At 40.5% G+C, this 131,002-nt stretch overlaps 6 protein-coding genes across 6 annotated transcripts; 1 reads left to right on the top strand and 5 right to left on the bottom strand.

Moving 5' to 3' along the window:
* Nucleotides 1-10,598: 10,598 nt before the first annotated feature.
* Nucleotides 10,599-34,268, bottom strand: snx2 (sorting nexin 2). The gene is made up of 15 exons (XM_083905016.1): nucleotides 34,134-34,268; nucleotides 30,923-31,022; nucleotides 30,628-30,782; nucleotides 30,278-30,344; nucleotides 28,880-28,923; nucleotides 27,305-27,446; nucleotides 26,105-26,183; nucleotides 23,004-23,079; nucleotides 17,506-17,619; nucleotides 17,243-17,336; nucleotides 16,907-17,112; nucleotides 16,561-16,704; nucleotides 11,735-11,815; nucleotides 11,393-11,464; nucleotides 10,599-10,874 (listed from the first exon to the last, which is right to left on the bottom strand). Exons 1-15 carry the CDS (start codon nucleotides 34,230-34,232, stop codon nucleotides 10,824-10,826), a joined length of 1,524 nt encoding a protein of 507 aa, XP_083761142.1. The 5' UTR covers nucleotides 34,233-34,268; the 3' UTR covers nucleotides 10,599-10,823.
* A 617-nt stretch (nucleotides 34,269-34,885) lies between these two features.
* Nucleotides 34,886-40,122, top strand: rnf214 (ring finger protein 214). Its single transcript, XM_083904940.1, has 6 exons — nucleotides 34,886-35,119; nucleotides 35,597-35,826; nucleotides 37,449-37,582; nucleotides 37,731-37,959; nucleotides 38,750-38,959; nucleotides 39,031-40,122. The coding sequence occupies exons 1-6, from the start codon at nucleotides 35,026-35,028 to the stop codon at nucleotides 39,841-39,843; spliced, it is 1,710 nt and encodes a 569-aa protein (XP_083761066.1). The 5' UTR covers nucleotides 34,886-35,025; the 3' UTR covers nucleotides 39,844-40,122.
* A 13,059-nt stretch (nucleotides 40,123-53,181) lies between these two features.
* On the bottom strand, nucleotides 53,182-67,179 carry sncaip (synuclein, alpha interacting protein). The gene is made up of 12 exons (XM_083905329.1): nucleotides 67,117-67,179; nucleotides 63,907-63,994; nucleotides 62,578-62,650; nucleotides 60,413-60,969; nucleotides 59,487-59,655; nucleotides 59,141-59,412; nucleotides 58,301-58,480; nucleotides 58,025-58,138; nucleotides 56,434-56,559; nucleotides 55,965-56,134; nucleotides 54,843-54,938; nucleotides 53,182-54,547 (listed from the first exon to the last, which is right to left on the bottom strand). Exons 2-12 carry the CDS (start codon nucleotides 63,967-63,969, stop codon nucleotides 53,551-53,553), a joined length of 2,817 nt encoding a protein of 938 aa, XP_083761455.1. The 5' UTR covers nucleotides 63,970-63,994; nucleotides 67,117-67,179; the 3' UTR covers nucleotides 53,182-53,550.
* A 3,393-nt stretch (nucleotides 67,180-70,572) lies between these two features.
* On the bottom strand, nucleotides 70,573-74,574 carry lox (lysyl oxidase; the record flags this gene model as incomplete). The annotated part of the gene is made up of 6 exons (XM_083904982.1): nucleotides 70,573-70,692; nucleotides 70,896-70,991; nucleotides 72,256-72,412; nucleotides 72,503-72,634; nucleotides 73,186-73,294; nucleotides 74,439-74,574. The coding sequence occupies 6 exons, from the start codon at nucleotides 74,572-74,574 to the stop codon at nucleotides 70,573-70,575; spliced, it is 750 nt and encodes a 249-aa protein (XP_083761108.1).
* A 9,432-nt stretch (nucleotides 74,575-84,006) lies between these two features.
* Nucleotides 84,007-110,984, bottom strand: ddr2l (discoidin domain receptor family, member 2, like). The gene is made up of 19 exons (XM_083905212.1): nucleotides 110,795-110,984; nucleotides 100,229-100,327; nucleotides 99,897-99,999; nucleotides 98,674-98,749; nucleotides 96,619-96,771; nucleotides 95,781-95,928; nucleotides 95,573-95,678; nucleotides 95,060-95,496; nucleotides 94,887-94,976; nucleotides 94,592-94,728; nucleotides 92,504-92,615; nucleotides 91,863-91,979; nucleotides 91,517-91,591; nucleotides 90,256-90,500; nucleotides 90,015-90,142; nucleotides 89,158-89,355; nucleotides 88,734-88,968; nucleotides 87,272-87,421; nucleotides 84,007-87,074 (listed from the first exon to the last, which is right to left on the bottom strand). The coding sequence occupies exons 2-19, from the start codon at nucleotides 100,287-100,289 to the stop codon at nucleotides 86,940-86,942; spliced, it is 2,706 nt and encodes a 901-aa protein (XP_083761338.1). The 5' UTR covers nucleotides 100,290-100,327; nucleotides 110,795-110,984; the 3' UTR covers nucleotides 84,007-86,939.
* Nucleotides 110,985-127,220: 16,236 nt separating this feature from the next.
* ier3 (immediate early response 3) lies at nucleotides 127,221-128,101 on the bottom strand. Its single transcript, XM_083904798.1, has one exon. The coding sequence runs from the start codon at nucleotides 128,066-128,068 to the stop codon at nucleotides 127,505-127,507; it is 564 nt and encodes a 187-aa protein (XP_083760924.1). The 5' UTR covers nucleotides 128,069-128,101; the 3' UTR covers nucleotides 127,221-127,504.
* Between the last annotated feature and the right edge of the window lie 2,901 nt (nucleotides 128,102-131,002).

Below are 131,002 nucleotides of genomic sequence, written 5' to 3'. Positions count from 1 at the left end.
TTTAATTGAATTTATTCATATATTTCTATACACACACACACATTAACTCACCTCATTTACTGTACACTGACTTAACATTTTACCATGCTAAACAGCTCCCCTAGTCTAAGCAAACAACTCTTTTTAAGAAGCAAAAATTTTTTTTAAATGTTTTATTTTATTATTCAATAAAATACAACATTTTTGAATTATTAAATTGATTATTTTTTTCTTCTTAAAAAGTGTTTGCTTTGTGAAAAATGTTGTTTGATTCGTGAAAAATGTTGTTTGAAATCTAATTCTAATTCCATACGATGTCATTGGGCAAGACACTTAACCCCACGTTGCCCTTGATGTCTGTGCCGGCAGCGTGTAAATGGGTATGAAAGATGAGTGATGTCAACTTTGTCAAAACAATATATTGGCATTATAAATTAGAGTCAACAATAACAAATGTAGTGATTGTTATATTGCGCCAGTTCAATTACTTTTGAATTCATATGCAATAAACATATTTTTGCTTAGTGATATGACTTTTGCTCTGATGTCAAATATTTAAGATTTTTATTTAATATTAGATATTTTTAGCATGGTAACGAAAAAGTTTGTTCAGTTTTTTGTTTTTTTTCCACTATGAATGCAGCTATACCGACAAAATCTAGTTTTCATCCACTTGTTTAATGGTATTTAAAATTCGCCACCACTGAGGAAAGGGCCAGACTAAGCACAACAAGGGTCAGGTGGGGTAGACAAATGGAGGGGGGGGGGGGGCATGCCGGACGCCTGTCGGCGTGGCAACAGCCACTGTGTCACCTCTTTCCCCAATGGGAATCGCCAGTCAAACGGAAAGGTTGTGCCACATCTACATAATCATTACTTCGCTGACAGAAAGTCATTCTGGGAAACAATCAATGTTGTTTTAAGGGGTCTTAAAAAAACAAAAGGACAGAAAAAAGGGTTGAAGTGTCTTGAAGAAGATTTAGTGTCTTCGCCGGACAAACGGCAGCAGTGGCAGTTTTACCGGAAGCTGTGGGAGGATTTCAGCGACAGTTACAGCAGTTTTCTAGCAAAAACGCAGAATCATTGGTGATCGTTCTGTTAAACACCATGGAAACATTGCAGAACTTAAGTTTCATAGAATTATTTCATAATATATACTCTTGCTGTTCATTGGAGCAAATAACTATATTTAAATTACTGAAACTTGTAAAAAAAAGTGATTGGTAACAAATATCACACATCTAAGGGCGGTTGTATCCGCGATCTGGTTCTTTCAGTCACTTCCCATGTCAGGGTAGGAACGTAGACTACTAAATTGAGAGCTTCGCCTTTTGGCTAGGCTCCTTCCTCGCATGACAGACCGATGCATTAAGACCCCAAGATACTTGAACTCATTCCTGATCCAGAGAGGTCGCTCCACCCTTTTCTGGCTTAGGACTATGGTATCGGATTTGGAGCTGATGATTCTCATCCCAGCCACTTCACACCCGGATGCTTACTGCTCCAGTGAGAGTTTAAGACCATGGCCCGATGAACCAAATAGTATCACATCATCTGCAAAAAGCAGAGACCCGATTCTTAAAAGTGCATTATGTAAAAATGTATGTATAAATCTTGTCACGATTCTACATTTCCACATTCTCTAGTTTCTCTGTTTGTTGTTGTTTCTGCTGCTCTGTGTTCTTTCTCTCACCCTGCAGGGGGCGTGGTTGACCTACTTCCTTGATGACACCAGTGATTACCTCCACCTGCGCAACTCCTCCCGATCAGCAATCACGTGTTCTCTTAAGACGGGGGTTGCGCCTCTCGCTGGTGTCAGTTCCTCGTTTTTCGCTCAGCTGGTATAGTCGCTACTTACCTTGCTATCTGAAACTTTGACTCTACATGATACTTACCCTGAATTCCATCTCAGGTCACGACGTCTCCTGCTCCCGAGAAAGACACGGAGTTCCTGCGGATTCTCGTCACTTCCAGAAACGCTTCCTCCCGTCGCCTCTCCAGCTCCTTCGTCTCCGCTACATCTACGAAGCAGCCGATTCTTCCCACGACCCTCGTGGACTCCTCGCTCAGCTCTTCTACACCTAGAGTGAGTCCGTTCCTTGGGAACAAAACCACAAACTCTGTTGCCACTGAGGAGTCGCTGTGGAATCTGGCCCGGCTGCTATCCGTTCTAGTTTAGCTCTCTACTTCCTGTCTTTTCATGCTAGCGTTTGTTACGGTATATAAGAAAATACTTATTTTTACATGCTTACCGTTGTCCTGTCTGCATCCGAGTCCTCCTATTAAGATCTTTGTTTCCCTTTAACGGGAACGTAACAAATCTAAAGCAACTGGCCATAAAATCCTCCTAATATGTCACAGAGACTCAGGAATAATGTTCATATAACAAACTGAACTCACCAACAACAACAGTACAGACAAAATATTTGCATTAAAAAAAATATTTTGCAGACTGCAAATCATGTTTATGTTTTGAAATCATGTTTTGCCATGTGGCGCCACCTACCGCTGTCTACCAATCATTGCAGTCAGTAGATTCTCAGCTGCTCGGTATTTTGAATTTGAATGTAGTAACCGTTTTTGGCCACATTCTTACATATGGCACCTTTAATCCACTAAACCGAACCCCCTCAACGACCCCTTGAAATTCCGTGCATAAAGTTTTATGGTCTATTTGACAGTCAAATAAGGGCGCTTTCACAGAGACATGGGTACGGTTTGCTTTCACATATGCAGAGTTCTAAACGAACCAAAATAGACCGCGAAGACCATCGGCACCGGAACCGGAATAACACCTGATTTCCACCGGGCACGTCACGGCTTCTTGTGTGCAGTTGGCTCGCCCGGTGGGGATTGAAGCTGGGCAAAACGGTGCAAAACCGCGCCGCTGAGGTTCCGAGGCGCTGACACGCCCAATTGGAAATCCGGGGTTATCCCATATCTCATACCCATAATGCAATAAACTAGACCGTTTCGTCCCATTTGGTTTGGTTGCTTTCACACCAGAGAACCAAAGTAGGGCAGATAAAGGGGTCCAAAACCACCCGGTTGATACATACAGACAGATTTGATGATTCGGGATTGTCATGGACTTCATTAAATGTGTTTTCTTTGCATTGTGTATTATATTAAGTTGTGCTAAATTTTAATTAAGTTGTAATTTAGTTGTACAATGTTTTCTAGAAGTTGTTTTTTTATATCAAATGTGCAAATAATCACAGATGGATGATCACATACTTTTTGTATTATCAAACTTGTATCTACATGTCTCAACACTAATAATTAATAGTTATCTCCTGCATGTTCTAATAAAGAGGACAAAGGGTGGGATGAAGCAAATGGAAGAAGAGTGGAGGAGAAAAGAAGGAATAGTGATGAGTAACAAGAAATGAAGGAAGAGAAAGAAAAACTAGAAAGGTAAGGAGAAGTACATAAAAGAAAGAGGAGCAAGAGAAAAACAAGTCATCTGTGACAAAGGAGATAAAGACAGGAGAAAAAGGAAGATAAAAGAAAACAGAGAAGGAAAGTGAGGAGGAGACAAGATGGAAACAGCAGAAAGGAAATGAAAGGAGAGGAGGGAAGGAGGTAGAGAAGGAGTGAAGTGGGGGCTCTTCTATCAGCAGATAAGAGGAAGAAATGGATGAATCCTATTGGCCCGCGAGCCTCACTAGCCTCTTATCTCCTCGCCTTCACCAACACAGGACACATTTCATACACATTTGTGAAATCAGGAAAGCTGGGTATCGTGCCATCTATCACTGTGTGACACAGGCCCATACATCCTCCCAGCTTCACAATAAAAGCACAATTGACACTTTTTTTTTTTTTTTTTTTTTTTTTTGTTAGCTTCGTAACAATTATACACTGCTGCAGCTGCACAGCAGCATTGACTTTGTTGTTTGTTTGTTCTTTTCAAGGTCAAACAAACTTGGGTTGGATTCAAGAGTTGGAAAAACTACCAAAGACGTATGGGGCACCGATTGTGAAGTTGCGAATGCTAAAATAAATAACTAAACTTTATGCCACATTTAGAAAAAAAACATGATTTGTTTTTTATGGTAGTTTTGACCATGCAGATTTACAGCAATATTTGTGAACTTATTTATTACTCTTGTGAAAATATAATGTCAATGTTTAATCTGAATAAAAAATCTAAATCTAAATGTTAAATCTAAATCTAAATGTTAAATCTAAATGTTAAATAAACATCTAAATATTAAATGTTAAATATAAATCAAAATGTTACATTTAAATCTAAATGTTTAATTCAAATATAAATGTTAAATGTACAAATATTAAATAAACATCTAAATATTAAATGTTAAATATAAATGATAAATATATATATAAATGTCAAATGTTAGCTAATATGCAAATTCACTCTGCCTGTCACAGGAAGTACCAAAATAAAAGTTCATTGACACGAACGAGCGCTCTTTTTCGGCTAGGTAGACGGAGGGATTGCGCTCTACTTGATGCAGCAAGGAGACCATAGTCTGTTATTACATTACATGTGTTTTGGTAAAAGTTTGACTGTGATCATTTATGATGCATAACAAAGAAAATACAAAATGTGATGGGAGGTTTGTGCAGTGAAGAAAAAAAGAATGTTCCTGATATAATGCATGAGATGATTACTACAGAGCCAGAAAAGCACAAATATAGAGAAAATATACTGTACATGGAAGTAGTAGTAGTATCCAGTATTAGATTATACTGCTGCGGGGTTCCCTGACGCAGGGGTTGGCAGCAGTCGGCCAGTCTTCACACAGCGCTTCCAAGTGGCTCTGTCCAGCGGGTCCCAGTTGGGGAGGCCGCACTCCTTAATGTCCTTCTTTACGCACTCAATCCAAGATTTCTTTGGTCTACCACGACCTCTGTTGCCCGGTAACTGCAGTTTTGTGATAGTGTTGATGCAGCCACTAGCTCTTTCCACGTGTCCGTACCACCGGACGATATCAGGATCTTTGTCTTCTTCATGTTACCCCGCAGGCCCTTGCGTTCCATGCCCGACTTCCACGCCTTCAGTCTTGCGATGCACTCTTCCAGGGAGTCTGCGATGACAACCAGGTCGTCGGCATACAGGAGCTCCCAGGGGACCCCAGTGCGGAATTCACGGGACAGGGCTTCCAGGACGAGGATAAACAACAGGGGACTAAGGACTGAGCCCTGATGCACCCCCCACATGGCCTGGTTCACCCTCACGGCCCACTCCTCTACACCAAGACTTCTCAGTGCCCACCACAGCACCCCTCTAGGAACACGAAATAGGAGAAAAGTAAGGGAAAGAGAGAACAGAGAGAGTATTGCTCATCCATCTCTGCTGAACCATCAACTGATGCCAGTATCATGCAGAAAAATGAGCTAACAAAAATAAAAACAGTATCAGAGTAAAGGTTAGATTTGAAGGCATACTTCAGCTTTAAGACTACAGTATCTGAAGAAATTGTTTGCTGCTTTATCTCAGACAGTTTAACAGACTGTGCTGACTGCAAACAGAGGTTTGTGTTAACTCCCACACCAATGTCCAAAAAGAAAATCAGTGATGTTCTGATCCAGATTACTGATCCACTGCTGCCTCCAACAGTGTCAAATGTGTATTTGGTATTTTGAATTTGGTGTTTAAAACCCATTATTTGGATTTCCCTTGATGACACAAACTCACCAAGTGAGGCAGCAGTGGACCAACAGTTCCGGGGTCCCTGCAAGCTAAAAAAAACAATTTTCTATACTGACTTTGCTGTAGGGGAAAGAATGTGCTAAACTATGCTTTGCTAATCTGGCATAGCAAACTCGAATGACCTGGGGGCCACTGAGTGTCTAGTTATGGTCAGTCGGGGGCCGGTGACATAAATAAAAAAGGCCACATTTTTGAGAAAAAGACATGGAAAAAATAATAAATATCTTGATATTTCACATAAAAGTGATTGTTTTGATATGGAACGAAAAAAGTTGACTATATAAACGTATTTATGATGCAAATTCAATATAGTAATAAAAAACATACACAAATAACTCATTTAGAGCTGCAACTAATGATTATTATTCTGTTTTTAATGATTTCTTTGTTATGTGGAGCAAAGAAACAAAGAAAACATTCACATTTAAGAAGCTAAAACAATCAAAATTCTTCTTTTAATAATGAAAAAAGCTTCAAACCGATTATCGATTGTCAATATAGTTGACGATTCATTTAGTAATCGATTAACAATCAGCTCTAAACTCATTATAAGTTGATATTTAGTGGCGGGCCACATGCAATTGATTTGGGGGCCACATGTCGGTCAGCGGGCCGCAAAGTTTGAGACCACTGGTCTATGAAGGGGTCGTCCACAGTGCAGTCAGCGGTGACTGTGTCAATATTTAAACTGCTCTATCTACCTCTTTAATATTTTGCACATATTCAACTTCTTACATTTCTGTTAAGTCTAAATGCATTTGGCTTCTTTTTTGGTGTAAAATGTTGAAATAAGTTATAAGGATTGTTCCACAACTGATATTCTGTACCTATACTCCATACATCTACCTGTATGTGTGTGTGTGTGTGTGTGTACATGTCTTTAATAGGCTGTGTGGACCAATAGTCAAGCAAACTTACATTTGTGAGGATATTGACCTTGTGAGGCTTTTTTGAGGATTAAGACCTGATTTTAAGGGTTAGGGTTAGAATTAATTTTGGCACTAGATAAAATGTGTCTGTCTGTACACAGCATTCACCACATAAAATCTCTCAAAATCAATTATTTTTTTTACCAAAAAGATCTATTTAAATATTTAATATTTAATATTTTTATTTTTTTTAAATAAATACAGCAATGTCTGAATTTTGCAGCTAATATCCACTGTGGGGCCCTATAGGCAAGGCCCTTAATGCTATACTTGCCTTTCTGTGCCCAGATACATTATATGGGCCGGTTGCACCAGGAAGGGCATTCGGCGTAAAAATTCTCTGCCAAACAAATGTGCTGGTGAGCTGCTGTGGCAACCTCGTGGAGGGAGCAGCCGAAAGACACACACACACACACACACACACACACACACACACACACACACACACACACACACACACACACACACACACACACACACACACACTGCAATGTCTGAATTTAGCTGTGTGTCTGCAGTAGTTTCTAAATGTAATCAGGCTGTTTGCAAATCATGTTTTCTTCGTTATGTTTGTGTTTCTTTTGTCTCCATGTACCCCCCTCCATTACTTTGCGTATACCCTTTGCGTTTTGGAATCACTGGGGTATAGGAATGCATTCTGTCTATGTTTGTGTGTGTGTGTCTTTGTGTAGCAGTCCCTTATATGACAAACTGGTCCAATTCCAGGCATGTCGCTGAGGCCTGCTGATATTTGTCTCACTGGCGTCGTTGTTGTTATTGTTGTTGTTGTTGTTGAGGTTGTGGCTCCTTTTTTTTTTTTTTTTTTAGTTCCCCTCAGATTTGAATCGACTGCCGCCCACTCCCTCTTCTGACAGCGCAGAAATAATTACAGTACTGCCTTCCTTCCTTCTTGCTTGCTTTTATATTAGCCCTCTTATCAGGCTGCAGAGGAAGGTAGTTGATCAACTAAGGTCACTGTATCCTGACCACAGCACAACAGCTACACCACCATTTGGAGATATGATAAATAAAAGTCGGGGGGGTTACGCTGCAACAACACCATTATCTGCTGCTATGCTTTTTGTTTCATGCCCCCCCAACCCCCCCGTCGTATCTGTGTTCACGTCTCCGGAGAACACAGGGGAAAGTTAAAGCAGCAGATGAAGACAATACTATGGTAACCTGGTGATTTGTTGTAATTGATGAGCTAAAATAATAAACACCTCAATGTGACTTTAAAGCTTAAAACAAGAGATGCTGCTCTATATTTATTTCCCACACCGCACTGTGATAACGTGAGAGGGTAGAGGGCTGTAAATGCAGCTACATTATTCTAAAAACAGGTCGCAGACAGCAGCGCTGGTGTGAGCAGTGATAACAGATGCATCTACATTATCCTGAAATGGCGGGGAAATTAAGGGTTTATAGGAGGGGTGAGTGGGGACAGATGCGCCAACATTATTTTAACGCCCGGGGCCTGATAGTGACAGGGGGGGGTTTGAGGCGGATAGTGTAAAAATGAATGCATCCACATTATTCTGGAGTCATGCAAGAGCGAGCAAGGAAAACACGTGCAGACGCATTTATTCTGGAGTCAAAGCTAAACATTTCGGGGTCTGAGGTGAAGTGGGAAAAAATAGACGCACCATTATTCTTCAGCTAAACTGATAGTCAGAGGTTAAGGATGCAGGGTTAACCAACATCATTCTCACTACCAAACAAACAGGAGACCGCAGGCGGAGTGTGAGCACCTGTTTGTTGTTGTTTGGTTGTGTTGAGAGCACAGTACGACTGCAACGGTTATTCCATTGACCAATCATTAATCTATTACTTAATTTATCAACTACTTTGATAATCAATGAATGGGTTTAATAATGTTTTTCAATAAATAAAACACGCTTTTCTTATTTTTCAGTTTCTACAATGTGAATATTTTCTGGTTTCTTTGGTCCATTTGAATATATATAAGTATATATATATATATACGTATATACGTATATATATATATATATATATATATACAGGATAGGATATACTCGCTCTACCACTGAGCTACCGTCAATGAAGTCGCTCCCAAATTAAATGCATTCCAGTTCCCACAGAACTTCACTAATCAGATTTATAGTGGTTCATGTCAGTTTTGCGACTGGATTAACTCACAAGACATTAATCTTGTCCGCTTTAAAACCTCACCCTTTAGCGACAACTTAACCCTAGAACACCATTGCCACCATTTCACCCGAGCAAATACATTTGTGATTTTCATGAAAACCAAGTTTTCATCTTCATTATTTTTTAGATTTTTTATAGAAATTTTTTGTTCCCAAATTCCTAATTTTCCAGTAATATCGGAGCATTTTTACATGGTCCCCTCGTGATGCTTTTCTTTCATTTTGTTAAGACATGACACAGTTTAAAATAAAAGAACACAACTCAAATGTGACATGAATTGTCATGTTTTCATATATTTTGATGACAAGTACTTTGTATTGGGTGTATTTATTATCTCGGGTAAATATGACCCGGCGTTCCAATTCATACAATAACAAAAATAAAATAAACCACTTAAACTCTAGATGAGATACATTCCTTTATTATAATTAAGGTAGTCAAACATTTGCTCTGCCATGGGACATCACACCAAACCAAGAGGTTTTTTTTTTTTAATTTGCATTTCATTATTTGTGAACAAAAAAAACAATAATCAACTAAAACCAATGTGCAGCATCAGGCTTCAAATTAAATACAAAATGGACCAATCAACATCATTTTATATGATTTGACATTAATGATAAATAAAATAAAAATAAAATAATAATATTTCCAGTTTCAAAAATCATCTTTAATGAATAGATAATGAAATGGTGTCACACTGGTGTGTGTGTGTGTGTAAAGATGATCCTCAGTCTGAACTGCTCTATCTCACACACACACACACACAGATTCGTAAAGTAAATATTTCATTTCACTCATAAGCATTACAAAATGCCAAAACCTAAAAACTCTTCCACTTCTTCAGTTCCTGTAAAAATCAATAAACCAAACTTCCAAAAACACCAAAGTGGCCTCTCCAGACCGAACATGAGCATTAGAAAGAAAATCACTGAGGTTGTGTTCACAGCTCCAGACTCTTTGTACTATACAACACATTCAATAGGGACAACAGACGGCATCCAGTGACAAAATGCTGGTAAAGACACAGATACTTCTCTTCAGTGATAGTGATTAACAGATAAATGCTACTCTCTGCAGTGTTTTGGATATGAATAAAGCAGGTCCTTCATCCATGAGAACCCTGTCCCAGTGGCCGAGAAAAAAAGAGAGTAAAAAGTGAAAGCACGAGAACAGGCTGCTTATTGGTGAAAAAAAAAAAAAAATGCTATTAACAATAATTTCCTTTTTTAATTTTGTCTATAGAGTCATAGTAAAAAAAGGTCAGTGAAGGGGAATAAAAGCAGCTAAATTAAAGAATTGATGAACTGAACCAGAGTGGCTATTGTCCATTTCTGCTAAATTTTATTGGCTAAAACAAAAAAAGCACAGAAATCGTTGCCTTCACTCACGATCATACAGCAACAAAAACAAGGGCTCTTGTTTTAAAAGGTGCAAGGAGACAGGAAGTCAGAGACACTAAGGACAGGATGCAGTCACTTCCACAGCTTCATTTCCAAACTATGAAAATAAAAAGGTGGAGTTTTCTGTTTCCAGAGTTTCCACGTTTCTGTTTTTAAATCGAATGGAAATGTTGTTTACATTAAACAGCTGAAGACGCAAACACAGGGGTGGGGCTAAGTTTGGCGTAAAAAATAAAGCCAACACTGAAGTAATGACCCAATGCTGCATTCAAGTCACACGAGACCAAATTACTTCCTTTGTAAAAATATAACTTTCATTGCATTTTCTTTTTTGTAACCGTTTCTTCCAATATTCTAAGGAGGGAACCGTGTACGAGGAGTAAATTAGTGTTGTCCATGTTATGACTATATGACAAACATTCGGGATGATTTTTAAATTAAAACTGCCGAATCATGATTGGGTTTTAAACGTAGCAGAGACCAGCAGAAACACACAGAAGATTGTAAACTGCGCGAAAAAACCAAAAGCTTTGTCGTTTTTTTTTTTACAGAAACGTGACATCGAGCCACCTCTTCTTCACTCTGCCGGAGGAAGGAAACCCAGGATAGCAGATGCATTGTGGGTAGTGTAGTTTGGACTGTCTGTTGTGTTTGTGTACTCTATGAGATAGCCCTGGCCTCAGGTAAGAAGGCCTCCCAGTATTTTATCATCTGCAGAAGGAAAAGGAAAATGGTTTATTTTTCATTCATGTCAATCAAAATCTTTGAAAAAAAATATATGTATATTATTATTATTAATAATAATAATAATAATAATAATAATAATAATAATAATAATAATAATAATAATTCATTTAATTACATTGTGTAGAACTGAAATTACCATTTGAAAATCTAAATAATAAAAGTATAACTATACATTAATCACTTTTAAATCGCATTTAAATATACACTGATGACAAAGTTTAGAATTTTTATTAAGAAGCACATCAAATTCACACAAAAAAATGATTTCATTTAATCAGGATTTTATTTTAATATTTGTAGTCCGACACATCCATTGAAACATCTCGATAGTCGAGATGATTATTTGATTTTATATTTCTCAATTTTTGTAAACCAACCAGAGATGCATTATCACTTCTATGATAATGATAATAATAATAATAATAATAAAACAGCAATAATGATATAAACTATACATATAATCATAACTTTTTCTTCCTTACCTGTTGTTGTGTCTGAACCAGAGACTCAAGGTATTTGATAATGATTGTTTTAAAGTCCTTCACTCTCTCTTTCTGTTGAAAAAGAAATTCATCAAAGTTACAAACATTTTATAAAATATACTGTATATAGAATTTAATTCAACCCATAGTTTGTAACCTTTTAAATATAAATGAATATATATATGTTTTGTCTTTAATCGCAATCTAGATTTTAGCTTCTCACAAAACTAGCTCCACCAACAGTGCTCCCACACACAACTGCGTGACTGTGTGTGTGTGTGTGTGTGTGTGTGTGTGTGTGTGTGTGTGTGTGTGTGTGTGTGTGTGTGTGTGTTATGTCACCTCAAACCTGCTGACTTCTTTACGGATGGTTTTAGAGATTTGTTCAAAGTCTCTCTCGCCTTGCTGCACCTTCACATCTAGCTGAAAAACACACACACACACACACACGCACGCACGCACGCACGCACGCACGCACACGCACACGCACACGCACACACACACCGTGAATGAGAAAGATAATACACACACAATATTTAGAAATACAGCAGGTCACTTTGTTTACATACTGTGAGGAGCAGCACTAACTGTTTAATATATTGATATGTGCTCAAATGACGCAGGACATTGAAAAGTTAAAGTGAAATCAATTTAAAAACTATTTATTGGCTGAATGAAAATCATCTGCTCTTAAATCAGTCACTGGCCAAATATCTAGTAACAGAAAAGGTTTCAACGTTTGTCATCAAATCAACGGATAAACAATTGAATAAATGAATATAAAAATGAGCAGAGGAAACACTGATGTTGGTCATTTGGTCCATGATGTCTGACTGAATCTTAAACTAAAGCTTTTAGTACTTTCTGTAAACTAATCAGATTTAATTCATTATATTATTGTAATAATATGATTTAATCATTAATAATTCAGTGCTTCATCATGGATAAACCGTTAAGCTACAGGAGCCATGCTGATGTAAACAAACACATGGAGGGTTCATCTGTTGTTGATTCAGGAATTTATAGTTTTTATTTCCAAAATAATCTGATTTAAACAGAAGTGATTGATGTGACCAATGGAACATGACACCAACAAACAAACCAACCAAAAACTAACATGTAAATCAAAGTGATCATTTAAAGAAACAATGAGGCAGGAGACAAAAAAAAAAAAAGATGTGAAGCGAGCAGGTAGGCACAAAGCTACAGACACACATACATTCAAACAAATTAGACACAGAAAGACACACACGGTCACACACAGACACAGACACAGACACACACATACAGGTCCTACCTCCTCAATCTCCTGGTTGCAGGGAGGCGTGACAGGGAAAGTGCAACAAAAGTTAAAGAGGCTGGAAACAAAAAAAAGGATTCACATCCAGAGACATGAGGGACAAGAAGCAGTGAGACGCGAGGATAGCGCTTTGTTGGGAGCAAATTTAAACAAACTGAGCAGCAGGTCCAGCAACAGCACGTGGGTTTTTGTTTTAGATGTATTTTTCACTGATATGAAACAGAGAAAAGCAGCAACCCAGTGGAGCAAGACATTTTCTGAGAAAACAGCTGTTGTTTCAATTTGGTGCCCACAGGGGGCAGTGTGCTGCTGTAATCTGTTTTCATGGGAATTATCTGAACTTTAGAGTTATTTTTATATTTTTCCTAACCTTTCTTAAAAAAAACCTCATACACTTCAGTTTAACATATTTTTTTTAAAATATTTTTGTTGTTTTTATTTATTAGAAATTTCTTGCATTTTCTCTGTTTATATATGCATTTAAAATACAGAAAGCAACACTTTGACTCCGTCTGTGATAACTTTTTATAACTTAATACACAGTCGGTATTAAAGACAAAAGTTGTGCTTCATAAACTGAGATGATGATGATGAGACAAAGTCAAAGTTGTAAAATCATCAAAGATGGCTGCAGTTTCAGGCTCAAGTCCTTGTCTGTGTGTTGTTGTTGTTGTTGTTGTCGTCTCACTCTGTGTTTTTAAATTAGATAGATTCATGCAAAGTAAACCCGGCTCAATATAAGTATATTTAGTAGTATTTACATTCATTCTTGAGGTGAGGAAGAGTAAATAAACAGAAAAGACGAAAATAAAAGGGAAGTAACAGAAAAGGAAAGAGACTGAAGACGAGGATTTTGGATTTTTACTTCTTTCATTTTTTTTAATCTCTTTCTACACCTTCAGATTGTATGTCACAGACCTTAAGAGTGCGATACACACCTGTAGCAGCAGCTCAGCAGGAGTGTAAAGCAAAACTCTCTTCTCTTTTTTTATTGAAAAAGCTGCTGTGTGCTTTCTGTCAGCCGCCGTCAAGGCGTGGACCAAAAACCCGACTCCTGACAGGCAGCAAAACTCTCATCGGCACCAAATAAATGTTGGTTGTAACTCTACTGCGATCTGTCCTCGCCTGTAGCTCCTGACAGCTGCTCCCTGCAAATCCCCATCACCTCCCCAAACCCCACATCTGACAGCTGCTCTGCTCTAATACACAGACCCCCGACCATGCAGTGTGTGTGTGTGTGTGTGTGTGTGTGTTGGACTCTGACAGAGAGCAGAGGATGAACTTGTGTAGTGACGCTCTAATAAACTAGTTTTCTTCTGCTCAAGTTTGTGTTTTACGCCGAACACCAACAAAGAGGAGTTTCCACATGGATGAACTGGGTTGGTGCGCTTGCTTTACCTGATGCAACTGTCTCTCTCTCTCACACACACACACACACACACATGCTTGTACTTGCTGCACACTGAGGACCAGCATTTCCACTTTATAAATCAACACAGTTACAAATATCTACTTCATGAATGACATCTACAAAGAACTAATGGGTGCAGTACCATAACATGTCTGCAGGTGGCGCCCTAGAGCAAAAAAAAAGTGTGTGAATCCACCAGGGCTGGAAAAATGTTTTTTTTTGTACCAAATTGGGGATCTCTGTTAAAACACAGAGTATAACATGTTTACACAGGGTCTCTGCAGGTTTCAACAAGTCAAATTTAAGACTTTTTTTAAGATCATAATGAATACAATTTAAGACCCATTTCAAATCCATACTGGCAAAAAAAGTACAAAAGACATTAAGGGAAATTGGACCCACAAATTGTTGAACTTGCAATTCAGCTTAGCTGTGGGCTAAGGGTTAAGTTTTCTCCGCTGCTAAACACTAGCTAGTGGTGCTCGATAATTTCTCAACGGGCAGCACAGGTGGCCTACTTTAGTTCCGTGTTGTAGTTATGTTATCACATCCTCAAAAATAGAAACACTTCAAAGCGAGACTGAAGTTTATGCATGTTTTAAATAAAAAGTCACGTTAATAGATTTTTAAGACCTTTCAAAATTGTATTTAAGACCTTTAATGAGATTTTAGGAGAATTTAAGTAATTCAAATTCAAATTATTGGATTTAAGACTTTTTAAGTCCCCGTGGATACCCGGTTACAACTTAAGGAAGTGATTTCAATGAAAACAAAGTGAGGCCCGGCAAAGATGTCCTCACTTCGTAAAAAATGACCTCACTTTGTTGGTTAAAAACCCTCACTGGTCCTCAGTATGCCACAAGTACAAGAACAAGAACACAGACACGCCATACATAGAACAAAAAAAAGAAATTCACTGATGGATAGATGTCAACAAGAGGCAGATTGCATCTGTTTTCATATTACATTTCATCACAATTATAACTTCAGGTATGCAAATGGGGGAGAAAAGAGGGAAAATAAAGCCAATGTCTTAAATGGAAGGAGACAAATATCATTTATTATTAATCTATATTTATTCTAATTTGCTACAGGACATGTAAAGCTAGAGTTAATTCCCCCGTATATAAACCGACATTCAGGATCAAATTCATGTCAGTGAACATGCACTGGCTTCATGTGTGTCACTTCTGAGTCACTGGAACATTTCCTGAAGCGGACGAGTCCATTTATAGATATCTGATCAGGTAGAACGACACTAAACATATCCTAAATTAGGATGGTAAACAGAGATCTGTTGTTTCTAGGACAATATGAGACATATGACAAGTGCATTAAATAATCTAAAAACTATGTGTTTCGAATAGGGGTGGGGGAAAATTCACATAGGAATCGCGATTCTAATCATCCACGATTCTGAATCGATTCATAAACTTCAAAAATCCAAAAAAAAAAAAATCAATAAAAAAAACTTTCTATTTTGAAAAACCACACAAAACACCAGTTTGTGTTATTTGTGTACAGTTTATTTGTGTAACTTCTGGGAGAATATGGCAGCCAGCCTAAGCTTTTATTTACGCAAGTTATTTTTTTGTACAGTAAGTACGTTTTTATTTGTTTTGAATGAAGAAAAGTTAACTTTTGTATAAACTTTGTATAAGATAATGTGATAATATGATCACACAAACTGTATTGTTTTGATGCCATCATTTGCCTTAACACACTATGCATTGTATACATTTTTGAGTCGAGAATCGATTTTGAATCGAATCGTGATCCTAAGAATCGGAATCGAACCGTGAGCCACCCAAAGATTCACATCCCTAGTTTCGAACTATTCCAAAGAAATACAGCTTTGTACGTTGCATATCAATTTTAGAAAAGTACAATTTCACATTATGTTTTTTCTGTACCCAGTGTGGTGGGGAACGGAGCATCAAATCCCAATCTTGCAGTGCACCAAAATGGCCAGAGCAGGCACTGATTATTAACCCTGATTATTATCTATCTATAAATCAAATCGTACCTAAGATTTTGGATATGGGTTGAGCATGACCCGATAGTGTGCATCCTTGATTTTCACACGTCTGACAGAGTGCCAACAACGGGTAGGCACACCAGCACACTACACCAGGTAGCGTGTCTGACGGCTATTTTGCACAACGTAATTTTTTTAATTCTTGATTAGCATTAGCGTAGCTAGCTATTTTGTGACTGTCAGCGACGCCACGTTAGCCTTTACGTCCCTTATCATGCATTACCATAACTGAAACATCTTCTTCAGCTCCCACTAAAGGAATACATACTTCCTATACTACATAACTGATGGTTTAAGCAATGAAGTTTTAAAACGTGTTGACATGTTTACAGGAGCATTCAAGTCACTTGTGTCTACATTCGTTCTGCCACGTTAAGTTCAAAGTTTCAGCTCCGTATCAGACAGTCGGGTGGACTCACCTCTTTGATCTCGTCTTTGGCCTGTTGCAGTTTGTCTGGTTTGTTGGTGAACTGCAGTTTGGCTTCAGCTTCTCGTTTCTTCTGCAGCATCATCTGACCGTCCTGCCACTTCTGCCACGTCTTCATACGGTGGTCAAAGACGCCCTGGACACACAAGACACACAGTAAACAAAACAATTCAAATTATTCTCATATTTGATGCCTCATGTCATCACAACATGTTCCACAGCCAGCTCAAATAATATAAACAGCTGAGCTATAGCATTAAATTGATTATTAATCGATTACTTAATGAATCACCAACCTGAATTCCATTTAAGCAGACGCTAAAAAGATGACTTCGTACCTTGACAGCAGTTATGAGGCGTACGTAGTCGCCCAGCAGCTCAGAGAAGAGGTAGAAGTCTGCATTGGCTTGGTCCTGGTGAAGCTGGTCAATCTTCTCTTCCACCTCCGCCAACTGGGACAGTGCTCGAGACAGAGCCGTGTGGTCCTCGCTGTTCCCCAACATGGCTGTAGACTTGGCGAACTGCGCCGTGTTCACGGACAGCTCTAGTGAAAGGGAGAAGACCTTTAAGAGTCTGGACACTGAATTCGCATCAGCACACATAGTTAATGGCTTCTTTATTTTTTTTTGCAAAAGTTCCAACTGATTAACTTTTTCATGAATTCACATCGTTACCTTTTCTGTGACAGACCAGGGACTCAACGCTGGCGTGAAGTTTCCTCAGCTGAACATCGAGGTTCTCAAAATGCTGCTGCTTCTCCTCAAACCACTGACACACACACACACACACACACACACACACACACACACACACACACAATTATTATGACCAAAGTTTTCATCACACCTTCCTAGTTTCCTTTCTGCCATGTTTCCTCTTTCATTCAAGATTCCTGTACATACTTCCACTCAGCTTTCTATCTCACTGCTTTACTCACCGCATCTGACTCGTTCATCTTGATGGTCATCTTATTGACGGCATCAGCAGCCTTGTTGACCATTCGCAGGAGGCCGGCACTGCTCAGAGCTTGAGTGTTGACGGCGCGTGGTAACTGAATAACAAACAAACACATTCAAAAACATCATCAGCAATTTCTGCAAGATGGCTGGATTTAAAACCATTTCGATTTTCATTTGTATCCACTTCACATAAAACATTTAAAGGTGCATTATGTAATAAATCTAAAGCAACTGGCCATAAAATCCTCCTAATATGTCACAGAGACTCAGGACTAATGTTCATATAACAAACTGAACTCACCAACAACAACAGTACAGCCAAAATATTTGCATTAAAAAAAATATTTTGCAGGCTGCAAATCATGTTTATGTTTTGAAATCATGTTTTGGCATGTGGCGCCACCTAGCAACCCGTGTTGCCAGTTACGTCAGAAAACGAAACCGAAAAGACCTCTGTATATTGAATTTGAATGTAGTAACCGTTTTTGGCCACATTCTTACATATGGCGCCTTTAACTGACACATTCGGTAAGTTTAGTGCATTGTACTGAATCTTCCACATAGGTCATAATATTATAAACAAATCTACAGCCGTGAAACTGTTTTTCTTATTAGTGACCTTTTTATTAATCCACATCTCCCTATGTGTCTCTGCGCTAACACGGCTCTTTCATCTCTTCTGCTCCCATTGCAATGTCCTCCACGTTTCAGCTCTGCTCACATTTAATCCTGTTGCTTTACTTTATTTGCCGAACAGCTTTACAAAAATTGCAGCACTTCACTCTGAACACCCTGATGTCCATGTGGAAATAGACTCATTTTTCTTCATTGTGGAAACTTTTTTTTTTTTTTTAAACAGGGTGTACAAGCTTTTCCTCGGACGGCAGTGTAGATTTGTCGCAACCTCCAGTCTCAATTAACAGGGGCGGCAGCAGTGCGGGGACAGTTTGGTCCCTGGGGCCCACACTGATGGAGGAACGAGGGTAAATGAGCAGAGGCCGGGGGTGGGTGGGTGGTGGTTATGTGTTTGTTGGGGGGCGGGGGGTAAATAGATTACAATTCCCACTCTGTCCCATTTGTACACCCCCACTCCCCATTTCTGTGGTTGTGTTTCATTAAGTGGCTGGACGGACCGACACGCTCGGTCAAGCGGCCAAGCGATTCATCTGTTAAATCTGTGACATGAGGCCATTTATTCTGGGCCCAACAGCAGCAGCCACCCTGCTAACAGTTAGGAGTAAGGCAGTGAGGGGGAAGAGGCGGTGGACACTTTGATTCAACGAGACGAAATGTAACAGCAAATTTAGCTGCAGTGGACAATAACGTGGGGGGGAAGAGAGGAAACGTTGCAGGCCCTTAAAACCTGAGGCAGTTTTTAGAAACTCGCTGTGCTTGCGGGCGAACACTCGACGCCTTGACCTTGTTGGAGGGTTTTTGCTGCTCACTGGGAAAACAGCCTTGAGGTTTTTTGCCCTTTTTGAGGAAATAGTTCAAACAGATTAACCTACTCAACGAAAGGCTGAGCTGATAAACCGCTCACTCTCCACACCAAAGACAATCAGGGATTTTATATCATGTCACACACAAGATGTTCTTGTTATTGTTGTGCAGACACGCCCCCTGTCCACCTTGGGGTCTTTCCAGGTCAGCAACATGCACCTGGCCATCAGCTGTTGATAAACTGGCCCTGCATCCGCTGCTGTCCTACTGTCCGCCAGGACGAATTCACGTAACATTTTCATTGTTTGATGTGTTTATCTGTCTTACAGGGCAGTTTCGTACACATACATTTCACTTATTGACCTGGTAAATTCCAATATTGATGACAAGGTGTCAACTTATAATGTAAAACTAAAATGTTTTATCCTTCTTCTTTTATTATCAGGCAATGTTCAGCCTAACCCTGCCCCCTTTCAGAAAAATATTAGTACCCCCTAATTTAGAGCCAGATCAAACCTTGGCATCTCACATCTCAATGTCCACGGCCTGCTTCCTAAAATTGATACAATACAGACAACTGAAACTGATATTCTTGTGTTGTCTGAAACCTGGTTGGGTAAATCCGTCTCAGATCACAACATTTCCATTCATGGTTTTTCGATGTGATCACCACAGGAAAGGTGGAGGTGTAGACATTGTTATCAAAAACAAGTGTCCCACTCTTTATCTGTTAGCAAACAGTTTGAATTTCCGGCATTGAAACTTCAATTTAAACAAGAACAGTCCCTTACAGTCATAGGCTGTTATAGACCCCGCTCAGCATGATGAGGCTAAATAACTGTGTCTCAGTGTTAAACTGTGTTGAGTTTGTCTTGGTAGGGGATCTAAACCTTGATTGGTTGTCCTCAGCCTCGGACGGCCTGAAATCTATATGTGACTCAGTAACAGTCCAGATCTACAGTCTAGATCTTCGCTCCTTGATCTAATAATAACAAATGCCCCCCACAAATATACTGATGTTGGTGTTTTTGGGAACGATCAGAGTGACCATTGTGCCATTGTAATGGTCAGAAATGCCAAACTCTCCAAAACAAAATCACAAATTCTACTCAAAAGAGATTTCAAACATTTTCATGAGCAGGAGTTTTTGCATGATCTGTCTATTGTGCAGTGGAAACGAATCTCCCTTGTTGATGATGTAGAGTTGGCATGGAGTTTTGGTCACTCCGAATTCTTGAAACTGACAAATAAACATGCTCCATTCCGTAAATTCAGGATTAAGGGGCAACATAATCCCTGGTTTTCCACCGATATTGGAAACCGCCTCAAAGAAGGAAATCGTGCCTGGGTCAGAGCACGGGGAAAAAAAGAAAGAAAGAGACTGACTGAACAATGTTTCGTCAGCTCTGCAAATGCACCTCATTAAGAAGGCTAAATATGAATTGTATATTTCGGAAACTACCAAAAACCTGAATGATCCAAAGACATTTTGGAAAGTTGTGAGAGGTGTTTCTGTTGATGCGTCTTCTAATGAACTGCCACCTTTTTTGGTCAAAGACTCTGTACACCTGACTGATAAATGTGCCATGCGAAAGTATTCGAAACATTGGTTTGCGATCAATTAGTCATTTTTGGAATCCAACAACATTCTAAACGCTCTTCAATCAGGTTTTAGGAAGCAACACATCACTGCCACTGCTGCCCTAAAAGTTTTAAATGATGTGTTTGAGGCATTGGAAAAAAAAGGTTTTGTGTTCATCTGTTCATTGACGTGTCCAAGGCATTTGACACTATGGATCACAATATCTTGCTAGATATTCTGATCAAAAATGGCATCTCCATACGAGCTACTACTTGGTTCAAAGATTATTTGGCAAATAGGACACAATGGGCCTGATTTACTAAGATTCCAAATAGAAATCGCTAAATTGCGTGCGGACGCCTAAAGAACGCACCTACTGCTGGTTTGCGTGTCGCGGGTGAACTACTTAGATTGCAGCCGTAATAGACTACAGGCACAGAAGTGGTTAAGACTGCCCTACTTAAATGAGGGTTTTGCGCTAGTCAAGGGTTGTCAACATGGAGAAAGAGAAAGCGCAGACTCAACGGAAGCGCAAAAATGAAATTTGAAGCCACTGAACAGAAAGTACAGCTGACTTTTCTGTGATGAGCAGATAACTGGGATCGAGGGATATGACATCCTTGAAGGGCCCGTACCTATGTTCCCCGCTGTTCTGCGTCGGTATGATGGACAGCTCCATCATTACCTGACATATCAAACAAAGAAAACCATGGATTATGGATGTTGCCGTAAAAAAAAAAGAAAAAGTGCTGCACTCGAGTTCTGCTGTTTCTCTCAAGATTATACATAGGTCTATTTTCAATAGATGTGTGACATGTCCTCAACACTTTTTCTCAATAAGTAAATAAATAAATAAAGCCGATCATCACCACAGCACCGGGAACGATCTGTGTGCAAACTTGTCTAATGCCTCACACCATTTTTATGCTGATGATACCATAATTTACTGCAAGCCTGTGTTACAGTGCAGACTTATCTGGAGAAATTGAAACTGGTTTTAAATGCTGAAAAATCCTAAATAATTTTTTTTGGTTTTTGTTCCCATGGAAAGAATCCCCTCAATTAGAACTTCCCATGGTAGAGCTCTTGAGCTGGATACCAGTTATGTACCTGGGATTTGTTATTGATGGGGAGCTATCTTTCAAAGTGCATGTTAGAAATTAGGTTTCTAAATTATGGCTGAAGCTCGGTTTCTTTTATAGAAACAAGTCTTGTTTCTCCCTCAGAGCTAGGACGCTCTTAACGTGACGTTCTTACCACTACTTGATTATGGCGATGTTGTGTACATGTGTGCTTCTAACAGCTGTCTACAGTCTTTGACTACAGTCCATCTTTGTGCTCTGAGGTTCATCACTGTCTGCAGCCGCCTCACCCATCACTGTGAACTGTATGCCAAAGCGTCCATGTCTTCCCTGTCTGTAAGACGCCACACACACACACACACACTGGATGACTCTGGTCTATAAGGCTCTTCTCGGCTTGGTTCCTACCTATTTAAGCACTTTTCTTCAGAGAACCAAAAGCCATTATGCTTTACGTTCCAATGACATTTTGCACTTGTCTGCTCCACGCGTTCGAAACAGAAATGGGGAGAAAAAAAAAGTGTTCAGTTTCTCTGCCTCCTCTGCTTGGTATACCCTCCAAACTGAATTTAAATTGCAAGCTTTTATTTCACTGGGAGCAGACAACAGAAATCCATTGAACGTGTCTATGTTCTTAAATTGTTAACCACAACTCCTGCACTTTATATGTTTATCCAGTTACACTCTTATATTTCTATGTTCGTTTTGTAAATATTGCCATCTTGTTTCTTATTTATACTTTACTTATGCCTTTCTTGGCCAGGTCACCCTTGTGAAAGAGATGTCGATCTCAAAGGGTCTTTTAGCTGGTTAAATAAAGGTTAAATAAAAAAAAAAAAAAATGTTGATCCACTTCTGACTCTTGAAACCCTTACTTAAAATGTACCTGAATGACACAAACTTACTCAATAAACTGAACAGGTTTCAGGAGGCTGCAAAAATGACTTAATGTCTCGGTCACTAGAGAGGGGTCCTCTTCAATGACACATGGGGTCAATATTCCCTTTTAGAGAAAAATAGCTGATAAAGTATGGCACACATGAGTTGACACCAGTGTGAATGACAGCTGCTATTGCCCAATAAGAGCTTGTCAACATGGCATTTTGTTTTTCCTGGTCCGTGCTAATAGCCCCGTCTTCACCGAGTATGTGTATACTATGCTCCTGTGGACTCTATGCAGTGAGCCTCAACAATAAAAAACTGCAGCTGCAGCTTGGGCAGGGGTCCAAATGTCCTCCTCATCTACTTTATATTACCCTAAAATCTCATAATTTATTATCTTAGAGGGAAATAAATAATAATAAAAAAAAACACATATATGTAACAGTTTTTGGTTAAACACAGAGAATTTGAAATGTATTGTGTTATTTACATCCGAGTTCTCCAGAAACTGCATTACATCCGGATCCTTCCTCAGCACGGCATGCTTCACTGTTCTCATCAAATACCTGAAACAAAAATGCAAAATTCAAAGTCAACATGGTGGTTTTTAAATATAGGGACAAACAAGTATTCACATCTACAGTCAATTTACAGTCTCCAATTAATATAAACCCCAAATCTGCATGTTTTTGGAATGTGGGGAGAAGGCACATTTCTCAAAAGGGACCCACAGAAACCTTTATTTAAAAATCAGAATATGGTCAATAAAGGTCAGTGCAGTGTAAATAAAACCATGTGACAAGTCGAGTCTGTGATCAGCGTTTACATTTTTCAATTAATGATATCAACACTGTGTGCGTCGGCATCTGCATACAGTTCTGCTGCTCCATCATCTGTCACTGGCTGACCTTCCCGTCAATCAAACAACATCAGTAAAGGGCAGCAGAATGTCAGCCCCACCCACCATCAAGCCCCTTCGCTCAGTATCACGCACACGCACAGGTGTGTGCATGTGATAATGATGTATCTAATGTTTGTGGTTTAACCTTTCAGCCTGTAAAGTTCTGACCAGTCTGATATTTGACAGCACACGCACACGCACACGTGCACACACGCATGCGCGCACACAAGAACACACACACCTTTATTTGCTGTTGTGATCACACTGATGGGATTAATTATGTCACTACATTCATTATCAGTAGAAACACCGGTGTAAATAGGGTCTGCTTCCTTTAGCAGTTTCAGTTTTGCACCTTCAACACACAGTTTAAAGGTGCATTATGTAATAAATCTAAAGCAACTGGCCGTAAAATCCTCCTAATATGTCACAGAGACTCAGGAATAATGTTCATATAACAAACTGAACTCACCAACAACAACAGTAAAGACAAAATATTCACATAAAAAAAAAAAACTTTTTCAGACTGCAAATCGTGTTTATGTTTTGAAATCATGTTTTGGCATGTGGCGCCACCTACCGCCATCTACCAATCATTGCAGTCAGTAGAGTCTCAGCTGCCGAGCAGCCACGGGTTGCCAGTTACGTCTGAGCTACAATGGTGGAGAAAACCAAACCTAAAAGACCTTGGTATTTTAAATTTGAGTGTAGTAACTGTTTTTGGCCACAATCTTACATATGGCACCTTTAATTATTGCTATGATTGCTATTATTGCAGCTCAGAAAATGTTAATATCACATTTTAATGATAATATTTTTAGTTTAAAATTGTATTTAGTTATTTTAAAAAAAGGAAAGAAAGCCCATAACTTGTTGGTGCATTTGTACTACTGCTGACTTAATGTGCATGTGGTCCATCTGATTATTTACACGATTAATCGAATAATTGCTTGGTCCATAAAATGTCAATCAGTGTTTGCCAAACCTAGAAACTATGATGCTCTTCAATGTCTTGTTTTATCCACAAACCAAAATGATTCAGTCGTAATGATTGTTTTGTAATATGGAGCAAAGAATCCAAAACAATCAGAAATCTTGTTTTAATCATGAAAAAGCTTCAAACCGATTAATCAATTATCAAAATAGTTGACAATTCATTTAGTAATCGATTAATAATCAATTAATCAAGTAAATGTTTCAGCTCTACTGAACAACATTAAACACATCACAGGAGGTTCCCAAAATTACCCAAAGATTCACATCCCTAGTGTGTGGCTTACATTCTCCACAGTCAACATCTACGAGTTTGTGTACATGTCTGAAGTACTAGGAGCCTGTTTCAGAAAGCAGGTTTAGTGAAAACTCTGAGTCTGTTAACCCTGAAATGAGGGAAACTCTGGTTTTTCGGTTTCAAAAAGCCAGTTCAGCTTAACTCTTGAGTCAGTTACCCTGGGAACATACGCCGTGAACCTAACCTGCTCGCTGGCAGGTTTTCTTCAACAAACCTTGAGTTTCTCTCTGTCTCCGCCCTCTTTCAGACACACACGTTATTTGATTTCCTCATTCATTCAGTCGGCAGGCGAGTTTTGGCGTAGTATAGTTCTGCATCTACATTAGAAGTTAGGTGGAGACTATTTTCACAACCATGTGCTTTTGACAGTGATCCCGTAGATGAAGGTGCAGCATTACTGCGCAGAGAATTAAATATTCCTCGGGAGATGATTATCAGACTGCACATACATTTCCAGACACTTGTCTTTTTGATCGGTACCGTTTCACGTCACAGTCCATCATTTACATTCACAACCTAATCCGTCCTTACATTTCAACATTAACAACCGGAGTCACGCTCTCACATCACAGCAGATAATTGTGTGTTGCGCTGCGTTTTTTTTTGTTTGTTTTTTCACATGGGAGTTTTTTATAGAACGTCGGAGATGCAGAGCATTTGAACATGATGTAAATGAGAAGTCATTTATGTGTGTGAAAACATCATTATGTTGGGGATAAAACAACTGTACAGTCAAACAGCCACTTATTTACTTAACAATGTAAAACATGATCAAAATGAGGTAATCCCATGAGATTATACCGAGGATTTACCTGTTTTAACAATGTTTTTATGTTTCATCTTAAACTGCTGCCAACTGCGCTTCTCCCCCCCTGGGATTACACTTCCTTCTAAGAGCACATTAATATTTTCAACTCCACTGGGGTGAAGAACGTCGCCCTCCTCTTCCCCGTTGTCATGGTGACTCGTCAAAACGGGGCTCCATTGATGCTGTCTTTTTAGACTTGTGGTGCACGCGCTTAACTCGAGGTGAAACTACTCCGAGTTGAACAAACTAACTCAAATCAGCTGTTGTCGAACCGAAAACTCAGAGTTTCCTATCTCAGAGTAGATCAACTCAGAGTTCAGGGTTAGACTCAGAGTTTGTTGAACCTGCTTTGTGAAACGGACCCCAGGTGTTTTTGATTAAACCTTTGATTCAAATCTTTGGGAACATTTTGACTGGTCCTCAAACTTTAGGGTTTAAGGGCTAATTTAAGGGCGTTTAGATGTGGTTAGAATTGGATTAAGATTAGGGAAAGGGGTTTGAGAAAGCATTATGGTTTAGGGGTAGTGTCCTCACTAAGAATGCTCTGTGTGTGTGTGTGTGTGTGTGCGTGTGTGTGTGTGGTCATCATACCTCTCCAGCGCTGACCTCCTCTTCTCCACAAACTCGTTGGAAGACTGATCCTCTTTCCCCACCTTCACCTTGGTCATTCCTGCAGCCAAGGAGAAAGAAGGCAATTTTTTTTAAAAAAGGGGTGTCTTGAGTCTTTTAAAGATGGGAATTATGGGAGTTTCGGATGTCGTATGGGAGAGAGTTCCAGAGGCGGGGGCAGAGTGACCACATGGTAACTAGACGGGCAGAGGGTGTGGTGAGTTGGAGGGCAGCTGATGATCTGAGGGAACAAGAGGGAGTGTGAGGATGAAGGAGGTCAGAAAGGTAAGGAGAGGGGGGGGAGACTGTGGAGAGTTTTGAAAGTGAGAAGTGTGACAGGGAGCCAGTGAAGTTGTTGGAGGATGGGGGTGATATGCTCTATGGAGAGGGTTCTACTAAGGATGCAGGCTGCTGAGTTTTGGACTAGTTGGAGCTTTTCGGAGGAGATAGTTGCAGTAGTCAAGACGGGATGTCACCAGTGCATGGGCGAGGATGGCGGTGCTGCGGGGTGTGAGTGAGGGGCGGAGACGATTGATATTACGGAGGTGGTAGTACGCAGAACGAGTGATGTTATTGATGTGGGCGGTAAAGGAAAGTGTACCATCGAGGATGACACCCAGGCTCTATATCTGAGGGGAAGGAGGAACAGTGGAGTTACAAATGGTCAGAGAGTGTGAGTGTGTGGATTTTGTATAAATGAGTAGGACCTCAGTTGTATTGTTGTTAAGTTTGAGGAAGTTAGAGGATAGCCAGGACTGGACTTCCAATAAGCAGTGGAAGAAGGCCTGGTGGAGACATAGAGCTGGGTGTCATCCACACAGCAGTGGAAGGAGATGTTACTTTCTCTGAAAATATGGCCGAGGGGAAGTATATAGATTATGAATAGGAGGGGCCCCAGGACAGAGCTTTGGAGAATACCACGTGACCAGGAAGGATTGGGATCTGTAGTGCTTGATATGAATAAAATGGAAGCGGTTGGATAGATAGGAAGTGAACCATGTCAGACAGGTGAGAAACCGTGTGAAGTGAGTCTGTCCAGGAGGGAGATGGTGTCAAATGCTGCAGTGATTATAAATACAGCAGTTTGTCTCCACTCGTCCTCTCATGCAAGATTACTGCAGCCTGGATGTACATGAATGCCTCTCATTGTTAACAGAGGGGACCTTTACTGGTTGCACTTACCCACAATGCTTTTCTCTGGTGCAGGGGGAACGATATAGCCTATGTGCAGGTACTTGGAGGCAAGTTTACTGTGCAGACCCAGGAAATCACTGAAACGGCGCTTTACCGAAAACTCCTCACGCTTGAACATGGACATGGAGGTCTGAGCGAGAGACATGGAAAAAGAGAGAGAAAATACACTCATAAAAAGGCGGCATTTGTATGGACTCTGGTGATAAACATATTACAAAAAGACTTGTCAATCAGTGCCACTATGAGGAGTCATGAATCAGTGATGCTGGTGAGTCAAAATTACAGGGAAACGAGCATCACTTTTTAAAAGGAATATCAATCTTTAGCGCCAGTGTATTATATTTCAGTCAAGATGTCAATGTATTGTTGAACCAATATTTTTGCTCCATCACTAGTTATGAATCCAGTTACAGTGCTGATGATACAACTGTGCCACATGACATACAAACTTAGATTAAAGCTCCCATAGACCAATTAACGCTGTTTTTTTGGTGTGTATCTGCACCATTACCTCGTTTAAGAAGTCCTTAAGTTTCGAAACAAACAGTTCAGCCACTGCTGAGAATGCTGGGTATTATTGTATTCTCGGGCTCTGCAAGCTCTCTGAAAAAGCCTGGAATTGTTACGTAAGGATTACTTCTACTGAACACCAGATCCTCCTGCTCCGGGCACTAGTCCGGGCACGTACATTGAACCGCAGAAGAAGAAGAAGAACGTCCGTTGTGGAGGTGTTTCACGAGCGACAGTTTCTTCAGACTCTGGGTCAAAGGCATAAAAGGGACTGTGGCATGACAAAGCTGTTTTTAAACATTGTTAAAACAATGTTTTGATTATGAGTTGCAGTGCATCCACCATTCCAGAGGGGGGAGCTGCGCTTCTGAGAGCTGGCATGCTAATTACGTCATTTCCAGGTACCTGGCCATAACAAGACAGTTGGGAAAGCCCTCGTTGGCTGGCCAATCACAACACAGTTCTGTCTTCTGGGGGTGAGATTTGGGTCTGAAACAGCGCGACTGACGAGAGCTTCAGTGAGGAGAGATTTTGATTGGCTGGTTTGCAGAAACTAGGAGGTTTTTGACCATAAAAACAAGTTCATGTATGCAAGTAGAAGTATTACATATTTCTATTCACATACACAAAAGATAATGTGAGATTATTGTGTTTTATTTCATGAGCAATTTTTATGGTGATGCAGGCAAGATAAACTTCTTCCTTTTGTCATTGGACACAATACAACAATTTTAGCTGCCCTAATGGTACATTCAGTCAACCAAGAACAGCATAAGAAAAACATATAACATACAGTGGTATGCAAAAGTTTGGGCAGCCCTGTAAAAGCTCATGATTTTCCTTTATAAATCATTGGTCTTTTGGATAAGACATTTCAGTTAAATATATCATATAGGCGACAAACACAGTGATATTTGAGAAGGGAAATAAAGTTTATACGATTTAAAGAAAGTGTGCATGCTGGTATATTGTCTGAATGTGAAAATATTGTCTGAAAATAAAACACACTAACTTCATTTTCCACTGTATATGAGATATGAAAATAAATCTCACCTTAGTGGTCACTTTATAGGCCATGTACGCATTCATCCCATCACCTGTATCACACACAGAGCAGTATAAAAGTGTTATTGGAAAAATGTTATTTACTTTCTCTGAATTGTGACCCTCTTCATGTTTACACACAGGAACAGTCACAACATTCATATGATCAGCTCCACGTGATCCTGTACAGCTCAGCTAAGTTCACTTATCACACACGCAGTATCTTCGTGTAAAGCAATTAATTTACATATTTCTCTGGTGGTGGTGAAATATGCTGAGCTATATTATCTTGTGTTCCAACCATCTCGGTCAATCCGATGATACTACTCTCACTTTCTATTCATCAGCAGCTATTAAGTAAAACAGCCAATAGGAGGTGCCATATCTCTCTTTCTCTGAATTGCCATTTCACTTGTAGAAACAGGTTATTATGGAAATAAAAAACCACAAAAATACCTTCCCTACCCCAGCTTTAATGTTTTATGAATTCCTGACTTCTATAAAAAACAATTTGAGAGAAATAAGCAATTATTAGACCTTTGTTCAGCCCTTCTGTGTTGTCATGTAATGACAGATTGTGACCTACAGGGGCAGCATGTGCTCACTCATGTTCAAGGTGATCATTAACTTCTTCCCCCGGTACTGGTATCGATTTACGAATTTTCGTACTTTTTTTTCAAAACAAGTTTTTTTTTATACCAATAGGGACATGTAAAATTAAATGACATAAAATTAAATGGGTTTTAATAATTTGGTACCTAAGAAATCTCAAATGGCACAGATGGAGCCAAACTGTGCCAAACAAGAGAACGCCCAGACCATCTCTAAAACCTCTGTCATTTTACTCTGCTTCACTTCAGCAGCATCAGACTTTGCTCAGCTCATGTCCACATGTTGTTACATGACATCCATGTGTTTTTAAGCTCCTACTGCATATTTTTAAATTTACTTTAAAATGCAATATGTTTTAGGCGAGAAAAAAATCACTTAAGCTGTGTTCCATGTGCATTTACTCTAACACAGTGGCATCTACAGTGAATCTCACAAATGTTCTATCTTTATTTTGATACCAAGATAATCAACATGGAGCTTGTAACTGCAGAGATTTAATCTATTTAGTTTGGGCATGTCATTTTCGAGCAGGGAAAATGAGCATGCTACTAGATGTTACTTTTTATGTGTGAATTTCCTTCAGGTGGTCATATGTAGACTTAATCGGTGGAGAAACAGGTTCCAACAAAAGATGTAACTGCAACATGAATAAGTACATATTTTCTTGAAAAAAAAAATGAGCAAACTCGATGTCAGTGGATTTTGTCCAAATGTTAGTACACATGTCATTGTTCAAAAACATTCCAGGATATTTCAGGACTATCTGGTGAAGATATCAGCGTGTACTGTACTCACCAACTTTCTCAGGGTCAGACACCGATATGTGCATGTCGAACGAATCACTGACCTCTTCCTCTTCGATCTACAGATGACAAGGACAACGATTCTGAGAAGGCAGCAGCACATTGCCTGATTTTCAGGTTTCAAAACTTGTCCCTGCTTCATGTTTATCCACTGCCATGACGAGTGTCTCTGATGGAATTTCTGCCATTTCATTGTCTGCTCTAATCAAGAAAAGTTAGATTTGACTGCACTGGTTATGATAAAGGTGCTTGTTTTGCTTGTTTAGTCGGTCCATTTGAATTCACCTAAAAGCTATGTCCTTAAAAGGATAGCTGTGCAAACCTGTGTGTGCGCGCACTCACCTCATCGAAGGAGGAGTGTGTGAACATGTCGTCGTGGCCAAGGCATGGGGTGATGACGGAAGTGGGAGGGGTGATGGGGGTGATGGCAGGGGATGGACCATCGGACAGCAGGACGTCTCTATCTGGACTGTCCAATGAAACCTCCTCGGTGGCCTCTGTAACTCAAACATGCACAAAGTGTGTGTGTGTGTGTGTGTGTGTGTGTGTGTGTGTGTGTGTGTGTGTGTGTGTGTGTGTGTGTGTGTGTGTGTGTGTGTGTGTGTGTGTGTGCGTGCGTGCGTGCGTGCGCGTTTACCTGCAAACAGGTCTTCAGGATCCTCATCAAAGTGCAAGTCTTGTTTGGGTCCATTCGAGTTGGTGCTGATGTCTTCAGCAGTGAGACTGGCTGGTCCTGACTGTGTACACACACACACACACACAACAGACAAAAATAGATTGTCAGGTATGTCCTCTAACTTTAACACCACTCAATAAATTGTAAAATACCATTTGGAAGGAATGTTTTTTTTTAAAAACATGTTACAGTGTAATTGGAAAACATGTTTTTGCCGAAAGATTTTTGTAATTTCAGTTTTACATACATAGTAGACTTTGCTTTCTTATCTAGACAAAAACAGACAAAATGGAAATTATTTTGTTTGCAATTTTGTATTTTAATGTTTTAATTAATTGCTTTCCAAATGGTGCTGTGTAAGAGGCCCACACAAGCCCACATCTTACAGAGAAGATAGCCAATACTGCAGGGTGGAACCGAGGGTGGTGAAACAGTATTGCGCAATAAATGGGAGATGGGACCCCCGCTGATTATTAATGGGTATTTCACACTCTGGGTAAATTATAATTACAGATTCAAAATCATTACAAATAATGATTGAGAACCATAAACCATAAACTCCTCAAGAAAATGCTTATCGTTTGTTTTGGAGAAGAGAGGAAGATAACAAGGGCCTTCCTCCTTCCTTACTCAGCAAACACACAGAGTTCAGAGGAAACAATCCTATCACACACACACACACACGTGAGGTTTTCATGACTTAAGGGGACATTGCATTGTCTTACATTCATTTCCTGGAGACTTACTCCAACCTTAACCATAATGACTACTGGATTAATCCTAACCCTAACCCTCAATGTAATCTTAAATCATTTCTTCACCTTAAAATATAGTCATTTACATCATTTAAGTCCCCACAACATTAGTAATACACATGCAAGCACGCACACCCCCACCACCTACCAATATTTGACCTGACAGTATTGTATGATCAAATTTAGAAAAACACTGGTATATTGTCTGAATGTGAAAATAAAACACACTAACTTCATTTTCCTGAACTATTAGCGTATAAGACTTATAGTGTGTCACACCTAAAAATCCACTCTTGTCACTTGATTAATGTAATTTTAATGTCTTTGTTTTTTCATCGTTTGTTCAACACACTACAAATGACAATGACAGTGACTGAAGAGTAGGATATGTATTTTATATTCCAAATTACACAAGTATTGTAATGTTGGTTTAAAAAAAACGGCAGGAAATGGTGGAGAGAAAGGGGAACATGAGGACGTTTGGAGAGGAAATTCATGTCAGCAAAGAAAACTGCTAACACACAGAAATTACACACACCAGGCAGTCCTGGCTGACATTTAGAAAACACACTTAACTCCAAAGAGATCAGATTTGTCTCTTGGTTTTGATGATGGTCAGACAATGTTTAAATCACATCAGGTGACACCAAAAGCAATACCAGTTGAAAACTCTAGGGAGCGGGGTTTGGAAATATGTCTGTTTCAACTTAAAGCAACATCTTCACAAATTCAAATCCTTGTGAGTTGCAATGTGTTTGATCATTGTAAAATAGTGTAACCACCCCTCACTCACTCACTGTGTGTCAGCACTACGGACTTCATTTCTGTAGATGATTGTCTTCCTGTGTGTTATAACAGCATTTTTAAAGACCATAGAGCAGGAGTGTCAAACTCATTTTAGTTCAGGGGCAACATAAAGCGCAACCTGAAATATCTTGACAAAAATAATGCAATTTCGATAAGTATAAGCATCTGGAACTGAAAAATATAGCATTTCACATTATGATTAGAATGTCATTATTATGTGAAATTTTCACAAATTGATCTTGTGGGTCAGTTCTGGCCCATGGGCCGTATGTTTGACAACCCTGCCGTAGAGTGTCTGCCCGTGTGTGTTTTAAGAAAAGGTTGTTAAGTAGACAGAAGTTATACTCCTCCTACATCAGTCCTACTTCAGTCCATTTGTTTACTTCTCTGTTGAGTTGTAACAAAAGAAAAACGATCATCAGTCGATTACTAAATTAATCACCAACTACTTTGCACATCATTTAATCAAATTAAGTGTTTATTTTATGGTTTCTTTGCTCCATATAACAAAGAAATCATTAAAAGATTTTAGATTTTTAGTTTGAGGCCAAAACAAGACCAACATGAGGTTTGGGTAACACCGTTCAACATTTTTCAACAGATTATGACAACGAGTTGCAGCCATACTTCTATTAGTTTTACTTGGATGGACTGAGGTACTGCAGGGTAGAGATACTACTACAACAGAACTTCTGGAAACAAAGTCTGACTTTAGAGGTACATCGAGTGTGAGGCCCATTTCATTACAAACACTGTCCCACCAAATCAGTGATTTTACATGGACGGGACACAGTACCTGTCATTTTGTGACTTTGGAGTGGGAGACTGAAGGGGTTTACATCAGTTTCTAGTTGGAAAAGGTCTAACTATGAGATTAAGTGGTGAACATATTAACTTAACATATTTTTTTATTAGGCATGCCGTTTGAAATTGGCTGAACATCTGTTTCCCCTGTTTTTAGTGAAGGCAAAGCATCCATGTCTGAGGAGGTCAGTACATCAAACAACAACCAAAAAAACTTGACTCTCTCTTTACAATCTAACGTTTATTCACTTTTCGCCTTGCATGTGTGTCAGTCCCTCCCTAAAGGTAACTAAAACAGGTTTCATGACTTTCACTTGACAGTAAAGTGTGTTTGCACATTCAAGAACAAGTATTTAAGCTGTAGAACAACTATCCTTGTCATGCATCTCCACCATTTTCTTCAGGCTACACTGCTGGTGTTTTCTCAGTAAATAATTCAGTATGGCTGACTTGTTCCAGTGTTGGTTTTTCCCATGAGTCCTGAATGCATCACCGACACCTGTGTGACTGTCACCTGACCATGGATGTATACAGAGGACACACCTATCCTGCGCTTGCCACCACACAAACATGAACCTCCTCGGCTCCTGTAACCGTCGCTCAGAAGGCCACCGTTATCGTAACGTCAACGTACGAGACGATTGCAAGACGTAAACGCGCCAGACCTAATTCAGAAATTAACCAATTTAAGCTCCGTGCACTCCCTGCTCTATCACCTTTGAGTTCTCATCCGCTGTCAGCTGGCAGCATCACGCCATGCCTGCCACTGCTCCCCTCGGCCTCCTCTTCATCCTCCTCAAACTCACCTCCTCTGTGGCGGCCGGCTCCGGGAACAGGTCCTCTGCGTCCTCCAGCTCTTCGAAGTCGGTGCGCTCCGGTGGAGGGTCCCTGGCTCTGTCCGACATGTTTGTGCGGTTCCTGCGGATGATTGTGACGAAAGCTAACCGACACACACCCCGTCAGACAGCGAGAAAACAGACGACTGTGACGGGGAGACGGGAGGAGGAGCGGGTAGTCAGGAGGTTTTCCCAGCTCTGTCATGTGACTACCGGGAGTCCCGATGGGAAGCAGAGAGGAGGCAAAAAGAGAAGACGCCTCACTCTCTACTCGTTTCTGGGAATTTGTTTTTTTATGAACCAATGAGTTAACAAATATACACAAATTGCACGTGGTGTTTTTATTTTTTCAAAGCCTACATCCAAACCAAATGACATTTTCAGGATACACGTTAATGTTATATGAAATGTATCGAAGAGACAGAACGAAAAAAAGTGATCATAACAACTCCATGAAAAAAAATATATACATATAGATATATATATATATATATATAATTGAAGTTTACATGACATAAAAGGTTGCGTTTTGTTATTTTTATCCGACTTGTTAAACTCTTCGCCTTTTTATGTTGCCTTTTGCCTGCTGACCGATGTTCAATGAAGTTTTATGGAACGTAGGCGGATTGCGGAACCTTTGGTCGATGGCGCTTTTCTCAGTCGGACTGTACTCGACAGCGCACCGATAGCTCATGGAGTCGAGTAGGTAGGGAAGTTGACAACTGCGAGTGAAGTAAAAACAACAATATATATATATATATATATTTTCAGTTTTTATGTTCAGTGACTGATTGGCTAACACACACGGAGTGCGTCAGGTATTCGTAACACTGCAGGATTTAAGTTTCGTAGCTGTGTTAGCATGCAGGCTAGCGGGGATGTTACTTCAGAGGAACAACGTTGTCTGAGTCCAGAAGAAGAACTGGAGCTGGAGTTAGCGAAGCTGACAGTGATAGGTAAAATAAAAAAACGTCATTTTTCATTTACCTGTCAGTTTGTTAAGAACAACTAGCCAACACTCTCTCTGTTTGTTAAAGAAGAGTTAAACCGTGAACGACTGCATTTGTGTCTCAATGAATTGAGTACTTGTGTGGTCCACAAAATAAAATTAAAAATGTTGATCGGTGTTTCCTAAACCCTTGAAATTATGTTCCCAAATGTCTTAAGATATCCGTGAGCAAAATTATCCAGTTTTAATTATTTCTTTGTTGTATGGGAAACATACACATTCACATGTAAAGCAGCTGAATTGAATCTCTACTCTTAAATCTAAATCTGATTCATGTGACACCAGTGATCTCTGAGCATTTTTAGTAATGCATTCTCGTCTAACACTACATCACCTATGTGCCTTAATGTCTTTTTGTGGAATAGAATGTAACCACTGGAGTCGATAAATAATTAAATCATTCCTTCCTTGTTTCCTTTCTCAGAGCTGGTGCAGAACGTTCAAGCTGTGCAGACAGAAAACATGACACGTGACTCGGGCATCAACACAGAGCCAGACTGGGAGAGCAAGGTGGTGGCGATGTATGAATACAGCACCACCCTGTCAGAGCAATATGACGGTCTAATGAGAAAGCAGAGTGACGAGGAGACGGTGCAAGAGAAACACAAACAACAACTGCAGAAGAAGAAGGAAGAAGCAACCCGCCAGCACCAGGTCAAAATGCTAAAAAATAAAAATTAGTGCTCCTCTCTCTTTCTTTCTGTGACTCTGTAAATGTACTATCATGCTGTTATGCAGAGTAACTCTATCATTACTTTTTTTTTCAAGCTGTCAACAGCAGCAGCACTTTAACCACTTAAGCCTAACAGGAAGTAATCCAATTTCTCAGCAACCCTTTAACATGTTTTAACCAAACTTGGTAAATAGACTCATGACATCATCCTTGGAACACCCCCCAACACATTTGGTGACCGTTAACCTTAGGGGGGATTTTAAACAGGAAGTTAGCTCACATCTCTGCAAGGTTTTTATTTATCCAAACCAAACTTTGCACATGCTCTTATGACCACCATCCTGATGATGCACGAATAACTTGGTGACCTTTGACCTCTATGAGGGCATTATAATCACAGTGAGTGTGATCATATCACAGTCGATCTATTACGTATTAATTACGAAACTGATGATAACATGTTCCATCCAGTTCAAATGCTTGTGTGTCCAGGGGTGATGGGGGAGGAGCTTTATCTTGTCGCCGTTGCTGCTCTGGTCGATTCTGCTTGACCCCTTATTGCTGTTGCAGCTTTTTCCTATTAAACCTGCATAGAACCTTTGATTATTGTTGTAATATATAGTAGCAGGACAATGATTACTAAGATCTGTGTAGGCAACCAACATATTTGCTTTTCTTTATACCTGTATCCAGGCCAAATGCTATGCAGTTATTTAATTATGTTATTGAGAATGCTTAATTTTGATTAAGTTGTTTCATCATCATTATACTATTACATGTCTAACACTCGGTTCAAATGTATTATTAATGCTATGGGCAACTATGCTGTACGGACAATACCCTGTTGTAAATTAATTAGATTGGTTGCATTTGGAGTACACTGCCACTTGCAGTGTAGGTAACACTTTATTTTACTAGCTTTTCTGGATATGGTTTACTTTTGTCGTGTGTTGAAATTAAATAAACTAAACACAGCATCCCCAGAGGTCAAAGGTCACCATTTTTGTATAATCCCCAGGATGAGGTCATGAATCTTTGTACAGTGTTTGAATATGATATGTTGAAGGGTGGCTGAGAAATGGGCTTACTTCCTGTTTTGCGGCCATGCCGTCATATTTGGATGGGTGTCACAGCCAATCTGTTTTGAAATTTGAAAAAAAACACAGTTGTTCAGCTTGGCCTGAATATCATATGCCAAGTTGCATAAAGATTGGACAAAATATGTAGCCCCCTAGCGGTCAAAGGTCATTAGTTTGGGGTGTCCCCAGGATGATGTCATGAGTCTAATTACCAAATTTGGCATGTTGGTGGCGCTAGAGCTCTCGAGCTTGCGTTGCTTACGCAGTATCACCACTTGAACTCAAGAAATTCAAGTTTTCTTAAGTAAATATTTTTGTGTCACATCACGTTTTCATGTCTGACTGCTTCTCAGCACAGAGAGGAGTTACCTGTATGTGTGACACACTACCTGTGCAAAATTTGTTCCAACAATCACATTACAGCTTGTGTGTGTTTACACCTTCCATTTAATGTCCTTGCTTGTCTCAGGTTTGTAGACACTGTGATCTAAAACATGGACACTGACAGACCGACTGTGTTTCAGGCTCTTATGGACAAACTGGAGTCTCTGCAAGTCAAACTGCAGCTGAACAACTCCAAGGCTGCAAGGAAGAATTTCTTGAAGAAAAAACAAGAGATGGCCTCAGAAAAGAACCGAGCAGAGGAGGAGAAAAACAGGTGAAAGAGAAGGACGTGTTGACTGAGCTGATCGACTGTATCTTCTTTACTTCTGTATTTTATTGACTTGTAGGTTGATATTTCAGTGGAGAAATGTCAAATAAACACTAAGTCATTTTGAAACAGCATCTCCTCTTTCTGCTATCAGGCTGACAAATGAGCTGGTGGAGAGCGAGACGAAGCTGATGACACTCACAGAGGAGCAACGGGAGGAGCAGCGAAGGTGGCAGGAGGAGCTGCAGGAGCTGAGGAAGGAGATGGAACGTGTGAGGAAGGAAGCGCGAGAGGCCGAGCAGTTAGCCTTAGCGGAGGAGACTGTAGCAGTTGAAAAGCAGAGGGACGTCGCCATGACTCGCATCGAGGCCTGGAACAGAGAGGTACAGACATCAAGGCTTTTATTTTGAAGTGTTAAAGCTTTAAGCATATGTTTAGTGATGGCCACTATGTCATGTAAAACTTCAATCACATCATATTAATAAGCAGAGCGCTGACATGAGTAACTGTCTCATAAGTTTACATACCCTGGCAGAATGAATGATTTCTTGGCCATTTTTCTGAAAATATGAATGATAACACAAAAACTTGTCTTTCACTCATGGTTAGTGGTTGGCTGAAGCCATTTATTGTCAAACGACTGTGTTTACTCTTTTTAACTCATAATTACAACACAAACTACCCAAATGACCCTGATCAAAAGTTTACAAGTTTTTCTGTTATCATTCATATTCTCTGACAAATGGTTAAGAAATCATACATTCTGGCAGGGTATGTAAACTTATGAGCACAACTCAAGCAATCCTCAAGCAAAAGATCTATGAGGGTGGGAGGCAATTCACCTCCAAACTGCAGCTTTGGGAGGCTGCTATCAAATAAGGGGTCCAAGAACACGACATGTTGCAACAGGGAAATCGGTACGACACTGAAACGCAAAATTGAGGACCGTTACGCAATTTTTCTTTTTTTTGTGCAGCAGTCCACATTTTGTTAGCTTGAACCCTGATTTCAGTTCTATTTTATCCTTACTGACCATAACCCTAACCCCATTTATGTTTGACATTCACCCTGATCAATTTGAGTGTGTTTTAGTGTGATGTATAATAAAATTGTGTATTATTCCATCCCTAGTCCAGAAAATCATGGTGGTGGTCATGTCTTTGTCTGTCTTAGCTGGGTCAGTACCTGAACATGCTGCAGGTGGAGCTTCCTCAGGACTATCCTCATGAGAGGCTGAAGTGGGAGAAGAAGGAGGCCGTGGTCCGGAGGAACCAGGCTGAGCTCCAGGGCCGCTTTCAGGAGGTTCTGCTACAGCTGCAGCAGGGTCGAGAGTTAGGGTCCCTACCCAGGATTAACGTGCCATCCCTTCCACAGATCCCCACGGTACAACACGTGACGGCACACATTTTAAAACATTTAAAATATATTTGTTACATGCTTGTCTTCTCCCACAGGCTGACCTCAGATTCAGTCAGGTGATGCAGTCAATGGTTCAGTTTGGGCCCCCCCCTTCTCCTCCCAACCTAATGGTGCGGCCCTACCCTCCACCAAGACACCCACATTACTACCAGGAACAGTACCGACCACCATTCCGCCCGCGGTACCCACACCCAAGACACCACCCACCCCCCGAACATTATTTTCAACCACAGCCCCAGGATCCTCATCAGTTCCCACCTCTGCAGAAGCCTCACCCTCAGTTCCCACCCCACATCAGAGCACCACTTAGGGTGACACCCCCTCCCAGTCTTTCACCGTCTCCTCCTGTTCAACCTATCCACCCTGTGGGTCCTTCCACACCTCCCCCCAGTGCGTCCAGTGCCACCACCTCTGCCCCCACTGGCAAACTAGACAAGATCCTGGAGAAGCTTGGGGCCCGCTTCCCACAGTGCAACAGGGCTCAGCTGACTCAGCTGCTCCAGCAGGTGAAAAGCTCCCGCGGCACCTTAGCTGGCATGTCCTTGGAGGAGGTCATTGAGCAGATCAGCCTCAAACTGACACAGAATGAGAGGCTGACCCTAGGGCCCATTGGGCGGCCAGTAGCTCCAATCCAGAGGCCTTTGCCTTCCCCACAGAGAGCCCAGGCAGCAGCGCCAAGTGGAGGTCAGGCTTACGGGGCCCGTAAACTCTGCCTCATGTGCCAGAACGCTGTGGACCCAGAGAGCCGCCACCCACTGAGCTGCACCCACACCATCCACAAAGACTGTATCAGGACGTGGCTGCAGTCCAGCAAGAATAACTCGTGTCCCTTCTGTCCGTCAAAATGATATCTGGACAACAAGCAGGCATTATGCTAATGCTAGCAAAGTGACCAGCTAATGTTAGCACAATCAACTTGTTAATGTTTCCCCTGTAACATGTTCATATTAGCGTGTAACATGCTAACGTTGGGACTACAACACATTGATGTTAAGACTAGGGATGGGACAATACCAAAAAAACAAACAAAGCTGAAATGCTGATTTTTGTTTACATTTTTATGTGTCTGATATGCGATCCAGTGATTTTGACCAGTATCAGACTGATTCAGATACTGACAATACAGATTCCCATCCATAGTTAAGAGTTAATCATGCTAATGTTAGCACTGTGACATGCTTCTGTTTACAAAGCAGCATGTACATGTTAAGGGTTACAGAGACATGTGCTGTCTTATTATTAGTTTCCATCTGCCTTGAAATAAAGTTTGATTTATGCAATACAAAAATAACTGTTGTAAATGAAAGTCTGTTTTAGAGATTCTTTTCAAAATGAATTCTATTTTATCAATCAATGAACAACATAAGTATAGAAGGTACTCATTTGCACAGAAAATCACTGTATATCACTAGTTGCAATAGTGAATAGATTATTGTTTTCACAATCTAATTATCAGCTGCTTTTTTATGGAAGTCTGTTTCACTTTGACACAAATGGTAAAAGAGGGAATGATTTAGTTCAATTGAGTTTGGGTTCCACAGAGATTGTGGTTCTGTTTTTCCTACTACACAACATCACACAACCTCGTAGCTCCCTCATTGCTTGAGTCATTACATAAAACAATGAATTAACTAGTTCATCAAATTCTGTCAAGCAAATTTTATACCTTTCTTTAACATTTTTTTTTCTGGAAATGTCACCCTAAATTGAACAATTGCTCTAAGGAGAACTTCAGATTTCACTCATGAGGAGGTGTGTGAAGTATTAGTTGTAACCAATGACGAGACACTTGTTCACAGTCACTCAGGGATGAATCCCATGAACCCTCACTTGGCAAGCATATATGAACCAAGCAGGACATAGTGTGTACCATTTCTACAATTCTGTGACACATGGAAGGTCAGCGTCGTGGAAGAGGGATGAGGATGCGGGGAGAAAGGGCCCCTTTTTACCCTGCAGCAAGAAGAAGCTATTTGTGCAATGGTGATTGCAAACAATGCAATAAGGGTGAAAGAAATCCAAAGCGCTGTCATAGAGGATAACTATGTATTTGGCAATATTGACCACTGCACAATTCATATACATCGATGAGGCAGGTTTCAATCTGGCCAAAGGGAGAAGGCGCCGCGTGGAAGAAATCACATTGGACAGAGAGCGACCACTGATGTCCCAGGCCAACGTGGGGGGTGGGGGGGGGGGATGTCACAATGTGTGCAGCCATCTCAGACAATGGCGTCCTCACCCATATCCCCCTTCTTGGTCCATATAATACACAACATCTGCTGACTTTTTGGACACTCTTTAAGGACATAGTCCCTGAGAATGAGAGTGGTGGAGGCCAACTCAACAAGTATGTTGTTGTGTGGGATAATGTCCGTTTTCACCACTCACATCTGGTCAGACAGTGGTTTGCAGCACATGATGCTGGTCGAATATCTCCCTCCCTACTCCCCATTCCTTAATCCGATAGAGGAGTTTTTCTCTGCATGGAGGTGGAAGGTTTAAAACCGACGTCCACATGCGCAAAATGGCCCCGCTTGCAGCCATGGAGGCAGCGTGTGACGACATCACAGCAGAGTCATGCAGAGGGCAGATTCGCCAGGAGATACTTTCCTCACTGCGTTGCAACGGATGATATCCGTTTTGATGTAGTCACAATATGTACTGTTCCAAAAGGGTGTTTCTTGTTTGTTCTAAATAAGTGACTGTGGTGTATTTCTCTTTCGCACAATGCTGTAGAATTGCAAAGAGCGTTTACAGTAAAAATGTGAAACGTACATATTCAGTGTCTTGTACTCACTCACAAGTAGTGTATAGTACTGTCTTGAGCATTCTCAGGTAGGAGTTCTGACCTTTTTTTTTTGCATTGGAAAACACTGAGAGAATAAACTGTCATAATGAAAACACGACAAAGCCATTTGACTATCTTGTTCATAAACAACGTCAAGACTTCTCATTTTGATGACAAAATAGATAATGATCATACTCAACAATAAGAATACCCTTAAAATAGACTTATAATTGTTCATAATTAGGTTGTTACCACTTTTATTTATTATAAAGATATTCATTTTGCTCATATGTCCATACCGTGATGCTGGTACTACTTCATCTCTCACATACACTACCATTCAAAAGTTTGGGTCACCCATACAATTTTGTTATGTTTTCCTTTAAAACTCACTTTTATTCATCAAACAAGTTGCACAAGGGTTTTCAAGGGTTTTCTAATCATCCAATAGCCTTCTAATGCGATTAGCAAACACAATGTACCATTAGAACACTGGAAATGGGCCTCTATACACCTATGTACATATTCCATTAAAGACCAGAGGTTTGCAGCTAGAATAGTCGTTTACCACATTAACAATGTATAGAGTGTATTTCTGATTCCTTTAATGTTATATTCATCGAAAAATGTGTGAAAAAGTGTTTTTCCTTCAAAAATAAGGACATTTTTAAGTGAACCCAAACTTTTGAATGGTGATGTAACTGTCAGCTTTATCAGATATTTCATGTTCCAAACATCCAAGCATCATCAGCATAAGTGAAAGCTTTACACAAACACAAATGATGCTGTGACCACAGGAAATCACTGGATCAGATACAACTGTAAAATTTGATGAAATAAATTTTTTTGAAATAAAAAAAAAATCCTATATATGGCATGTTTCACTAAGAATCTGTATCCTCGGTATCTGTATCAGTCTGATACTGGTCAAAATCACTGGATCGGATATCGGACACATAAAAATGTAGATCAAAATCATCAAAAGCATTTTAGCTGAGTCATGTTGAGTCAATAAGTTGTTCCTTTATAGTTCACTGGTATGTAATCTTCTGAAATACAGACCCGCGTTCCCCCCCTCTGATGATTTGAAGATCTGAACACACACTCATTATAAAGAGTAAACACACACACACACACACTGTAAAGTCACACATACAAACACTCAGACGGAGATATCAGCTCATAAACCAACCTTTTAAAGATCCCCCTCTCTCACACTCTCTCTCCCTGTGGACACCTCAGGCAGCTTTAATGGGAGCACTGGGCAGTCGATGGGCGAGATTAAAGGAGCCGTCTCTTCCCAGTAAATATCAAAACACACACACACACACACACAATAAATGATGTCAGTGTGGTATATTCGTGGGCCTCCCCCTGTTTCCTGCCTGAACCTTTACAGGAACCCTCTCTCAGTCTAAAGATTAGTCTCACCAACAGCTCTGACTGAAAGGAGGCGGCTGTAATGAAGGAAGGACACTGCCGAGGACAGAGGAGAGGACGGAGGAGACTGTCGGCAGAGACACCACACATTTACCTTTGACGCAGAGTTCAAAAAACGGCAGTGAATGACGAAAGAAGAGAAGTGAGACAAAGTTAATACAAGAGTTAAATGTGGAGGTTTTCTGACGAAACATGAACATGATTCATCTCAACAAAGTTTGTTACGTCACATAATTTTGTTTGTGTGTCATTTTGTTTGACCTGGATTAAAGGTGCCATATGTAAGAATGTGGCCAAAAACGGTTACTACATTCAAAATAAAAAATACCGAGGTCTTTTAGGTTTCGTTTTTCTGACATAACTGGCAACCCGTGGTTGCTCTGCAGCTGAGACTCTACTGACTGCAATGACTGGTAGACGGCGGTAGGTGGCGCCACATGCCAATGCAATATTTTGTCTGTACTGTTGTTGTTGGTGAGTTCAGTTTGTTATATGAACATTATTCCTGAGTCTCTGTGACATATTAGGAGGATTTTATGGTCAGTTGCGTTAGATTTATTACATAATGCACCTTTAAAGTAAACACATACTCCAGTTTATGGTCCTGGGATAGATTTTGGTCTTGAAGGAATATATATATATATATATATATATATATATATATATATATTCAATGTGATTTTTCAGTCTTACTGAGTCATGAAGGCACTGTGGCACACTGTTTTAACAGGAAACTGGTCACTCACTCCCCACACCAAAGTTCAAATAAATAAATGAAATCATCTTGTTTAAGATGGTCTGCATCATTTTAAACTCTACTGTGGTGTTTTCCTGTCCATCTCTCGTTAAGGGGCGGAGTTAAGGGCTGGGTTATAGATCCAACAGCAAGCGTCTCCAGGGTTTGAGGGTATTAGTGATGCTCTGCTGTGTCTCCAGTGGATCTTGTGACGCCTCTAATGTCGGTGTGATTTACAGACTGCCGGACAAACAAGCATCATTACCACAGCCGCAGGCCCAACCGACCGCTCCCAAAGTGGGGTCTGGGGACCCCCGGGAGCCTATAAGAGGCTCTCGGGGGCCCCTCGGCCAAACGAGAGAGTTTTATTCCACTATTATTTCACTGAGGAGCAGTGAGAATGAGCGATCAGAGGTTTGAGTCTCACACTAAACGATAACTGACAGACAAAATCCTGCACATTCCAAAATGTTATTGCATGAGGATCTGTGCAGCTCCATGGTGATCCACTGAGTCTGCCATAAAACAGAAAAGCTGATGATGATTTGGATGCTGGAGTCTATTTCCACAACAACAAAAACAATATAAGTAGAAGTTATTTTTTTCTTCAATTTAATTTAATGTTCAGAGTCTAAATTCTTAAGTTTTATCTTTACGGAGATAATTGCAACGATTATATTTTTCCCTTAACATTGAAAAAAAAAAAATATATAATAATAAATAATAATAATGATAATATTCAATTGATTTCAGATAAAACTCCATCAGTTGTTTAAAATCATTACATTTTCACCATCATGTGGGTTCCATGACCCACAACTAAAGATGAAATCAGATTATTCTTCAGTGTTGAAATTGATCATGTCATGATAATGTCCATTAGTGTCATTTTAACATGCATTTTTATAACATCTGCCATTATAATGTGTGATAACATGCATTATATATATAAGCGCATTATTATTATTATTATTATTATAATAATAATAATAATAATTTGTAAAAATGTAATATATATAAGTGTTTTATATTAAAATCTTAAATACAGTACTGGTTCTAGTGTGTTCTCATAATGTGTTCATTATGTTATAAATTATAATTTTATTATTATTATTACAAAAAATTCAATCAAATGTTTTGCAAAATTTATTTCGCAGTTATTACATGTTATTTACATTTTAGCACTCTTAGAATGTTATAACATCAGTAATACGCTAGAATAACATAACATAATATAATATAAAAGGTGATTTATAACATGTAATGTATCATGTGACTGTAGGCCATGTTACAATATGTTTATGTCATCTGAACCAAGTTTGTTACGTCACATAATTTTGTTTGTGTGACTTCAGTTTATGGTCCTGGGATAGATTTTGGTCTTGAAGGAAAAAAAACAAATATATATATATATATATATATTAATATGTGTGGGTTAGGTTTTTTTTCAATATGTTTAGTGACACATATTCTACACATGTCAAATGCAATTATAACATGAGGATACGGCCATTAAAACTGAAGCATGTGCTGTTCATTGTCTTTATGCACTTTCAGGGTCTCAATTTGGCAGAATATCTGAGCTAAGAAACCTCCTCATGTTTTTACAACATGTCCGATTATATATAACTTGTTGAAGTCTGTTAATGAGACACACAGCACTGAAGTTCCTGTGCAGTTTCCAAGGCTGAAACTATAAATTGAAAAGGGGGGGCGGGGGAGGGGGGGGCCAATCATGTCTTTTATTGTAACGCTCGTGTTTTTCTGACATTTTACAGAACATCATCAACGATCGGCCCTCGTCTCCGGGGTCACTCACACACTGAGGAAACAGAGCACACTGTCAATTACAGAGGCAGGAAAATTAAAATAAGACACCAGTTTACTGCCAGTATGTGTGTGTGTGTGTGTGTGTGTGTGTGTGTGTGTGTGTGTGTGTATAAACAACCTCAAGAGACAAACACACAGTCTAACGAGGTGTTGCTGCCGTTTTCATGCTCACAATCAACTAAATCGACTACGTGACACAGGAGCTAAATGCCAAACTGCTGCTCAGGAGCTGAACTGGAGGATCTGTTGTTTGGTTTCTGCTGCTGAAGCTTACACACTGTAATGCTGCCCTCCGCTGACACTAGAGAGCAACTGCAGACTCAGCTCCTGTTTGTTTCTTCACAACACACAAGTGTTAATTATCATCATCGGATAATGAACACACACACACTTGCACATCCTGGTTTTGCATCATAGACATACTATATTCCCTAGCCACTTACACTGAACATAACCATCAGAACTAAATGCTAACCCTTACCCTAAAACCAGTACTTAATCCAAAATGTCCTCACAATGTCACAAGGACAGTACACATATTATTTGTTTCAATGACGTTTCATTGATGAAGGATTTGTGTCCGTTTGTCAGTACAATTAAAAAGAGAAATGATGCGGAGGAGGGATTAGGTGAATAGAGATAAATGGTTGTTTGTCTCTATATGCGGCCCTGCGTTAGACTGGGGAACTGTCCAGGGTGTACCCCGCCTACCGCCCAATGTCAGCTGAGATAGGCACAGCACCCCCCCTCAATCCTCTGTTGGAGGATAAAGCGGTAGATAATGGATGGATGGATGGATGATGTGGAGGAACATTAAAGGGAAAGTGTGGATGCATGCAATAATACATATCCAGCTGTAGCCTGTGGGTGCTCACACCACACACACCCCCCCCCCGGCAATTAAGGTAGGATTAGATATGACGTTATAAAGGGTGCACATCATGAGCAGGTGTGCTGTAAGCCACAGGTATGTCATCATGAACAGCCACAGGCCACAGTCAGACCCTCTTCAATGTCCATCAATCCATCGCATGGTCAACCACTTAGATTGGGTCGCAGGGGTATCAGCTCAAGCTGGGGGCCACAGACTATCCTTTCCCTCGCCGCAATCGTCCAGCTCTGACAGGGGGACCCCCAGGGGCTCCCAGACTAGTGAGGAGATGTAATCTCTCCACCTATTCCTTGGTCTGCCACTAGATCTCCTACCAGTTTGACGTGCCAGGAACACCCTCCCCCCGGTTGCATCCTTACCAGGTGCCGAACCACCTCAACTGGCTCCTTTTCACACAAAGGAGTAGTGGCTATCTCTGAGAAAACCTCCTGGAATATGTGTCTAGAACTTACATTCATTCATTCATCGTCTACCCCTTTATCCTCCATATGAGAGTCAACAACCACTCACTCACTTTCACACCTACAGTCATTTTAGAGTGTTCAATTAACGTCTGCATGGTTTTGGACTGTGGGAGGACCCGGGAGAACCCGGAGAAAACCCACACAGGGGGAGAACATGCAAACTCCATTCAGAAAGGCCCTCAGTCAAATCAGGATTCGAACCGAAGACCTTCTAGCTGTGAGGCAACAGTACTAGCCACTTTTCCGCTGTGTTTGTCTTCTGAATTTTTACAGCATCTAGAATAAAAATGACAGTAAACAGACAGCAGGAGAACAAAAGTGGATTTCAGTGGACCTTGCGGCTACAGAAACGAATGTTTGGTCACCTGTTATGTGGTTACACACTTGAGGGCATTCGTGAGTAGTGTCCATAAAAAGCTTAAGGAAATGCATGCGTTTGCTGCAGCCTCAATAAATGAATGAATGTGTTCAGGCTTACATTGATCCTTCACCACTGATCCAGGAGCTTTATTTGGATGGGTTATGGTTAGAGGTTCAAAACTTAATTCGGTGTCAACAAAGTCCAAGTAAGTAAGTTGAACTGCATCAAAAGATGAGCTGACGGCGTCGTTCTCATTTGTGCTGTACTTGTGCGCACTAAAGACACTGCACGTGCTGAGATCCAATTCCTCATTGGTCAGTATCGAGACATCGATTTCATTTATTGATAGTCCATTGGTTAAAACAGATGATCCTGTCCTCCGGTGGTGGTGTGGTAAGCACAACACTCTTCTCTCACATCAGTGTTTAGGTGTCCTCAACACCAAATTGTAGAATTCATATAGAGTATCAAGAGTATACTCTTGATATCGGTACTTTTCGTTGCCACCAGGTGTGAAAATCAATACGCTGAAGTTTTGGGTCCTTGGCTCCTTTTACATTGAGCTGATTTCTTCCTCCCCAACGTCCTGTCCGTCGTCTTCTTGATGAGGCCAAAATGCAAATACCGAGTTCGACCTGCATGCAAATGACACAGAGTGTCTGCATGACGGCCTCCGTGGAAGACGAATGGTGTTTATCATTTGGTGGTCGCAGGTTTCGCACAGGACGCCATCCAATTACCTTTCTTTTTTCCTAAAGGTTGTATTTATTAGTATCCATCATTGATGTCGTTACATCAATTAATGCCGTTGACGGCCTGTGGACTTGTCACCCACCACCCTGCGCCTCTCCTGCACTCGCCTCCCCCCTCCACCCCTCACAGGCAGAAGAACCTCCTCTCCTCTCTTTGGCATTAAATGCCTGTCATCCCAGCATGGCGCGGGGGCCCTGGCCCCAGCACAGCGGTGTCAATTAAATTTGATTGACTGAGTAAAAGAAGCACACAAATAAGCCAAAACAACAGACACAAAAATCTATACATGACCACCCCCCCCCCCAACCTCAACCCACCATGGCTGTCAAATCAAGCGCTTGTCTCGTATGTTTTCATGGCATGCACCGCGGACATCCACCACCAGACAACTGCTCCCTCCTATGTGTGTGTGTGTGTGTGTGTGTGTGTGTCAGCAACGGCCTAACACACTGTTCGTCCTGGGTTCCCCACCCGCCCCCTTCAAAACCCCCGCCCACCACCACCACCTAACACCCTCTCCCTCCACACAGAGCAAACCAATTAGCAGCTGTGGAGCCTCGGCCACGCCACACAACAGAGGCCCCTGGGTATGGACTCAAATTGTTGTCCAATAAATGAGGTCTAATTTATCAGTTTAACATCACCCTCTCCCTGCTGTGGAAAAGTGGGTAGGAGAAAAAAAAAGAGCGTGAGAGGGGGAAAAAATAAACAAAACAAAACAAATTGCTCTTATTTTTTGTAACTGTAACTGGCAAGGAGCATTTGGAAAATCCTGATAAATTTGGCATTGCTCACACATCACGTTCCTCCTCTCTCTGTGTGTTGTTTAGATAATTGTCAGCCGGCAAGCTAATGTTTCATATTTGCAGCGATGATTGAGGGGCGCTATTACGGCAGACCCCATTAGGCTCCGTGGGGAAGCCGCCGAGCCTGCGTGGGAACCGTCAAAGGCCAATTTGCTACACAAACACCATAAATCCTGCCCCGTTAAGTGACTGTTTTTGATGCTGCTGAAGCGCACAGAAATAAATATACAGCATGCTCCGTTATGTATCGACGATTACATTACCAGGCACACAATTCTCCCGCGACACCCATCTTGATCAGCAGTGGTTAAAGGTGTGTGATGGTGCTGGAGGAGGTCTCACAATAACTGACAAAAAACTTTATATCTAAGATGAAGAATAAGTTTGACTTCAAACTTTGGATCAATCAAGACTCCGATTGGATTTACTTTAAAGGCGCCATATGTAAGGATGTGGCCAAAAACGGTTACTACACTCAAATTCTAAATACTGCGGCGAGTCGTATCCGCCTCCTCCTCCACCCCCTCCCTTCCAGACTCGAGGTTGCCAGAGCAGGTTTGCGTATCCTCCATCAGCAACGAGCGATTATGGTGAGCGACGAATCCTACGCTGTAAATTAAATTGACTGTAGATCAGTCACTGTGTTGTTGTTATGCTTATTGAGCCAATACAGACACCGAGTGAGTGTTGTGATGAATGCCAGTTACCCGTATGTGAACTATGTTGCATCCTCTGGCTGTTATTCAATAAACCAGGTTATGAGCACTAACCTTGCGTTGTTTATGCGAACACGAAACATAGTGTCAGGAGTGGGATTTGAACCCACGGTGGTTGTGGCATAAGTGTAGCGCTCCCGAAATGACGTCAAGCTAAAATCTAAGATTTCGTATTGTCCAGCCGCTGCTGGCAAACGCATCATCCGAGTGGACAGCAGCACACTGGAGACCAGATATTGCTAGCGTTAGCTGTGCTGCTAACGTTTGTTTCTACGATTGGAATGAATAACGTAATCACTCGACATACCAAGGTATAAGAAATGTCCATCCCCGTCAACTTAGTTAGCCAAGCTTAACTTACCCGTCTTGTAGAAGATTCTGCATCCGTTTTGAAATTCCTCTCAGCTTTCAACTCTCTCCACCGTTCAAAAGCATGTCCTATGTAGACTTTGCAGCAACCTTTATCTTGGTGTTTTTTTTACATTCATACCAAGGTTTTTTAGGTTTCGTTTTCTCTGCCATCGTAGCACAGACGTAACTGGCAACATCCGTGGTTGCTCGGCAACTGAGACTCTACGGACTGCAATGATCGGTAGACGGCGGTAGGTGGCGCCTCATCCCAAAACATGATTTCAAAACATAAACATGATTTGCGGTCCGCAAAAGATTTTTTTTAAAGCAAATATTTTAGCTGTACTGTTGTTGTTGGTGAGTTCAGTTTGTTATATGAACATTATTCCTGAGTCTCTGTGACATATTAGGAGGATTTTACAGCTAGTTGCTTTAGATTTATTACATAATGCACCTTTAAAGAGATCAGGTTTTTCCAGATGCGAGTTTCTGAGTCAGTGCATTTACATGCATGTTAAAGGTCTGATTTTAGTCAGACTAAGACAATAATTCATATTTGTTAATGTCATGTCATCGAGCTAGTCTTAATCGGACTAACATACCTGTATAATGCGATTCATATTCCTAAGCCTCCTGCATGCACTCCTACATGTAAAAGCTTAGTCTGACCGGAGTCGGGCTTGGTGTTCTGCACATATCCTCCTTGGTCTTTGACCCTGAAGTAGAAAGAGAACGTATAAACTGCAGTGCTGTTTATAGAAATAATACTGTGGTTACATTTTACTTCATCTGCATATTTCTTCAGACGACACAGCAACCACAAAGCCATGCTCTATCTCATTTGTATCACAATTAACATGTACAGCAGGCACAAAACATACAGAAGCACAGCACAATCTCAGTCACCTTTCATCTCGCCATTCGTTGTTTGATTTTCTGTGACATAAAGGTCAACAGGAAACTGATTCACTATGTATTAGCTTATACAGAGATACAGCACCACCTACAGAGGCGGAGTCAGACATACACAGCAAATAAAACTATTTTCTCCTCCATATAGACTTGGCAAGTTGACCGTCTTAGTCCGACTACAGCCTTAGCTCAATTATTATTATTATTTTTTTTACACACCATTTGAAGAACTTGATTTATGAACAAGATGGATGAGATGACTTCAGTTTCCAGCTGGAAAAGGATGTGTAACAGCAAAATAAAATGGAAAACGTATTATGAAGATAAGTAGATGTAGATATTTTAGTTTTATATTTTGTGGCTAAAATCTGTTGTTAAAGATCTGATTTTCTTATGGAATTAAATATGATTTGACACAATCCAAAAGTCCAGTAATCTGTTTATTTCAGTTTGTTTTCAATTTTCACAACAGTTTAAATTAATTACAGGAGTGTAAAGCAGCTGTCTCTCTCTCTCTGTACAAGCTGGTGCTTCAGATTAAAGTGTCTTTTCCACCAATGACCACATTTTTTTCCATGTATTTAGTAAAGAACTGACATCAAGCTCATACTCCCTCATCCTTCTCCCACCTCCAGTAAAATAAACAGTATTTTTAATCAGAATTTCATCAACACAAACAAAAAGAAATTATACATATAAACATCCTAAGACAACTGTGTTCAAGAAAATACATTTGTTTGAATTAAACCAAACATTCACTCAAGGTGACGGAATCATTTTCATCATTCACCACAATGTATCTTGTAAACAGATAACAGATATACTACACATATCTGTTATAGTCAACACTGATTGGCTTATGTGGCATCATGACACATTCATTTTTCACTCACTCTCAGTTAAAATATTCTAACCAAAGCGAATAATGCAAAATTTTATGTTGCATGGTTTGTGGTAAGTTAACGGAAATAATGGGGGGAAAAACTGTTGTTTACGGCAGCTTCATGCGAACCATGGCACAACATATGCATTTCCTGTTATCATTATCTTCACAAAAATAATTGAGATTCACAATATTATTGCAATTAATAATAATAATTTAAAAAAAAAGATATATATATAATTTTTAAGTGAACATTTCGAAGACCAAGTATTGTGAAGTAAAGATGATCTGGAATAACCCAGAAAGGATTTCATTTTTCTACTGGTGTCACACTTTTTGTTCATGTTCAAAACCTCGTAAAAGATGACAGTTTTGTCAAAAATAAAGTGTGTTTTGTTCTTCTTCGTCTCCTTAAAAGTTTTTTATAATCTGTTCATCGCTCAACTGCTGTAGAAGGTGCAACATTTAACCTCCCCGTCTCAAAGACACATCACACAACTAATGTCTACTTCATGCCAAAAATACTGCATAGATAATAAACACTGAAAGTAGAAAAAACTAAAAAAAGTGTTGAGTAAATTGTTGTGCTGGTGCACGTTAATCTACGTGCATGATTATAGTGACATTTTTAAACATTTCAAATCATATAAATGTTTATAAACATAAATACTAATAATTAATCTTTAGTCTTGCACATAGAGGCAGAGAAACACAAACCTTTCATCTCCACAACAAAGATCAAACTCTGTTATCGAGCACTTTTCCAATAAGAACCTTATAAGTGAAAACAGAATTTTTTTATAATAAATGGTGTTCGTGCAGGAATCTGAGTGAGATACAGACAAAGGTTCTTTTCATCATCTTTACACAGATTAAAGTCTTTCAGAAACGGCATAGATAATCGTTCTTATTCCTATGGCCCATGGTACCTGTATGCGACCTCCTGAGTTTTGCATGATAACTGGATGCTAATCACCAGTGTGTGACTCTTGGTGATGAAATGTAAAATTTGGGAACATCATCTGTTAAAACCTCAAACGGGATGATGATGTAATCATTCACTGCCTTCTTTGATTAAATTCTCTAGTATGAAAGTAACAATAAAAGTGTCAAATTAACACCAATTCTGATTAGGACTCTGTCAAAAAAGAGGAGGGGCACACTCTTATTTATTTAAAGACAGACAAAGAGCCAATTCAGAGCCTTAGTGTCCCACATCACCAAGCCTTGGTTCTAATTTCAACCTCAGGTGATACACAAACTGCACGATGATCATGCATTGCAGAAACAGTGTTATCCAGCACACCACTGACACTGGAAATACATAGCGTACTGCTGTTTCAGCTTATGCTCCGGAAGGTCTACCCAAAACCATTTCTCCAGTAGCGCTTTCAGGAATAAGGTGGAGGTCATAAAGAAGTTACTTTGAATTAAAGTTATAGCTATAATTGATGAATATCAAATACAACCATTACATTTGTGTTGGTATTGTGAGCTAAGGATCGTGGGAAAGTATGATTCTAAACACACAGTATAAATGACTGATTTGATTGAATAGTTTCTCCCGTTCTGTGCCTCGGTTCACTCTGTGTTCTCTGCCCTTCAGTAGGCACTTGATGGTTAAACGTTACTGGTTTTGCTTTTGCCTCTAGTGCCACCTGTGCTGCTCTTACTCTCCGACTTCCTGCCTGGTGAGTTCTGACATGTGGGCGGTTTGATCCCTGAGCCTGACTGACCTCCACTGTTGTTGTTATTGTTGTTGTGATTAGTGTTCCCACTCAGCGTCTCCATGATGGAGCGGAACGTCCCAAACGGACGCTTGCTCTCAGAACTTCCTGTTGGAGTCCTCTCCTTCCCATGATGCCCTTTGGTTGGTTCCCCCTCCTGACTCGAGCTCTTGTGGACCTGCTCGTCAAAAGTGACCCTCAGCTTGAGGTTCTGGGACGTCTTCCTGCGAGATGACGGAGACTTCAGTGCACTTTTGGGGCTGGTGGCAACTTTCAGACCATTGGCGCCGTCCTGGGAGTCGATGGAAGAGTCTGGAGTTTTACTGTCTGCAGCGTCTGGGTCGCTGGAGGTAGGAGACGGGTTACAACCAATGCTGTCAACTGACTTTGACCCACTGAGAGAGGATGCCTGTTTCCTCTCAACTGTGGAGGAGGAGGTGGGAAGGTGGTTCATCAAATTAAGGTGGTTTGATGCAGACTCCTCCTCCGTGATTGGCAGGTGGGAGGGCCTATCAGGACGCTGCGCATTTGGGGGTGGGGCTCCTTGGTTTTTACCTTCTTCTGGCGGATAACCATCTGAATCTGACTCACTGAGAGAGCGTTGCATGATCTGTTTGAGTCTTGCTAATTTGAGCTCCCTCCTCTCCATTAACCCTGCCCTGCGGCCCCCAGAGGCCCCGGCACCACAGGAGCCATCTCTGCTCAGGCTGCCTGCAGGTGGCAACCTCTCTTTGGGACATAGCGTGTCTGACGTGTCTTTCCCCAACAGCTGCCGTACCACGGAGTCTTGACTAACCCCACCCTGACGAACTAACCAATGACCATCTCCTGGAGTCCCCTCTGCGGTCAACATCATCTCTGGCCATGCCTCCATGGAGGGCTGATGGGAACTGGAGTCCAGAGAGGGAGAGATAAATCATCCTTTACCTTTAAAAGCTTCTTAGTGTGTTTCTTCATGTTTCTCATAATTACTCCAAGTAATTTTTACCAAATTTCTATGCTGTGGCACAGTTTTTCAGTTTGTTGATTTGCATACCTTAAGTGCTCCATCTTGATATCTGTTTATTAGAGACCAGCAATTCTAAATGTGTGGTTTGCTACAAGGTTTTGACTTGGGAAAATGTGTGTGTGTGTGTGTGGGAAAATGTGTGTGTGTGTGTGTGTGTGTGTGTGTGTGTGTGTTACCTAGGTGACCGGGTTGGTGTCCCCTCCGCCTTATTGGGGTTGGGGTCCATTAGTCTCTGCAATTGTTTCTGTAGTGCTATCCTCTCTGTGGCCTGCCTGCATGAGGAGAAAATACACAGATGTCAGAGTAAACACTGACACAAGCTCACAACTCTTCCTGGTGACAGAAACAAATCAACTGTCAACTTAAACATATCAGAATAGTAGTTCAAAATATAAACGTAGCTAGCTATTTTTCAAAGTTAAAATATCATTAATACTGTATACTATCAGTAACTTCACTAGAATATGAACCAGATGTTTGCTATCGCTGCCCAACACTTTTGGCACATTTCCATTTGCTCTACTCGCCTCGCCTTGGCACGGTAAAGTTGCCTATTCCACTAGCATATTAGAACCTGGAAAATAGTACTAGGTACTATTTTTAGTACCTGCTCTGGCAAGGTTCCAAGTGCATTAAGTAGGTGCTATGCGTGACGGCGCCAGACTGCACCCGTGGCAGCTTGCTCTGGTATTTCCAGTGGCAGCTTAAAGCTGCATTCTGCGTGAGACACGCATTTCAATAAGTTCACACACTCACACGCCACACAAGACATTGCTCACGCTGATAAGTGATAAAAGTCACTGCACATAAATTAGTCATATATGAATCGATGACGCAAAGGCAGTTTGCTCTGCGTAGTTCATTCATACAGCTGTCTTGAATTAGCGACCAACTAGCCAATCAGAAAATATAATTCACTGTTGCTGGGCAGCTTTCTTCTTGCAACGAAATACACTGTGTTGTGTTTACAAAATTTAAACAGGGCAGTTTTTCTACCGACCGAATAAACAGGAGCAGGCTGAGCTCACAAGGACTCTTTTTGTAATGTAGTAAAGAGAAATACGATGTGGCGTCAACACAGGAGCTTTTATTCTGAAAAATAAACCGGATGTTTATGCAGCTTCCTTCACACACCTTAACTTTGTCGTGATTATTAGTCCTTCTTCCCCATTCTTCCTTTTCAGTTGTTCTTTAAACATCACTTATAAGAAAACTTGAGGTCACTTTAACCTTTGACCACAAAAATCTATTCAGTGTATCATTGAGTCTAAGTGGACAAAAGAAATACTGCAACTTACTCATTGAGCTGCTTGGTGAGTTTAACAACCTGTGACGCTAGGGACATGCACGTTTCTACGACGACCAAGTACCGAGCACAGGTAGTGTGCCCCTGCCGTTCAGCACACTGGGAAGGTCGCTCGCCTGCTTGGTTCTGGACTGTTACATTAGAGCCGTACTCCACCAGTGTCTGAAAACACACAAGCAGGTCAGGTCAGCCAACAGGAAGCTTATAACTGATAACATCCTCTTCCACCAGGGTAAAAAAAAAGAACAGTCTGCTACCACTGCAAGAAAAACACATGCTAAAAGTAAAAATCACTACAGCACCATCTTCAGTTACTATGAAGCAGATTAATGTGATGTTGACTCTTCAGAGGAAGATTTTACCAAAAATGAGTGTGAACGTTAACATTTCTGTCATACAACCTGTAGGATTAGGAGGAAAAGTGATTAAAGAATCTAAAGTGCGTGTCCAGCAGTCCACACCTGTATACAGGTGAGGTGTCCATACTGAGCTGCTATGTGGACTGCAGTGTTTCCATTCTGGTCAACCTCATCCAGAGAAATTGCCTGTTCCTGCATGAACTGCAGCAACCACAGCAAAACCTTCTCCTGTAGAGACAGACAGACACCGAGACACAATTATTTTTACCATGTTTGTGAGACAAGTGGCAATAACACAAACATTCAGAGAATGTTTTCATTCTACTTCAAACTACTGAATGAGGTCACAGTGTGAAAGGAAACGTAGACGACTGCTGGTACCTGCAGGGTTAACACAATTATCTTTTAAAAATATGGACACCGTGTAACATACTGGAGCAGTTCAGCTGTCTTCCACACGAAGGCAGTGCAACCTTTGCTGCAGTGCTTTGAGAAAAGATGAGGCTCACAGCCATTGAGTGGAGACTTCAACATTCATCAAAACCTAACTTGTCACCAGATGACTAAGTTAAAGGCTTTATGTTTGATAGTTAGTTTAGGTTATGGGACAGGGACAAGCATTATGGAAAATATGCTTTGTACCAGATTGTAGCGTGTGTGTGTAGAGAGAGTAGCAGACCTGCCAACCTTGACAGTTTTTTTTGAGTAGCAACTTACCTGGTATTTATTGTTATTAAAAATTATACCATTTTCAATGACCTTTTGGTTTGTCATTTTGGCTGATACAGTTACGTAATTAATATGTATCTCTTACATGCTTACTTATCACTTCCCCACTCACTTATGTCAGATATTCAACATACAAATAGACAATGAAGAAATCAAGTACTCTTTTAATGAAAAGGCAATTCTTATTTAACATTTGATTTCTACCCATACAGTTGTATATATTACTCTGATTCATTTTAAATGTCTAACTGACAATCCCAAAGGACATGTTATGTCCCTCCAACAGGACTTTAACATGACAGAAATAACTGAAAAATGTCCCTTAAACAGACATTTTATATTACTTCTGAGGGGCACATTATTCTCTTCTGTTTAGATTTGCTGCCCTCGCTCTCCCTGTCAGTATCAGACGTCATGTTTATTAACTGCAGGCGCAACACACACACACACACCATAATCAACATCAGCCCAGTATTTGTTGTATGGTATTATTTCTGTGCCACGTGCACTTGAAACTGTAATCCTTAACTTGTTTTAACTTTAAATTTCGAATTTATTTACGAATAAAATAGATTTTGTCACTTGCAATTTGGCATCTCTCCGGCTCTCCAACTGTGTTTGACACTGGGGTGTAAACTAAGGCAATAATTGGTCGAAGTCTTCTTTTCCCAGCAAGCTAAATTAGCTAAAGTTAGACCCATATACGGTGTAGCCTGTGGGCTGCTGCACTGATGCACGTAAACAGATGCTGCCAGCCCTTTTCTTGTAGTTTGAAGTGGCAAATTGTTGTTGTGTAGTTTAATGTTAAAATGTGTATCTGCTATGCAAAATGCATAGAGGTTAGCAGGTCTGGAGTACTAACCAAAATGAAAATGAAATGTAGGCTACCCTACATTTGTGTTTCTTGCTTGCGACATGCAACCGTTACTGTGGTAACAGTACCATGTTTGTGTGTGTGTATTACCTGCCCATAGCGAGCTGCATAGTGGATCAGACTGGGATGTTCTCTGGTGCAGCTGAGCTCTGCGATGGCTTCTGTTTCACTCACCATCCACCTGACACACTCCAGGTGACCGTTCTGAAATCAACACACACACAGACACGCACAGTAAGGACCACCAGGTGGAATCCTGTCACACTGTTAAAATGAGTGAATAAATAAGTTAACTCCGTTTGGTCTACAATTCTTCTGCTGCGAAAAGAACTGATGTAGAAGTTTACAACACAGAGACACACACACCTTGACGCCCAGGCCTGCAGGGGTGAGCTGCTGGTTGTTGCGTTCATTGAGGCAGTCTTCTCCCATAAGAGAGGTGAGATGCTGCAGACAGTCAGCGTGACCATGAGATGCTGAGATGTGAAGTAGGTTGTTCCCGTCCTCGTCTGTGATCAGCTCCAGGTTATCTGCTGCCAGGTGAGGCTGGAGGAGGAAGAGGAGGGAGAGTAGAAGAAACGAAAGGTGGGGGATGTAGGACAGAAAAGAAGAGGTGGAGCAGAAAGGTGAAGTAGGGTAGGTGCAAGTATGAGGTGAGAGGGCAGAGGAGAGAAAAGAGGATGAGAAACAAGACGAATGTGGAGTAAGACAGATGGGGTGAAAGGAGGAACATGTAGGGTGGAAGGGATACAGGAACAGGGGGAGAAAGAGGAGAGAGAGAAAAAATAGGATACAAACAGAGAAAAAACAAGAGGAAGTGTGAAAGGGAGGGGAATAAGAGAGGAGGAGAGGGAAGAGGATCGTGTTGAGGAGAGTCGATGGGGTAAAGACAGTAAGGAATCAAGGGGGATGAGAGACAGAAAATATGGAGAAAAAGAATAAAAGAGCAGTTGCAAGTAGATGAGGAGGACCAGGAGGAGGGTGAAGAATTGGTGGTAGTAAATGATGAGGAGGAGAAAGTAAGGGAGAGAAAGAGAAACAGGAGGAGAAAGGAAAGGAAACAAGAAGGGAAGGAGTAGAGGAAGGGGAGGATAGAAATGGAAGGAAGAGAGAAAAAAAGACAAGGTGAAGGAGAGGAAGATGTCATATTAGATGGCACACCTTCTGCACCCGATTATTCAGAACCTCTGATGACCCCAAACTCACCAGCAGGGAGATCTGTCCTTCTCTGACAATGTTGATAATGTTCTGGTTTTTCTTTGTCTCTTCATCCAACTCTCCTCCTCCTCCAAACCCCCTCAGGCCACCACCTCCTCCTGTACCTCCTGCTCCTGGTCCAGCGGCCCAGGGTTTGGATCCATCCTGTCTGCTCATGCTGCATCCTGGTAGGGGATACATGAGCCCTGGGCCACCTGCAGGCTCCACACTGGGTCTCTGTGTCTGGGAGTCTGGGTAGACCCGAGCAGACAGCAATTTGTCTGGAGGACATTAGTCAAACATCACACAAACATCGACAAAGACAGAAGAAAGGCTTTGGGAGTTCAGGACATACCTGCATCAGAGAATGACGAGAGGGAGGAAGAGCAGCTGAGGAGACCTGAGGAGAGCGGCTCTGGCTGATAACCTCCTCCAGCTTGGGAACGGTGGAGATGGTGGAGATCTGGATCCATCGATTTGGACTTTCTTAAGTCTGACCACTTCACCGGAGACAGAACACAGTACTGCACATAAAAGACACAGGTATCAGTTAAACACATACATTCAATATGGGCAATCATTTATGAACAATTATTATCACAGTATAATTTTGAACAACTACACATTAACAAAGGTTAGATATTCAGTATTGACACTTTCTGCTTGGAAAAAAAAATGGGGGTTTGGGTTTAGATCGACACGTAAGATAAGATAGAATAGAGCATAAAATCAACATCCAGTTAACTGTAACTAACAAAAGACTCACCTTATGAAATCCACATAAGCTTGAATCTATAATATGCTCATCTTATTGTTAGGCAGGTTTGTTTTTTAACAGGAAACTGAAGTATTTGTTACTCTGTAGCAAGCATATCAGGATCAAATCATGTCTCAAATAATAATAATAATAATAATAATAATAATAATAATAAAAAGAAAATACTGCCAGATTAACCTTTTATTTAAGGGTTGTTTTATGTCTTAATCTGTCTTATGCTGGCTCGAGGCACAGAGAGTACACATAAGGCATTCAGTGCTGAATATGACTTAGCGCCTCTCTAACCACACTTCAAAAACCCTTATTGGTTTGAAACCACATGAACGGGTCACTTGTTTCACTTAAGAGACAAAATAAGTCTGTAATTATGCGACATTTGTCACCATAAATATTGACATGATTAACATGACATTTTCTTATGCTGATAATGATTAAGGTTTTAATAAAGTTAATAACTGTTGCCATTAATCACAAAACTTAACTACAGGTTATTCTGCATCTACCGGGGTCTGTGAGCTGCTGCTTCCAAGGCTCAGCGATTCATTGTGGGATAACGTAGAACTCTTCAGCCCTCCACCCCGGTTCCTCTCCAGGGTGCCCCCACCCAGGTTACTCCCCGTCACCGAGCGCTTGTCATGGGGGACACGTGGCAGAGTGGACATCTGCTGACTGGACTTAATATAAGGTACATCGAGGATCTCGTCCATGTCCAAGTCGTAGTGTTCCAGCTCCCCAAACAGGGCCTGAGCGTTGTTCGCACCAACAACACCAATGCCAACGCTACTAAGGCCTTTTGCCTTTCCTCCTGATCCATCAGAGGGGGAAGAGGTGTGATTGGGCTTTTCTGAGGTGGGGTCATCTTTACTGCCTTCGCCCAGCTCCCCTAGCCCAACACCCTGGACTTTCCCATCAGATTCAGAGTCGTTGGTTTCTGGTTGGTGTTTGAGCGGCGAGACCCTCTTCACTGGCCGGAACTTACTGTGGACCTCAGCTAGCCCTGTGGGTTTGATTCCCACACCGCTGTGGGAGGAAACGCTTCGACTCCAGTTGATGGCCAGAGCTGTACGACAAGCAGAGAGGGTGAGAGATCAACCTAGGTCGTGGTGCATTAAACATTTGATGCCACTTCTGGTTTGTTTCCACACAGCTCTGTGTCCCTGTGCCTGTCTACTGAAAATAAAATCCAATGTCCAATTATCTCATTTCTACGGAGACCATAATATGGTCGCATACTATTATATCACAGGACATTAGCAAAAAAAGGCATTGTCCATCAGATAATTCAAATCAGTTAAGTAGTATGACTTTGTTGATAGTCAACTGTGTTGTGTGATTAAATATGTCAAATTTGCCAAAAAAAGTTCCGCAAAATTTTGTAATACAACAATGTCATACATCATATGAAAAAAGAGTTACTTATAACATTCCTGAAGTTTGAATGTATTTGTGAGTCATTAAATACAGTATATTCACAGCAATGCGCATTAACTACCAACCTTGTAAATAATAATAAAAGGGCTGTCAAAATTAACGCGTTAACGCAGGATGTTTAATTTGTGGAATTAACGCGTACATTTTTTTAACGCATTAACGCACTTTCTCACTTTCATCGCGCTACGAGTAGACGTGCAGTTTATGAACAGGCAAGGCAGGCAACTGCATGGGGCCCCGAGTCGATAGGGGGGCTCCCGACACTCGGACCTTAATGCATTCTGCGTGAAATTATCGTTCTGCAAGTTGTAAATGAAGCTGAAGGAAAATGAAGAGGAGTTATCAATCAGGAAGTTAGAAGAGGAAGAAAAAAGAAAGAAAGACACAGTTGTAAGTGGCGCAGATAATGATATAATCATAACATTAACAGTCACTGTCTAACTAACGGGGACACAGACAGCAGCTAACATTAGCGTCAGAATGCTAGCTGACGCTAATGCTAACTAGCAGAAGCAGTGCTTCTCCTGCTGTGGGTTTAGTTCCCCCAAAAAAACTATTTAACTTCTATACTTTATATTTTACTTATAATGTGAGTTATTTACAGTGCAATGTGTAGTTTTTTTCAAAGTTTTTTCAAAGTTATTTACAGTATTTTATTCTTTCTATTTATTTATATTGTCTTATAATGTGGGTTCTTTACAATGCAATTTTTTACTAAGTTTGTATAGGTTTTTACAAGTTATTTACAGTATTTTATTGTTCTTTACATTTATATTCACATACTTTATTTATCTCTCCGTTCCTACAACAATATAAAGAGAAAATTAAAATTTTTCTTGCATATTTACGAATGGTAATTAATCGTGATTAATCGTAATTAATCCACAGCTACCCTGTGATTAATCTGATTAAAAATGTTAATCTTTTGACAGCCCTAAATAATAATGATAATACTACTACTGATAACAATAATAATAATAATAATAATAATAAAAATAATGATGACAAAATAAAAATTATAAAATACATCATGAATATTCAAAATTACATGAAAAAGGGTGGCAAATCTCCTATGGATGCAGTGCATATACATCTATGCTGCTTAGACAAAATGTACATATTTAGTCATCTATATATGTATATTGTTTTCCATGCATATTTTGGTACGAGTTGGTATGTGTCAAAACTGACACATCAAAACTATGTGGAAATAAGGCATTAGCATCACTTTCATTACCTGGTCTCTCCTCAACTTGACCATCGCTTCTCCTGGACAGCTCTGGGATGCTCTTCAGAGACGTCACTGAATACTACAGGATAAGGTAAGAATGTTATTTGCAACATGAAGCAGAGAGTAAAACACTGATGCAGTATCTTCTTCACAGTTTAAGTTGCTGGCAGGCTAACTTCCTGTTCATTGCTGTTGTGAGCCTTGTTTGGTGAGGAGGCAAGGCATTTATTCATGAAGAAATAGCCGTACCTCACCAGCAGAGAGGACCTCATCTTTGCACAGTTCTGACTTCTGATTAAACATTGTGGGATAATGTAAAAAGGTTCTCCTGGATTTACTGTGAGACTGAGAGACTCATGCCACTGAGCAAACACTGTTAGAATACAGAGTCATTTAAGACAGATATGACTAAACACTTTTCTTCACATTTCTGACAACATTTCTGGTTGCGTTTCTTTAAAGTGGGTTTTTGTTTTGCACCTATTTTGCATAATCATGTTTATTCTCCGGTGCCGCTTTTCAACATCAACACTGTTACGGTGTTTTTGGTTACTGCTGGTTTGATCGATTGGTGTTTAAACTGTGATTGGTGAACACAAGAATGGTTTATATGAGCTTTTATCCGAGTTTCTGACCTTTCTGTGGGTATGCACCATGTGTTTATTAAAGATAGACATGGCTTTATGATGTGTTGTTGAGTGCGATGCTGCCCCCTACTGGGGGCGCCAGGGAAGAACAGGTGAAGGATTTCACTGAAATATTTTCAGCTTTAAATGTATAGCTGTTAATAAAAGTAAGTGAACGTCACATCCTTAATGACTGGATTTGTTGCCAAATTCCCTGTTGAATGTGTGCTTTCACACAGTGTATATGAATGTGAGTTATTTCAGTAAGAGGCATGCAAAACATTGACCTCCATTTCTAATAGAACAGACGGACACTGGCAAAATCTCAACAGCAATTAACATCTAGAACAGCATCACATCATGTAAACACATTTAAATGTTTAAATTCAAGTAAACAGCACCCAGAGTGACTGATGCAAAAGTTGGGTTGATGCAAACACTTTGTGTACAAACTCACTGCACACAAAAATGTTGCACTGGATTTGGTGTAAATGCATTTATACTCGAAATTCAAATATATCAAGTGTTGCACAATGACTGTTTCCCCATATTATTCTTATTGTGAGTTCCCCTGTGATCGCACCCCAGATCAAGATCAACACTGTAATGCTTTGTTTTTTTATCCCTGTACAAAAAAAAACATAACATACAGGCCTTGCAGCCTCACATAGTTTAATTATATTTTATATATAAAGATGTTCATACTGACCACGGAATCATCAGAGAAGTCGATCTCATCCAGGTCCAGGTATTCAGGAGCCTCCATCTTCATACCACATCATCAGCCTCAGACACAGCTGCTGACAAAAAAGAAACAACACTAGGATCAGGAAGCTGATGCAGGAAACGTATGTTTTCTGTCTTTCTGATAAACTGCTGCTTGCCATCAGACACTTTTCTGATTTCTGAAACCATTTACATCTCAAGTTGTCAAGTGCACAGAGTGGCTGAACTGATCAAAGGCAACAAACAGCAGGATAATCACGACTAGTCACAGAGCAAAATACAACGATTTAGATCTGCAGCAGCACACCACTGGAACCAACGCAAGCGAAAGAAACATTTAACTGTAAAGGAAATGCTGAATATCACTGATCAGGAAGCAGAGGGTTTGTTGAGGTTCTGTTGAGAGGTAAGCTTACTATTGAGGTGGCTGTCTGCTTCAGTTTACTATATTATACAAAATGGAGAATGAAATATTTAAATTGCTTTAAAGGTTGATGGGCCAAATGGTATTGAAGGCGACATGGACCGGAAGCTCCAATTAACACTGTATCTACGCCGTCATTACCTGGTTTATGAAGCCCTAAAGTTTCATAACAAACAGGTCAGCCACTGCTGAGAACGCAGGGTTGTATTGTTTTCCTGAGCTCTCCGAAGCAGATCTGAAAAGTGCTTGCTAGTGAAATGAACTATCCCTGTAAATAAAATGTAACACATATCTTTATGTTAAGTGAATGAGTTCACTTCAGGCCTCAGCAGGAAAGTGCTGCACTTCTGTGTTTGAGTGGCTCTGTTTTCAGACTGTGGGGGAGGAACCACAGAACTTAAGCCGGTCAAAATAAAAGCCTCTGATTGCAGCTTTGAGGAAGAGTTAAGCCAAAACTTCCTTGATAACAAGAGTTTAGGCCTGAAACCCGATGTCGAAAATAAGAGTGGATCAAAAAAAAAAAGAGGGAGAGGAGGATGTCTATTCTTTCTGTTTACGTGAACAGCTGACTCACCAGGCAATGAGACACAAAGGAAATCAGGCAGAGTTTTCTATGATTCTTTTCTCACAGTGAAATTACTAATTATGCCTTCAAACAAGCAGTGTGATGTGTGATCAGATGATATTCGCTTCAGTTAATTATTTATTGTGTTGCAGATTTAAAACAAGATGGAGCATAACGCATGACAACATCAACATATCAATGAACCAACTTACAACGTTATACAACTCTCATGCAAGTGTGAGAACTTACAAATGTGATTTGTTCTGCACTAGTTGAATCATGTTCATTAAGTCTGCTTTGTCACTCATTCTGAAGTCCTGATGTCTCTGTGGGTTTGATGGTTTAAACTCTGTAATCTCTGCCCTTGACCAAACCAAGCTGCACCACAAAGTGGAATGTGTAGTTTACAAGATAATTAGAAATTAGCAAATCTGATACTGATTATTGGCATCGTTGCCTGATACTGGTCAAAATCATTGACACATAAACCCTAATTATGAATGCTTCACAGAGAGATATAAAGATAAACCTTCACCACAGTCAGAAGGTTAGTGAGGTGCCTCACATGTCTGCCATGCAGTTGTAATTATGTCATTGGTGTGTGGACTTAATTTATGATAAAATAAGAAAAGAACAAAAAAGGATTTTAGTTTTGAGCAGAAAAATGTAAATAAAAGCAGCATTTTAACTCAGTCATGTTATGTTATTTTGTCCTACAAACATAATATTTGTAACACAGTTGCAGCATGGATTCTTATGACAATTGTATCAGCAGTATTGTGCCATTAATAGCTTAGATGTTTGTATAAAAGACTGAATTGGACTAAAACCAGTTTTGAGCCTTCCCTAGATATAACGTCAGGTATATGGACGTCCATCTACCAGATACATCGTCGTGGTAGCTGCATACCTAACCTGAACCAGAGCTGGTTATTGTGTGCTCACTCTCTCTGTAATGTTAGCATGCCACCACTCAGACCGAGGCTGTAATTCAGATTACACGAAAACCAGATTACAGACATTAAATCCTGTAGAATGAACAGAGGCCAGTTTAAATCTCATTAGCATTGGTGAAACAGAGCTGAACTAAGTGTAATGGTTAGAAACAATGACAAACAAGGCTGTTATTAAAAGATACTTTAAAGGGATAGTTCTGATTTTTTTGATGTGATTATATAAGGTACTTTTGCTTTTCCATTATCGATTACCGATTCAGTAACTGGTCGACACTTGATGAGTCATGAGCGTGATGTCTACACAGAAATCAACCCGAACAATGTTGAACTGTAGATCAGTTAAAAAACTTTAATTTCCAACATTTAGTCACGTATAAAACAACGTTGTGGCATTTTTGTGCAGTCATGGTATGGCTGCTCAATCCATGATGAGGAGGTACTTTAGTAATGGAAAAAACCCAAACCGTATAATCGAGCTGTGCTGTGCTACAACTGTATCGTGGAAAAGCAGCGTAACACATCTCACTATTGGTATCGGTTATTGGCCCAAGCACTACCGATATATCGGCATATCAGCATGCATCCCTTATTGTTATCATTATTACCTTATGTTATTCAGTCTGCCAATTATTGACTTCTTTCCAATTTAGCTCAGAAACACTTCAAATCAGATATGGATGAAAAGTGGATAAACCACTTTAGTTTGGAGTTTGATACTACACTGACTTTCACTTATAATTAATACTCTCATGATCACAATGGTGAAAATATACATTAGTGAGGAGGCCCTGGAAGAAAAATACAATACAATAAAGCAGATGACAGTATCAACTCACATTTCTTAACTTTATGTCTTATTAAGGGAGACTTGACTAATAACTGTGATATGTACACAACTAACCCTGCTCTGGGGTTAGTTGTGTACATATCACAGTTGCTAACAGAGAGTTATTTGAAGGCGAAAACTGTTAGTGGGGAGAGTTAAGCTGCTCTGTCCTCCCCTGACTCCACTTGATCCGCTCATACCTGCTCTACCTGCTATTATAGCAGCAGGAGGCTAATTAGCTTAGCGGCTAGCTCTGGGGATGCTAAAGTGGAAGCTAGCGTTAGCCAGACAGAGAGAAATTGGGGGAGAGGGAGAGACAGCTGGAAAAAATAGGTCAGGAATAGAAAGCTCCTGTAGTAAAAAAAAAAAATACACACCAGTGGACCAGTTTCCGTTTAAAGGTTATTTTCATGATACCGTACCTTGTCGACGTCAAAGCGGCCGAAGGGAAAAGGCTGGTCCAGAGAAAAATGCTGCTAGTGGAGCTGCTAGCATGAATACTTGGATCCAGCTGTGTTTTTTTCCCTTGTGTCGCCTCGATGTCGATGAAAAGCACAAAGCCTTTGACATATGGGCAGCACAGAGAGAACTAGCGACAGGAGGGCTCACTCTGAGCACATTTCTGACAACCGTGGACCGCTCACAAAATTAGCCCACGTGAATTTGAACAATGTTAAGAATATTTTTGTGGGGAAAAACAATGTAATAAGCTAAATTAGTGTCAACGATTAAAAAGTTTACCTCTCTATTTATTCTGAAGGCTCTTAACTATCAGGAAATAATCTAATGTAGGAATAATGAGAATACAATTACCCACAGCAAAACCATAATTTTATACGATGTATAATATTATAATAATGTGTTCTTAATTGTGTTTATTTTGTTGTATTTTCTGTTGTTGAGTGTTTCACAGCCTGATTTGATAACACAGGCTGCAGTGGACGGTAACTGCAATGTGCCACGCCCACTGTCTCAGAATGAGTTTTTTTGTGTCCTTCTTTTTTCCCCCTGTCTGCTGAGCCATCGTTGGTATAGACGATCTCTGAGGAGAGCAGCCGCTCAGGCAGAGCAAGTGGAGCCCGTTACTTTCTCCGTTATCCTTAGAATGAAACCATCAACTACGACTTTTACTCATTGCTGCAGTCATTTCATTTCTGTAGCTTTACACTTTGTACTTCATTGTTTAATAACAGGTATATCTAATAGAAATGGCCGATGAGTGTATAGGTATTTTCTTTTTTAATTCAAGCTGTTTTAGTAAATCAATTTTAATTTGTAATCGAAAATACTTTCAAACAAGTTATAGTCAAATTATTCCAAAGGAAATGCACTAGGAAGTTTCTGCATGAATATTTTTTATTTTTTTTTAATCTGTTGAGTATTCCTTTGTTACTGACAAAAACAGGCCACTTCAAATTAGTACTTTAGGTTTAGATATGAATGATTTTGCTCCGTAAATACTTACAAATACAAATACAAATAAAATGTTGTACATTTTGTCATTATTATATATATATAGAAATAATCTGGATGTGAATTTATTCTCTGTTACATAACTGTGACATTTGTCTGAACTACTCAGAAGCTGCAGGTTATAATTGCTCTGTTCGTTTCCATAATGGCGTGTCCTGAGTCACATCACAACATCAAAAAAAAAAAAATCACTTTTACTTATTTTACCTTAAACAGGGACACATATAGGCCAGAGTTGACACTGACACTGGCTTTGATAGTGAAGCATTCAGTTTAAACCACGCAAGTTCATGCATTAAAATTGTTTTAACGTGATTCTTTTAAATCAGAAACACAGGCTCTCAGTTTGTTAAGTGTCTGATCACATTTATGTTACAGAACAATGATATTTTATAGGGGGGGCTAATAATTTTGTCCTCAAAAGTGTACATTTACACCTGACCCCTACGGACTACGTAGGATTACTTGCAGTTTTACGTTATTTATATTGTGTTGTATGTTATTTTTGTTTATAAATGTTTTGTTATTGTCACGAATAATTTTATATTTATACATTTGTATTAGTTATCTATATTTATTGTTTATCTATGTGATATTTTATGGCTTGTTATTACTGGTCATTGCTATATAGTAATTTCTCATTATCAATACTCGTTTATGGTTGTTTATTATTCTCTATTATTATTATCATGTAATTATAGAAAATATAATATAATAAGTTTATTTATTTGTGTGTGTGTGTGTGTGTGTGTGTGTGTGTGTGTGTGTGTGTGTGTGTGTGTGTGTGTGTGTGTGTGTGTGTGTGTGTGTGTGTGTGTGTGTGTGTGCATGTGCGTGTGTGTGCGCGTGTGCGTGCGTGTGTGTGTGTGCGCAGCTCTTATTGCGTTCTAATTGAACTTCATATCTCACAGCACATGGACAAGAACGTAACCTATGTCTCCTGCGAACTAAAAACAGAGCAGGACTAACATGACAAACAGAACCAGCATTCTAAATCAAGCAAAGTATTTAATGTGATATGAAGCAGTAAAGCAGGTTGATAGAGAGATGAGATGGACGCTTGCCAAATATACACAGCTCTACCGATCATGTGCAGTCACAGGTCATCAGGTACAACTACATACTCTGTACACAAACACACACTCTCTAACATAAAAAAAAAGAAACACAAAAAAATAATAATTTGCCCTCCCTCATCTTTGACCCTGTGTTTATAAAAGTGCCCAGATTAGTTTATGTCATTCAAGGAATTGTTCAAGTTTTCCTTCAGTGAGTTTGTATGAGGTCGGCATATTGCATACAGGTGATACAGTTGGATGTACAGGTGACTGTGCTCTTTCCGTCCGTCTTTGCTGAGAAGCAGCAGGACGCATGCACGCTCATTGGAAACATGGCTACAATTTACATCTCAAGTGTGTGTTATCCTACAAATATACTCACTGCTTATTTCATTGTGTATATCATTATGTTACATGCAGTGAGACATAAAACTCAGCACAGGCACCAGACCGTAAGATGTAAGATGCTGACTATGTGTTCAAGTACCTCATACAAACACGCTTCAAAAAGCCTGAAATGTCTCTTTCAATTCGTGCTGCTTCAATAAGAAAAAGAAGAAAGTCTCATAAAGAATAAAGTCAGAAATAGAGCTGCAACTATTTCCATAATCGTGTAATCTGTCCATTATTTTCATGATTAATCAAGTACGTTCCCAAACCTGGAAATGATGATGTTCTCCGATATCAACCAGAGAATATTTACATTTAAAAAGCTGGAAAAAAAAAAATCGAAATAGATTATTTTAATAATCGATTAATAACCAATTATCTGAATAATCATTGCAGCCCTGGTGAGAATAGAATTGAAAGAAGAAGAAGAAAAGAAGAAATGTGTAACATCTTTGGTGTTTAAACAACCCACCCCCTAGACTTTTTTAATAGAAAGTAATGAGATTAATTACCTCTTATGATCAGATGAGTAAAAAATCCATTAAATTGTATTAAGTCTATTGTTTATGTTTAAAAAAAATAAAAATAATAATAATAATAATAATAAAATCAAATAGTGTTTAAACTGACATTTTTCATTAATCTGAATTTAATTTAATTATTATAGTTACATGTAAACAAAGTGTAACTTTCATATTCACACCTGTGAATATTCACTCAACTCCAAACACGCCTTCACCTTCAGGTTCATCATGAATTCATCTCAGTAGCTGCAAAAGAGAAGCAACACACACACAAAAAGTATTAACAACAGATTTTTAACGTTTGGTCCCAGACACATTTGAACTGTTTATTTTGGACTCTGAAATATTGGATAACATTATTTATATATATAAAAACACTGCTAGTGTTTGTAATATAGCTGACGATCATGATGATGATGATGAAGGAAGATACTTACGATGTCATGGTACATCCAGAGACATGGGCGGCGGTGCCGGTGTACTGGACATCACAGCGAACTACGTTATTGTTATAGTTGGATTCTGGAACCTGCTGCCGTGGGTTTACAGTCACCTATCACAGAGAATCAGGGATTAATGGATGATACATATTAGTAATAATGCACACTAATGCACTTGAATTAAATTAAATTAAATTAAATTAAATTAAATTAAATTAAATTAAATTAAATTAAATTAAATTAAATTAAATTAAATTAAATTAAATTAAATTAAATTAAATTAAACAAACGACAAACAAGCTGTTAGACAATAAACCTTGAGAACATATTTCCCTGGCTGGACGTCAGTGATGTCAATCCATTGACAGTCAATGTCGGCGTTGTAGGTGTCGTAGCAACCTGGACTCAAACCCTGCGCACACACACACGCACGCACGCACGCACACACACACACACACACACACACACACACACACACACACACACACACACACACACACACACACACACACACACACACACACACACACACACACACACACACACACACACACACACACACACACACACACACACACACACAGAGAGAGAGCGAGAGATCAGCAAAGTTACCTTTAACATGTTTCAGTTGTGTTGTATGTCTTAAGTCAGATCAGGGCATTATATCCTAACTGGGTTAAGTGCATTCCAGTTTCCACAGGACGACTCTTTATTATTATGTGATTCATGTCAGCAACATAGCATACATAACCTACACAACATGACTTAGTAAACTGGACATAAAAGGACACAATTTCAACAGCTTCTAATCCTGTTTGATCTTAGTGCTGCATTTGACACCATTGATCATGACATTCTATTGCAGAGACTTGAGCAGACCCTTGGGATCACAGGTACTGCCCTCTGCTGGTTTAAATGATACTTGATAGAATCCAGTTTGTCGTCTTTTGTTGTTAGCATTTTTGATTTGTGTTTCCGTTCTGAGTTAATGTTTTTGTGTTTTCAAACCTGGATTCAAACCTGTAGTGGGACGGCAGCTCTACAAAGTGAGCTAAACGCCTGCCTTTGCATTTGTGTTTTGTGATTTGCGTTTGTGTATTGCACCTCAGGGCCACCGTAATAACCATGTCATCACTGACTCTAACTGTCCTGTATAAACCTATAACTTGATACAGTTGATGCTCCTGGCCTCTTTCTCCTGTCTCTACATCATCTCCCTCTTGTCCCCCATCTCTCCTCTGTCCCCCATTTTTTTCTTTCACCCCAACCGGCTGAGGCAGATGGCTGCATATCATCTATGTATGTAACTTTCTATCAACCAACCATTATGAGTTTGCAATATTCTTTTTTTTTTTGGTCTCCTGTCGCCATTGTACATTTACATCATGCCGCTCCTCCGTTGCTACGATATGGACTCACAGTGAATTGGACGACCAATGAAAAGTGTCCATTTTCTGTTGAGAGCAACGGATGACAGACAGATGGAGACAGAAATATATGAGGGAAAATAAAATGTATGAGGGAAATTTTTTTTTTCCATCCTACTAATTTTTCTGCCATGGTTTTGCACTGACTTGATAATCTAAAAAAAAATGTGCGGAACACGTCTTTTATCACTCAAATACGGAACAACTCCTTATTTTGAAGAATGGTTGGCAACCCTCCTTTGCAAGTACCTGGGTGTGTGAAGTGCAGGCAAAGCGGCGGTAATATCCTGGGTCACAGGAAGTGTCCTCCAAACAGAAGCTGGCCTTGTGACCCTCAGCAACCTGACTCTGCGTTTGATGGTCCAGCAGCTCGTACAGGCTGAACTCATCCATGCTGTGGAAGTGACTGGCCAAAGAAAGAGCATGTGACGTCACTTTTCATTCCATTTGTGCACATGTTAGCGTTAACTTTAGCGATTATCTGCAATGTATGTACTTGTGACAGCTGTGCCACTCCCAGGCATATCGAGGTTTACTGGGCAGGAAATCGGCTGTTCCTTGATTCTTGACCCTCTGAGGGAAACGCAACAAAACTCTGGTGTCATAGTCATGAGCGTTTCTGGAGGAGCTGGAGGAAACAAAACAAAGGAAACAACATGTAAGACAAGTTAAATATAGATGGTTTAGTGTTATACCTTTAATATGTTTGAAATTATTAAAACCAGAAACTGAATGGACCGAATTGAATAATAATTAAAAAACATTTAGTGTGGTTGTGTGAGGTAATGACACATTGAAAAATGTCAAAATGTCACATGTCAGCTCAAATCTTCGACATCTTGTCACCTTATCTCTTTATACAATATACAGGGTTTTTTTTCCAATTGGAAACTGAGAGTCTTTAACCTGTTTGTGAACAGATTTTCTCTTTCTAGTTGGAAAAAGCTGTCTAATGGTGAAATAACACCTGGCAACATATTCCTACAGGGTTCCAGACTTATTAAGATGTCATCAATTTTATTTCGATAAACTACTCTAGCCCTTCCATGTGTCCCCATGCACCATGGCAGCCATGTTTTCAAAGACAGTGTGCCTCCGTGTCTCTCATGGTGTGTCTGATCAAATGCAGCAGAAGTGAAAGTGAAACTTGCTGTGTTGACAAGGGGGATGTTGTCTTACGAGGCAAGGCAGTTCTCTTCAGCAGCACAGCGCAGGTTGTACATGGGCATTCTCTGGATGTAGGTGGCGATCTGGATGTAGGTGGGGTCTGGAACCAGGTCAGGGAGACCTGCAGTGACAGCACAGATTATTCAGATAAACACAGGACTAAATTTGGATCATCAGCCAATCCCTTGGTTCTTATTATTCTCAAATCAATCCATCTTCTACTGCATTATCATCAACATGGTGGTCGCAGGGGTTGCTATGTCAATCTCAGCTGACATAGGGTGATATGCAGGGTACACCCAGATCACCAGTCCACCACAGGGGCCACAGACAACCATTCACTCGCACACTCACACTCACCTATGGTCAATTTAGAGAGTCCAAATTTGCCTATATTGCATATTTTTGGACTGCGGGAGGAAACTGGAGAACAAGGTAACTAAATATTGTACTCAAATAACATTGTAAAATAATAATAATAATAATAATAATAATAATAAAATAATGATCTTCTTATTGTTTGTTTGTATTAGAGAGAACAATGGAAGAAAATGTAATTGTGCGCACAAACTTGGCCAATAAAGTTGATTCTGATTCTAAATCAGAGTTGTTCAGTATCTCAAATGAATCACTAAGTGTCTTGAAATAATAAGTTAGGGTACGATAATGTCTATGTCTAATGTAACTTCATTACTTTATATATTAAATGAATAATTAAGTTAAGAGTGACCCAGTAAATCCAATTAATGGCATACAATGTTTTAACTAAATATCTCAAAACAGTGACTTTGTTTTGTGTTTGTTTACATATAGCTTAAGGGGAAATTAAGTAATTCTCATTGGTATAATGTACTTGTAGTTCTTCAAGAAAGCTTGTGAGAAATTCAACATTTTACAATTGAGAAATACTGCCCCCTCCTGTTTGGAGATGCACTTCCACCCACAGCAGTGGAGTTATTGCAGTCCATCTTTACTCATGCAGTGGAATTCTCCTTAAACACTAGAACACTAGTTAATAACACTAGAGGATGTGTTTTTTTTTTGTTTTTTTTTAAAGAATGTTTAGTGAATAAAGAAAGTAAAAATATCTCTGTCAGGTAAAGTTGAGGAGAGACAATTTTAAGGAGAAAAACTTATATGAAAAATATGATAAATATTTATCAGCCTTGTATGATATTATGAGGGAAAATATGCACAACTACATTAATTCTATGGATATAAATATGTCTTAATATTGTCTTAAGATGATGGTGTTGTATTCGTACCGTTCTGGTGGTAGCTGGTGCCGTGTCCATGTCGGTAGTGGCTCCGGGCTCTCGGTCTGTAGTAGGAGTTGTAGTAGTTATAATAGGGATAGTAGTTAGAAGCCTTGTACGGGTTGTACGGATCATCTCCGACCATCATGTCCTCACGTCTCACTGTGGCAGAGGCACCTCCGCCCTCGGATGGTGGCGGATCCTGCTGTTGGTGCCACCGACGCGTCATCGTGCGTAATTGCGCACTGCTGCTGGCTGCGGGGACCCGCGGGGATCCGCGGGACTGTGCTGCGGAGGACACCGTGTCATTGTCGCCGTTGTTGACGACCACCACGGTATTGCCGCGGGTCTGCGCCTCGGGTTGCCTCCTGCCGGACGGCCGGTACTGGGCACCGCGGCTCAGAATGCTGAAAACCTGCCCGTTATGTTGCCATGTCAACCCCGGCCGGAGCGAGCCACGACCAGCGGCTGCATCCTGAGCCCAAGCCTCATCCAGACCACTCCAGAGGACACACAAGTGTGTTAAAGACAAGATGAAGACCTTTGAGGAGAATTCCTTCATGTCTGGGAATAAATAAATTATGTTATAAAATGTGTTTATCACACACAAACGATCAAAAACACAAGCTGCTGAGGGAGATGTGTCAGAATCCTGCTGCTGGAGAGAGAGAGAAAGAGAGAGAGAGGGAGAGGTGGAGAGAGGAGGGGTTTAAAAACGTTGTCACTTTGGTTTAGGGGGCTTGACCTTTGGCCCTTATTTGACTCAACCTTCACACTTTCACCAAACAGCCACATTGAATGACTAAAGTTTACAGGGAAAGTTCAGTTTTTTGAAGTGGAGTTGTATGAGGCACTGACAGACAGTTTAGTGCTCCACCTGCATCGAGAACCAGCCAGTCCTTTTGAGCAATGGGTGCCCATCAACAATCGCAAACACCACATATCAGCATTTATACATATATATATATATATATATATATATATATATATGTATATATATGCTGCATTCTCACACACATTAAAATGATAGTTCAGGTTTCTTAGATGTGTGGTTGTATGAGGCAATGCCTGTGCTGCTTGATACATAGAGGCTTACGCTCAGTGAAAACAGGGACACAAGGAAAAACAGATTTTAGCCACATTAAAGGTGCCATATGTAAGATTGTGGCCAAAAAAGTTTTCGTTTTCTGACGTAACTGGCAACCCGTGGTTGCTCGGCAGATGAGACTCTACTGACTGCAATGACTGTTAGACGGCGGTAGGTGGCGCCACATGCCAAAACATGATTTCAAAACATAAACATGATTTGCAGATTTTCTCCATGGACTTTGGTGTATGCAAGTGAGCTGTTTACAAAATTCAGTTCCCTGCTGTGACCTTTTGTTTATGTGGGAGTACAATTTGACAATTATGTTTTTACTAATGAGCCTTATAGAAAATAGAGAATTTACTAAAGAAGGAGTTCAGCGATCACATAATAAAATAAAAACTCTCTTTTGGCATCTTCAGTTGATGCCAAAAGACTGGACTGGTAGTTTCATGCATTCTCTTATAAACATATATTTTTTTTCACTGAGGCTTTTATTTTGAATTTTTAAGGCTATGCACAATTACAGTACAAAGTCAGAGCCAAACCCAAAAGTGCAGCGTAACAGACCTTACTTACTGTGCTCACAATGTGAACTTGCAGATTCACTACAGACCTCTGCTGCCTCATAGATCATTTTGTGAATTCAACATCAGAATCAGAAACTAACACATTAGCCAACTGATTTAGGCAACAATGGATACAAAACTACAAAACTGTTTCATGATGTAATATTGAAGATGTATACAAACTCAAGTCATGTGGGCCACGTATGGCCTGCCTTACAATTATCCAGTATCCAGTAGGGTAGCAAGATATAGACACGCTACTGGTATTGGCAGATATTGGTTTTGAAATGTATTATCAGATATCGACAAACAGTTGGCTAAATAGGCTGCTACCTCCTTGACTTCTAGCGACTATTATTTTTTTTACATTTATATATTTTTCTCATGGAAGAAAATCTACATCTGATGCTGCGACATGAGGCAAGAAATATGTTAATTTAACTTCAGAAGTGACTAAATTACCTCTGCAGTTGGGTGCAGGGAAAATCGTATATATACTGTATATGTCTGGTATCGGTATATGACAATATATCGGTCCAAGCTTTCCCGATATATTGGCTTTTTAGGTATCGGCAAAAAGTCCAATATCGTGTATCCCTAGTGTCCAGTCAAAGACGGCAATTGAGGTGAAGTGGTGAGTTTTTCCTTGTGTCCCCACTGGAAACCAGGTTTCATGACAATCCTTGAGGTAGGTTTTTCATCATCCTCCAAAACAGACTATGTCTTTAAAAATACTTAAAAATACTGATTTTATTGTCCAGAAAACTAGAACCACACACCATATACATCTTTTTGTCACCTTTGCAGCTAAAAGCTTAGTGCAGAGCTCCTGTACAGTCAAGAACGTTTTATCTGCTTTCCTTTTTTAATAAAGGAACAACCCCCCCCCTCCCCGCTGAGAGCTCAGGATGCTTGTAAAATGAGCTGAAATTGAACGACTTACCAACTGTGATGTTTCCTCCTTTGTAAAAGCACACACAGGCTGCCACACATGCTGTTCATAACACTATAGCACTCAAACAAGAAGACACTCAAAAACCCAATAGGTTCCCTGCAGACTGGTTTATGAAAGATATTGTCCTGTGTCCCTTCAGTTGAGATACACAACTGTTGCTGTGTCAGGGAATGTAGGTCAGCTATGGTTATTAAGATAGATCTTTAACGAGATAGTTTGCCTGTCGACAGACATTGTCTCACTGACAACGTATAGCTTCCAATGGGGACACAAGGAAAACGTGACAGGGTTTTATGAGCAGTAGACTTCACTTCTGAAGCTTTTTCTAGAGGCTTCTTTGAGTGTTCAGTCAAACTCCAACCTGTTTGCTATTGTCTAACTTTATTAGCGCAATATTTATGTTGCTTCTGTCTGTCTTAACATAAAACGTATTACTTCCTGTATGCAGCATGGTAATGTCATAGGGCAACATGAGATCGAAAACGCTGCTAAACTGACACAGGGAAACACCTGGAGCTTTAAGCACCATCTACATCAGGGGTTCTCAAAGTTTTGATACCTGAGGGCCAATTTAGGATCCCAACATTGGACTGAGGGCCTCCAAAGAAAAAAAAAAAAAAAAAAAAACCCATTTGTAATAATTTTAATGACCAGATTGCAGTTCTACAGTTTACACTTATTGGTCTGTATCCAGTAATGTCCAATAAACATTTAACAAGCTTAGTAGCTCCTGGATTAAAACTATCAACTGTAATTCATTGCGGGCCGCCAGAAATGTTTCTGCGGGACGCCATTGGCCCGCGGGCTGCACTTTGAGAACCTATGATCTACATTGACAGAAATGTTGGTCCATCATCCATCCATCCATTATCTACCGCTTTATCCTCCACCCGAGGGTCTCGGGGGGTCCTGTGCCTATCTCAGCTGACATTGGGTGATAGGCGGTTCACCTAGACAGTTTGCCAGTCGATCACAGGGCCACATATAGAGACAAACAACCATTCACTCAGACTCTTAGTCAATTTAGAGTGACCAATTCACATAATCCCCAAATCTGCATGGTTTTGGACTATGGGATGAAGCCGGAGAATCTGGAGAAAACCCATGCACACACGGGGAGAACATGCAAACTCCTTGCAGAAAGGCCCTTGTTCCAACCGGGGCTCTAACCCAGGGAACCTGGGTCTTCTTGCTGCAAGAGCGAGTGTGCTAAACACTACACCAACCATGGGCCCCTTGATCTGTCGTGCGACCCACAAAAAAACCCCAGCTGTCACATGCTCACATGTTTTGCAAGACCTGTGTTTCGGTCAGCCTTTCTGCATGGAGTTTGCATGTTCTCCCCGTAGGTGCCTTAGGTTTTTACACGGGATCGCCAGCTTCCTCCCACACTCAAAAAACATGCAATATGGTGATCAATTAAATTGGACTCTCTAAATTGACTGTAGGCGTGAGAGTGACTGGTTTGCAATGGTCTGTGGCCCTGTGATGGACTGCTAAACGATCCAGGGTGTGACCCCGCCTATTGCCCTATATCAGATGAGATTGGCACATAACCCCCACGACCCTCCTGCAGAAGATAAAGTGGTTGAAAATGGATAGCCAATCCCAGTTTGACATAGGCCAGTCAATCTAAGGGCCAAATATAGAGCCAAACAACCATCCCCTACCTCCATGCAGAAAGGCCCTTGTTTCAACCGGGACCTGGTTCTTCTTTCTGCAAAGGCAAGAGTTGGAAAAATATATTTGGAAATGTTGTATATACTGTAATATTGAAATATTATTGCGCTTTGTGAGATAATATTTATAATATTTAAATGATTGATTTTGTTAAAAATGTCATATCTTCAGCTGTTGAGCTGGTTGAGGCTCTAGTCTTTATTTCACCTCAATTTGTGTTTCTAATAACAATAATGAAGGGAGTGAGATGAAACAGAACACCAAGCCTCTGTTCCAAAAGTGTTCAGAGACACTTTGTGGTTAGAAATACTGAATGAGAAATGAGGAAATAGAATAGGGAGTGGAACTGAGACTGGCTTGGTCTTCAGATTTCTGTAAATGAGGTGATGTAGGTCAAATAATTTATGTTGACGTTGAGAGCTGCAGCAGGGAAGTTTATTCCAGTACCTGTAAGCAGCCATGCATGTCCCAGGGAGCTGGCAAGCACCAACACGTGTGTGCACTTTCACCGATTTGCTCCATGATTGAAGGAAAATGTGATCTAGCTGAATAAACTGCTGCTTTTAATGACCTTTGTGTAAAGATGAAAGACAGGCTGACTTTATCGCAGCCCTCGGCACTTTCCTTTCAGGAATACAAGGCAGCAGCAACTGCGGTTTCCAATGAGAAGCAGGTGTCGGCCTGATCTGAGCCACTGTCAACGGCTTCATAATGAGGGCTGGCCGCCTGCAGGGGCCTCCTGTGCACAGGACACATAAAGAGCCATGGAAACAAAAGAGCACTGCCTTCATCCCTACCAACATCATCATCATCATCAGCAGCATGTTAATATGTGGAAGAGTGTAAATGGAATTAAGAATTTAGTGACATCAGAGCATCACATAGATTGAGCTGACGTGAGATTGAGAGAGAGACAAAGTGAGAACATGATTGGATAATTTAAAGTTTTTTAGGACATCACGTCATAATGGCCATGAATGGCACACTTGCATTTGGCACAAGACATGTGCGGTACATGACTGGCCTTAAATGCAACCATGTGTAAGTATAGTCAATATACATCTGGATAAAGTAAGGTCTCTTTGCTACTTTATGGACCTATTCTCTCCTCTTCTTACAGACCGACTCAATGCCTCGCCATAATGTCTGCATTCCCTGTCTGAAGAAAGCTGGGCATATGTTCTGCTCTTGAGTAGCCTACACCACTCATCCACTCATAATACAAATGAGAGTCCATGCTGGTCTGGAGTGCTATAAATGTGTGCTTGATCCCACATTCCAATACAGAGGCCTATATGTACACAGTATATGTCATTTACAAGCTTCTCATGTTCCCTCTTCTTGATGTTCCTGTCGCTTGAGATCTCCCCCAGACCTGTCATCCTGGCTCCCCAATGGCGTAGCATCTTTGTAACGTTGATGAGGCATGTTGTACCTGATCAATCTTTAACTGTGTTGGTAAGTTCCTCTTCTGGACACTCCAACACTGAGTTAGCAGTTGTTTCTTTATCATCCTGGATGTTGGGTTTCCATAGGTCCATCTATGGTGTGTTCCAGAAGTCCATTTCTGATCAGGTTTCCCTGGTTCCTCAACACTTGTCACATGTTGACCCGGGTGATGTCCAAGCTGGTATTTCCCTAACATTTGTGCTTGCACTCATGTTTGAGTTGTAGGTATACAGCACTAAAGTCCTTGCCTAAGGGCCCTAAGGACCATGTCCTAACCGGGAATGTGGAGGAGAAAATCTATTTATTGGCCGTGTATGTGACTCCACCTTGGTATTATTATGAAAATTAGAAACATCCTGTCCTTAAAAGATGCTAAAAACTAGTTCATGCCTTTGTCACATCTAGACTAGATTACTGTTATGCCTTATTATCAGGATGTTCCAAAGTCTGAACCCTTCAGTTAATTCAAAATGCTGCAGCACGACTTCTGACAGGAACTAGAAAGAGAGACCATATAACTCCAGTGTTAGCTTCTCTACACAAGCTCCCCATACAGTTTAGAATTCAATTTAAAATCCTCCTCCTCACGTACAAAGCACTTAATGGTCAGGCCCCTTCATACCTGAAATACCTACTTTTATTTTTACCTTATAACCCTAACAGATCACTTAGGTCCCAAAATTCAGTCTTACTTATGGTTCCCAGAGTCTGTAAGAGCAGAATGGGAGGCAGAGCCTTCAGTTACCAGGCTCCTCTCCTGTGGAACCAGCTCCCAATGACAGTTCAGGAGGCGGACACTCTCTCTGTATTTAAAGTTAGACTTAAAACTTTCCATCCATCCATCCATCCATTATCTACCGCTTTATCCTCCACCAGAGGGTCGCGGGGGTGCTGTGCCTATCTCAGCTGACATAGGGCGATAGGCGGGGTACACCCTGGACAGTTCGGACTTAAAGGTGAAGTAATATATAATCGTTTATAGTGACATCTAGAGGAGAGGCTGAAATTTACAACAACGAACTGCTCCTCTGCTCATCCCCTCCCTGTGCTACGGTATCCTATATATGGTACGGTATAAGTGTGTCTTTTGTATATCGTATTAGCACTGGTCTTAGACAATATAAGATAGCAAAATTTATTGATTTATTTTTTTCCATACTGTGTTAGCGTTTCGTTCACACAAACTGTCACCGCAATAACTGGTAATGATAGTTATTTCACATAGCTGTTTCGAGACGGGGTTAGCATGGAACGTATTTACATTTGCAGAGCCAAGATACGTCCGTTGCCGATGATGGCGAACAGCCAACGAGAGAGAGGGGAAGAGGGCGAGGACGAGGACGAGGGACAGCTCTTCGTGGCCGCTGTAGAGCTGTCAGAAGCCGGCGAGGGAGAGGGCGAGCTGCCGCGGCCGTAGCAGACGAAGCGGAGAGAGTGGAGGCCTCTGTTTATACCTCAGACTTCCTGCTCCGTCAGTGGAGGCGGTACAAGTAAAGCGACGCTTGATTTGTTCTCTCGGGTTTGTCCTTACAGGCTCCAGTAGAAAGATGCCGTCTCGCTGCTAACTGTGGCAATGCAACCGTGGCCCGTGACCATGTTATTTTAAATGACTTTTTGAAACACTACGAAAATGACACAAAAACTATTATACTGCGACTAGACAAAGCAGGAGCACATAATATGAATAAAAAAGTGGATTTTGGGTTATATAAACCCATAAATACTACACAGTGTCCCTTTAAAACTTTCCTTTCTGATAAAATTTATTGTTAGAGCTGGCTCAGGGAAACATCTGAATGAATGAAAAAGCGGGACAGTGAAAAGAGTTTGTCAGTTGCATGTGGACGTGACAGTTCTCACACTGAGATGGAGATAAAAATAGTTCTTGCTGTGACCAGTTCACACATTTAGAGGATAAACAGCAAGCAGAGCAGCACCACAATTACAGCCAGGTCGGGTTTGGCAGGGACGACTCCAGCATCACACCACCAGGGAGAATAAAAAACCCTTTTACAAAAGTTGTTGTCACCTCATTGAGTGTTTGTTTACTGATCTGGAGAAAAGCCTGTGTTGGCTAATTGGCTTTTTTTTCTTTCATTTATCCAACCAGCTAAGAGTCATGTACTCATCATTTCCCCCACCTGTATCAAAATGAATCCTGTTTATTCCTCAGAGACTTAAATTTTTGGCTCCGAGCGACTGTTGACCCAGACCTTGTCCCAGAAACCCGTGGTCACAAAACCTCTGCTTTTGGTTTCTTTGTCTGACAAATTTAGCTCAACTTCAACTGAGGACAATAACAACATATGTGTTACTCACAAAAAATGGAAATACAAATAGGTTAATATACCAGGAAACATCTTTTAGGTCATGTTATAGTATTTGTGTTCCTAATGGACAGCACACACACACTTGTAAAGTAATAAACTAACACTCACAAAATAAATCCTCACCTTTAAACAATATGACGATAAAGCTCTTGCAAATGCAAAGGGTATATTTTTCGCTCTCTGATGGTTCCTGAGTCTTTGGAGAGGCTCTAATACAAATACGGACTCAGATTATTTTAGCTCTTTGATACTGTATATGAAGTCAGCTGTGATGTGAATTGTGCTGGAATATGCAGGCTCTCTGCCTCACTGCTGCTCTCTGGTGGTGAACCATGATATACGTGACTGTCTACAGCAGGGGTCTCAAACTGGTGGCCTGGGGGCCAATCAATTGCTTGTGGCCCACCAATTAATATCAACTTATAATGAGTTTAGAGCTGAAACGATTAATCGATCACTAAATTAATCGTCAATCATTTTTATAATCAATAATCAGTTTGAAGCTTTTTTATGATTAGAACAAGATTTCTGACTGTTTCAGCTTCTTAAACGTGAATAGTAGACATTTTCTGATAATCGATTACGAAAATAATCATTAGTTGCAGCTCTAATTGACTCATTTCTGTATGCTATTTATTACTATGTTGCTATGTTTACTATGTCATAAATACGTTTACATTGTCAACTTTTTTCCGTTCCATATCAAAATATCACTTTTAATGCGAAATGATGTGAAATATCATCATAAATATTATTATTTCCATGTCTTTTTCTTAAAAAGTTGGCCTTGTTTGACTTCACCGGACCCTTAATGACCAAACTAGACACTCAGTGGCCCCCAAGTCATTGGAGTTTGAGACCCCTGGTCTACAGGCAGATATACACATATTCATTTTCACTTAATATTGTTTACAAAGTTCACATAAAGAAGCATTTGTGATCATTTTTAAACTGAAAGAAAAACAATCAACAGATAAAAAAAATGGAAATCCATATTAAATCAAATAAAGTCAGATATTAAGATATATTCTGTATATCTATGGGATGATGGACTCTATTATTATTATTATTATTATTATTAATAATAATAATAATAATAATAATAATAATAACAACAACAACAACAATAATCACTTCTGTTAATTCGCTAATGCAATAAATAAACATATTTACTTTAATAGTATGCTGTCCCCTCTAAATTCAGGAAAGGATGTTTCCCTGTATTTTGTGTCATTGTTGTTTTCTATGCAGATGATACACTCTCCTTCACTATGACCGCAATCATTGTCAAATCACTATATATTTCAGAGCCAGGTAAGTCATCTGCTATATTATTTCACATTTCATGCTATTACAATGATCAGAAATATAGTTTTTCAACATTGTGCAGCCCCACCTGCACCTGCTTGTCAACCTAATATTGCCGAACAAGACACAGTGTTGACTCTTCTATTTGACAAATTGTTTATTATTATATCATAAGAAAAACAAACCAAGACATCAGAGGGTACAGAGTGAAATAGACTTGGGGCGACAGAACACTGAGTGCCTAACTCCCAATATATTAATATACACAGCTACTAGAATATGTACAATATGTCTGAAACAATACTGAAGACTGAGGATCAAACACTGTTGAAAAACGAACATCTCTGCTGGAAACATTTTAAACTACTGAATTCCTGTTGAAAAAGAAGAAGAAGAAGAAGAAAAAAAACACCAAACACATTCCCAGAATAGAAATAATCAGAAAAATAGCTACAATAAATTCTGATAGATAACTTTCAATAACATTCAGCACACCCTAATCTGCATTCACACACACAGATATTATAGATCACATACACTGTACACTATCATACTAACAGTCGCATTTATCTCTCTAAAGCAACCAGAAGAAGACACAGGCTCACTGCAGCAAAGAAATCTGGGAAATTGAGTTTAGTGGTTTAGTGGTACTACTTTATCTCAATTAGCTCCCACAGTTCAAAGGAATGTCATTCTCAAACACACACATGCACACACACACACACACACCAATAAAAGTGTTAGGATACAGTACAGATAACAAAACGCTATACACTAACAAACAACACCGAAAGTTGTACTCGGACATTACATGTGGCCGTTTCCTGTCAATGTGTCAATGATTTTGGTTTGAGCCATTTTACAAATTCAATTTCAGCATTTATCACGACTTGAAATGAAAAAAAAACACTTTGGGAAAGTGGGAAAATAACACAACGATGCAAATGTGGTAAACCGATCAAATAAGCCTCAGTGTTGTGTATACATTAATAAATGTATTTACTTGAAGACCTTGATCTCCCTTCTTATCATAAGATAAGAGAGTCCTTTATTCCTCCTGCAGTGGGTAAATGTACATTTGGCTACAAATACTACAGCATATGCATGGAACACACATCTTATTTCCATAGATTGATCAAAGTCTGCAAGAGGTGACCACTGTAAAGCCCACAGCTCTTTTTGTTTTCAATGCTATGCATAAACATCTGTTTATTGTAGATTTCAAGAATGGCTTGTTGACAGCTCGCGCTAATTACAAAATAAAATACATTTTCTTAAATGTCCTTGAACAAAATGTGCAGCAGTGATTTGTTAACGCAGTAGCTTCATCGGATCTAATGAATACAAAGTTACAAAGATATGAAACTTAGTTTGGACCTTGGTTCTGATGGTCAGAAAACATTGTAATGCTCCAACTAAACTGCCTCCTAAACTCATTTTTTTTAAGTTTCATAAGGTTCATAGTGGGAATAGCCCCTTTTCCACTGCATTTACCAGGGATTTTGAAAAACCTTGGTTTTCAAAACTTTCCACCAAAATTACCCAGGGAAAACTTTTCCTCGACCCCAAAATTTCACCCGCAGAAGTACCTACTCACGACTAAGGACTTTTTAGATTACAGGAACTCTAGAAGGGTGGGGCTGTTTGTTGAGGAACACTGATTGGTGGAACACATGTTACAGATGTTTAAGCAAGACCTTTAAAAAAAAGAAGACGAAGAAAGAAGAACATTAAATTAAAATTTTTTCATTTCAAAAATTTGGAGCAAAATAATAGGACCTATGACCTAAGTGGACAGACAACAAGGTCCAGCCTCTTGAGAGTGTATGATCTGAGGAGGAGGGTCAGTAGGACTCCGAGTTGGTGACATGAAACTGTCGAGTGTCGTTTTCTGGAACTTTGAGGCGCTGTGGAACAGCAAACCACACAGATTACTGGGAAATATTTCCCCCAGGTAAATAATAGTTCCTGGAAATGGTGGTGGAAAAGGGACTATTGTGTGGTTGAAGGCACAATAACACCAGGCTGGGGAAAGATAATTGTTTTTCCTGAAAGCATCACCATCCTCTCCAAATAACATAGCAGGAAGTCTTCACGTCACTGTAGCAATACACAACAGTTCTTCTCAAGTGTGGAGTTGAACTGGTCTTGAACTCTTTTGATTGTTGGGCAAGTTTTAGTTTGTTGCACTTCCTTGTTTGGAACCCAATTTACATGACACAGTTGGACATGAAGATAAATTGTCAACTTGATTTGATAAAATCTCTGTACTATACTTTGGGTACAATCACTACTACTTACATTTCTTCATTTCTCACTGGTAGACTACCACTCTACAAACAGTAAGGCACCTGAAATAAAATAATACACCAATTTATTGATACAACATTTTGCCGCAAGTCACCTCATAGGGATGAGGTGAAGAGTTTTCTTATAATTTGGTTGATTGTCTCCAATTATCATTCTTTTCAAAATAAACACATAGGTTTCCACAGAGCCTTTTAGGCAGAACCTCGGCTGAACAACATTTATCAACAATGAAGATCAAACAAATGAAATAGAATTAACCAAGAAAAAAATAAAAATAAATCTTAAAAAATAAAATCCTACACTACAATTTCACCCTAACCCTATCTCCAGTGTGGGTTAATATGAACATGAATAATTGAGACACAGACACAGTGCTTTACAATAATAATATTCATAAACGTCACAAGTGACAGGAAAAACTACCAGGACTGAAGAATTTGTGAAGAAGGAAATAAAGATGATGATAGCTTTGGCACCACCGTAACAAAAAAGAAGGCGAATCAGAACATTTTGGTCTTTGGAGGATTTAAAAATGGATGAAACTAAGAAACTGGCATTGAGAAATCTTTGTTCAAGATTTGTTCCGACCATGTGAAGACCTCTGAGAGTCGACGAGCCATTTTCTATTCCCATCCCGTAGTGTGCTGTTATTTCCACAAAGCAAACTAACCATCTGACCACAGTCTCTGCCAGTTTCCTAATTTCCCATCACAATGACCTGCTCTTGGAACACAATACAAGTCCATCATCTTCTCAGGTCAGAGATTAACAAATGTGTTACCAACAAATGGTATCAGAATGGTACATCCCAGTGACCTCGGCTCACTGACTAACGTGGGGCTTCAAGGCTTGAAAAAGTCCCTCAAAGGAGGGTCGGTTGGGGATATCTCGACTCCAACACCGCATCATTAGCTCGAAGAGAGACGGTGGGCAGAGAGGAGGGGCATAAAGAAAAATCTACAAGAGAGTGAAAAAAACATTCTGATTTATATTAACTTGCTTTGAAAAGGTTTAGAATGATCATTGAAGTACATTGATATTGGTGATTGAGTCACGCACCTATGGACATAAGGCACACACACCTGACTTTGTATGAATGACACATTTAACCGTACTGAACTGTATTATTTGTGGGTGGGTTTGATTCATCTCACCTGTCGGCCCTGGTTCCTGAAGAACTCCCCGGAGTTCTCTATGACTTGTTCGTCAGATAACAGGCTGTAGGGCTGCTCTTTACACAGAGTAAAGATCTCCCACAGCGTTACACCAAATGCCCACACATCACTGGCTGTGGTGAACTTACCCTGAGGAGAATGAAGGCAGGGTAAAGTCAAATCATTGTACTGAGACATCGGCCAAGTCTTGGGATGAGCACAAGTGTTTGATGATTCGCTTGATTATAAAAAGTTATTAACTGCAACACCAATAACTACCTCATTTGTGATGCATATATTAGGACTAGGTGGCAGTGACAAGACTTAAAGATGAACCTGTTTTGAGTTGAAATAAACAAAAGTGATCTACTGGACGTGATCTCAAAAGGTAAACAGACTAAATGAATACGATTCGATCTTTCAAGAAGCCTGTTGGTACCTTTATGGACCAAAGTCAGGTATAATGGTGCACCGACACCAAACAAAAGCACACAACTATTTTGTGTCAATCATATAATACGCTTGAGTTGAAATACTTGAGTGTTGTGTGACCTGATCCAACAAAGCCAATCAGTGTTGAGATTCTTGTACGCAAGGTTGTTGTGCTTCTGGCTACAGTGAGCAATGGCGTCCGAGAGAGAAAGACTGTTGTTGTTGCAGCGGAATAACATTGAAACAGTGGCCGTTTCTCACTTTTCTGTGTCCAGGAATGCAGTTTTAAGTTAAATTGAGGAGAATTGGCCAAATTGGCCATTAAGAGTCTAAACATGTGGTTTGTGTATTAAGATATAACGTATTTATAGTTTGGCAGCAACGTTGTTGGTGGTGAACGGCTCCGCCTCTGTGGACGTTCGGTGCCACACAGTGGCCGACACAGAGCAGCGTTATCTCGGCCTGTACTGAGGACCAATTGCAGCCCTTGCCATCTCTGTTGTCCCTTGACGGAGTGACGGACACTTAAAAAATATTTTAGATAGATAGATAGATAGATACTTTATTCATCTCACAGAGGCAGCTAGAGACGACGGAGAGGCTGTGACATAGACGTACGTAGAGCACTTTATGCAGCAGTATACATTGGGTTCAGGTGTGCTTGTGGGTGGGGTGCCCAATTACAGCTGATCAGCTATACCTGTATGCTGCTCCTGAGGCCTGGGAGGCTGTTTTTTTGTTCTTCATTTGTTTATTTTGACGAGGATGAGCACACACACTCAATTGGCACACTTCACCCACGACAACTCTCAGACACCACACTACCGACTTTGTGAAAATGTTATGATATGATGTGAAAATGTATTTTACATTCGCAGTTCTTTCTTTTTATCTAATCCATAAACAGACAGAGGTAAAAATACTTAAATTAGTCTCGCAGGTACAATTCCTCTGCATTTTACCCATCCTCTACTAGAAACCTTGGGTACTTGGGTGCTCGAAATTATTAGTTTTTCCATTTCTGCCTCACCAGCAGGATGCTTTCCCAGGCCATCCATCGTATGGGAAGCACCGCCCGGCCCTGGATGCGATAGTAGTCGCTGCTATATAGGTTTCGACTCATCCCAAAGTCAGCAATTTTGATGGTGAGGCGTCGGTCCAGCAGGCAGTTCCTCGTGGCCAGGTCCCGGTGCACAAAGTTCAGAGAGGCCAGGTACTTCATCCCCGATGCGATCTGCACTGACATGTGGAGGAGGTTGGACAGACTGGAGGGAGCAGGAGAACAGATTTGAGCAGGGAAGAAGAGAAACATCAAAGGAGGTGAAGAAAAAAGATCTGAATGCACAAGGTCTGGCAGACTTAAACTGGTGTCTTGTAGCAGGTTTGGTGGCAAAGTAGATCAACTCATGCCGTTTACATCAACAGCCAAATTTAAAAAAGACTTGTGTATTAACCTGACTGAAGGGATGTTGTTGGCATGCGTCAGCGTGCTCTCGATCTCCCGCTGTGACAGAAACATGTTGAGATCACCGTTCTCCATGTATTCGGTGACCATGCACAGCGGGTCAGACGACACGCACACACAGAGCAGTCGAATGATGTTTGGGTCGTTCAGACGAGACATGATCTTGATTTCCTTCAGGAAGTCATTCCTGACAGAGGGAGGGTGACGAGAGGAGACAATCTCAGCTGAAGTCTTAAACTCAGACATTAAATATTTCAGATTTCATTCAGCCAGTGATTTCAGCAGTTAGTGGGTCGCGATTTCTCGGTTAGAAACTACAGCTGCTAGTATAGATTTAAGTAAACAGTGCTTTTTGGCAGTAGTTTATCAGTGAAAACAAAAGCCAGCTGCATGTGATGCCAAATAGCCTCAAGGCAGTTGCACATCAAATGGCATGATAATGGGAATAATTCAAACGTTAATTTCACTGCACCCTTATTATCCACATCAAGTGTGATGTGATTAAATGAATAAACTGCAGTCAACATCGTGATGATGAGTGTGTGCTCATTTAAACTGTACTACTTCACCGTTTGAGGATGATCTGTAGAGTGTCTGTTTGAAGATTGGACAAAAGTTCTGCTTGTTAACAGTTACTGCTGTGTGCATCATCAACGCCCATTCATTGATTGGGGGGAAAAAAAGCAGCAATATCAATGAATTCCTTTATGGATGTGCACTGACTTAGGTTCCAAAAATACTGCCGTATAAATTAATTGCATGAAAAATATCCATCTTATTTGTCAAAGCCTTTGCAATTTACAAAAAGCATAAAAGCATTGACAGGAGATAGAGCCACACAAATACCTGGCCTGGCTGGTGGCGTCGGCCCTCAGCTGTTTCACAGCAACAAGCACAGAATGGCCGTCTCTGTCAGGGAGGGGAGACCCCTCCCCTAGGAATTCTAGGAGACCCTCGGCCTCACACAGGTGGACCTGCAATAAATAAATACCACATGCAGTCCTGGAACATTATACAAACTCAAGAAACAACAAATTTCATCCAACAAATTCAAGCTCACACTTGCCCCGCCCTGAGCTGAGCTCACCTCTCCAAACTGCCCCTCCCCCAGCTTTTCCCTGAATATCAGCTGCTGCCGTGGGAACTCGGCAGCAGAGATGTCCTTCCTGGTGAGAGAGTCCACAGTGAGGGCGGGGACAGCATACATGTTGCTGCCAGTGACACCCTGCAGACGCACAATGTCCGTCTCTGCGTAGTGCGGCGCGCTGTTATGGAAACACTGGTGTGGGGTGCACTGGGTGACATCAGGCTCAGCATAACCTCCTCCACATGCTGATGGCAGAGAGAGAGGTGTGTTTTTAGTTTTCAGGCTGTTTGTCCAACTTGACAACTTTGACAAACTGGAGTATTGATCAGCTCTGGAGGATTTACCAATGGAAATAATGCTTTCACTTTTCTATTTTAAAGAGACTTTCACACATGTCAAAGTGCAACATGCAAACGCCATGTTGTGTCATAAGGATTCAAACCGATATCCTTTTAGCTATGAGGCAAACTGCTGCACCATTATGCAGTGCTTACAGGCATCTAATCATCATGTGTTCAGCTTGTTACTCACCTGTAGTAGTATTTATAGATTTGTTGACGAAGCACACACTTTAAAATGCCATTCAAGATTAGGGATGTGAATCTTTGGGTAGCTCACGATTCACTTTGATTCTTAGGGTCACGATTTGATTCAAAATCGATTCTTGATTCAACCGATTCGATTCATACTATTCTCAATTCAAAAATTGATAAAATGCATGCGTGTGCTAAGGCAAATTATGGCATCAAAACAATACACTTTGTATAAGATAATGTGATGATGTAATCACGCAGAGGGCAAACTTAAGACAAGTTAACATTTACTCATTCAAAACAAATAAAAACAAAAAAATAACTTGCATAAATAAAAGCTTAGGCAAGCTGCCTTTTTCTCCCAGAAGCTAAAAAAATAAACTGTACACAAATAACACAAACTGGTGATTTGTGTGGTTTTTCAAAATAGAAACAAAATCGATTTTTGAAGTTTATGAATCGATTCAGAATTGTGGATGATTAGAATCGCGATTCCTATGTGAATCGATTTATTCCTCCACCCCTCTTGATGTTCCAATACTTTTTTTTTCTTTTGAAACACACAGAATGCAGCTAAAGACATTCTGATACCAACGCGGTCTCTGGCAAAAGCTACACTACCAGAAATGACTTATTCTCTGCTCTAAAGGCAGTGTTTGCCAGTGGCAGAATGAAGACGAGTCATCGTCTTGTCTCAAGTGACTGGCTTCACACTTTTCTGCTCTTACCACACACCCAGCCAGATGCCATGTGACAGGAAGTCAGCAGGAGAAGGTCATAGAGAGGATTACCAAGGAGAAGAGCTGGAGGAAGAAGAGGAAACAGGCACAGGGAAGAAAAGGAGAGAAACACTGCCGAATGAATGAGCTTTTATTTTTCAGTTTCAGTGAGAAAATGTGGAAGAAGAAAAAGAGAAGAAAATTTGTATTCCAGGAAATAAAGGGAGAAGTTGTTAATGAGTGATGGTGACAGAGGACTGATAATGTCCAAGTAATTTGTCTACAGGACTCATCTGATCCTTTGGTGTTGAAGAACGACAAGAAAAAAACAATCTTTGTTGCAGTGCGTGCTCACCTGAAGCCTCTGCACTCTGTGACAGCTCTGGCAGCTTGTTTCTCAGCACCGCTGGGTTCTGGTACTGTGGGTCCAGCAGGAAAACCCTCTCATAGTGAGGGTCAGTGTTGGCAGACCCTGAGGAAAGAACACAGCACATGAATGATTTATTCATTTATTAACCTTGATTTACCCAGGTATATCCCATTGAGATTAAACGCAACAATTTATTACTTTAATATACAAGTAATGAGTAATATATCAATTATTACATGTTCAAAGCAACTTAGCCAACATTGCTGATGAATACAGGCGGAAGCAGAATAATAACATCAACAACATAAATCACCAAAAACTATGCACTGCAGCTTTAAGATACTGACACTGACAGTCAGTACCTGATGGATGTAAAGATAAAGCTGTGCGTAGAGAAATGATCCAGGCTGCGTTGGATACGGAGAGCCTGCTTGGGGAGGCAGAAGCTCATAGCACAGGAGCGGAAAAAAAGGCCGGTCTGTCTGCACCAGATGAGGGGCACACTCTATAATATAATATACTATAATTGCAATGCCTTGACTTAGTACACACAGTCCCAGCCATAACAACACAAGTAGATTGTTCCGTTTACCAGTCCCTGATTGGGACATCCCTACTGTTACTACCTGAAGGGCCATGTCCAGAGCGTGGGGGCACAGGGGGGGTCTGCAGGATGATGGTGTCACTACAGGATGACAGACGAACTGTCACTTCCTCATCGTGGATGCAACGTGGAGCCTGGGAGAGAAGACACAGATATATCAAATAAATCTTTTATTTTAGCACCACAATCAAAAAAAAAAGTAACTAATAACAGTCACTCTTCCACCAAAACACAGCACAGCACAAAGGAGTTGTTGATCCATGGCTGTGTTATTTTGTGACTTCCGTGTTGGAAATCCATCAAATTTACCTCAGTAACCATAACAACTGAGGTAGCAGTTGATAAACATGAACAGTTAAAAAGGCATTACAAACGAGCATTTCTCCTGAACAGCGGATCGTCCTGGTCCGGGCACTAGTCCGGGCACATCCGGCTGCATAAATTGAACCGACAGTGTCTTTTGACTCTGGGTCCGACTCCGGGTCAAAGGCGTAAAAGAGACTGCGGCGGGGAGTCGTGACGAATCGATTTTTAAACACTGTTAAAACAATGTTTTGATAATGAGTAAAGCCCAATTTATACTCCTGCGTAAAGTGCTCTGCGTAGCTACGCAGAGTCCTCTGCGTCGACGCAGAACCTGTCGAAGAGCCTCTGCGTCGTCTCCGGGTGCACGGAATATTTTTTAAGTGTCCGTCACTCCGTCAAGGGACTACGGAGACGGCAAGAGCTGCGATTGGTCCTCAGGACAGGCCGAGCTAAGCTGCTCTGTGCCGGCTCTCAGTGCGCTCCGGGCGTCCTGACAGAGGCGGAGCTGATCCCCGCCGATAACGCCGCTGCCGAACTATAAATACGTCATATCTTAACACACACAGCACATGTTTAGACTTTAAATGGCCAATTTCTCGCCTCAAATTATCTTAAAACTGCGTTCCGTGACACAGAAAAGTGAGAAACGGCCACTTTTTCAACAACAACAGTCTTTCTCTCTCTTTCTTTCTCGGACGCCATTGCTCACTGTAGCCAGAAGCACAACAACCTTGCGCAGCGACCCCTACTGATCGGGCGGGAAATTGCAGCGAGTGTCCGTCACCACGACGCAGAAGTATAAATGCTCGAGGCGTCTCCGTGGTGACGCAGACGGATAACGCATACGCAGTCGGAGAAGTATAATGTGGCCTTAACAGTGCAGCCACCGTTACAGAGGGGGGAGCTGTGCTTCTGAGAGCGAATGTGCTAATGACGTCACTTCCAGGTATTGAACAATCACAAGACAGTTGTGAAAGCCCTTGCTGGCTGGCCAATCACTACACAGTCTGTCTTCTGGGGGTGAGATTTCAGTCTGAAACAGTGCGGCTGGCGAGAGCTTCAGTGAGGAGAGCTCATTTCTAGCTATAAGCCAGTTGAGTCTCTTCTAGTTTCTGAAGAAATCACTTCAGTAAAACAAAAAGATCCCATAGACAAGTGTTCTCAGTTTATCTTACTGTTGCTTTGGGATTTGAAAGTTGTCTGTGATAAACATCACACCAACACAAAGCCACAAATTCTGACCTTACGTCCAAAAGGGGAAAAATAAATGTCTGTTGTTTGGTAAAACTGGTTTATACTGAACAGCTGTTCACATCTGCTGCTTCAAACAGATTGTCACTCAACATGTGGCTCAAAGAACCACACAGTGAAAACAATTGGAGCGTTTAGAGGAGATTTGAATGAGGCTAATGTGCATCGAACTCTATCAGCTTCTACTCTGAGACAGTCTGATTAGACCTGAGGTGATTTGAAAAGTAAAACAACACAACTTAATCAAGAAAAGAAAATAATATAAAATAGTTGATGAACATGTCGTGCCTGAGGTAAAGCTACAACAACCTCCCTCAAGAAAGAAAAGCTCTGTAAAAATCACATTTCACAGCCAGAGAGTGGGAAAATATCCTGCCTTTTGAATTTATGGATCTGGAGAATTTTTCAATGTTTATTAACACTCCATTAGAACAATCTGATACCAGACACCTCGACATCACAAATGTTAGTGTGACATTGGGATTTTAGAAAACCGGAATTATTTTCACATAAAAAAACACACTGTGAGTGTCGAAACAGAAAACTCACTCACCTTCTCCAGAACCTTACAGACGTACTGACACCACAGGATGAGGAAGATGATGATGACTAACAGCAGGATGATGGTAACCAGGCAGCCAATCAGAATGGCTGTGTTCCCTTCTGGAGGAACACTGGCAGATGGATTAACTGCAGTGAAGAGAGTGAATTGTCAATGAGATGCCCCCCAAAAAATAATACTATATATATGTATATATGTATATATATATCTATCTATATATATATATAGATAGATATATATATATAGAAGTCTAACAGCTGTCACATTGAACATTTTTTGATCACACCTGTCCCTGGTATTGGTGTCACAGTGCTCTCCTCACTGGCCAGAGGGGAAGTCACCACCAAGGTCATCTGGGTCGGGAGTATGGTGTCCTCTGAAGGACAAAATACTGGACGTTATCGTAGCATATTGTGTGTGCCTGCGTGTCTTGTGTGTGCTCACATGTATATGCATTACCTGACTGAAAGGAGATCTCACTGAACATCATCCAGACATCAGCAAAATAAAAGCGGCAGCGGAGAGACTTGGCGGTGCGGCGGTTCAGCGGCACAGTGACATAGCGGGCGCTCGGGTTCCTGTCGTCCAGCACCGTCTTGAACACCACAGGCTCGAGCTCCCAGCCGGCAATGAGACGGGGCTTAAACCAACAAGATACAGAGGAGAAGATCTTGACACCGCGGGAGAACATGTTGTTGCTGTGAACCTTCATGGACGTGAAGTTCCGCTGCCGGTCAAACACAAATTCCATCTCGACATATCCCTGAGTTCCCAGCGAGTCGTTCCTCCAGCCCAGGTAGTCGTAGCCTGGCCATACGCTGTACTGGCGCGTCAGTAGAAAGTTGTCCAGGCCAATTACGCCGTCTGTCAGCTGACCCAGCCCACCAAACAGTCTCCTATTGGATGACATGACTCTCAATCACTATAGCAGATCAGAAAAACAGGCAACAGTGACGAAGGTGTGCGACTTGCCTTCGCTCCAGCGCTCCGTCGTATGTGGAGTCGTTGAGGCTAGCACTTGGATAACCAGGCGGCATCATGAGCTGACCCTCTGGAGCACTGTAGGAGATCAGACCATCTGCCGAAAATAAAGAGGCAGAAGGCCACACGTTTTATCACCCAACTTCAGGACACAGATTTGTAGACAATGCAAAAGTGTGCGTTTGTGTTTGCGTCACACCATCCCATGGACATCCATACAGCTCCACTCTCATGCAGACTGTGGTCGACAGCTTGGTGACCGGGATCAGACGGATGTAGCGAGTGATGATTGGAGGATGAAGGTCGTTGATGACGGAGGTGTAGGCATTTTTGTTAGCTTCCATCACCTGGAAAAACAAATATCACGGAGGTGAGAAACAAAAAGCAGCATCACTGAGGCGTAAACAGGGCTGCAAACCAGTGTTGAACAGGACTGATGCTATTGTTACCAGAGTGATGGAGGTGGAGGTGCTGAATCTTAATTGAATGCAGTTGAAGTTAAAGGCATAATGGTTTGTGGTTGGACTCCGTGTGCCATATTTTAGTATCTGTATCATATCATATGTATCATATTTTATCATCCTCTAAATGGGAATATAAATGACAAAATTCACATCATGTGCTGCTTAACAAGACCTGAAATTAGTGATTGTGACCATTAACTCCTTAGGAAAATATTTACTAATGCCAGAATTCCAGTGAGATACAAGTCTGATCAAAACACATTCGTCGTCACGAAATCTTTTTAAAGGCTGTAGGAAATCTGTTTAAATTGCATCCAAGTGGTGTTTCCATGGGACCTCGAGGGCTGACAGGAAGCTGGTTTGAGTGCCATTTCCTTTCATGTGTGTGAAATAAACATAAGCAGTATTTTCTTTTTTTCGTTTCCTTCCTCTTTCTCCGTCTTCTCTCCATCATTTTGTTCTAACGCTCCATCACATATTTCCTCTACATACTCCGATCCATTCTTTCTGGTTTCCTGCCTCAGTGTTTAGCCCCCACTCTCACCGCTCCACTCCGACCATGTCACCACTCACTGGGTTTTCCAGACGGTTCCTCCAGGACTTCCACAGCAGACCATCTCTGCTGTAGTTGAGCCGGTATTCTCGGGCGTACTCTTTCCCAGAGTTTCTGGCGTATCGTCCCTGAGTCCCCACCACTGTCAAGAAGGTCAACCTGCCCAGGTCAACCTGAAGGACACACACAAATGTTTCCGTCAACACACCAACAAGCCAGACCCAAACCCAAACTAAAACATTCTAAACCAAATTATTCAAAGCCTCTCTCACAGTTCATTCAAACATTTTATCATAACGTAACTCAAGTGAGTATTCTGCATAACGTAATCAAGTGACACTGTGTCCCAATATTTATGAGACATCGTCCATATATAGGACATCGGCACAATTCTCTTATGTTTGGCTCTATACACCACTACAATGGATTTGAAATGAAACTAACTGAAGATGTGCACACTTTCAGCTTTAATTTGAGGTTATTTACATCCAAATCAGGTGAACGGTGTAGTAATTACAACACTTTCTATATGTGCCTCCCACTTTTTCAAACTAAACAATCATACATAAATCAATCTTTCATTGTTTAATACTTGGTTGCAAATCCTTTGCAGTCAATCACAGCCTGAAGTCTGGAAGGCAAAGACATCACCAGACGCTGGGTTTCATCCCTGGTGATGCTCTGTCAGGCCTCCACTTCAAACTGCATCTTCAGTTCCTGCTTGTTCTTGGGGCTTTTTCCCTTCAGTTTGGTCTCCAGCAAGTCAAATGCATGCTCAATCAGATTCAGGTCAGGTGATTGATTTGGCCATTGCATTACATTCCACTTGTTTGCCTTCAAAACCGATACCTGAACAGTTATTGTAGCAGTGCTGGCAGTGATCTCTGCCATGGTTTTGACGTTTCTGTCTTCCCTCCTTCAGATCAAATTTCCAGCATTCTGGGAATTTAGCGTAGTCTGTCACACATTGGTGAGAATTGTTCACACAAAGGAGGTTAAGACTGCATATTGCTTTAAATATAATGTTTGGGCTTTTTTGCCTTTATCGGACAGGGCATTGAAGCAAGAAAGGGGGAAGATGAGGGGGAATACACACAGCAAAGGACCACGGGTGGAATCGAACCCTGATCACGCTACCAAGAGCCAATAGAGCTACGTGCACAATGGAACCGTGGCTGCTGGTACGCTGGGCATCTTCTGGTAGGTCGTGTTGTCATTGTGATTTCCCGGAGATGCTAGTGAAGTGCTAAATCGCATAGTCAATTTTATTCGTAAAAATTGCCGGATTTCGGATACAAGAGAGACAGTTATCGTATCAAAAAGTCAGAATGTCAGCCCTACATTGTTGTGTACCCATTCCGCGGCGTGACAACAAAATCGTTATTTTTGAAATGCCGATTGCAAACTTGTGTCCCACCGTACCCTCACCATCCATTCGGCTCACACACACAGATCCACTGGAAACCTATGAAAGTTTACTATTGTACCGAGACAAATTTGTACAAAGGGGTACACAACAATGTAGGGCTGACGTTCTGACTGACTTTGATACGATAACCGTATCTCTTGTATCCGAAATCCGCTAATTTTTACGAATAAAATTGACTCTACGACTCAGCACTTCACTAGCGTCTCCGGGAAATCACAACAACAACACCACCTACCGGAAGCAGCCAAGCGTACCGGAAGCCACGGTTGCTTGGCGGAAGTTCCATTGTGCACGTAGCCTATTTTGTGCTGATAAAGAGGTTTTGTTTGCAAGATGCAAAACTATCACCGATCAAAAAATTTGGGTGAAAATAAAAAAAAATCATATAAACTAGGCTTTAGTGGAACAGCCAATAAGAACACTTTTTCTCTCTCTGCGACCCTGCAATCGGTTATTGATCGATTACTTTTATTATATTTATATTATATTCATTATCTTGTCATTGTCATGACTCTCTGCTGACCTCCCTCTCTCTCACACGCAGTTACACCGACTGCAGTATCACATTCATCCTGGTTTAAAAGCCTCAATGCAACTCCATTTCAGACTGTGCTGTGTTTCTTTGAACTGGTGGACGGAGACAAACCTGCAGGAACTGACTGTCCGAAGGCTCCAGCTGTCCCTCAGGACACCACGCGCCGTCACCCTCCTCGCGATTGAACCTGCAAATGCACACATGGTTGATACGCACGTCTGCATGTTCTGCAGTCAGAGACGTGCTCCACACAGTCCGATTCACTCACTGGTTTCGTGTTTCTGAAAAATCTGCTTGCACCAAGTCTTGGGAAATAACTAACTAAAAACTAACTCACTCTTTGTAGTGCATGAGTGCGTTTATGCTGACAGCAATCTGAATGATAAAGTCAAAGGTAAAAATGCATCTCACACTCACACTTTATTGTAAAAATACAATAAAGAGCTCTATGCACTCTCAAATCAGGTCATTGAAATATACTAAAAAAGCGGAATGTAAAATGCACTGAAAACACTGAAATGAAGTGCATAGTAACAACTTAAGTCAAAGGCATTACAAAAAATGTTATGTTTTCTTAGGCTGGCTTTACACGGCAACGGAAATATTTTATCAGATGTGCCTTTCGTTTAGACGGCGACTGAAAAAAAAATGAACCCACCTGTCGCGTTCCCGTCTAAAAGGTTGAAAACGCAAAAGTGTGCTCTGAGCTGCTCAGGCTGGTATGACGCTGAAGTTGGTACCACATTCGACGCTGAAGTTGGCACCACATTCACCTCAGGTTCTCTAAAGAGAACCGGGGGCGAATGTGGTGCCAACTTCAGTGTCGTCACGCTGGCTATCCTCCTGTACGCGTTGACGTCAGATCCATGTGCAGTACAGACAAACAACAAAATCCAGGAGTCATTTCAGCAATTACGCCGAGTTAATGTTGTGGTTTTCGACTGTGGGCTACTCAGCGCTACTAGAGAGAAGTAGAAGGACGTTTCAGCGCATGCGCCCGCTCCTGGTGTTGTTGTATGGCAGTACTTCACAGCGCCACCTAGCCACCTGACATGCATACTACATCAAATTTCACACACTTTTGCGTCACCGTGTGCATGCAGATTTCCACCCAAAGACGCTCGTCTAAACGCGAAATAAAAAGTGGCAACGCAACGCCACTTTTGCGGTTTGTGTTCAGATCGTTGTCGTGTAAAGCCAGCCTTAGTTTATTCATGCTCAGTGAGTGGAGAGAACACAAACATTGATTTGATGTAAAATATAACGACAAAATAAAAGCACAAAACCAAAGAGCAAAACAAAGTCAACAATAATATAGTCATTGTCACACTGACCTGGCGTAGTGTGGTGCTGTCGTCTCATACCATTGGCTGGATGCTGTGATGTCATCGTCTTTGATCCGCCCATCCTCCATGCCCAACGCATATCGACAATGTGCTGTAACACAAACACACACACACACAGTGAGGACTCCTGAAAGTGTAAGTGTGTGTGTGTGCGTCCTGGTATTACTAATGTCGTGGGGAGCTAAATCATAACATAAATTAATACATTTAAAGGTGAATATATTTTTTTTTATGTGAAGTTATGTAAGCTGAACATGTGTGTATGTGCATGTGTGTGTGTGTGTGTGTGTGTGTGTGTGTGTGTGTGGGTGTGCTTGTACTAGGGTCAATCTGTCCAAAGGCTGCTATAGCTTGAAGGATCAGCAGCAGGAAGAGGTGCATGATGGTCCACCGATCACACCAGCACACACGCTACATCTCTGAGAGAGAGAGAGAGAGAGAGAGAGAGAGAGAGACAAAAAGTTTAATCCTATCACCAAAACTTAATTTACACATAACATCACACAATAGCAAATACAAAAATAAAAAAGGGCATATTTTGATCAAAAAATATTTTCAGTATCTAGTATAGGTGTGACAAAATATTGATTTGGTGACATTAAATTAAATTAGTCCTTTATCAGTCCTGCAGGGGAAATTCCTTCTGTACATTTAACCTATCCTCTACTAGAAACCTCTGCCACTGAGCAGCGCCTGGGAAACAATGGGGTTTGGGTACATGGCTCGGGGTTCCCCAGCCCCACACCCTTTTTTGACCTGGTGAGGACTCCGGCACCGGCAACCCTCCGATTACAAGCCAAGTTCCCTTTCCACTTGGGCTCGGGCTGCCCATATATATCTTCATCCTTCCTCATGATAATCAATATGCCTGGGAAACTATTGATATTTTATCAAACTGTCCAAACTGTAAAAAGGTTTTTTCCAGTGTAATCTTGCGTTTCCACAACAGGGATGAGAAAAAGGTCCATCTTGTCATCTTATTGATGCCTTGTCTTTACCTACCATTATCATATTGTGTCTTTTGCTTACTAAATATGAATGAGAAGTTCCTGTAGTTGAACACATCTGTATACCGGTCAGTGAAGACGCTTCACTGGTGGTCTGTGTGTGTGTGTGTGTGTGTGTGTGTGTGTGTGTGTGTGTGTGTGTGTGTGTGTGTGTGTGTGTGTGTGTGTGTGTGTGTGTGTGTGTGTGTGTGTGTGTGTGTGTGTGTGTGTTTTATTGGAGTGGAGCACTTTATGAGAGTAGAACACAAACAGCAGCCCACTCACAGAGGTTATGCAACACTGACACACACAAACACATAGAGAACACGGCTTTCTTTAGTCGTAGTGAAGACACATCTTCTCCGAATCCTAAAAAAAAATGATGCGGACCATCTGAAATGTCACACACAGGTTTGTGCAGCGTTTCCTCTTAGGACACTGCAGCGTTAACCCTAACCTTAACCCTAACCAGTTAATCCTAACCCTTACCTTAACCTAACTACAGTTCAAATCTTGTCTCTAAACCTAACTAGTTAATCAAAAATTAGTTTCTGCCTCAGTAGGACCAGGTTTTGGTCTTGATGAGGACTACTGCTCCTGACAAGGTCAGTGTTTATGCCAGAAAAGTCCTAAAAAGGTAACAAATACAAGTTTACACACATGTTTGTGAAGCTTTCATAGTGAGGACACCCACAGACATTCCTTAACCATCACAATGCCTAACCCTAAAACCAAGTCCCTGTCCCAATACCTCCCCTAACCCTATATTTTTGCCCTAACCCTAAATTGTGCGCGTTCTCCTGTAGCGGGGAGTAGAGCTGCAACTAACGATTATTTTCGTAATCGATTAATCTGTCGATTATTTTCACGATTTATCGATGAATCGTTTGGTTCATAAAATGTCATAAAATGTAAAAAAACGTTGATCAGTGTTTGTCAAAGCTGGAAATGATGATGTTCTCGAAAGTCTTGTTTTGTCCACAAACCAAAATGATGCAGTTTTAATAATTTCTTTGTTATGTGGAGCAAAGAAACCAAGAAAATATTCACATTTAAGAAGCTAAAACCGTCAGAAATGTTGTTTTAATCATGAAAAAAGCTTCAAACCGATTATCGATTATCAAAATAGTTGGCGCACTCCCCCGTGCTCTTATAATCAACCCTCAAAATGTAGTGAGCTCTGATGCGGGCTTAACACGAAGTGAAAGATTCAGCAAAGATGGCGGCCACATGTGCCGAGGAACTATTTCATTGTAATATATTTTTGCAAATAAGCACTTTACAATGTCGAAATGTGTTGGAATATGTTGGTTTGACATACATCCAGAGGACTGTTGAGCTTTGAACACTAATGTCAGAAAATAACTGACGATTTATGAAACCAGCTAGCTAGCGGCTATTTGCCGAGTGCTTCGAGAGTGTACGCCCGTCGTGTAGCTCTACATGACAGGCATACTCTCTCGAAGCACTCGGCAAATAGCCGCTAGCTAGCTCTGCTACATCTGGGTAGTTTTGTCAGCGTTTTGGGTGTGTGTAACGGCGTTCACTTGAACACGAATACCCTGGACTTTCAATCACATTCGTGATATAGCGTTTATGAGGACGGAGAAAAATGGACATAGCCAACGCAACAGGTAACACAACAGCTGGATCGGGCAGTATTTTTCCTGAATGAAAATAGTAGCACGCTCCACCGGTAGAATTGTCAACATGTGACGTAGGTTAGCACGTTAATTAGGTTAACTATGCTAATTTGCATGTAGTGGTGTCCCAATACCACTTCCCTCAACAAGGGGGAATTTATGGTTGAGGGCACTCAAAGTGGACATTTTTACGGGGGAGGTATTGGGACGGGGCCTTACTTAACCCTCTTTTAAGGGGTGACAGAATGCGAGGGCCAGTCAAAACATCCTTACTAAGTGCTTTGGTCCTCACAATGACACCTATAGAAGTATTGTCCCTTGCTGGGACATGACCAGGAGCATAAAATCCACCAAAACATAAAAAAAAACTTCAGTTTCCAATGATTAACTGTTAAAACAAAGTAAAGACATTAATATATTGTTAAGATTACAGATGCACTCTTTAATCTGAATCTCTGCATTGTCTCGGCAAGTTTGACAACACTAGTCAAAGATCTGTAACATCATCGGCTGTGGTTTCCATTGTGATGTCACTCTCTACTGTGGACCACTGAAAAAAACATTGTTAAAACAGTGACCCTCAACCAGTCACTTTTCTGATTGTTCACTTTCCCTCCATCATTTTCTGCTCCTTCCTTCTTGCCTTCCTCCTCACTCCTTATCTCCACCCTCATCCCTCCCTCTCTCCTCCTTCCCTGCTCATATGTCCTCCCTCCTCCTCCTCCTCCCCCTCTTTCTCTTCCCTCTTCTGTCAGAACAAACTGGAGCCAAAAGCCTCAACATTCCAAACATTCAACGCAACCCAGATTTGCCTCTCTCTCTCTCTCTCTCTCTCTGGCCCAAAAACTTTGGAATCCACATGCCTTTATGAGTCTCTCTCGCTTTTTCTCTCTCTCTCGCTCTTACTGTAACACACAGGAATGTGCATCGCTCTCGCTCTCCCTCCCTCCCTCCCTCTCTCTCTGGTTGGGGGTGAGTGATCCTGAGTTCACCCTGAACAAAACATATTGTTCAAAATTAAAACAAAGATCCAAAAGGTCCAAATACAGTGCACACGAGGGAAAGTTTGTTACTGCTGTTTTTATTTTTTTATCGTCATTGACTTCCCAGTGAGCATAATCTATTGATCGGTGTTTTAATGTCGGACTGAATTTTTTTTTTTTATACCAGATCCGATTTTCGATTGTAACCCTTTTTTTCTTCTTTTTTTTTTTAAGTCTACTAAATACAACACAGTCTGTCTTCTGGGGGTGAGATTTCAGTCTGAAACACTGCGGCTGACGAGAGCTTCAGTGAGGAGAGATTTCTATCGGCTCGTTTGCAGCAATTAGGAGGTTTTTGACCATAAAAACATGTTAATGTATGTAAGTAGACCTCCATAACCCACATTATGTGCGATAGTACCACTCTATGGGAGCTTTAAAGAAAGGGAAACCTGTGCAAACCTGTGTGTGTTGGTGATTGAGTGAGCCCTTTTCTAGTCTTGATGACCACTTAAAACTGCTTTACACTTCAATTTTGCCATTCACCAATGTATTCATACTTGCACATCACATCTCTGAACAATGCCGTTTCTATCACTAAACAAATTCAGATAATGGGTCTGAAAACACAGCAATGTAATACCAGTGCAGAGTGTGTCGAGCGTGAACAAAGCCTTTGCTGAAGCCTGATTATGTAACACGGTAACACACACACACAGACACTCACAAACACATAGAAAGACCTGTACTGTACACACACACACAGTGTTACAGACTACAGTTGGTGATCAACACGAAACTACAACAGAAAGTAAACATCAGATCAGCATTTGAATCTTTTATGTAACGAATCAAGTAAAGGATAGCATGTGTTTGAGACCAACAAATGCAAACTGTGATTTACATTTACTCTCATCGTATAATACACAAATTAACACAGACAGACTAAGAAGGAGCTGATTGTATGTCAGAAAAAAAACATGAAGATAAACACGTTAATTAATAACAGTTATTAAAGGTGCATTATGTAATAAATCTAAAACAGCTGGCCATAAAATCCTCTTAATATGTCACAGAGGCTGAGGAATGATGTTCATATGACAAACTGAACTCACCAACAACAGTACAGCCAAAATATTTTCATTAAAAAAAACTGCAAATCATGTTTATGTTTTGATATCATGTTTTCCGCCATCTACCAATGATTGCAGTCAGTAGAGTCTCAGCTGCCGAGCAACTGCTGGATAAACGGGAGGGTTGCATCAGGCAGGGCATCCGGCATAAAAATCTCTGCCAAATTTTGATCATCTGCTGATAGTATCTACTCTCTTTCTTACATCATGACTCAATGGAAAAACAAACACAAATCTGCTATGTGTACAACCAATTACATTGCAAGCTGTTAGTATGTTGTGGCACCACAACATTGCTGCAACAATTTCTCAGTTTTCTAAAAAGTACTTTAATGTTATGCAACAGTCACAACATTTACAACCTTGCCATACAAACTCATTTTGACTCAGTGAGCCCTTTTACACCTGGCATTAAAATCTGTTGACTGTGATCAGATTACAATGCTCATCATGCTCATAAGGGGTACAGGTGTATACACCCGTGACACATTGAGGATGGATTATTATCCCCTTCTGGTGAAAGTCTCCTCAGCCAAAGACGACTTCTTCTCCTACTACAAAAAGTAAAGTGAAGTCCTTAAAATAGTGCGATTTTACGTGCAGCTAACACTGTTAGTATGCAGCAGACAGGATGTAATGCCCTAGTCTGCTGCTGGAAACATTTGCAGAAGAAGAAGGAGTTGATGTAAGGGGGGAAATACCGTGATCAGATCGCAATCAGATATTGATGTGGACACCGGACTGGAGACGCATGTTAAAGCTCCCATAGAACGGAATACCAAATAGCGCTGTTTTTTGGGTGTGTATCTGCGCCATTACCTCGTTTAAGAAGCCCTGAACGTTCGAACCAAACAGTTCAGCCACTGCTGAGAACGCTGTGTTGTATAGTAATCTCGGGCTCAGCGAGATCTCGAAAAAACCCGTTCTGGTTACGTAAAACAGCATTTCTCCTAAACAGCGGATCCTCCTGGTCCGGGCACATCCGGTTGTGTACACTGAACCGCAGAAGATGAAGAATGTCTTCTTTGAGCGTCATTGTCTTCTGACTCTGGGTCAAAGGCGTAATAGAGACTGCGGCAGGGAGTCATGACAAAGCTATTTTTAAACATTGTTAAAACAATGTTTTGATAATGAGTAGCAGTGCATCCACCGTTCCAGAGGGGGAGCTGCGCTTCTGACAGCTGACATGCTGATTACGTCACTACCAGGTATTGGCCAATCACAAGACAGTTGGGAAGGCTCTACGCTGGCTGGCCAATCACAACACAGTCTGTCTTCTGGGGGTTAGATTTCAGTCTGAAACAGCCCGACTGACGAGAGCTTCAGTGAGGAGAGATTTCTATCGGCTCATTTACAGCAACTAGGAGGTTTTTGACCATAAAAACAAGTTAAAAGGTGCCATATGTAAGAATGTGGCCAAAAACAGTTACTACATTCAAATTCAATACCGAGGTCTTTTTGGTTTCGTTTTCTGACATAACTGGCAACCCGTGGTTGCTCGGCAGCTGAGACTCTACTGACTGCAATGATTGGTAGATGGCGGTAGGTGGTGCCACATGCCAAAACATGATTTAAAAACATTTTATTATTTTTTTCAATGTAAATATTTTGGCTGTACTGTTGTTGTTGGTGAGTTCAGTATGTGATATGAACATTATTCCTGAGTCTCTGTGACATATTAGGAGGATTTTATGGCCAGTTGCTTTAAATTTATTACATAATGCACCTTTAATGTATGTAAGTAGACCTCCATAACTCATATATATGTGCGATAGGACCACTCTATGGTAGCTTTAATACCAGGTGTAAATGCATGTGGTGAAGCGCTGTCTGATCACAGAAAACACATTCTAATACCAGGTGTAAAAGGGGCCACTGTTGTTTCAGGTTAATGTTTCCATGCTTCCTGCATTATCAGAACATTTAAAAGGCACATGTGACCTTAGAGCAGGTGATGGGTACTAGGCCCAAAGTAAAAGAGCTGGAGGCATGTAAAGAATGTGAGAAGCGCTTGATTTAACATGCAGAGCTTCAAAATGAAAAACCATCCCTCAGCCACGGCGGTCATGGAACACACCTGAAAACCTGAACCTGATTACTGTGCATGCACAGTTTGTTGTTTTTGTTGCTTCTCTTGTAGATTTTCAGAATAAAATGACAAACATGTCACTTAGAAAACGGAGCACTCAGCACAGACAACCCTCCTCTTCACAAGCACGGACTAGATAAAAACTTCACAACAGGATGTATGTCAGTGGAACCTAGTCCAACCTGAGCCTGATGTTCTACACAACACGATTTACACTCTCACAGAATAATCCATTGAGACACCAAAACTGACCAGTGAGCTTTCAGGTTTCCAACAGCAGCACTGGTTCAACTTTTACAGAACGTGTTATCATCACGCAATGAAACAGAATGACAACAGTTTAATAGAAGTCATTCACTGTGTCTCATGTCTCCAGTGTTCCTGTCCAAGCTTGTCTTCTAAAAGTTAGGTTCCCACTAAGTGCTGCAACAATTAATTGATGAAACAACTACTACATTCATTACACAAACTACTTTGACAACTGCTTAAGTAGTTTGAATATTGTTTTTGTCTGAGCGTGTGTAAATGTGTTTTAGTTTACTTGCAGAATGTTGCCATCCACTATCAGTTAATCCCAGTAGCCCAACTCAAAAAAAAGTACGGACATGCAACTGATCAGAAGTAGCCAATACAGCAACTACAGTATATACACAATGTCTGTGCTCAGTATCAGAGGATTCATTTTTCTTGTTGGGTGAATGACAGTGAACACCTCACAGAGTCTGATAGATCATGTCTGTCTGTGTGACCTTAGCTCAGTGTTTTCCCTCTCTGCTTCCTCTGTCTCGGTGTGGTTACTAAATGATCTAAATGAACTGAATGAGATTCTGGCAGTATATGGAAACTACAAACACATTGCGTTGATTTGCACCGCAGCCACTATCTGCAAACACACTTCTTCAGGAGCCATTTTGACTGTTTCCTGTGAATGTTTGTGCTTTACAGTGCATCTGAGTAGATCAGTTTACACAGCTATAATGGGAGCATCATAACCTAGATCACAGCTTTATAAAATTGGTCAGATAATTTACATGAACTGACATTTAATGTCTGTGGTGTTTGTATGTAATACATTTCCATCCTTGACACACACACACCACTTTATTGGCTCCATGTTGACAGCACATCCATTTCTGATAGCTACAAATAAATTGCAAGAAGCATAAATGTGTATTTTGAAGCTATAAGGACAATCCTACTGAGCTTCACCTTAGTTTGAGGTTTGATGACAAACAAGTCAAACCATTGTTCTTCTTTGATCCAAACTCCAGACATTATGTGAGATGAGAGCAGCATTATTCATCGTGGCTATGACATGATTAGCATTATAGGTCTCCAGACTCCAACGGAAGGATTTGACCAGCAACAACGATGAGCTTGCACTTGAAAAAGGGCCAAATTCTGTCACTTAGACAAGTTTTGTTAGGGTCTGAAAAGACTGAAAGTCAGAAACACACGATCCTCACAACAGACTCAACAGCCCACTGATGTCCTTTACAACTCAAGACAAAGACCACACTCAGATGTTGACCTGAGACACATGGCAAAAAGTCATGAACACGAAGCCGCTGTTACACCTGAACATCTAGAAACACACAGACACTGAGAGCTGACTTCTAAGACGATGTGAGTTTCAGGTCACATCACGAAGGGTGATGGGTTTTCTTTGAATGTAAACAGAGATCTCAGTGTTCACAGTCTGAGTCAAACGCTCTGAGACTCCGTAGCTTCAGGCTCCTCTCACTGTCTGTCCTGGTGATTAATCACCATTTGACGTGAGGCTGTTAAAACACACCTGCAACACACCTGCAGGGGACCGATACTCAGCCATCATTGATCATTAAACCTGAAACTAACTTCTTGTCGTCAAGCTGAGGATTATTTTTCTGACATTTTTCTTTAATGGAATCAGTATGTATTTGTGTAATTAACACACAATACACTGAGGAAGAAGGTAACATCTATGGAATTAGATTTGTGTCAACACTTTTCATGATTCAAACACTTTGAAGAAGCAAAAAATATGTTGATTTAATCATTCAGTTAGACTCTAAATAGACTCTTCCCAACTGTGAATCGTGGGTAAAAATGAGCAACAAATCTTGTGTGTCCTCAGCTTTAGAGAGACTGATCAGCTGAATTAAAATACTAAAGCACTACCAGACCACCCTGATGGTCCTAATCGTACTGATGATAGGCCCCGTTTACACGGAGGGAAAACGCACATATTTCCACACGGTTAGGCCTCTCATTTACACGAAAACCCCTTTTTTAATCAACAATTATTTCTAAAAACTCCAGGCCAAAGTGGAGATTTCTGAAAACGACGGTTATGTGTTGTCGTGTCAACTGGGAGAAACAGGGTTTTAGGTTCTTGAGCGTCACTCGTGTTATTCGTTGTTGTTGTTGATTCTGAGGATACAGATTGGCATGCATGGCTTTATCCTTCTCCCTGCACTGCCGCCCATTGGTTTGGCGCTCTGCAGCATATTTATGCTTCGGCTTGATCTAATGACAAATTTTTGGAAAACGAAGTTCTGTGCATGATGTTATTTTTGTTATTATTGGTTATTCAATTTAGTTGCCGTTTCTTACTGTGGAAATTCAGATCTAGTTAGTTCCAGTAAAGTCCCTAGATCTCGTTGCCTAACAGCCAGTGTTGGGGGTAACGAGTTACAAAGTAACGGATTACAGTAAGGATATTACTTTTTTTGGTAACAAAGTAAAGTAACGCATTACACTATAAATATCGGTAACTACACTACTTTACTTGACTATAGTAACACACTTTTCTGCATTACCCATGCCGTGTTTGCCTGTGTGTAAAGTTCTGATCCGTTTAAGTGATGTGTGTGCATGCGTGTTGCTTGAGTGATGTAGCTGCTGGTGCAAAGGAGGAAAATGGAGATGGATCTGGAGACGCCTGAGAACACGATTTTAACCAGCAGGGCGCCCGGGCATCCTGGGTAACCACCGAAACGATGTTGTGATGACGCACGCAAAAACTGCAGCCAGCACGCGCCTGTCTATACCCACTTAGAGACTGTCCAAGATCAGTTTGGAACACCGACAAAATGTGAGTACACTGTGGAACATCACCTATGAAATGCTGGAAAGTCTCTTTGCGCAAAATCAAAACTTGGCTGCAGATTATGAACTCCCCGCGACAGAACTCTCTTCTCTCTCTCTCTTTGAGCAGTTACCTAAAGAGATCAGCTCATCTGATGCATCTGTGATTCCCTTGATTACAGCGCTAAAGCTTCTTCTACACAAAGATTGAGACCACGGAGTGAAAACAATGAAAAGTGCACTCTTGAGAATCTACTCGGATCCCCTGTATTTAATCGCGACTGTACTCGATCCTCGTCAAAAAGATCATTATGTATGCGTCATACATGGATGTGGGGATAAAACTGCGCATAGAGAAATGATCCAGTCTGCGTTGGATCATATGGTTTTACATGCCATTTTGTAAACATTATACAATAAACACTATGTGGGCATGTTTGTCCATATATCTACACGGTAACGGGAAAGTAAAGTAATAAGTAGTGAAGTTACTTTTCAAATCCAGGAACTGGTAAAGTAATCTCATTACAATTTACAGAAGTAACTAGTAACTAATTAGTTTTTTTGAGTAACTACCCCCACACTTTTACTATGGCCTGAATAGATATCATGCTATGCTCTCTGTATGACCAGTTATATTGTATGAACACTAGGACTTTGTTATGTCTTTTGACAACACTGTTATGTCCTACTGTGACTGCAGCTTTTTAAACCACTATTAACTGCACAGTATAACTCAATTCCTGTCATATCATTTTTTATTGACAGTGTAAAATGTGGGTCATATGCTTGAAAGGGTCTCAGGTCAGAGCTCAGGTGACACATGTGTAGGCCTCAGTAGCAGCAGCAGCAGCAGCAGCAGTGATCAACCACCGCTGTTGTCATGCAATCACAGCACAATCTGCAGTCATGTCTCCGTGTTCACTGTACACACACACACACACACACACACACACACACACAGGTGTTGTACAGTTGTTTACCTGTCCGCAGAGCAGCAGCAGCAGCAGGAGCTCCTTTCCGGTTGTTTTTTTTTTCCTTCCCCGGCGGCGGCAGCAGCTCGTTGGGCTGTTTGTGTCGGAGTCCAGGCGGAGCAGCTACAGAATCATTGTGCGGGGAAAAAACACACACACTCACACACACACACACACACACGGTCACTTTTGTCTCTGCGGCGGGTAGTTCCGCTTCTTGTCTGACTCCTTATAAACACTTCTTCTACCTTTCCTGAAACTGTGAGTTTGGAAGGAGGGGGGAAAAAAAACTTTTTTTTTTTTTTTACACAGTCCAAAGAGAGGAACACAGAGAAAAAAAGCGAATGTGTATTTACATCACATCCCGTTTCAGAGGAGGAGGAGGAGGAGGAGAAGGAGGAGGAGGAGAAGGAGGGCGGGCAACACGAGCCCCTGAGGGTGTGACATCTGAGAACTTGTAGGAAATGTGCAGCAGAGTTCCTGCAAAGAGAACTACACAGACTGACAGCACGACTGCTGCAAAACTTAACTAGTTACTCTTTAAGTTAGAGCTGCACTGTGCCCTGAAAATAATCTTAGTTTGGTAAAGCTTTAAAAGCTCAACAACCAAACTAGAGTCATAACATCTTTGAATGTGTCGAGTACAACAACAACGAATCAATGATTAATAATCAGAAACCATTCTGATTATCGACTAAGAAATGTCAGTGCGGTTTTGTAAGTTAAAGGCGACATATTAATGACCATTAAATGCGGCTGGATGTTACAGTCAGTGATAAATGATGAACGGCAAAGGTAAGAGGGATCAATCGACATTTTATTAATGATTTACTTTATTATTTTATTAAAAATAAACTCTATATCGCCGTTAAGAACCCCCCAACATCCTAACCATCGTCCACCAGTTCCCCTCTCCTATTTTCCCACTTGGTCAGTCCCGGAACCATAAATAAGTTCTCGTTTCCTTTGAGACTCTTTTCAAAAGAGTCTTTTGCCCAAACACCATGCTGCAACAAAGAAGAAAAGGTGAGTAACTTGCCAAACTTTAACACCTGTTTACTATAGTCCTCTTAACACATTAACACCATTTACCCACAGAAATGACTAACTTTAGTCATGTATTCATCAATCATTGATATTCACAGTGTCATTGTCTCAATTCTCCTTCCTTTCCAGGAGGAGCTGCATGGCCACCACAGCACCTGCTCCAGAACAAACAATTATGCGAGGAAGGTTTTCTACACTTAATTCAAACATTCAATAAATACCAATTATTAAAATGTTTCATAGACAATGTGCAAATGTTCTGTGCAAACCTTCAATAAAGTGCCAATTATTTTTTAATTTAAGTGTCCAAGTGCCGTTATTCATGTTCAATTTAAACGTTGTTATGAGAGATGTTAAAATGCAATAACTCAAACCCAAAGTAGTGCAACATTCCCAGTAATGAAGTTCCCTTCGTTACAAATGCAAAATTGTAGATCACATGCCCGCCACATCATTTTATGTGGCCCGCGAGTGATTAATTGGTCTTAAACTGTGATCGCAGCAGAATGTGTTCACAAAAGCCACAACCAAAAACGATGAGGCAGTGAAAGCTCGCTTTATTGTGGATGAAGAAATCACTCGTGCTTCAAAGTCTTTTTCTGAGGGTGTGTTTTTGAAGCAGTGCATGCTGAAGGTGTGTGAGCAGGTCTGACCTGACCACATACAGACTTTTAAAACTGTTAGTTTGTCAGGAAAACACCATCGTGGACTGGATTTCATCTATAATGCATCATATTTGTAACTTGAATAAGTCATAAATACAGAAAGTTATTTAGCAATATGTTACGGAGTAGTTACCTTTATTTTACATTGTATTTAGTTACATTTATTCTGTATGACAGTTACATCTAACCGTTATGCTGATGTGGCCCTCAGTGAAAATGAGTTTGACACCCCTGATTTACATCCGTATATTTGGGACTCTGGAGGGCCCATCAGTTGGCAAAGTGTTGGAAAAAAAAGATGACTCGCTCATGTTTTTGTGTTGCTCCTCAGTCTAAATACAGGAGATGAAACGCGTTGTTGACTTCCGCACTCATTGGGACGGCACAATGCGCTAAATTCCTGGAAGTATTCGAAAACCGAAAGTCCACGAAAAGTTATATTCTTGGCTCCACAGTGCAGCGCAGAGTTCTACACAAACTTCCAGCCTCAGAGGATTTATCTGTCCAGTGGATACACGTTATATATGACAGCAATGTGCCTGCTAGAGCCTGCAAATGATCACTTTTCCAAATGCTAACTGCTTTTAGATCCCAGTAGCCTCTGTGGCTGACGTCATTTCCTGTCCCTTAAGTTTCGTGTTACTTTTTTTTAAGGTGGACCTAAAGAGATACTACTAAACAGAGCGTTCTGAACAGGGCTGTTTTGGCAGGGTGATTGAACTGCTGTGGTGCTTCATCCTTACAGTATTTTGACCAAAGCATGTTACAGACATGTTCATTAGGACACCAGGGAACTAGGTTCACTTAGAGAAATAGGGTATAATATGACCCATTGAAAAGCAGGTTCTCTGATTGCAGTTTCCAAAAATAAATATGTTCTTGCAGTGGCATGCGCAGGGGTGAAAATTAAAAGGTGATTTGTATAAAGTGGGACCTGGAGTTGAAGGCAGGCTTCCACAAATCATTGTTTAATTAAGCAAATTTAAGTTGCATGTTGTAGCAATGTGTCACCTTTTTAAGTGCTGTGTCTTTGAAAATATGCAACAAACCCTTGGTATTTTATTGATTGATTGATAATGTTGATTTTTTTTAAAGTCCAATATCTCACTGAAGATAAAAGTGTTACTCTACTGTAGGTCAATGTGAATTTGTTTTATCTATTTATTATCTGATGTAAGAAGCAGCTGGTGCCCATTTTTTCTAGTCTGGCCTCCATTCAAAACCAAGGCTATTCATCATAAATAAATGGAATTGATGATGGAATTTTGATAATCACAGGTATACAGGGACATCCTTCACAGCACAGCGTCACTTTCTATCACTGAGATGGTCATTTTCTCTACAACACTGAATGTCATTTTCTGTAGGAACACCCTTAAGGACGTCCTCCTATGAGTGTCCTTCCTATATGACAGTGTCGACACTGTCATATAGGAAGGACACTCATAGGAGACGTTGCAAGGGCATCTTATAGGACAATGCATGATTTTCCTCCACTCGAAAAAGACACTCCCTCAGAAACAATCCATTTTTGTAATTCATATTTTGCTTTCGAGGTACTTCCTCATGTGTTTACCATTTTAGAGTGTACTTCAGTCCATGCCACTGTGCTCTACTTACTTTGCTCCTCTATGAAAGTTAATGTCTTTGGTTTGTGGAAATAACATTTTGTTGATTTTTTTATTTAAAAAAAAAAAAAAAAATTCAGCATTTTATAGATGACAATTAATCTACTAATTTACTGATTAATTGATAATAAAAACAATCAGTTGCTGTGGGGATTGTATGCAGCAGTGACACATAGTCGGAGCTAATGGTGCTTATGTGATCCCGTTACTTAGATCTAAGTAACAAACCACCTAATGTGAAATCTGATAAAACACTTATAAAGGGCGACTTTCCCAAAAATATGTTTTAATAATAGTTCTGATATTGTGTGCATTGTTGCATGCAACCCCCATCCTGCTGGAGAATTAATCTCACATCAGATCCAAAGTCTTCAGATGAGATGGATGAATCTGAAACCAATGGTACATGTGACGTTGAAGGCTGAAACACTGTTCTCACACCAGGGAAAAGTAAACCGCTGTTGCTGCTGCTGTGTGTTGGTTTACTTGTGTTTGTATCTGTATATCATTAGGACCCTTTTCAAGCATAAACACTCACTTTGTCAGGACCAGTAGTCCTATTGGCTACCAAAACCTGGTCCTAATGAGGCAGAACCTCATTTCTGATGAACGGGTTAATTTGCGTGTGCGCGTGTGTGCGTGAGCCAGCAGAGGGCAGAAGTGTTTAGTAATGCATATAAGGGTGAAGTACACTCAATATTACTTGATGTTTCCCACAGGTCACAACCTGAATCCAACTCTCTCTTTCCTTTTTTTTAAATCAACCAACCATCAACAGGGGGTGCTGTTGCTCCATTGCTTTCTTAGCTTTTTGTTTGTATCCCACTGATATCACTTCCTCTCCAAAGTGAGTGTGATGCAAGAAGCCTCTTTGCTGTGTACCGAGACACACGTACAATATTGTATTTATATAATAATATAGTCATCAGCTCTTCATATAAAAAATACATAGTATATATCTATAAAACAGAAATGTGAAAACAAATAGAAAAAAAAAGAACCAGTAACACCAACTGTTGTGACCTTTTTATTGCATCACATGGCTGTTTTGCTTTTCTCACATCGACTCTTCTGAGCTAATGAACACCTTAAAAATGAGTCAAACACTTTTCTTTTTGTTTTAATTTTATTAACAACTGTAATGAAACTTTGGCCTCTTCAATTCTGAGTGGACAGTCACAGGCAGATAGGAGGAGCAAGTGATGTCACAGGTGATGGCGCAACCAGTTAGATGGCAGGGGAATGTGTCCTGCTGATGATTGAGGAATGGAACATATGTACATTGTTTGCAATTAAGGCAAAGTTTCACACGAAGGCTGATTATTAAATTCTCTAATGAATCAGCATATTATTAATTATTTAATTTAGTCACACACTTTTGTTCCCAGACACTTGATAATTGCTGATAAGTGCGCTCTAAAGTTTTTTATTAAAATTGTTTGTTTTTTTAATTACTTGGTTCATGTATTTAATATTTAGTTTAATATTTAGATTAGTTCAGTTATGTATACTTAAAATATATAAGTGCACTGCTGTCGGATCACAAGTAAATATTTATTAAAGTTAAGCACTTTTCTTGATCTTTTGTTATTATGTCATTATTGTTACATTTTCTTATATACAGGAAAAAGTAAAATACACCAAAGCTATTGACCCCCCAAAAAAATCTTCTAATTCTAATGGTCTAATGTGTTTTACTGGAGAGTATATTCACACGTGAAGAAAAAACATCATCCGTTCCAGTGTTCTATAATGTAAAATCATTGATTTGTTTTGGTGAAGGAAGTGGCCAGTTTATATCTTAATAGTGTTGGCAGCACAGTCAGCTGTGAATATACTTCAAACATTGAATTATCAATTTAAATCATATTTTGGGACAAACTCATCACTCTTTCAGATTTGACTGAAGATTCCATATGGGGAGTTTTTGTTTCTGGCCCATCACCTAAAGTCAGGTTATGGCTCTCTCTGCCCATTCATGTAGATCAGAGCCTGGACTCTTAGTGCCACACAGGTGTCCAGCGGCATTACCAAAATGGCTTTCAGGGGACAGTGGAAACATCTTGCCAGTTGTCCACGCACATCAGTTCAACGTCACCAGAACCAGAGCATCTTCATGCACTGACTCACATGTAAACTTTGCCAAATATAAACAAACGCCATCATCTGTTTACTCCTTCCCCTCCTCTAATGGTTGCCCATCAGTCACAACATTTACATCCTCCACAGAAAACACATGTGACTGGTTTTCATTCAGAGTAAACACAAGGAACGGATCTTACTAAGTGACCTCGGTGGCCTCCTTTTCCTGCACGCTATAGTGACGTTTCATAGTGAACTGCACACACCTGTGTTTGCTATATTTCTTTAGGGATTTATGGGATAAAGATGTAAAATACTGCACTGATTTGAAAAATAAAAAGTTACTTAAATAATAAAATCTGCAGGTATATAATTGCTGCTGTTCATTAATGTACTGGTGCAAACTCCTCATTTTGTATTTTTTTCATAAAATAGGTGTTTTTCCATTTATTATTTTTTTCCCCCACAATATAAAGCATATTATTTTTAATTTATCTGGTCTAATATGTATTAGATTAGAGTATTAGAGTTTTTAAATCACGATCTGGCATTCTTAGTACACATATATGCTGTTAAATGTTGAATATTCATGTTTGTTCATTTGTTTATACTGTTTCACGTGTAAGTACTTTAAAATAGAAAAAAGTGATTTTTTTTAATTTAAAACATATTTTGTATTAAAAGAGACTATTACTTTAATATAGCAACAGTACTGAAGAAATATATTGTAAGCATATTTAAAACAAATAAAACTCCCATTGGGGACTTTAGAACAGATGGTGGTGACACTATCTGACCGTGGTGACAGTGACTTCGTTTCAACATTAATTACAAATTGTATACCAACTTTATCTAACTATTTGGTCCAAAAAATAACAATCCTGAGTGTAAAAAGTGTGTGTAAAAGTACCCCATTCCCATTTTGTCCAATACCAAATCATCATCATAAATCGGAGTATTAGCAGTAAGAATAATTAATTATATTCTTCTGTAAACGGGACTGTAAACTATATTGGACGTAAAGAACAGATAACAAATAACACTGTGGCAAACATTCAATAAGAAATATATACTGTCGGTTCAAAGTTGAGTGTAATGACGTTGAAACTGGTGGGAATTACAGTGAATGTTAGATTTGGTTAAATGTTGTCAAATGGCGTCAACTAACAGGCCAAATATGGAGAAAATGAACTCTCGAAAACAACATACGATGGGACGTGACCTCACCTTGTGTTCAGACAGATTCAGACAAAGACAGATCAATGTCAATGAGACAACTCATGTTGTAAATGTTTATTGCAGCAGGGCAACAGCAGGGCGCTAACCTACGATAGCGGGGGCGCTAACGTACAAGCAGCAACGCTGAAATGAGTAAATGGATTGATGGGCAGAGGGATATGGATGAAAAGTGTTCCAATTAAAATATTAAAATAGACAGTAAAATTGGAAGGGCGTGTTTGTTATGTTCTATGGTGAATGAGGCGCGGTACGTGTTTGTGGTGCAGCTTGAGACGACGGCCTGAATCAGCTTGCAGGCTTCGCTTCGCTTGTGATCTTTTCAGTTCCAGTTGAAAAAGGATGAATTTATATGAAATAACATTTAACATTTCAAATAGTAATAATCTTTACATGAAGATACACAACAAATTGAGGGTCTGGTAACACTTTAGATTAGGGAACACATTCACCATTAACTAGATGCTTACTAACATGCATGTAAGTAGCATACTAGCCCTTTATTAGTAAATATTAAGCATGTTTGTACCTTATGTAGGAAATATCTTAATTTATGTCGTAATAGAGGTAGAATAAGGTTATGTGGAATAATGTGTTAATATGTGCTTAATGATTATCAATAAAGGGCTAGTATGCTATACTCACAAAAATATAAACGCACATACTTGAAATGGTGAACTAAAATAGAATGTCATGACATTTGCTCAGATTCTTGATGCATTTGTTTATGGAATGATTGACCTGGGGGATTGAATGACAGATCAGGTCATGATCGACAACCTGGTGATGTCCATGCGTCGCCGGTGTACCGCTCTGTGTGAGGCTAATAGTGGACACACATGTTATTGAAGTTTGTGAACTTGGATCATCGACCCCCCATTGTGTTCTTCCTGTCATTACTCCAGGACTTTTGTTTTGAAATTGATCCCAATGCTCGCAAATTAAAGCCACTTTATTGATAAAGTTGTACTGTTATTTTTGGATAGCTACTGTTTTGTCACATAACAATAAGTTTTTCTTTGTGCGTTATTATTATATTTTTGAGTGTACTTATATAGTGTACTTATTTTTTAGAGTGTACTTATATATGTTAGTAGGCACCTAGTTAATGGTGAATATGTGTTCCCTAATCTAGAGTGTTACAGAGGGTCTAAACGAGTATAATACACCTGTAAACATAGAGAGCATGAATCAATATCAAACTTACGTTTTTCCATCTAGAAGAGACCAGAGACCAATGTGAACACAATTAGAGTTATGCTGGGCAAGTACAAGTGTGAGATATGGGGGTGCAATAATACCACTTACCCGGCTAATAAAAGAAGGAAGAAGAAAGACAAAGGAGGAGAGTTTGATGATGTTCATGGTTTAAAACGCTTCTCAGATCAAAAAATGCCTTTTATAGGTTAGGACATTATTTAATTGATGGACTCAGTCCAAATGGCTGCAGTTTGTGTCCTAATTTCTGCACACAAAGACACACTCTGTCTGTCCTCCAATTACGTAGATTGTCCATCTTTGTGGCAAAAAGCCCTACATGTCCACAGCGTATGTGTTTGAAAATAGCCTTTGAACTCATCGTCGTGTTTCCCCGAGTCAGACTGGAGGAGGTTTTTAGGTCGTCACAGATTCTCTTCCACTATCGCAGTGAAATGTAAACACGCTGTGAGTCATTCAGAGAAATGCGGAGGACGAGGAGGAGGTCAGTGATTCCTTTGTCTGGACCCATTCCAGTCGGCTGCTGCAACACACAGAGAATAATCATGGTAATAAAAACATGAATGGAGTGTACGTGAGTTTATTTTAATCAGTTGGTTCATTCTGTTGCAGACATGGAATTGCACTTTCACCTCCAGAGTTGAGATTATAACTGCAGAAGGAATCTGGAGCGATGAGTCTCAGACGTGTCTCGGCTTGTTTCTCTCTCGGTTTCACGTTTCATCATTTTTAGATTCCTCTGACATGACATGAGGAGCTGCAACCGCCTGCGACACATCCAAACAGTTGAAGGATGAGATGACATTTAAAATGATGAGACTTAGAGCCATAGTCACAGGTAAAGAGATGACAACATTCACATAAGCGCTGAAGGTCCATCTGAAGACAATGAGAAAGATTGAGAAAAAACACACTGTCAGAAAAAGAGGAAAATCAGAAAGTGCGTTGCTGTTAAAATGAGCTTTAACTCTGAAAATGTTCTGATTTTTAAATCTTTATTGTCTGGTAGTTTTCCACTGGCTGCTCCTCTGTGGCTGCTGCAGGCTTTCCAGTTAAAACACCTGATGTGTTGTCTCTGGCTGTCAGCCACACGGTTAAAAATATCCACAGTGACATTCTGGCACAATCAAAAATGTCAGGTTACATAATGATTTGTTTTTTTTGTTGTTTTTTGTGTGTTCCATGATAAATTAATTAAATACTATGCATAATAACAATGGATGTCTGTTATGGGTTGAATTTGAATAAAACCAAAACAGTTCATTTGGTATGGTTATTTTGATAATGATATAATCACCGTAAAGGTGACTGCAGGAACAAGGAAGACAATCTGGGGATTTCTTTTCTTCTGTTCTGAGGAAATATTTGTGGTGAAGAGTTTTGGACTCACCTTTATTTCTAAACATCCATTTCATCAGTTGAAATGATCCGTGTGTGTGTGTGTGTGTGTGTGTGTGTGTGTGTGTGTGTGTGTGTGTAAGGGAGTGTCCGGGGTGTGTTGGTATGCTGTTCTAAAGAAAAGGTTAAGTAATGTCATGTTCTGATAAATGATTGAACTATTGTGGAGGAAACAACTGTCAGAATCCTACAGAGATGTGTGTGTGTTTGTATAATAAAGAGAGTCTCAAAGAGTCTCAAAGATAAAAGCACATTTATTTCATTACACTTGTGTCATCACTTGTGCTTCACAGCAGTGATGTGTTCAGGTGTACCTGAACGGCTGCACCTTTCTTGTCGTCTCAGACAACGCAACGTTTTTATTTATTTACGTTTATTTGACAGGGACAATGCACAATATATAATTGGGCCAGATTATAGCCACAAGGCTAATTTACATCTGCTGTCCCTGGACAGGAGTTGATGTTATAAAACTATTTAAAAGACAACATGTAATGATTTGGGACAATGGCCCAAACACACACCACAGTGATACAGAGTAATAAAATTGAGTAATGAGAAAAGGAAAAAAATTAAAAATAAATAAAAAAACATACAAATAAGATAAAAATAAACACAGAGACATGAATAAATGACTAGAAATGTAGACATTGGTTTGCTTTCAACCATTTCTTAAGGCCTAACTTAAAGGTGGTGAGTGTGGCACTTTGTCTAACACTAACAGGGATGCTATTCCTTTTAAAGGTGAAGTAAGTAGTTTATAGTGCCATCTAGAGGAGAGGCTGAAATTTACAACAAAGAACTGCTGTTCTGCTCACCCCCTCCCTTCCCTGAGCGCTACGGTATCATCAGCTGGTCAAATGTCGTCCTCGTCGTCTTTCTCCGTGTCAGCAGATGAGGTTCGTGAGGCGAGGGAGAGGGCGAGCTACCGCGGCCGTAGCAGACGAAGCGGAGAGAGAGGAGGCGGGACTTCCGCTACAAGTAAAGAGACGCTTGATTTGTTCTCTCGCGTTTGTCCTTACAGCCTCCGGTAGAAACATGGCGTCTCGCTGCTAACAGTGGCTATGCAACCGCGGCCCGCGACCATGTTATTTTACATGACTTTTTGAAACACTACGAAAATGAAACAAAAAATATTATACAGCGACTAGACAATGCAGGAGCACATAATATGTATAAAAAACTGGATTTTGGGTTATATAAACCCATAAATACTACACATTTAGTCCCTTTAAGCTATGTTTTTACTGAGGAAGCGGTTTGGTCAAAGGTAAAACGCCTCAACAGCAGTGATGTGTTCATGTGTACCTGAACGGCTGCGCCTTCCTTGTCGTCTCAGACAACGCAACGTTCCATCTTCTGTGGCTCGTTTGGAATGTGCAGCATGTTAGCGGTCATGGCGCAGGTATGTCTGCTCTCTGATTGGCCTGCTGAATGACATTTAGTGCCATTGTGAGTGTGAGAAAGAGCTGTGGATTAATGACTGACTTTAAATGTGGGATTTATCTCGGATGCGTGACTCAGCCCTTTGAATGCATCTCCGCCCGACCAGGCCTCTGGGTGTTTCCCTCTTACCCCCAACAATCATATTTCACACATACCTCTGGCTCAGGGACAAAACATTCCGTTCTTATTAACTCATTAAATATTCAAATTTCAAGGGTTACAGGCACTGTAAATACTAGTGTGACTTGGTGAAGCCTGCCCACTCAAAAAACAAAATCCCCTGTGTTTGTTTTTTTGTGAGTGTTAGAAACATTCACCCAGATGACTGTAATTTGAGGTGCAGAAATTTCACTCACAAAGAGTTCTTGTGATGAGGCCACGCAGTGTGAACATCAACCAGTCATGATAAACACACGGTGTGTGAGTTACTGAATATTTGTGGTTATAAGTTTCTAAATGAATTAATGAATTATTATTTTCAAATGTGCAATGCATTATTAAATAATTCATGAAATAATAATGAAGCATAGTGTTGACTTCCTGTTGTGGATGACCTTTGACCACAAACACCATCCAAAGAAAAGGCCACTGTGGCTTAAAGGGACACTGCATAGTATTTATGGGTTTATATGACCCAAAATCCACTTTTTTTATACATATTATGTGCTCCTGCATTGTCTAGTAGCTGTATAATAGTTTTTGTTTCATTTTCGTAGTGTTTCAAAAAGTCATGTTAAAATAACATGGCCACGGGCCGCTGTTGCATCACCATGTTTCTACCGGAGCCTGTAAGGACAAACGCGAGAGAACAAATCAAGCGTCGCTTTACTTGTAGCGGAAGTCCCGCCTCCACTGACGGAGCAGATACGATATACAAAAGACACACTTATACATCTGAATAAATACTAGAACCTCATCTGCTGACACGGAGAAAGACGACGAGGACGACCTTTGACCGGCTGAGGATACCGTAGCGCTCAGGGAAGGGAGGGGGTGAGCAGAGGAGCAGTTCGTTGTTGTAAATTTCAGCCTCTCCTCTAGATGTCACTATAAACTACTTACTTCACCTTTAAGATTAGTGTGACAGAGTTCTATGGGTGAAAACATCTCCTTACTAAATACTTCAATACTTTTGCTACATAGCCAAAATGTACTCAAATGTTTAGTGTTGAATCCTGACCTGATGTTTTTCTACTTCCTGTTGATGTAAACATGGAATCTCCCACGAACCCCTTTCTTTCTTTTCCTACCCAGATCGTGCCCTCCTTTTCTCTTCGTGTCTGGTTTGGACTTGTGAGTTTCTCTATCGTTGGCCTCCTGCCAGCAATGACTCACTGTGCTGGTATGAGGGGGAGAGACAGATAAGTCTCATTGTCCTTCTTTCTGCTCATGACACTGAAAAAGTCCTTTCTGCTTTTCTCTCCCCTTCTGTTCCTCTTTGTTTCATCAGCAACGTTTTTAAATGACGATGTCGGGAAATGTCACATTAAAGTCACTTGGAAAATCATAATGTTGTAACAGTGACATAGCAGAAGATCCCAGCGGACGTCACTGCTCTGAGTATAAATGTGAACTGATTTAATCTGCTTCACTTTATATTTGTTTGTTTGTCCATGTGGTTGTTGATTATGTTATTATTATTATTACATGTTGGTTTGTTCTTCAGTTAGTTTACTCTGTGCTTATTTCAGGATTATTTGTTCTTTGTCCATTCATTTAGTCAGGGTTCAAGTTATAATAATATAATTAGTGCAGGTCTCTAATACAATAACTGACGTCAAACTAAGGTTGAGATTTAAAGAACACACTCACCTAGTTTCAGACTGCAATCTTAACAATAATTGAATTGAAATATGATATGAGACGGTGCACACCCATAGACGGTATCATAGATTAGAGAGAGAGAGAGACTACACTGTTAATTATACATTCCAGCACTTAGACACGCACAATTATATCAGGTAGATTGCAACAACGAATCATGTGTTCTCTTTAATAAAAATATGAAAAGGTATGATAAGCACACCACATATACAACAACAATGTAATAAAATGTAAAAGTGGCACAGTGGCAACTTCACAACGTTCAAAGAGACGGTCAAAGCGGTTGTCCTCGTGTGTCTATTGTGTTTGTGTGTTTGTGTCGCATAATGACAACATGTTATGACGCCCGCGGCCACATGAAGAGGAGCTATAGTCATGGAAAACCACAAGTCTGATAACAAACCGACCAGAGTAGAGTTGAGTCGAGTAGAGCAGAGCCAAAAATGCAAAAAAAAGTGCTATAAATGTCTGGTTCACTCAATGAATGTGTTAATGACGTGATGTAGAGGAGGGATGGGAACCTTAACTGCAGCAATAGGCCATAAATTAAAAAAAAAAGGCACTGCTGTCTCCAGTATCATAGCAACACTTGGATACTGGTCAGTGCTCATATGCTTAGAGTATACATATATATATATATATATATATATATATGCTTAGAATATACATACATATATATATATTTTTATATATGTACACAATAGACAGTTGGTGTTACCTAGTAAACCACACACTCCTCACTCCAAAGATGGTGACTTTAACTTGCATTTTTAATCAAGTTTTGAAGTTTTATCTCACAGTTTAAGAGAAAACATGTGAAAATCTCAGCATTAATGACCAGATTAATTTTAAATATGTATTTATTTGACCTTGATGTCAATTTGAGGTAATGGACTGTTGGCTACTTTTAAAGGCGCCATATGTAAGAATGTGGCCAAAAACGGTTACTACACTCAAATTCAAAATACAGAGGTCTTAGGTTTCGTTTTCTCCGCCATTGTAGCTCAGACGTAACTGGCAACCCGTGGTTTGCTCGGCAGCTGAGACTCTACTGACTGCAGTGATTGGTAGACGGCGGTAGGTGGCGCCACATGCCAAAACATGATTTCAAAACATAAACATGAAAAGGTTTTTTTTTTTAATGTAAATATTTTGTCTGTACTGTTGTTGTTGGTGAGTTCAGTTTGTTATATGAACATTATTCCTGAGTCTCTGTGACATATTATGAGGTATTTGTGGCCAGTTGCTTTAGATTTATTACATAATACACCTTAAAGATGTCAACCAATTTACAGCTATAACTTCTGGAGCAAACCCCCTATGAATGAAATATTTGGTACTACAATTAGCCAGGGTGTTTTCATATTATTATTGTGTTATTATTGTGTTTGTCACTAAAGAGTCACACCTTCTCAATGCCGTCTGCTGCATGTTCTGCCCGCAGAAGCTTGCAGAAAACAATTTCAATGATCCGTCGCCGTCTTCTGACGTCATGGAACTACTGTAGGTATTCTGTTACTGTTCTGATTATCAGTCTCCTAGTGGCAGAAATGACATGCTGTGCTTAAAACATGTGTCACTGATGTCAATCTCTTTATCCAGGACATACACATTGCTTTATGTCTGTTCTTTGTATATGTTTGTATGTGTATGTATGCGTTTGTGTGTGTGTGTGTGTGTGTGTGTGTGCGTGCGTGCGTGTGTGTGTGAGAGAGAGAGAGAGAGATACACAGTTGAGGTAATGAGGGTGAAGTGTGTTTGGAGCAACAACTTCTTGTATATGAAGATTTGTCACGCAGGTGGAGAGTTTCCACTGTGGTTTCTGTATGTGTGTGTGTGTGTGTGTGTGAGTTTGCACAGTTTTTGGTTACTTGGTTAATGACCTCACCTCTGTCATACACTATTGCACCCCTGATAGTGTGTGTGTGTGCATGTGTGTGAGTGTGGCTCAACCACAACTGACACAGCGTATTTGTCACACAATTCACAGTCAATGAAACAATAACAACAACAACAACTTCACACTCTGCAGCTTCATGAACAATGTGTGGTCACAATCATGTCATTGTTGTTGTTGTTGTTTGGACCACGACACAAATTTTGACCCATTTACTGAAAATAGATTGTGTTGTTTATCATTGATGAATCACTGTGAAACTGCTGTTCTCTGTTGTGTGGGAAAATCACAGCAGATCAGTTGGTTTCAGACCCGTCTGTAACCAACAACCATGTTTAAATTCGGAGTTGTAACAAGTGCACCTAATAAAATGGCCAGTGGGTCTGTATTGTAAAATCCTAGAAGAGGCAACATTAGGTAATTCCTGAAGATTCAGATGCTGAAATGACCTGAACTTGATACCAGACATGCCACAGCCATGTGTGTATGTTCATCGGCGGCTTTAAATAGATTGTAAAAAAAATTGATTGTAGAGTGAGTATTGTGAGTAGAACGAGTAAACACTGTGAACGTGACCTTCACTGTACCAGTGCAACAACACAGGAAACAACAACAGACAACCACAGGCCACAAACTCTAACTTTGTCCAGAGCAGAGATCAAAAATTCAACCACCTCTGTAAAACAACCAGAACTAATGTTTTATTGTTTATGGAAACAATAAAAGATGTCGAGTATAAACACACAAAAAACATTAAATGTTCCTCGAAATACATAAAGATCTAGTCGTGGGAACGTCTTTCATGTTCTGCTTGACAGATCCATCCCTGTATCCTGCTCCCAGACCTTGGAACATCATTTATATATAAAGTCAAGGTAAAGCTCTTTGTGTTCATACGGAGAATGGAGTCAATTTCAGGTTGATTTTGAAATTCCAAAAATTGGCGATAGTTTATTAAGGCTGAAAACGTATTGTGTGTATAGCAGTGGACAGAGAGCATATTACAACATATTAAGGAACTTAGGAATGGAGAGATGAAAACAACAGCAGTGAAACAGCAGAGAGACGTTTCTGAATATTGCTTGCCCACTAATAATAAAGAATATTTGGGGGAACCCTACCTCGTATCAACCAAACTATTTTGGTTTTTATTCCATCTTCCTTTCTTTCTCCTTTATAGAAATAAGATATGGTCGGATCAAAGTTTTATGAGCAGAAATCTGATCAGAATTAGTATCCACAAATGGCTGGAAAATAGTGAGACACATAGTTTCACACCCACCCTCAGCCTCATACATGGCATGCATACCTGTTGTGTTACCTGTTCAGCTGTGTCTGTATTGATTGGCGACATGGTCGATGACATGGCAACATGGCAACCTGCAGCATCAACATCAACAGGCTTCCCCAGAGGCCCAGAGGCAAGGGGCAGACCTAAGTCACCATGACATCATTGAAACACGATGACGTTGCGGTGAATACGGTCCTTTAGAAACTATCCGACACCACTGACTCACCATGGGATGCAGCTGTAATTTAACGCAAAGCGGAAGCAGCTCCACAGTGAGTGGATCATGACTCAGCATTTTACTTGCACGCACAGTGACAAATGGGGAAAAGTGTTTCTGCAGAGTGAGGTTTTCCTGTGAATTTGCACAAATCTCACATTATCCTCCAATAATGTTTAACAGCAGAGAGCAGCAGATTTGTGTAATCAAATTTTGATTTTGATTTGATTTGATTGAATTTGATTCTTGTTTTTTTAAAATATTATTTTCAGTGTAATTTGCATTGTGATCATTTTTTTATTATGATTCTGTTTAGATTCATATTATGAGATGTAAAATACACAGGAATCAGACAGATTACAGAAACGGGGATTTCATTTACAAATGAATTTTATTAAAACATATTATTATTCAATAAATAGCAAATAACAGAATAAATATCTAAATAACACATTGACAGTATAGACAGAGTCAGCTTCAGGCCTATATGAGTTACGTCACTTTGTCCTCAGGCTTGTAAGTGCAATGACAGTTCAAGTTTTCTTTAATTCAAGTTTCAGTTCAAGAGTTCACGTCTTTCTTTCTTTCTTTCTGTGTTTCAGAAACCCTGTGTCGTGCTCGGTTCTCAGATGCATCACTGGCAGGGTGAAGCCGGCGCATGGAACGCTCTCCTCGGCTGCGTTACGCATGGTCGCACCGCTCACGGTCGACACCAGCTCGGTTCAGTATTGATCTCTGGTGGTTTGTAGTGGAGATCAGTCCCGGGACGCTCAGTTGTCGCTGCCCAACCTGTGGTAGACCAGCAGAGCCACCATATAGCTTTTCCCGGCGCTCTGCTCGAAGTGCCGGCTACTCTCTGCCTCCTGGCCGGACGTGGGGCAGACGGTGCTGGGAACGGTGTGTTCGTTTGATGCCTCTTCACAGCCGCTTTGCGTGGTGGTCAGCAGCTCGGAGCTGGCGCTGACCTGTGTGAGCTGTCTCGCCTGCTCTTCCGCGGACTGGAATGGGAAAACCTGGCACTCGCCGATCGGTGCGTCGGCGCACGGCTCCTCGGTGTAGATCTGCCACAGCACCACCAGGCACAGGATGACCAGCCAGCGCTTGGCCTGGCTCCTCTCCGGTGGGGGCAGGTGCATGCGGACTTTGGCGGGGTACATGACCCTGGTGCAGCGCTTTTTCGGCCGGATGGGTACGAAGGAGCGCACGGCGGTGGCCTGAGTCGGGATCCGCTCAAAGGTGAAGACCTCCGGCTGCGTGCTGCGCGTCGCCATCTGGGAGAAGGCGAATCTCTCTTGTTGCACCGTCGTGGTGACGCTGTTGGAGCGTGTGTACATTTTCTATCGCTTTAGTGTGGCTCTTTGTGTGTGGAGCTGTCTCGGTCAGATAATAGGGAAACGACTGAGAGCTCAGATTTTATACCTTCCACTCCAACTCCACTTTAGAAACGCCTTTTCAGAACAGACCACTCCCTAAACCTCAACCGTCGCCGCACCTTATTGCTCATAGTTCCTGATTACTGGGTTGGCGTCCGGGTGATCAGGCTGCTCGCGAGATGACCTATCAAGGATTTAGTAAAATTTAAAGAATATATTAATACAAATTGTATAATATGTATAATAATATATAGTTCTTAGGACAACAGCTAATTATTATTTTTGATAATTTCATTGATAAATCACCAAAAAAGTTAATAATGTGAGAAAATATGGTGATGATCAACACAGATATATGTGTATATATGTGTGTGTGTGTGTGTGTGTGTGTGTGTGTGTTCTTGTACTTGCGGCATACTGAGGACCAGTGAGGGTTTTTAACCAACAAAGTGAGGTCGTTTTTACGAAGTGAGGACATTTCATTGAAATCACTTCCTTAGGTTATAAACATGCTACACTCTGATTTTAAGTCCGCAATTTGGTACAAAAACCCGTTTTCCAGCCCTAGTGTTTCACACACTTTTTGCTCTGGGGCTCCACCTGCAGAGAGTTTATGGTACTGCACTCAGTAGTTCTTTATAGATGTCATGTTCATGACATAGATATTTGTAATTGTGTTGATTTATAAAGTGGAAATGCTGGTCCTCAGTATACAGCAAGTACAAGAATATGTGTGCGTGCGTGTGTGTTGATAGTGTCACCTTCACATGACGTTCACGTGAGGAACAGTTCGGTTTACTGTCAACAACAGAGACTGAACAACGTGAGGATGGAAGATCACAAGAAAAATACAAGGAAAAATACTTCCTTTAATTGTATCATTAAAAAAAAAACAATCCAATAATACATTGATTTTCCTACTTGAGTACTGACTAAATATGCTTCGAGCTCACTCTGCACACTGAATACTGTCTCTGTTCACATATAAAATAATAAACAAATAAACCAACCAAGTCTCTTTAAGTAAAATGACAATGAAAATATTTAAAAAGGAAATATCAGAAAATCAGAAATAAGGTTCTTATTGATTACAGAGAAAGGTAATAAAGAGGTAACTAAAAGGACACACACAAATATTTTCTAATTAAAAGGCATCACAGGTTAATCATTTACTTGTGAAAATGACAATGCTTCCGTTTATTGAGTTTAAAGCGAACACTCGTTGGGAACTTTGTCTGTGTCGTCACTCTGAAATCACAGGATGTCGTTATGAAATGTTAAACTCTGACAGGAAACGTTTTTACACAAATAAATCTTTTTCGATTGCTCGTCTGATTGTTGTGCAAGGAAATGTCTCTGTCGTTGGGCAAACACTGACACATGCACATATAGATTGACCCATGTCTCTCCTGTCTGAAACACAGTTGAATTGTGTTTACTTTTTGACTCTCTTTTAGATTATTTTCCCCCTTTTTTTTTAAATAAATGTCTTTGCAGCACAAGCAGTTGATATCCATACTGCATTGATGAGCTTTCCACTGCAGGGATGTGTACGTGCAGCTTCTTAGCACAGTCAATAATTGTTGCCTTCTCTCTCTCTCTGACCTCTCCTGTATTTGGTGTGTTTCGAGGAGATGCGGATGTCAGATGTAATTCGCTCTCAGATCTCAGATCAGATATTGAAAAATTCTCTATCCACAATCTCACACAATCAACAATCGACACAGTAACCTGGGAGGATACAGCTCCTGACATGGAAAGGTGCAGGAACCAGGTCACCCAAGGCATCGAGACCTTCAAACAGTCAAGAGTGGCAGACAACTTCTGTATCTGTGGAAGAATGTGTGCCCCAAGGATAGATCTACATGAGGAGGAAATGACTGCCATCCGTCGCACTGACAGAAGACTCCATCCATTCCATTTGGAGTGACGGTAGCTCAGTGATAGACCAAGTAGCCTTTCAATGTGAGGGTTGTGGGTTGGATCCCTTTTTACATGCTAATGTGTCCTTGGGCTAGTCACTTAATCCCCATGTTGATAGAAAATGCAGTGCACATAGATGTGCTGTATGAAACTGGTGTAAAGCAGCTTTGAGTGGTCATCAAGACTGTGGAAGTGCTATATAAATACAGACCATTTATCACCATCATCTCCCTAACAAACAACTAAACATACTGACAGACACATACTACAGGTGACAACACAAACTCATTTTGATGATGCAAGGCTTTGTCTTTCCTCTGTCTCACTGTGTGCAAGCAGAAGCTCCAGAAGTTTAGTTCTTTATCAGATCATGTGGTTTACATTATACTGAAAGGTTATTATGGAACTATTGATCAACAGAGATAAAAAAAAAAGGGTCCCAAGATTTCAGGATTGTCGTCTTGCATTAAAACAAACAAATAAACAAATGCTGATTCTGGCTCGGGTAAAGAATCTGATGACTTCTGTGACAAATCAAAATGGGAACAAACAAAAAAACACAACAACGTGTCATTGAATCAGTGATGAGCAACAAAAAAAAGTTAATGTTCAATGATCCTGACTTAAACCCACAACAACAAACACAATAATACATAGCCCGTAATGTCACAACTGAGCCTTACTATTACACACTGTCATGTGTGTGTCAGCTCATTGGTTCCCTTTTTCATTTGCACAACTTCCACATTTGGACACATAGTAATTACAAAGAAAATCTAAACTTCTAGATCCACGTGCCAACTTTTTTGCGCCTCAACTCATGCGTGATCATGACACCCGCTCCCATTCTGCCCACTATGTCAGGGGTGGAATTGAGACAAATCACAGCCTTTGATTACAGGAGCTACCTTTAGCACCTAGTTTTGATCTGCTTTAGTCTGGACATGGGACATGACCCAAGTGGCATTTGTG

Source organism: Microchirus variegatus (assembly GCF_963457635.1).
Source record: "Microchirus variegatus genome assembly, chromosome: 18".
Taxonomy (NCBI): Eukaryota; Metazoa; Chordata; class Actinopteri; order Pleuronectiformes; family Soleidae; genus Microchirus; species Microchirus variegatus.
Note: the sequence above shows the minus strand (reverse complement) of the source record. Positions and strands in the feature narration are given on the sequence as shown.

Bases quoted from the DNA above. Each gene is read 5' to 3' on its own strand.
- snx2 (XM_083905016.1), bottom strand. From the start codon at position 34,232: ATGTCGGACAGAGCCAGGGACCCTCCACCGGAGCGCACCGACTTCGAA. The intron at 30,345-30,627 runs GTGAGTGCGCGC...TGTCATCTGTAG, and splicing joins CACACTCCTCCTTCGATGAG to ATCGAAGAGGAAGAGGTCAG. The intron at 28,924-30,277 runs GTGAGTACAGTA...TGTGTGATACAG, and splicing joins GTCTGACCCTGAGAAAGTTG to GTGATGGGATGAATGCGTAC.
- rnf214 (XM_083904940.1), top strand. From the start codon at position 35,026: ATGCAGGCTAGCGGGGATGTTACTTCAGAGGAACAACGTTGTCTGAGT. The intron at 35,120-35,596 runs GTAAAATAAAAA...TTCCTTTCTCAG, and splicing joins AGCGAAGCTGACAGTGATAG to AGCTGGTGCAGAACGTTCAA. The intron at 37,583-37,730 runs GTGAAAGAGAAG...TTCTGCTATCAG, and splicing joins GCAGAGGAGGAGAAAAACAG to GCTGACAAATGAGCTGGTGG.
- sncaip (XM_083905329.1), bottom strand. From the start codon at position 63,969: ATGAAGATGGAGGCTCCTGAATACCTGGACCTGGATGAGATCGACTTC. The intron at 59,413-59,486 runs GTATGTCCTGAA...AATGTCCTCCAG, and splicing joins CTCGTCATTCTCTGATGCAG to ACAAATTGCTGTCTGCTCGG. The intron at 54,548-54,842 runs GTAACACACACA...TCTGGACTCCAG, and splicing joins ACACCAACCCGGTCACCTAG to TTCCCATCAGCCCTCCATGG.
- ddr2l (XM_083905212.1), bottom strand. From the start codon at position 100,289: ATGCACCTCTTCCTGCTGCTGATCCTTCAAGCTATAGCAGCCTTTGGA. The intron at 91,980-92,503 runs GTAGTAACAGTA...TTCTTTCCTCAG, and splicing joins CTCTGGACATGGCCCTTCAG to GGTCTGCCAACACTGACCCT. The intron at 87,422-88,733 runs GTGAGGCAGAAA...CATTCTCCTCAG, and splicing joins CCTGGGAAAGCATCCTGCTG to GGTAAGTTCACCACAGCCAG.
- ier3 (XM_083904798.1), bottom strand. From the start codon at position 128,068: ATGTACACACGCTCCAACAGCGTCACCACGACGGTGCAACAAGAGAGA.